Raw genomic sequence first — 144179 nt, 5'->3', positions numbered from 1 at the left:
TAAACTGTTTTCAATAACTTGCAGATATCATGGCACTGAACCAAATAACTTCAGCATGTGTCTCCCAAGAATAAAGACATTCTCAAACATAATTACAACATTATTATCACACTTAAGAAAAAATTAGCAACACATTTCATAATTATTATCCAATATACTTTTCCCACTAAAAATTTCCCAATTATTCTCTAAATGTCATTTAAAACATTTTTTAAAAAAGGAAGAATGCAATGAAGTTTGCATATTGCATATGGTGTTTTCTTTGGTTTAGTTTAATCTAGAATGGTTCCCTGAATTCTCTTTCAGTTGTAGTTTTTTTTATGACATCTATTTTTACAAAGAATCCAGGCCAGTTGTCTATATAGAATGTGTTGCATTCTGGATTTATATGGTTGTTTCTCATGGTTAAATTCAAATTAAGAATTTTTTGGGCAAAAATAATCTAAAAGTGTACTTCATATCAGGCGGGCCTCATATCAAAAGGCTTAAATAATGTCAGATGCTGCACTACTGGTGATGCTAACACTCAGTTAAAGCAGTGGCCACCAAATCTCTCTATTTGTAAAAAAGTGTGCCTTCCCCCCTTTGTTATTAATAAATGATTTGTGAGGAGATATACTGATGCTGTGTGAACGTCCTGGGTCCTCAGGAGTCTTGTGCTCAGTGCTTAGCATCTGTGTTGATCCGTGCCTGAATCAGTTATTACATTAGGGGCTCAAATGCAGTGATTTTCTAATTCTATCTCTCCTTCTACATTTATTAGATGGAATTCTTTTCTTTAAAAGTCTCTTTTTTGAGTATAATTATGGACTCATGGATTTTTTTCCTCCCAAAAAACTTCAATGGATTATAATCCATTACTGTCATTCTCTTTTTGATGTTCAAATTATCCCAAACTTGGCAAGTGGGAACCCCTTCAAGCAGGATCCTGTGTCCTTTTGACATGACCTCATTAATCTTTAAGTATTTCCTTTCTTTCTGGCACACCAAGATTCTCCAGGCTCACTTGTGCTGGCCCTGCACCAGACCCAGAGCAGTCGTTTATTCAAAGAGCCCTGATTTCTTTAGTGGGAAATGATATTTAGAAATCAAGACCTGGGTGCTGGGTGTGCTCATTGCTGCAGTGATGTTACTACTCCTAGGTCCTGTCAGTTGACATGGTTTGAGGGAAATGTATAAATAAAATATAACATAAAGTATGTGCATGTGTATATGTGTGTACGTATGTATGTAGTAATTCCTTAAACCCTGAATGTTATCTTATTTGGAGGTGAGGTCTTTTCAGAGGTATTCAAGTAAACTTGAAATCATTAAGGTGATCTCTAATCCAATATGACAGATCTTGATGGTAGTCAGCTCCTTGTGACTGCAGGACTAAGGCTGCCATTTCTCTACTGACTATCAACTGAGCGATAATCCCAGGTTCCGAAGGTTACCTGCATGCTTTGGCTCATGGCCCCTTACTCTATCTTCAAAACCAGCAGTGGCGGCTCCACGTCATGATTTGACTCTCTCCTACCTCTCCTTCCCTTGTTGCCTCCTCTCTCTTACTTACTCTTCTGCCTTTTTCTTTCACTTTTAAGGGCCCGTGTGATTTCCTTGGGCCCACTCAGATAATCTGGAATAATCCCCCTAAATTCAGGTAACCTTAGTTCTATCTGTACAGTTCCCTTTGCCAGTAATATAACATATCACAGGTTCCAGATATGGATGCTTGGAGAAGAGGGGCATTATTCTGCCTACCACATGATGACATAAATATATTTAGTTTGTTTGCTTTGTCCAACAATAGACACAGAATAGTTTCAGAATTTTGTCAGGAGTGGGGCCCGAGAATTTGCATTTTTAACAAGTTCTCAGGTGATGCTGATGCTTTTGGTCTAGATCAAACGTTAGGACCATCTTTCTATATGATAGATTCCTAAAATTAGTAAGTTGGGTTAAAGTTTATGCAAATTTTTCACTGAATGAAAAATGAATCCTGTATAATTTCTATTTTTTAAAAATATATTTTTATTGATTTCAGAGAGGAATGGAGAGGGAGAGAGAGAAAGAAACATCAATGATGAGAGAGAATCATTGATTCTGCTGCCTCCTGCATGCCCCTCACTGGTGCCCTGACCGGGCATTGAACCACGGCCCCGTGGTTCATAGGTCGGTCCTCAACCACTGAGCCAAACCAGCTAGGACTACTTTTTTTAAAAACTGTGTTACAAGAATAATGTTTATTGCAAGAAATTAAGAATTCTAGATAAACAAAAAGAAGTTAAAGTCACCCATACACACAGATCACCACATTAACAATTGGTGTATTTTGTAACCTCCCCTCGTCCCCCCAATAACATACTGTGAACATTTTTTTCCCATATCATGTCATTCATTAACTATTCTTTTCCAACATTAGCCTAAATGGCTGCATCATATCTACGGAATGTTTCTGAATGAGAATTGACATTTACAAGAGGTTTGGGGAAGGCTGATCTAGCGGCAGGATTTAGAATGGGGAAGCCTGGAGCAAGAAGTTAGGAAACGATTGAAATAATACAGGAGAGTGGTGACAATGGGATTAGATGGCAAGGAGTGAATTTGGGAAACACTGGGAAGAAAGATCTTGCCAGCATACGTAATAGAGGGTGAGAAATGGTTCAAAGCTAAACGGTGTATGATCCTGGGTTTCAGGATCATACACTTGGGTGATGTCTAGGAAGAGACAGATCATCTTTCTTATCTTTGATCCATAAATCTATCTGGGTGTAAAGGTTTAGGGATGGACATTAACTTTCTAGAGGAAGAGCTTCTTTCAGGAGAGCAGCAGACTTTAAATCTCAGAGCCCAGGCTTGACACCCATTTCAATGCAGAGATTATTTGAGAGACTCAATGGTGAGATAGAAAGGCCACATGCTTGAGGATTAAAAAGATGGCATTGCACATCACTGATTTGCCAATTATTGTGAACTTCAAGCCTCATAACCTCCTTGAGCCTTCTGGTCCATAAAATGAGTGATAATATATACTTCATAGAGTTGTTTGTGAGAATTAAATGAAACGATGTACATAAGATGCTAGTCTATAGGCAGCAGGTATTTAAGAAGTGGTGATTTCTTTTATCATTGTAAGAATCTATCTATCTATCTATACTAATAAAAGGGTAATATGCTAATTAGACCGGGAGACCTTCCAGGAGACCTTCTGGACGTCCTTTTGGACAAAGCCATGGTGGCGGGGCCGAGGCAGAGGCAGTTAGGGGCAATCAGGCCAGCAGGGGTGGCAGTTGGAGGCAAGCAGGCTGGTGGGGGGGCAATTGGGGGCGGAAATTGGGGGCGAGCATGTCGGCAGGCAGAGTGGTTAGGGCCGATCAGGCAGGCAGGCAGGCAGGCAAGCGGTTAGGAGCCAGTGGTCCCAGATTGGAGAGGGTGCAGGCCGGGTTGATGCTCCCCCCACCATGTATGATTTTTGTGCACCGGGCCACTAGTACTATATAAAAGGCTAAGTGTCTGTCCGCCCGACTGGTAGCTATGATGTGCACTGACCACCAGGGGGATGACACTCAATGCAGTAGCTGCCATGATGCACACTGGCCATTTAAAAATAAATGGCACCATGGACCTGGTGCCAACAAATCAACACTTGGCTTCCTCCAAGTGGGACACAGGCCCTGCCATCACCCCAGAGCGACACCCCACCAAATCGCAGCCAATGCTGCCAAGACCCCATGGCACAAAATGTGACCCACAGCCCAGCCCAGCCCAGCCCAAAAATGGTGGCTGTTGGCGCTGGGTAATGACGTTATATAGCAAGGCCCGGCTTCTTCTCCCTAACGACTAGCATCCATGGAGTTTCTTCAGCCCAGGAACCCAACTTGCTTTATAGCCAGGTGCAAACATTTTACAGTTCAACCAAGTGTTTGTGAAGTGTTTTCCCATGCCTTATCTCATTTGATCTGCACAGAAGTCCTGGAGGAGGTAGATAGGAGACTCAGTAGAATCCTATTTTCTTTTCACTAGCAAGATGCGAATAGCGATATTAAAATATTTCTTCTAATTAATTTTCTTTCAATGTGCACAAATCCGTGCACTGGGACACCAGTAGCAATATAGAGTAACAGCATACCTATAAATCATCCCACAACATGGCCCCTCCCTGGAGAAGCACGTATGGCTAACCTAGGCATGTCTGTTTGGCAATGAAATGAAACTCATCAGTGAAAAGTTAATTTCTGAAACAGCCCCTTTTGTGAGTAGCTGTCTGCACAGGGGCTTATCTCCTGAGCAGAAACTCCGGGGGTGGCTGTGGGGTGGCTGGAGAGACTCCATGTGTGCTGGATACCTCCAGAGGTTGTCCAAGCACACTGCAGAGAAGTACACAGCAGAAGCAATGAGGACCTTAAATCAATACCAACAGACTTGGTTCTTTTTCTTCTTTCCTTCCCCTTCCACTGGCCCAATATTTCTCTATAGTCTCGGAACACAGGCACTGAGTATAATAAGTCTACAGGCAAATTAGCCTCTCTCAGTTGTCGTCTTTCCTTCCTTCCCTAGAGTGGAGATTACTGCACAGGGTAGATCTGAGGAGCAAATGGGGTACTGCATTGGAAAGTGCCTACCATGATATCCAAGAGGAGTGGACACCACCTACTGCTGAGTTCCTTTTGGGAACCTCTCCAAGGCTGTCTCAGACTAGGCCAGCAGTAAGTAAACCATGCCAGAAAATGGAGTTGTTTCAGCTGCCTGGACACAACCTAGTGTATGATTACCAGAGACATCTAAAGAGCCATCCCTCCCGGCCCCCAACTTTCCACAGCCAACAACTCTCTGACACAGCAAGCAGCACAAAATATCCATCCTCCTAACTTAACTACCGTCTCTTGAGGTTGGAGGAAGAGGCAACTTTGACCCAATGACCCACTCCCCATTTGCCTTAGGCGACATGAAGTGCATTCCTGCATGGCAGTCAACAAATGCTTCTCCAGAGACATGGTGGGACCTGAGGGTCTGTCAGAGAAAGTGGGCCAACATTTATTTGCTCGGTATCTAGTACCGTAAGGCAAGCCCTGTTATATGCACTCGTTTAATCTGATTTCACAACAAGCCCATGAGATGGGTATTATCCTCATTTATCAGACGAGGAAACAAAGACTCAGAAAGATTAAGGCGATGCATAGCACGGTTGGTAGTAGTTACCTCTCCCCTATCCACCTTTCTTTTAATTTAGCTTCCCAACATATGTTCCTGTTATCTTGGTTGCTTTACAGACCAACAAATCTCCAGCCCACACAAAAGGAAGAGCAATACATATACCATATTTCCACTTTTGGATCAGTGTGCTCAGTTTCATTGGATCCTACCAGTAGACACATTAAATTCTGTGATAATAATATTAAACTTTACTGTCAATCTACTATGTACTGCCAAGCCCACATGGATGAGACAGTAAACAGTAAAGGTGGATTATATTTTTTAAATGAAAGCCGGACTGTTTACTCATTTGTTAAAAACAAATTTTCATACAGTGTGAACCCATTCCTGATTTCTTTTAAACAAGACTACTACGTTTTCAAAGTAAAATGAATGGAAATGTGCTGTTTTCTGCTGCCCGTCTCCCGGCTCCTTCTCTTCCACCCAGTGTGGGTTTCTTCCGTCCAGAGATGCTCACAGCTGTTTCCCTTCCTCACTCTGGAGCTCTCTAGGGCAGCCTTCATTCTTCCACCCCACACACCTCCAGCCCCATGGAAACTCCCCCACGGTATGATTGCTTCCACACTTTTATGCGCTTTAAACAGAATACAGCTGAGAACTGCTTATTGATCCCGAGTGGGGAATCCTCCCTTACAAAGCAACTTGCAGTCGACGGAGGAATGTGGAGGCATCCTCTACTCCCTGCTCCCCACCTCCATGCTCACCCACATGTTGACACCCTCCAAACCAGGCCCACCCGCCCCAGTGCCTCCTCTCCTACGTATTTCTGATGAAGCTGACTTTTCTGTTTCTCAGACACTGATTACTTGAAATGCCGAATCACTCCACTTTAATCTTTATCTAGTTTAGAGATTTTATTTTGAAACCCAAATACGGAAAAGAGTCAGTTGCTCCCCAAGTGAAGTCCCAAGAAATATGGATTCCACCTGTTCATCAAAGGCTCATACCTTCTTCTACCCACAAAACCACTAGGGGTTACTATTCCATTATAATCATTTCCCACCATGAGTGAATAATAATAGAGATAATAATAAGGCCTATCTATGGGGTTATTGTGAGGAATAAATGAAATAAACACCTAAAGGACCTGATAAACATTAGGCATTATAGCAGCAAACTTTCTGCTTGGCCTGAACGCTTCAAAACGACATTTCCACTAGATCAGTATTGTCCCACTCACTGATTTAATATGAGATTATGGTGTTTCATTTTTAAAATTGTCCTTTCAAAATGGGCTGACACATCGGTTGGCTTTAAATCAGCGGTTCTCAACCTGTGGGTCGTGACCCCTTTGGGGGTCGAACGACCCTTTCACAGGGGTCGCCTAAGACCATCAGAAAACACATATATAATTACATATTGTCTTTGTGATTAATCACTATGCTTTAATTATGTTCAATTTGTAACAATGAAAATGCATCCTGCATAGCAGATATTTACATGATGATTCATAACAGTAGCAAAATTAGTTATGAAGTAGCAACGAACATCATTTTATGGTTGGGGTCACCACAACATGAGGAACTGTATTAAAGGGTTGCGGCATTAGGAAGGTTGAGAACCACTGCTTTAAATAGTCCCAAATGGTACAAAGCCTGCAAGACCATTCACCATTCACAGATAGGCAGGTTTCTGTTTGAGCAGGCTTACTTGTAACCAGTTCACCTGCGTCTGCCATTTCCTCTGAGGAGGCTTTCTCTCCTTGTCCCCAGGCGGTGTTGGGCAGTTTTATAAAGCGAGGCTCCAGAGCCCCCTTGCTTTCCCTTTGGAAGCACCTAACATAACACATCATTTTGAAATTTGCCATTTGCGTCTTCCATGAGACTACAATGCTGTAAGGTCCGGGACTGTGCCTTATCCATGTCTGAAGCCCCAGGGCCCAGTACAGTGTCTGGCATATAGCAAATTCTCAATGAATATGTATTGAATGAAAAAAAGAATGAATAAATATTTAGTAGATCTATAGGTGGGTTGATGTCTGAGCCTATATTTTGGAAGATCAGACATGATTAAAGGAAGGGAATAATTAGGAATAATCCTTGGGGCTCATTTTTCTCACCCAAGAGCAGGTATACTTTCATGCTTTGCTTTATTTAGGACGTTTCCAGATTAATACCTGGATTGTGGTATTTTTGTGATTGGAAATAACTCTGCCAATCATTCACAAATAACTACTTTCCGTTCTCTTCACCCCAGCTCCTGCCTTTCCTTCCCAGGGTTTCCCATTAGTTCTCTACAGGGGATTTTCAGCCATGGAAGCTCTATATTCCAAAAGGGAAAGGGAAAGGTGACTGGAACAGGACTAAACAGGAAGAGTGAATTATCTACAGCCAGAGTTAATAGCTACTCCCACTAGTTTCCATTCACCTTCCTTAACTCATAACATTTCTATTAGAGCATTGATTATAGCTGAAATATAGTAATTAATATTTGCATAGCACTTCTCAGCATTTCTATAATGCATTTATCAAAATATTTAATTTAATCATCAGGACAATTCTATTGGATAAGTTCTTATTCTTTATATTGTACAAATTAGCAAATTGGGCTCAGTGCAGTTAAGTGACTTGCCTAAAATCACACAGCCTGTAAGTCCTGGGTTAGGGAAGAACAGAACCAAGCCCCGCTCGGACACTCCACTGTTTCACTTGGCTTCGCGTTAAAATGCAATGCCTACCCCGTGCTACCTGCTATGCCTAACCCAGAGCCTTATAAATGAGGTCAGAGTCCTTTTCTTATTCATCATTGTATTCTTGACAGCACTTACCATGCTTTGCTCCTCATCAACACACAATGAAATTCAAGAAACTAAAAGTCTTTAAAGATCTGATATAATTACATGAAGCTAAAGTGCGAGGCCTTACCTTGTAGGGTGTGCCCAGGTAAACAGCACCCAGTGGAGCCAATTCCAAGTGTGGAATGCAAAGTCCCGTGCAGAAAGGCGGGCAGCTTGCAGCTCACCACCCCAAATCCGCAACCACGCCGGGAAGGAAGCGCTGCTTGACCAGGCACCAGTTTCAAATATTTACTCCCAGATGACTGAGGGTACCTAAGAACAGGTGATAATAATAATTAAAAGCAAAACCAAACAAAGCACCTGAGAGCCCTGGGCCCTGCCATTATCGTGCACCGGAATCACCCTACTGGAACTTATGAGAGGCTGCGATGGTAGAGTCTGTGCAAAGCAGGAACTGTCTGTGCCCTGGTTTCCTTGTCTGTAAAGGGAATGCTACTTGCACCTACTTCATCAGGTTGACATGAGGATTAAATGAATCAATACACTGAATGAGCTTAAAACAGGGCCCGGCACATGGAGTAGGAGTGTACTATCATCGGTATTATTGCGGCTGCTACTGCTGTTAAAGAGAGAGCAACACGGATATTTCAGGAGATAAAAGCAAAAAGTTGGCCAACCTCAACCAAATTCCAGGCCAAGCCACTTCGTTTTACTAACCTAGACTTAATGGCCACACCTGAACTCTCAGTGAAATAATTTGGTTAACTTTGCCCTTGAGTGGAACTGAAGCCTCAGAAGTCGTTTGATTTGGTTCTAAATCTCCAGTGGGTCTTCGGGATAAAGTGAAAGATTAAAAATGAAAACACCCCCTTTTCTTTTCCCTCTCCCCCTACTCTGTCTTCCGTCTGCTGGAGACCACTTCTCCAGGCCCATGAGCACTCTGCCTCTCCGATCTGTCACTCTCCTCCTTCCCCTGCCAGTGTCTCCTATTTGTCCTTGGGTCTTTTATGCCTTTCCCTGTGACCATGAACCTCATTTATCACTCATTTCTCTGAATCCCTATGGCGCTCACCATCTGGCTTATATGGGTCCTTGCAATTTCCTGTATGTTAATCTTATTTCTCAGAGAGCAATGAACTCTGCAAAAGCAGGCCAGACACCTGGCCCGCCAGGTTAAACTGTGCTCTGAACTCCTGCTGCCCGCTACATACAAAGGTACACAATTTCTCTGTCCTCCCAGGAAAAATTTTCAGTGTGTGTGATGGGTTGAGAAAATCTAGTCAAGTATTACAAAAGACCTTCAAAAATGTAGACTAACATATGCCAGAATAATACAAACCAGACATTTATTTTTAAAAATATTTTCCTGGGTGCTAATTTTTATATTTTAAAAATTGATTTGAAAGAGAGAGAAAGAGAGGGAGAGAGATTTGTTCCACTTATTTATGCACTTATTGGTTGCTTCTTGTATGTGCCCTGACTGGGGATCAAACCTGAAACCTTTGTGTATCGGGATGATGCTCTAATCAACTGAGCTACCCAGTCAGGGCCTTGGTGCTAATTTTAAACTCTCTTCTGTTTTCATAGAAGGTGCTGCTCTTTTGACATACAGGTTGGGGCAAAAGTAGGTTTACAGTTGTGAGTATGTGAAACAGTTTATCTTGTATTAATATTTATTAGTTGTATTATTTTCCATACGATTAACTGTAAACCTACTTTTGCACCACCCTGTATATCTTGAAAAGGAAGTTTTTCCTTCCCAGGTACTTGCAGGGTGCAGCCCCACCCAATTTTGATGCTAGTCTGATAAAAAACAATGTTTTTTTTCCCCAGGGATTCACACCATTATTTGCTGCTGCCTTTATTCCCTATTGAATACTGCCCTCCCTCATGGGCTGGCAGGCACTCTGCCTGAGCCTCAGCCCACTGTGCCATCCAGCCCGGCTGTCCATTCCAGACTCCCATGGCAGGGGAGCAGGGGACTGCCAGCCAAAAGGCTTCAACTTTCAGTGCTCTCAAGAGACAAGCTTAAGTTTGTTGAAGATTAAGGCCGAAATCAGGATTAACTCGTGGTGGGAAATGCTTATAATGGAATAGTAACCCAAAACCATAAAGGCGCGCCAGGCCTGACTATATGTTACTATCCTCTATTGATTGCTGCCATATTGATTCATTACGTTGGACCTTCTTGGGTAGAAATGGCTTCAAGCAAGTCCGAAGTCACTGGCCCTCTTGAGCCCTAGACATTGGTCATCTTTCTAGAAATGAGCTCCTGAGTCAGAGCTCACTCCAGCTTCCTGCCCTGTGCCGCCAGCCCCTGTAACCGAATCCCTGCCCAGCCTGGTGCCATCTCCTCTGAGACTGCACTTTCTAGAGTTTTCCTTCATGGGAATCAGAGTTCAAAAATAAATCTAAGGATGAAAAACCACACCAGTCCTTGCCATGTTACCTAGGGGCTCCCGCCTTAACATGACGCCAAGTTTACAGTCCTCTCACCAAGGTCCGGGAGCTGCCACTGGCTCATCAGAACAGGGCAACCTGGTACGATTCTCCCGCCCTCATTCCCCTGATGCTGTCATTTCCAACTAAGAGGGTTTTTAGTCGGTGTGCCTGTTTGCCAAAACCTATATAAATCAGAATGTGCACTTTGCAAGACTTAGGTTTGATTAATCTTAAAAAATTTAGAAGCTGCATGAGTTGGGTTTGAGATTAAGTGTGCAAAGATGTTAGGATCAGCCTCCCCACCAGCCTTCAGATTGAGATGGATGAGGAGCAATACCAGGTTTGAGCTGCCCATAATTGAAAAAGTGTGTGCCCAAAATATCATATTTATCCCGCATTTCTCCGAGAGCCATAACTCTAAGGCCTTTCATTAGAACCTCGATAAAGTAAAAATGTCTTCAACTGTAAGAGTCCCAGACCCCCTGGGCATTCATGAATTGCTGAGAGAACAGGGTTAGGAATGCTGAGAATAAAAGGTATTGGGGAAGAAGAGGAGGGTGAATTCCCTAAAGGCAAATGGGCCCTAGGTTTCCCTGAGAAAGCAGCACAAACTGAAGAGTAGCATTTGTGAGCGAGTGACCAGTGGGAGTGTCAGTATAAACCACCAGAATCCCATTGGCTAAGCTGTAGCAGCCACATGGTCCGCCCAGGGGCATCATGGATGCAGAGCTGTCAGGTGCCCAGCTCTGGGTCGGCACTCACACTCTGTGCTATGTAAGTGGACATGGCTCCTGAGGTTGTGCATCTTGGTGGCTGTGAGCAGTGGAAGCCACTGGAGACCTAAATGTGGGCCCCAGGGGCAGGATCACAGGTCTTCTGGCCCTTTCTCAGCCCCAAATCTGTGCTAGTGGTGTCGAAGCTGAGGGATGGCACTCTCGTGAGAATTCAGCAAACACTGAGCATGTGTCCTGTGCAGTTGTGTGCATGGCATTGTGGGGGATGCAAATATGCCTGAGAAACACTTAGCGATCTGAAGAAGCATGTGGGGATGGGCTGCAATCTCTTACCTGGCCACGGCTCATGCCTGACCATGACTTTAATGTGCTGACACCTGGGCTGCTGTTCGCTCCCTGACCACCCAGCCCCATTCTTGTCCATTTCACCCACCGCTGTTTGCTTAAGTCTGCTTGTTTTAAATGACACAATGCAGACCCCAAAATATAAACAACTATAGATTAGACGCTGGACTTCGAATCTCTCCAGAAAATTCACTTTGTTCTCTGCTCCCTTTGGAATACTCAGATGTTGACCCTGAAAAGTTCTACTAGTGTTTCGTGTGAGTGTGTGCATGCATTCACACCCATCACCCGCACACAAAGGATTCACAGAGGTCATTTCTAGTGAAGCGCAGGCCCAGGACTACAAAATAAACGTTCAATGTGAAACATAAATTAAACTTAAATATTAAAAAGTTGGCAAGCAGCTTAGCATGAGATTTTATTTTCATTGCAGGTCTGTGAATAAGGGTCATGCATAATAACTAAATGGGCTGATTCTCCTTGTTTACGTCTTGAAGGTATAACGCTGGGGCTAAAGAAACAGTATCCACTGGCACAGTATTTTGACCACTCGTCGGAGCTGGTGGATTTGGTAACACAAAGAACTAAGGGGCAAATTCATAGACACGTGACCTGGCGTGAGGCTCACTGGAGGGCAGTTCCGAGCTATCAGCACATCAGCACTGCTGGGCCTGTGCAGAGAGAGGCGGCACCCCAGGCTGTCCCAAGGTCCTGGGTGAAGAGGTTTGGGGTGATTTATCTGAGGATGTGTTTTTATTGATTTTAGAGAGAGAGAAAGGGAGAGAGTTAAAAACATAGATGTGAGAAACATTGGTCAGTTGCCTGCCATATGCCCAAATAGGGACTGAACCCACAACCTCGGTATACACCCTGACCGGAAATCGAACTCGTAACCCTTTGATGCATGGAAGGACACTCCAAGCAACTGAGCCAGGGCTCTGGGGGTGATTCTGATAGAGGTGGCCAGGGGACCGTATGGAGGAACTGATATGCTCAGTGAAAACTGCTGACCAATTGTGCATCTACATGAAGGGCACACAGGAGAGTTCACTGGACTATTCTTGCAAGTTATTCAGAGGTTAAATTTGTATAAGATACAAAGTTAAATAAAACAAAAGACCCATCCTCTCACAGTATGCCGAATTCCCTCAAACACAAAAGCAACAGGACAAAGGGAGGGGTGTGGAATTCTCCCTCAGCCCTCACTTCTTGGCTCAGGCTGGGTCTATGTGTGCCTTGAAATTCTTCGACACTTGTTGAAAAGCCACATAGGGGATGCTTAGTCAGAAGTCTGGCCACTTCAGATCAGGCCGGATGACAGACTGACAGCACAGACGAAGGGGTCCTTTTGTCCAGGACCCTCTGGAGGACAGAAGAAGGGCCTGCCAGACCCACAGGTGTGGACGCGTCTCCCCCAGTGGGTGAGGAGCCGCACTCAGAAATTCTTCTCCTAGGGCTAAGCACCCAACATATGCGACTGATTAGAGCTAATATCTCATTTCTAATTCCATTGATTCCTCGGAAAGAGCAAGTCCCAGAGACCACGGCTATTCTTAGCAATTGCAGCTCCTCCCCCACCGCTAACTGACTCGGAGAGGAGAGGGAGGAGGTGGCCAGCAGGGACTGTCAGAGGTTGGCAGCGAGGACCCGGCCCCCACTGACTGTCGGTGGGGCACGGTGTCCAAAGCACACGCCTGCGGTCAGCGCAATACAAACCCACACATGGGTCTCTCCCGCCTCACGTCTTCCCCATTTCCAAGCCACAGCTGTGGCAGAGCCACCATTAATAATGAGAAGGCTCCTCTCTGGGCCCAAGAGCTCTGTGACTTCCAAAACGCGTTCCTTCTCCTTAGCCCTTTAATCTTCCTGTGGTTTGGTAGGAAAGCTGCTCCATGGCCTCCTTTCTGTTACCACAGGAAATAAAGAAAAGGCCTGGGTCTCATCCATCCAAAGAAAGGATTCCAGTCCTCAGAGGGGATTTTTCAATGCAGACACAGTGCTATCCCAGGAGGCCCCTCAGCACAGCACTGAGAAAGGAGGGCCTTGCTCGGCCAGCCTGCGGAGCCCGTGGGGTTCCACCTGATGCCACGCTGGCTTTCCCTGTGGTGGCCTCAGGGAGTGTTTGTTAAGCTGAGCTGAATTAATCACAGGGAATCTCCCCGAGCACTCTCCAGGTGTAGCCTGTTCTTGCCTGTGAGAGGCTCTGGTTTCACAGACCCCGCCTCAGACCCAGAACAAATGGCTGATGTCTGTTTCCAGCACTGCCATTAAGGGGCTGTGTGACTCAGGTAGGTCTGCTGGCTTCTCTGAGTCTCATTTTCTGCATGGGTGAGAACAAGAGCCTTGATCCCGAATTACACAATGTTTTCTATGGTCTAAGGAGGTACGAATAAAGATCTGGGTCAATGCTGGTTTTCCCTTAAGTGAAATTTCCACCAACTTGCCAACGGCCCCTGTTCTTCTGGCTTTGAAAACAGACCAAGTTGAGTGTGACCTCATGGCTCATATTTTTTAGAAAAATGTTTTTATTGATTTTAGAGGAAAGGAAGGGAGAAGGAGAGAGAGAAAGACATCGATGAGAGAGAAAATCGACCAGGTGCCTCCTGCACGCCCTCCCTCCCCACCCCCCACACCTCAACTGGGAATGGAGCCTGCAACCCGGGCATGTGCCCTGATTGGGAATCGAACCAGTGACCTCTTTGTTCATGGGTCAATGCTCAACCACTGAGCTACACCGGCCAGGCAGTCATGGCTCATATTTATACAGCAAAAATCAGAGCCCCTCAAAGCTAGTGCTGGGGATAAAATAATGATAAATGGAAACTAACTTTATCATCCAAAAATACCCCCTCAAACTCTGAAGAAATATTGATAATAACTCTCCATCTGCTGAATAAATCAGAACAAGACTGGAGAGCCTACCCAACATTGTTTGAGTATGGAGGACAGCCAGTAAAGTACTAGAGTTTCATGAAAACTGATCTCAGGGGAACTGACATAAATAAAATATGTCAAAATTTTAAAGAGGAAAATGAAAATAAAAGCAATAGCAGAAGTATTTTCTGTTTATTATCATCCTCATTGTAAAGAACCTTTTCAGAAAGGTCTAGGAATTCAGATGCTTGACTTTGAATCTAGTCTTTACCACTATTCCCACCTAAACTTAGTGAAATCATGTCACCTCTCTACACAGAGAACCTTGCTTGGTGACTGCGAGGCATAAATAACAAATTAAATAAAACATTTATAAATTCTTTTGGGGGGGGGAGGGGAGAGACAAGTGCCTAAAACTAAGGTGTTATGTGAATAAACCACATGGATAATTATAAATAATAGTGAAATAATGTCTCCAAACACTTCAGGAAAAGAGCTGTAACAGGCAGCAGCTGCTTTAGTGCGCCCCCTGCAGGTTGGCCCAGATGTTGGCACCAGGCTAGAGCCCAACATGAGGGAATCTGAGCTGAGCCTGGGCTAAGCAGTGAGACCTGTGGTGGGGATGAGTAAGGGGTGGGGTGGAGGGGTTGAGTGAGAAAGCTCAGTTTAGTCTTTACTGCCAAGATTCCTACAATGCTATTATTAAGGCCCGGTGTCCCCTCCCCACTGACAAGCCCCAGATCTGCTGGACAGAGCCCAGGTTTTAGAAAGTGAGGCTGTTAGCTTTCCTGGCCTCTTGCTCTCTTCAATTTAAATACCCTGGAGGAGGACTCAGGTTCTCCCAAAGTCATCTCAAAGTGTGGGGTGGCCCTGGGTGACTGATAGTCCGTTGCTATTTGGGGTTGTTGTTCAGGTTAGGGGGCCTCCACCAGTTTGAAAAACTGTTGGCTTATATTTGGATTCTTGGTGCCTCCAGTGAATATCTATTATGTTCCCCACCCCCAAACAATGTAATAAATGTAGTCCACGGTCTAAATGACTAATCAACCGTATACATGGACCAAAATATCTTCTGGGGCTAAAGTAAGAACAGCTGTAATCACTGCAGTACATAGTTGGAAACTCAAACTGGGATAAGTCCAATAATTTATAGGTATCTCTGCATGTTTATATGAAAATGATCAAATGCCAGGATTGCTAGCATGTACCGTATGAAAAATAAAAATCATTCTTTTGCAGCAAGGGGGCTCTCTTAGATATCCTATCTGGGAAATAACTTAAAAATAAATGGCATAGAAAGTAGGGCACCCAATCTGAACTACATATAATAATCTTTGGGAATTCAGCACCACAAAAAAATTCTCATTTTTAAAAACTGTGTTTTCCAAATTTTTCATCTTCTTTATCCTTCTTTTTTCCTGAGCTTCTGATGCTGATGAAATGCCCAAGGCTGCCGCTGCAGAGGCACACCACCATTGCTCTCAGGCCTCTGGGATGATGTGCGGGAGCATGGGAGTGTCAGAGATGGTGTCTGACTTTTTAATATTGATGCAGGGGTAAGGGGTTCCCAAAGAGAAAGAAAAGGATATTGAGTTATCGCTTGGCTTTTCAGCCATGATATAGTCAATTTCCACAGATTTTAGGGGGTTGAGAAGAAAGCTGGGCTCTTGGAACAAAATTTTATTTCAAAAAAATCATAGAATTTTAGTATTTGAGGACAATTTAAAGATCATTCTATTTTAGAGATGAAGAACTTTTCCCTATATGAGGTAAAGTGGCTGATTTAAAATGTATTAGTATCAGAACCATGACTTCCATTTCAAAAGATATGTAAAGAGGCAAAATAATTGGAAGAGGAAGAGGCAAAGGAGGGAAATTATTGGTGAGAGGGAGAGGGAGAGGGAGAGGGAGGGGGAGAGGGAGAGGGAGAGGGAGAGGGAGAGGGAGAGAGGAAGAATAAAGAGAACCACAAGAGACTCGAGAAAAAGAAAAGGCAGTCTTGAAAGAGGGCAGAAAGACAAAGTGGTTGTTGCACAATTATGAGAAAACACCATAATGTATGTTTAACAATATCCCATGCTTCCCTTTTTTGACTTGCTCTGTATTGAACCAACCCTTCAATTTACCAAATGGGACATCTTGGAAGAATCCTGGTTTCTGGGCAATCTGGAGTGTTGGAAAGCCGGCCACCAAATAGCTTTAACAAATAATCCTAATTTGGAAAATCAGTGCTTGGAAGAGATCTGAGAAATCATTTTTTCATTTTCTGTTTCGTGTGTTTTCCCCTTCAGCCACACCTAACCCATTCCAGAGGGACGGAACTCCAGTGATTCTATTCACAGAAGGAGCTGACTGCCTTGAAGCATCTGGCCTGGTGCCCTCGTGTTGTCACAGCTCATAGCTCATCTTTCTCTATGCCCTGGGCAGCTGATCTGAATATAGAGTTTACATGAACTTCAAAGGAAGCTGGCAGGATGGAGTTGGGGCCTCGCTGCTTTAATCAAGATGGATTCAAAACCTTTGCTTATCAAGTAGAAAACTAAAACCAGCGATGGAGAACTAATTGACACTGACTAAAAAGGAAATGGCAATGGAAAGGTGCAGGGAGCTCAATAAGATTATATTTAAAGTGGTAATACTCTCCTAGCAGTTGATGATGGATTAAGTTTACCTCTTGCTTCCATAAATATTAGCCCATGGAATAAGATAGCCTCCTATAAGGTATCAGATGAGAAGTTCAGGAAAATGTGCAAAAGCTCAAAAACATTGTTTCCACATGCATGTCATGGTAATGATATTCCTCCCTCCTAGGGCCTGGGGCTGCCTGTTTAAGCTTCTTTAGCAAATTGTGGGAGCTGCACCCCTGGCCACGGCCCACAACTCTGTACCTCAAGGGGACATCATTCAGCACTCCACCTGCCTTTTCTCTTCTCAGGCTCTAGCTCATATGGGGACCGTTCACATGAAATGCATCAAATGTTGACTTGGGTTCTGATTTATGGTCCCCCAAGTTAGTCCCCTTGCAGGGAAACACAGAGTCTGGCGCATAGTAGGTGCTCAAAGATGCTTGTTGGATACATGCGGGAAAATAAGCTATTATATCATTCCTGTAACCTGGCCCAGCCACCCAGCACCATGCTAAGCACAGAAATATATCTGAGCTTTGTTCATAACATAGACTGCCCTGGGAACATGATGGAGTCCCTCTGGCTCAAGACTAAGGAATTCATTGCGTCCTTTGCTGAGAGGACACTTGAGAGCCACTAGTAAGTCTTTCAATGCCAGAGCAGGAGGAAGAGTTGGGGAGAAGGAAGGAGGACAGGGGAAGAGGTGCCTGGAGCCAGTCCTGGCCATGAATTTCTCATTAACTTTTTATGGATTTATTCTTTTTAAAACCCTCACCCGAGGATGTTTTCCCATTGATTTTTAGAGATATTGGAAGAGAGAGGGAAGGACAGAGAGAAATACTGATGTGAGAGAAACACATTGATTGGTTGCCTCCTACATGCACCCTGACCAGCGTCTGTGTCAGGGAGGTACATGCCCTTGACCGAAATCGAACCTGTGACCCTTCAGTCCGCAGGCCAACACTCTACCCACTAAGCCAAACCAGCTAGGGCTGTTTTTTCTTTTAAGGTCTCTCCTTCTCAGACAAAGAAACATGACCTCTATTTCCCACACTCTCTTATAGATATCAAAGGAGAAATTGGGTCAAAAAATGGGACCCAAAGAGAAATATAGGCACTAGCAGATTGGGAGTTTTTACTTTCCCTTAGGGAATTTTTTCAAATTTCACACACAAGAACATTGCCCCTTCCCCTGATCTGCTTCTGCTGTACAGTTCTCTCCAAGCCAAAGTGCGGCCCAGGGGCAGGTAGAGGAATACACTGGGACTGCCCCTGATATTTTCAAGAGGAAAAGGAGAGGGAAAAGAAGAAAACTAGAGAGAACTAATAAAAGCCAAATCTCTCGTGAAGCATGTATAGTATTTTTAAAAATAGTTTTCAAAGAAGATCTATAAGTGGTCACTAAGCACATGAAAAGATGCTCAACATCTTAGTCATTAGGGAAACACAAATCAGAACACCACCTCACACTCATTAGGAAGGCTAAAAAAACAAACAGATAGTAACAAGTGTTGATGGGGAGGAGCTGAAGAAACTGGAACCCTTGTATTTTGCTAGCTGAAGTATAAAATGGTGTAGCTTCTTTGGAAAACAGTTTGGCAGTTTCTTTAAAAATTAAACATAGCCTTACATGATCCAGAAATTCTACTAAGTATATACCCAAGAGAAATGAAAACATATGTACACCTAAAAAGTCATACACAAATGTTCATAGATGTATTATTCATAATAATCAAAAGGTAGATACAATCCAAATGTTCTTTAACTGACAAAATGCTCTATATCCATACAATGGAATGTTATTCAGCCATCAATGGAATGAAGTACTAATACATGCTATAACATGGATGAACCTTAAAACCATGTTAAGTGAAAGAAGTCAGATATGAAAGTTCACATATTGTATGATTCACTTATATGAAATGTCCAGACTAGAAAAACACAGAGGCACAGAAAGTTGTGGTTGCCAGGGGTTGGGTGGAGGGGATAATGTGGAGTGACTGCTAATAGGTCAGGGCTTCTTTCAGGAGTAAAGAAAATGTTCTAGAATCAGATAGTGGTAATAGATGCACAACCTTTTGAACATATTAAAAACCACTGAATTGAACATTTTAAAAGGGTAAACTGTATGTAAGCTTTATATCAATAAAAACATTTAAAGGAAGAAGAATTTGATATTGCTCAAAAACCCTAATTCTAGGGCCTTGCCAGAAACTCTAATCCCTACTTGAAAAGTTTTTCTAGTTTACAAAGAGTGTCAGCCTCCTCCCCCTTACCCACAACTCCCACTGCCCCACAGCCCAGATCCACAATCCCTAAAGAAATAACTAGGAGGAGAGACGTCCATCAGCAGCTGGAGGTGAACTGGGATACACTCGACACTTGCAGACATTCTCTGCAAGAGGGTGGGAGGAGGGTGGACAGAGGAATGAGAATAAAGAGAGATGAGCTGCCAGATCCCGAGAAGAGATCGCGTGCTGAACATGAAAGGAAGGCATGATGTCTTCAGAGAGGCCTCTTGAAACCCTTCCCAACTGTTGACTATCTGCTAGTGTGGCCAACATAATCTGCTTTAGACAAAATCATGACTTGACCGGAAGATGGGAGGTCAACTCTGAGCAAATGCCAGGCTTGTCTGCCTGCTGGGCTCCTCCCTGGGTTCCCACTCTGCTGGCCTAATCTCTCCCCCGGCTCAGGACTTCCAGTTCGCCGCCCTCAATCCCCTTCTCCCTCTTGGATGTGTGACATCCTCTGAAGGGATGTCAGTGTACTGCACGATTAGTTGCTTATTTAACCACGTACAAAGTCAATTCTAAAAAACCAAATTCGTATCTTCAGAAGATGCTGGGGAACCAACTATTTTTTTAAAAAAATAACGTTTATCCTGCCTTTCTTAAGCAAACTGTACTACTGAAAAAACAAACAACACCCAAAAACAATATGGGTACTGAATTAGAATATTTCTTTAAATTCATGAAGAAAGAATAATAGAATTGAATTTTAATGAATTAAGAAAGAGTATTGGACATCAATAGCTACTAATATCACAAAAAAGAGAGACATTGAGACCTGCATGGCCTCCTGATAAAGAACACATCACTCACAAGGTTGTCATGCCAAAAAACAAAACACCAAAAACAAAAAGCCTTGAATTAGGGTAAGTGGAAACATAGAGACTAGAGGAACAGACTAAACTTTGTTCTGGGGAAGCAACCAGCAACATCCAGGCTGTAGGAAACTGCAGATAAGTGATCCCACGTCTTCAATAAATGAATTGTAAGAAAAATAAGGAGATGGAGGGAAAAAACCTATGGATCAAAAGATACTTAAGAGATTTTTTTTTTAAATGCAGACAAAACCTATGTACACTTAGGTGATGAGACTGTAAAGAAAAGTGGGAAGTGGTTGCAGTTAAACTTAAGATAGTGGTTACTCTAGCAGGGAGGGAGGGGCAGTGGTTGAGAAGGGGGCCCATAGGGAGCTTCCAGGGTGACTGGAAGAATTCTCTTCTCATGGGTTGTGTTTATAAGAGAGCTAGCCTTAAACAATTATTTAAACCTGCACATTTGCTTTTCATGGTTCTCTGTTACTTACATTATAACAATAAAAAGTTATAACTATAGCCTGGTCGGTGTGGCTCAGTGGTTGAGCATCAACCTGTGAACCCATGAGGTCACAGTTCGATTCCCAGTCAGGGCATATACTGGGGTTGTGGGTTCAATGGCTTGTGTGGGGCGTGCAGGAGGCAGCTGATCAATGATTCTCTCATCATTGATGTTTCTAACTCTCTCTTCCTCTCCCTTCCTCTCTGAAATCAATAAAAATACATATTAAAAAGTTATAACTATAAAAACGTTTCTAAAGTAAAAATTAAATTATTTAAATAATCAGCTACGATGGAAAGGAAACCCAAGAAATGGAGAGGAAAATATTAAGAACAAGAGAGAAAAAGGATCACATTTATGACCACAAAGAACTTTTTATAGCAAAAACAGACCCATTTCTTTACCACAAGGATGATTCTTGGTGTCACCCAGGGCTTTTCCCTCTTTAAAATGCACAATGAATTTAGCCACCTGTGTCTCTGGCAATGGAATTAAGGCCGCAGGGGGACAGTACATGTGTGTTGGGGGAATGGGAACATCTTGAGACCGCGGCTTGGCAAAGGCCTGGGTGGCAGCACGGGAAGCATGGGGCACAGTGTCTGCATTGACCCTCGTCAGGGAGACACCAGCATCCCTGGGAGCAGCTGGAGGTCAGGACCCATGCAGGGAGATGTCAGCCGTGTCACAGCCTTGGGGGCAGAAGAGTGAGGCCTCTGTGTCTGCCTGTCCACATGTCTGTCAGCGTAACATTTTGGGTCAATAAATACTCATCAGGATGCACCATTTCAGCTGACCTACACCAGCCCCTCTCCCGGAGGAGAAAATAAACAGGGCTTGTGGACGCAGAGGACTTCTGCCCCCTCGGAGCTGCCATTGTGCTCTGTGTGCGAGCCAGGAGCTCAGATACACTTTTGTCTCCTTGCGCCCCTTGGATCTTGCGCATGTATTATCCGGCATGGACCCAACGCCTTCCCTGTGTGTTAAACGGTCATAGAGTGCCATCAACATGTCAACTCTGACAGAATAATGCTCAAGGAGAGGTTAGTTAGTTCATCCATGCGCAGCTCTCTCTGTAACCTGCCAGTGGGAGGGTCCCCCAGCACAGTTTCTCTCTTCCTCCTCTGTGCCCCTGACATTTATTTCCATGCATCTGTTTTGGCGTTTGCGCTCATTGCTCTCTCATTGCTATTGTCTATGTATCTGTCTCCACTGCTAGACTGGGAGCCATTTATTGTGCAATTCTTAGGTGCAAAGCATTATGCTAGATGAAGTGGCAAACAAAATAGTGCCTACCTCCTAGAGCTAAGGAACAGATAAGTAACAAACATACAAATAAATGCATAATTTGTGAGTGCTAAGAAAGAAGAGAAAAAGGTAGGATGAGTGATTACATAGGGGCATCAGTTTGATATTGCCAAATCAGGCAAGGCTTTAGTGTGAAAGAATAAGTAGAGATTGGCCAGGAAAGAGTGTTGCTGGGCAGGGAGTGTGTCCAGAGCACAAGAGTGAGAGAAACACTGGTACAAGGCAGTGATGGAGAGGTAGGCGGGGCCATAACATGTAGGGCCTGGTAGAGCTTGATAAGGATCCTAGATTTTTAACCTAAGTGCAAAAGGAAGGAGCACGTGTGTAGAAATGGGTAGACCCACCCAGCCGGCATGGCTCAGTGGTTAAGCATCAACCTATGAACCAGGAAGTCATGGTTCAATTCCTGGTCAGAGCACATGCCTGGGTTGCAGGTTCAATCCCAGTGTGAGGCATGCAGGAAGCAGCCAATCAATGATTCTCTCTCATCAATGATGTTTCTATCTCTTTCTCCCTCTCCCTTCCTCTTTGAGTGTGCATACATATGGCTTAAAAAAAGAGAAATGGGTAGACCCATAAGATGACTGTTTCAGTGATGATGGAGGGGTGGATGAGAGTAAAGAAGGTATTGATGAAGAAAAGTCAGCAGATCTGAGGTGTGTCTGGAAGGGAAATTTGGTAGGAATCTTGGGTGGAATAAGGGTTAATTCCACAACTTCTGGAAGGAATACCCAGGTAGATGAAGGTACCATTCACTAGCATAACCCAATAGACAAACAAGACTAGCTCATGTATATGCACAAATGCTAAGTCATGACTAAACTCATTAGCAAACCTATTCTGAGTGTAGAGTTTCCCATATTGTAACCCCTAAAGTAGAGCCAGAAGTCGTTGTCCCAGACTCCCTTGCAGCTGCCATCAGATGTGTGAACTAGGTTTTGCCAATCAGATACACCCATGTGAATCCTCAGCTTGGAAGCTAATGCTACAAGGAAGTAGGTATGAATGGCATCCATCCCACGTGAACATGACCACACGGGCTCAATGGCTCAACTTCTGGCATCCAGGACCAAGCATTATAATGCAAGCTACAGTGTCTCTCCAAGAAGCAGAGTTGTTGCCAAGTGTTGGCAGCGATGGTGTTTTCACTGGAGCAAATGCCACAGTCTCATTTGGTGTTGTTTCTGGCCTCATCGCTTCTAAGTCTGGTTCCCTTGCCTCCAGAGAATTCTGAGTTGCTTAATATTTATAACAAATTATTTTTTCTGTCTAAACTAGCCAGAGTGGATTACATTTTTTGCAACAAAGAACTGTGCCTGATAGTATTACCTTTATCCCCATTTTATTATTTTTTTAAATATATATTTTATTGATTTCTTACAGAGAGGAAGGGAGAGAGATAGAGAGTTAGAAATATCGATGAGAGAGAAACATCGATCAGCTGCCTCCTGCACACCCCCTGGGGATGTGCCGCAACCCAGGTACATGCCCTTGACAGGAATCGAACCTGGGACCTTTCAGTCCGCAGGCCGACGCTCTATCCACTGAGCCAAACCGGTTTCGGCCTTTATCCCCATTTTAAAGATGAAGACATTGGGTTTTCCAAAAATGGAGAAAATTTCCCAAGATTACACAGCTAGTAAATAGTGAGAGGCAAGACACAAGTCCCAGACTTTTGAATCAATCTCTAGGCTCTTTAGGAATCAAAAATGAAGATATTCCAATATTCACCATGAAGAAAGCTTGTAATAAAAATAAAGTTACCATTTAATGAATAATTACTATGTGCCAAAATTGCACATCAGCTGTGAGAAGAATCCTGGAGCTCATGTAACCACTCTAACTAAGGAGAACAGACCATGATGGAACTTGGCCACTGTCACTCAGGGAAGTAATGGCAGTGTGGGAGAGAAACCCAGGTTGGTTGATGTCCATTTCCTTTACATCGGGGAGGGTGAAGCCCTTTCTTAATCCACATAGAAATGCTTATATCACACAAGTCCAATGCCTAAATGTAAGTCTTGTTTAAATGTAAGAAAAAATAAATATGAAATGTATGAGGAATAACCACACTTAAAATATTGCCAACCAGACATATGGACACTCTGGACTATACCACCATCACCCCTTTGGGGAGTGTAACTGCGAAGCCTAAAATAGCTTTTGAGAGAAATTTCATGAAAACATTGCCTGGGGAACTGAGATCACATTTCCACCTGGCTCTGAAATACAGAATTTAATTGACCAGGTTTGATGCAGGAAAACTGTCATTTCTGCAGAAATTAGAAAAGTTGTTAGAACCCTTGTTAATCTGTAGAAAAAAGTAAGATTGAGTGTCTAAATATTTTTAAAGCGAAATATTTTAAAATAGACATTACCATCTGCACATACATAGATAATAATTTTTGTTTCAATAAAATCCAAGATTTATTTTACCCTAAGGGCTATTTCTATTGACTCTGGGGGGAAAAAATCTTGTGTCATACAAGGAAAACTGAACCCTTAAATTTCTGATTCATTTCCCTTTAAATCATCCAAATATTGCTTTTTATGGGCTATGTAATAGCCAAACAGTCTCTAAGGGGGTATTAAAGCATTTCAAGCCTTGCTTCCCTTAAAATAAAATAAAATAAATGTTTAAAAGGAGGAAGTAGGCTCCCAGTGAATCCACTTGGACTAAAAAACTTCTCATCAGCCCAAGATCTAAAATGTCTAAGGGGGCTTTGGAGTTGCTAAAATCTCCTTTTCTTGTTAAGACTTGACCCCTGCACGGAGGCTGCTTTGAATGCTGAAACCTATTTTCCTATCAGAAGAAGAAGAAATTTTGTCCCTGAAACAAGAGCACCCTGTTTTTCTCCATCAGAAATTATCTCAAGATGTTTCAGGGTGAAGCTATTATACCAATCTAAACCATTTTCTTGTTTACATCTAATCCAAGAAATAGTCATTAGAAATCTATACTTAATGAAGAGAGTCTACTTTTGCAAAACCATCAAGTGTCTCAAGTAGTTCAGTATGCAGTTCATTAAGGGTCAAATTAAGTAGAGTCACACATTAATATAATGGGGACTCCTTCCCTTCTTTATCACTATTTTTGAGACGAATGCCTCTGAGTTGCTGAAAGAAATCAACTACTAAGGTCATTTTTGCCTTAAATTCTCCTTTATTTCATTCTCCCATGAGCCTACTTACATGAATAACTTGGGTAATTTGGAAGAAGGTTTAAGAAGTCTAACATTAAAGAAGCCTTTTCTCAAACAACAGTTTAAGACACTATGCCAATTTTTATGAAGAAATCTACCATAAATTCCCTATTTCCAGACAATTGGAGAACTGGCCATTTGGATTTTGGGGTAAAGACTGTGCTTTGAATCTGAAGGCATGCTAGCACAGATAACAATATAGCATCTTAAGCAGAAGTCAGAGGAAGCCATTCAGAAAGTAACTAATTCATTCTGTTAGTATTTATTCATTGCCAACTATGCACAGGCAATATGTGTGGCACTGATGATATGACAGTGAACTAAGAGAGACATGCATTTTTAATGCAACTGTATTACTAGAGATCTGTTTGGGAGGGCCGTGATTTGTTAGTAACATGTGCAAAAGCCTAGCAGTGTGAAAGCAAAGGAATAGAATAAAGAATTCAGAGACTGAAATATCTATGAACATTTGGCTTATAATAATGGTGACATTGCAAACTGGGTAAAGAGGAGAGAATTCAAAATGTGATATTAAACAACTGGCTAACCACTGAGGAAAAATATTAAAACTATATTTCTCTCATCAAAAATAAATTCCAGATGGTTTAAAGATATCTATAATAATAAAAGCATAATATGCAAATCTACAGAATGGTCGAACAGCAGAACGGCTGTCTGGATGACCTTCTGGAGGAAGCCTGGGCTGCAAAGGCCTACTCTTGCACGAATTTTGTGCATCGGGCCTCTAGTAAATATATAAAACAAAGATTTAGAAGAAAACATAAGTGATGACAGAGACTTTTCCTTACCATTTAAAAGGGCTGCAAGCATGTCAAACTCAAAGGCTAACATGGGCCAAATAAATGAGGCATGCGGCCCGCGGGCCTTGAGTTTAACATGCTTGGTCTAGAGAAAAGGATGCCTCACAAAGGAATGGAAACAGTTTCTGTTGCCACCAACCACAGTGAAAAACCTCCAAACACATGGTGCATCAGGTAAAGCGCTCAGAAGAGTTCTGCCTCGTTAATGGGTAAATATTCACCAAGCATCCAATGAAGCAGGAAAATATGGCCCATAATGAGAAGAAAAACCAATCCATAAAAACAGACCCCGAAGTGACTAAAATAATAGTAGTAATATACAAGGACATTAAGTCAGTTATTATAATTCACACATCCAAGAGCCTAAAGAAAAGATTAAAGCATGTCAGGTCTTATCCTTGAATATATTATCTAGTAGGTCACTCAAATAGAAACCAAAAGAGTCATTTTTTTTTTAATTAAATCTTTATTGTTCAGATTATTACATTTGTTCCTCTTTTTTTCCCCCCCATAACTCCCCTCCTCCCAGTTCCCGCCCCACCCTCCGCCCTCACTCCCCACCCACTGTCCTCATCCATAGGTGCACGATTTTTGTCCAGTCTCTTCCCACATCTCCCACACCCCTTTCCCCCCCAAGAATAGTCAGTCCATTCCCTTTCTATGTCCCTGATTCTATTATAATCAACAGTTCATTCTGTTCATCAGATTATTTATTCACTTGATTCTTAGATTCACTTGTTGATAGATGCATATTTGTTGTTCATAATTTGTATCTTTACCTTTTTCTTCCTCTTCCTCTTCTTAAAGGATACCTTTCAGCATTTCATATAATCCTGGTTTGGTGGTGATGAACTCCTTTAGCTTTTCCTTATCTGTGAAGCTCTTTATCTGACCTTCAATTCTGAATGATAGCTTTGCTGGATAAAGTAATCTTGGTTGTAGGTTCTTGGTATTCATCACTTCGAATATTTCTTGCCACTCCCTTCTGGCCTGCAAAGTTTCTGTTGAGAAATCAGCTGACAGTCGTATGGGTATTCCCTTGTAGGTAACTGAGTTTCTTTCTCTTGCTGTTTTTAAGATTCTCTCTTTATCTTTTGCTCTTGGCATTTTAATTATGATGTGTCTTGGTGTGGTTCTCTTTGGATTCCTTTTGTTTGGGGTTCTCCGCGCTTCTTGGACCTGTAAGTCCATTTCTTTCACCAGGTGGGGGAAGTTTTCTGTCATTATTTCTTCAAATAGGTTTTCAATATCTTGCTCTCTCTCATCTTCTGGCACCCCTATAATTCTGATGTTGGTACGCTTGAAGCTGTCCCAGAGGCTCCTTACACTATCCTCGCATTTTCGGATTCTTTTTTCATTTTGCTTTTCCGGTTGGATGTTTTTTGCTTCCTCGCATTTCAAATCATTGACTTGATTCTTGCGCTCCTCTGGTCTGCTGTCGGGCGTCTGTATAATATTCGTTATTTCAGTCCGTGTATCCTTAATTTCTAGTTGGTTCCCCAATATAAGATCGAGGGTCTTATTAGTTTTCGTGTAGATCTCATTAAGTTTATCGGCAGCTTCTAAACAGTTCTTGAGAGACCTTAAAAGTGTGGTTCTGAACTCTATATCTTCCTTTGACAATTTTGTCCTGTTTCTTTGTCTCCGCATTTTGTTATGCTTCCTTGGTGCACCCCCTAGTGGTCTTTGTTCGCAGTCTTATAGTTAAATCTTGATTGTTGTAGCTAATTCCAGGGAGGGTTTGACCTCCAGGCCAAGTGGCTATGAGAATCAGCTGTGTCAGCAGTGAGAGAACTTCTGTCCTCTAGGGAGGTGCTAATCTAGCCTTTGCCTGAGGCTATCCGGCAAATGCCTCTGTGCAGGGCTTGGGCGGGGCGGGTCGCACAGGATCAACAGGGTGGGCCAGAGAGAGCAGTTATGGCGGCTCTCAGTCCTGTCCCCAGGGGCTCTGCCTCTCTGAGTCCCAGCACCCGCTGCAAAGCTGGGAGAGAAAGCTGCACTCGCTCTGACCGAAGCCAGACAGTCCCGCTTCTCCCGTTTGAGTCTGGGTCCCTAAAGACTCGCCCGGATCTGGTGCTCAGAGTCTGCCACTCCCTCCGGGTTGAAAACAACAACCGCGCCCTCCGCCGCCAGCCCGCTCCGCGCACTCCGCACCTCAGAATTTGACTTCAGCACTGCGCCTCCTCTGAGTGTCCGTGTGCGTTTCTCTTTCCTCCTAGTTGTAGGACTTCCACTCAGCCAGCGTTCCTGTGGTTCTGGGTGATGTCCCTTCCGTTTTTTGGTTTCACTTTTGAAGTAGTTGTTCAAAGCAGCAAACTCCGGCGTTAACCTATGCCGCCATCTTGGTTCCCCTCAAAAGAGTCATTTTTAATATCATCTTCCTCTTTCTTATTCCTCACCCAAGGATTTTTCCATTGCTTTTAGATAGCGTGGAAGACAGGGAAGGAAGGGGTGGGGGGGGGGGAGAGAGAGAGAAACATCAATGTCATAGAAACACATAGATTGATTGCAAGCCAGGTACATGCCCTTGACCAGGAATCAAACCCGTGATCCTTAGGTACACAGGCCAATGCTCTAACCCGGTGATGGCGAACCTATGAAACGCTTGTCAGAGGTGACACGCGAACTCATTTTTTTGGTTGATTTTTCTTTGTTAAATGGCATTTAAATATATAAAATAAATATAAAAAATATAAGTCTTTGTTTTACTTTGGTTGCAAATATAAAAAAATTTCTATATGTGACACGGCACCAGAGTTAAGTTAGGGTTTTTCAAAATGCTGACACGCCGAGCTCAAAAGGTTCGCCATCACTGCTCTAACCACTTAGCAAACACCAGCCAGGGTAGTACATTTAAGTTTTGTATATGTTTCTATATATGAGTGACATAGAAGCAATAGATTCTGCTTCCCTCTTTCTAGTACATTTAACTTTTAAATTCACGAGATTTGTGCCTGTGACCTATTTCTACATGTGGCTTGGCCATAAACTAGGCACAACCATCACTTCCATGGCTACTTCCAGGCACAGTTTGTTCTCATAACAGAAAATTGGGCCTTAGCTATTTCCCCTTTCATGATTAGAGCCAGTTTTGTCTAACAGAGCAGTGGGTTGGGAGTGGGTGGAAATAATGAAGACCTTCCCTGGATTATGGACTAGAACAATGGTTCTTAGTCAGAGACAACCACACAGCCACCCAGGAGAGGTGAGGAATGCTGCTAAACGTCCTACAACACACAGGACAGCACCTCCCTCCCTGCCCACCCCCAACAACAAAGATTATTTGGCTCAAAATGCTAAACATGCAGGGTTGAGAAACCCTGGCCTAGAATAACCTTAAAGAGAAACTCAGAGAGGAGAGGAGAGAGTTTGGGTATATGCCCAGTGATTACAAAAGTAATCAGCACAAAACAAAAGCACACACACACAAATGGTTGGAAGAGATGATGTGAGATCTCAATTTATAATAGCAACCAAAAAGAAATAAAAATGACCAAGAAATTGGCACAATTCACAAGAATAAAACTTCAACATGCTACTGAGAAATACATACACACAAACACATATAGACAAATGGAAGAGCGTATCATGTTGTTGGGGAGGAGCAAGCAATATCATAAAGATGCCTACTTTCCCTAATCTATAAACTTAACATGCCCCTGATTTTTAAAAATTCCAAAATATTTTTTGAACTAGACAACCTGATTTTAAAATTCATATAAAAAAAGGGAAACAGAAAAATTCTGAAAAAGGAGTAAAAAAGGTGAATTATTTCTATTAGATAATAAAAATTTCTGAAGCTACAGTTAAAACAATGTGATATTGGCACAACAGATAAATGGAACAGACTAAGAATCTCAAAAAGAAGCACAAATGCAATGGGAATTTTATATATTATAAAAGTAACATTTCAAATCTATAGATAAAGAATCTATTATTCAATAACTGACATTGGGACAACTAGGTAGCCATCTGGAAAAACATAAAACTTGACTTATCTGTCATTTATATGAGTACTAGAAGAAACCATGGGATTTTTAAGAAATAATCTCAAAGTGGGAAAAACTTGTCAAAGTATGTCACAAAACCAAAACCCAGGAATCATTTTCATAATGTCTGGCCAGCATGACTCAGTGGTTAAGTGTCAACCTATGAAGCAGGAGGACATGGTTTGAATCCTGGTCAGGGTACATGCCTGGGTTGCAGCTCGATCCCCAATGTGGGGCATGCATGAGGCAGCTGATCAATGATTCTCTCTCATCATTGATGTTTCTATCTTTCTCTCTCTCCCTTCCTCTCTGAAAGGAATAAAAAAAAATTTTTAAAGTGAATATATCAATCTATGTAAATAGAAAAGAATGACAAACAGGAAAAACATATTTGCAATTTATGTCACAAGGAGCTAATCTCCCTAATATATAAATAGCCCTGCTAAATCAATAGAAATCCAGCAACTCAATAGAAATGTAAAGAAAGGAAATGGACTGTCCACTGAAAAGGGAATTCAAATGGCTGTTAAATTTGTGAAAAGAAACCAACCTCACTCACAATAAGAGCAACACAAAAAAATGACCTACTTTTCCCCTATTAGATTGTCAAAGTTCAAAAAATTTTGTATTTGTGTAAGTATGGGGAAACAGGTATTCTTAGACATTAGTGGTAGATATATTTTGACAAATCAGACTTGAACTAGACACCCTGTTGTACATAACTTTTAATCCAGGAACTTTATCCTCCATATATACTCACACATGTGCAAAATGTGTAAGTTATTCAGTGAGACACTGTCAGTAATAAAAAATTTGGTAAGATCCCTAAATGTTCATTGATAGTGACTATAGAAAATCAGAAAGAATATAAATGCTCATTAATTGTGGACTACAAAATTATAGTACATTTATAGTATCAATCCTATGTAGCCATAAAAATACTAAAGGAGATATTTATGTGTGAATTTGGATTAACCAATCTCCAAATCTCCAAGATATATAGCTAAGAAGAAAAGCAGAGAGGAGAGCAATGCATATAGTATCTCACCATTCGTAAAAACATGGGGGTGAGGAGATACACAGGCACACATAGATATAATACATACTTGATTGTATATGCATGAAATATCTCTGGAGAGGTATCACTCCACAGAAGCATGCTACTTGGATTGCTGCTTCAGAGTTGGGTGTGTAGGTATCAGGAGTAGAAGCAATACTTTCTGTTCACTATATTAATACTTCGGTATCTTAGATGAACCAAATACAACTATCACCTATACCAATCACAAATCAATCAATAAGAACATGTGAAAACAAACCCTGGCATAATCACCATGGCCTCCAGCTCTGGCCAGCCAAGTTTCTTGCCCCTTCCCTATCTCTCCTGCCTTGCACAGGTTGTCACTGCTGAGGAAAACTGGGAATAGAGAGTTTAAAAACATGGGGTTATCTTTCCTCCACATGCATCCAACCAAGGCTAGAGCTCTGCATGGGTTCCCAACAGCCTGCTTTTCAATCCACAGGGGTGGAGAACTTAGCTTATTTTTAAATTGGGTGGAATTCAGAAAAGAACTGCCAAAATGATTAAATAGACTAGAGAGACTGGTTCATAAAGAAAGATGAAAAGACCTAAATGTGTGTAATTTGGCTAAATGACAGCAGGGCCAGGTCGTGGTCAGCACCTACAAGTATTCAACAAGTTCAAACACCAGGACAGGAGAGGAACAGTCGAGGAGGTGAAGAGGAGAAAGATGAAAGTACGAAAAGAAAACAGTATCTCGGTCTTTTTTTCTGTATCTCCAGAGCAGCCTCCCCAGGAAAGCGAGGGATATCTTGTTCCTTGGATCACATCCTAGAAAACCTTTACCACTGCCGAGTTATGAGCCCACACCAGCTCCCGGCCAGGGGTGAGATGTCACCACCCAGGCCTTTTCATCTCTATTAAGCTCCCCTTTCCCACTACCCGTCTCCTTGAACTGGTTCTCTCCTGGATCCAAGTGGCCACTTTGCTTGCTTTTCCTCCCTTCCCCATGCGTACCCAATGAGGGTCAGTGTGTGGACGCTGTCTGTGCACAGTATATTCATCATCTGCACATCTCAAAACCTTGCTGGGTGCCTATGATCAGACTGGAAACAGAACTGCAGTTCCCTGCTAATATCATGAAGTTCACGATAGCTCATGATCGTTCTGCCATCAAGAAGTGACCAGTGAGGTGGCCAGGTTGCCACAGAGCAGGTTAGCAGCAGCACTGTGGGCTGGGCCGTAGGTCCATCTCCCTAATCAGCCCCTCATTAAGCCTATCCCTGGAGCATATAGAAAATGTACTTTATTGCACTGCCATTAAAAAATGAGTACCATGGGGATGCTTTGTTCTTTTGTAATCTACCTGCCTCATCTTTTTAACTGCATTTCTTATATTTTCTTTTAGCTGAACCTCAATCCACATTCCTTTGAGCTTGTGTATCAGTGTATCAGAGTATATGTATCGATGTGGGAGTATATATCAAAGTCTATGTGTGCATACATGTGTACATGTCCCAGTCTGCGTGCATTTCTGGGTTTATAATTCGTGTTGCTGTGCATCTAAGAAGATGCATATCTGGGTAAGATGAGCCAAAAATAAGATGAGTTACCTGCCCAGCATGGCTCAGTGGTTGAGTGTGAACCTGTGAACCAGGAGTTCAAGGTTTGATTCTGGTCAGGGCACATGCCTGGGTTGTGGGCTCAACCCCCAGTGTGGGGTGTGCAGGAGGCAGCTGATCAATCATTCTCTCTCATCGATATTTCTATCTTTTTCTCCCTCTTCCTTACTCTCTGAAATCAATAAAAATATATTTTTTAAAAATAAGATGAACCAAAACTAAAAGTTAAAAATATAAAAATAAATGTTAAGAACCACTTTTGTAGGGATTCCAAAACTATGCCTAAGAGTATATTTTAAAACTATTTGTGGTTTATGTTTATTTAAAACTAGAGGCCCAATGCACAAAATTCATGCAAGGGGCTTGGCCCTTGCAACCCCAGCTTCATCTGGAAGGTCATCTGGTCTAATTAGCATATTATGCTTTTATTAGTATAGATTTTCACCATTTATCAGATGAAGGAACTGAGCTGTGGCTAAAACTTGAGCCCGATGTACCTTCTATTTGGTAGCATCAGGTGAGAACACACCCCTATGGGCAGAGAGTAGGATCTGAGGGAATAATCGTTATAATTCTCAATTATCCTGGAAAAGAGACAGCTTCTGGGTCAGGAGATGAAATATTGGCAGCTGGGTCTTATACTGTGGTAAGGAGAGAATCACTTCTCTCTGAGCAATGGTTCTCTTGGGAAAACGTTCTGAGGAGTCTAGACACACTAAAGGGCTTTCCCATGTGATGGAGAGAAGCTGGGCTCTGCCATATGCAACCAGGTCAGGAGCTAAGCAGCCCCCGAGCAAGGGAGGGGGGCCGGCTCACTGCTGCTGTGCTGTGGTTGGGTTTGCCTACAGATGACAGAAAACGCAAACACACACAAAGGAGTCCCACAGTAACTGTTCCAAGGACACTGCGCTGACTTCACCATGTAATCAGGGGTTCTATGACTTTCTCTCTGCTCTACCATTCTCAGCGCCTGAATTCCAGCCTCAAAACCACCTCCTGCTCTAAGACGGCTGCTGGACCCCCATCATCACATACTCACTTTGGGCAACAGAAAAGACAAGTGAAACATGGCCCAGTTGTATCAGCTCCTGCAAGGAGCCTTCCCAGAAGTCCATTGTGTTAGCCAGAACTTAGTCTTGTGACCATACCTAACTGCAAGACAGGCTGGGAAAAGTATCGTTTAGCCTGCTTCATCCCCCAGCTAAAGCTGTTTTTCTGTATCAAAAGGAGAGAATGGATTAGGGGGGTGGAAAGTTTTTCTGCCATAGGTGAGCAAACAGACTGCATAAGGATATACAGCTGCCAGCTGGAGAATGACTTTGGTATATACTTCCATTTGGTTATACCTAAGGCTGCACACACACACACACACACACACACAAAAAAAAAAAACAACAACAACACACACACACACAAAACACACACACACAAAGTGATATTAAATGTTGCAACCACTTGGTGGATGTACTAAGACGTATTAAAGGAAGGATCTGTGTCCACTCTTGGGCACAGGGGAGAGCAGCACCCAGAGGCAGTGTGGTGGTGGCGGTTGTGGCCTCAGAGAGCACTGGTCTGCACCAAACCACAGAGAACTTTCTGTAGCAGCAAATCCACTTCACACTCAGAGACAATATGTCTAAGTTTTTACTGCTGAGGGGGCGGTGGCAACATTACAAGACACTTCCTAGAGACCCCCTGAGAAACACTGCAGGGTAAGAGCACCTCCGAAGTTGGCCCGGGTCCTGCCATTCCACAGGTGAAGGTGACCAGGTCAGTAAGCTTTGTGCTGAACCATGTATACCTGCTCATGTATTCATGAACCATGAAGCCTGGGGAATATCTGAGTGATCATAAGTAAAGGGTGCATATAAAAGTATTTGTCTTGTAAAGAAAGAATTGGTTAAGAAAACGTGGATACATGAATTCTAGACTAAGTCCCAGCTTTTTTTAAGTGAACTTTTAAAAGAGGGTTGGTGCTCACTTTGGTGGCTGGTAAGCTTGGTGATTTTCAAGGCATATTTCATGGAACTCTCCAGTTTCATGGAGTACCTCAGTGACTAGAGGGAGGCCAAGTGGTCCACCAACTCCCGTTGTTTATACCATATTCATATTTTTGTATTCCATATAAATTTTCACTTGAAAAATTAAAAATTACTGGCTTAGGTATTAAACTTATTAATGATGATTATTTAATTAAATTAGTCTCATTATCTTAAACAGAGAAATACTGCAGAACAGCTGAATAAAAGAACATGAATATATACCAACTCTTCTAAAAAATAATCCCAGCCTACACCGACATGAACTAAAGTATGCAATACTAGGCACTATGATTTAGGTACTAAAGAAGGTTCTGAACATCATCATTTAGGAGGAAAGGAAGGGATTCTACATGAAGACAAACTTCAAAAATTCTCATTTACCCATCTGGAGGGAATGGACAGATGGGTAGAGTAAGTAATAAAAATCTGATTGAAGTTTTCCAAATCATGGAGGATTTAGAAGTGAACCATATTCTCTTTAAGCAAATCATGGAGTTCTCAAACCTGAGACAACCAGAGTTTAAAAGAAGCAGATACAGCATATAAGAGGAAGTACTATTCACAAAGCAGAGAGTGAATTTATAAAACCTATTATCTCAAGTGGGCATACAGGTGGAATATAAGTTAGGCACAGAAAAGATTTCAGTACATTGTAGATCACATGAGTTCTTTAGGTCCTGACTTCTATGAATGGATCTTAGAAACCGGCAACAGGAAAACTGGGATAAGCTAGAAATGGCTTGAAGCCCATGCTAACCTTTGTGACCAGTATTTTTTTAGGGACTCATTACTTTCCACACACAGTCCTGGAATTCTTTCAGACTCCGATACTGGTCTGGGTGAACCCTGGACTGACATGTATTCTTATGGGTGTTTATATACTGGCAAGTACTAAAACTTCCTCTACAGCCAAGTTTTCCCAAAGCAATGGGCTAAAACATCAATTTATAAGACATACACTGCTGTTACTGGCCATATGAGAACATATGCCCGTTTGGCATGGTTAGCTTTATGCTTTGTTTACCATAACATGGATGGTAATTACAACAAGCAAGTATTTATGACACACTATGTTAATAAAGATGCTTTTAGCAATGGCTACAGACAGGCCATTACTCCTGATTAAAAATGAAAAGCCACTGAAAGCTGGCTTTGTGCCACAAATTAAGGTACTGTAGCTATATACTTACAGCTTTTTATTCAAACTACCTTTATTACTGAAATCCCAGCAGGAAAAAAACACACATCAATTCTGTTACTGAAAATTTAAGCCTTAATCTTCTAGCACTTCGCTTTGTTCTGAAACAATGGGACTGGGGGCGCAGGAGGTGACTTGAGATATAATTCTTGCATGACGACAGAGCCGCCTTCAATGGGGAGCTTTGACTAGACACACATTATTATCAGCAGGAGATGTGAGTCATTAAAGAGAAATAGCTGGGCTGTGGTTCAGGCCACTCTGGAGAGTCTGTTCCAACACTATGAGAAGTGTGGCCCTTCACAGAGAAGAAGGGGATCACTGCTGAATTAAAAAGCTGCAAGTGACCTTCCAAGGTCACCTAGTTCATCCCCTTCAGGCAGAAACCCTTTGAACCCACAGTGATTCGTTGCTATGGCGGCCTGAGCCTGTGCATGCATTCCAGACTCACTCCAACATTGAGAACTTCATTGCCAAGAAATTCTTCCCGATGGAAATTTAATTTCTCATGCTATGGCTAATTTGCTTTTGTTTTTGTTTTCTGTTTTCTTTTCTTGAAAGACAAATAAGCTGGTCAGGTAAGACTACAGAACCCAAAGAATACAACCTGGCCAGAGATGGTGAATTCAAATCTAGAGAACTCGTTATATATCCATTCCTTCTCCCAGGTCTAAAGAACAGCAAATGCTATTCTTGGCAGGCAGAGGACACTGGTAGGAGGCAGCTGGTCTACCTGTTAGTGGATAACTAAAATTCTTTACAGCTCAGGGTACAATGCACCAGGGAATCATTTCTAGTGCCAACCAAAAAAAAAAAAGTATGAAAAAGGAAGGAGAGCAGCAATTTAAAAATCTATAAAAATATAAAACACGAAGCTATGTGGGTCTGAGCCTGGTGACTGAGCATGAGGGTGAGTAGGGGGTCTCTTTTTCACCCAGGTAATGATCGTATGAGCCCCATAAGGAGATGGTTAAATCAAACACTGAGATGACTGCTCTTAAGAGGGGAAAAATATGTCAATCACACTTTGCCTTTGACACAAGGAAATTCCTTGAAACTGAGAATGGAGAGTGGAAGGGAGGAGAATGTCTCCTGATGTGGGTGGCCAGGAAACCAGGGGCCAGAAAAGTATGAGAGGAGAGAGGGAGAAAGAGACAGAGAGGGAAAAAAAACACAAGATTGAATTCTAATCAAAATGCTATGAGGCGTTCACACCAGGCCTTGAGAGAATATTAACAAGGTTACCCAAGGGGGGGCCTTTAGCCCCAGGAATTATTAGTGAATATGGAATTATATTTGCACAAACATTACCAGATGCAAGGAGCTAAATGTCCTGCAGATGTGGAAGGAGCCAGCGTATGTTCCAAATAGGCGGCAGCTTTATTTTTTTTAACCTTCTTACAAGAGCCTGGGCAGCACGCTTCTGAGGGGATACATTCTGGAATGGCCACCCCAGCACTTGGCCCCTGTTTCAAACACCAACTGCTGCTCGCACAGGCCTCTAAAGAATCTCTAGCCAGGGCGAGGTGGACTGGCCCCTGGGCAGATTTGACAAACTTACCAGCTCACCTCCACCCCGTCCAGGTGCCATAACACTCCAAGGGATCAAGGTGCTCCAAGAGGGATTTTCTAAAAAAAAAAAAAAAAAAAAAAAAAAAGAGTTCAGAGTCAGGTAAATCACAACAATTTAAGAGAGGAGTTTTGAACTAAAATATAACCAGCTGATTCTGAGGGAAGAAGACAGCAAAATACAAGAAAAACAAAAAGTTTCTTTCTGATATGCCACTATCAGGTCCTCAAAATTTGATTTCATTTAGATTCACCACTGCTGAAGGAGACCTATAACATCTCTGTGGTTAGAAAGTCGTTGCCTTCGGGGAGTCTCCTGATTTTGTAACCATAAATCCCCACCGCCATCTTGCTCACTTCCAGCAAGACTAGCCAGAGTGAAGGACAGAATTCTTCAGCATGTGGATATGACACAGAGGCAGGTGACTCTGAAGCGAATGGCACGAGTCCCTTCCAAGTCTCTGGTGGGGGCTCTATCCTTGTGTGGGTCTAGTTATAAGTTTTTGTAAAGTTTATAAAACTAAGGTATTTAACACCAATTAGTTAATACTGCCCTGCCTGTCCCTCTGTCCCATTTCACTTTGATTGATTTTGGAGTTGAGTTGAAGATACATTTAGCTTGAGTGGAGTGGGATATATTATGTGGTTCGTATCACTTCTGTGTATCGTTGATTGCTAGCTACCTGGTTGTGGGAATGAATTATAGAAACACTCCTATCACTGTTATTGCTTCTTAATCCAGGGAGCTGGGAGACCAAGATATGTCATGGTGGGATGTGAATGTGTCCTACAATGCCCAACCCCGAAATTAGGAGGATAGCGGAAGAGAAACAGGATTGGAAATGTACAGAATCAGAAGCTAGTCCATGGAAGACTTATCTAAATCTTACCACTCTTTCATTAAAACTGTGATAGGGCCTGACCGGAGTGGCTCAGTGGTTGAGTATCGACCTATGAATCAGGAGGTCACAGTTCGATTTGTGGGGTTGCAGGCTTGATTCCCATTATGGGTCATGCAGGAGGCCACCAATCAATGATTCTCTCTCATCATTGATGTTTCTATCTCTCTCTCCCTCTCTGTTCCTCTCTGAAATCAGTAAACACACACACACACACACATATTTATATATACAAACAAACAAACAAAAAAACCTTGATAGAAGTTTTTCCAAATTTAACAATTATGAAATTTTGCATGTGTTACAGGGAACAAGTTGTGGTGCTGAAAAAATTTCCCAAACTTTCAATAATAAAAAATAAAGTTTGGTGAATCATACTGGAGGAAAGTTGAAATATGTTTTTGTTCTCTTCATACATATTTACATAATTTTTTGTCATGTGAAGAAGCCATCAAAATATGTAGCATATGTATATCTGTATATGTGTATTTATAAACATACTTGTGCATACTCACACACACATAACATAGAGGTATTTCAGGTAGTGAATAAATTAAAACTTCATGTTGTTTTATTGGAATTTGTTATATTTGTTTGTTGGGAACCTTTTTAGTGATTTATTGTGATATCTTTTCTCATTCTAAGTAAATACTACCTAATTTTATAAACAAACTGTGTATTCTTTTTTAAAAAATCATCTCCAATGATGTATAAGTCTCAGACCCAATATTACCCAAATTTGTCTCTGGTGTAATTTTCATTTTATGTTACTTCACTCACCAACTTATAAGGTTAGTCTTATTCAAACCATTTTCCCCTTTGAAAACCTTTTTAATTTTTAATCATTTTTTATTTTTCAATTACCAATGACATACCATATTAGATTAGTTTCAGGTGTACACACCTGACATTCCATAACTTACTAAATAATCATCCCATTAACTCTCGTACTCCTCTGACACCACTCATAGTTATTAGAATATTGTTGACCATGTTCCCTATGTGTACTTTACATCCCCATGACTATTTTGTAACCACCAATTTGTACTTCTTAATCCCTTCACCTTTTTCACCATCCCACCACCCCCCTCCCATTTGGCAACAGTCAAAATGTCCTCTGCATCTATGAGTCTGTTTCTGCTCTGCTTCTTTGTTTATTTTGTTTTTTAGATTTAATTGTTGGTAGATCATACCATTTTTAAAAAGAGGCACCTGAGACTTTAATCACATAACTTCTAAGTGGATTTGAATACAAGGTCTGTCTTATTCCAAAGGAAGTCAATTAGTCCTGGGCCTCCCTGTATTCCCCAGCCCCACCAGAGGGCATGCTGATCCTCCTGTGCTTTATCTAGTCTGGTTTAATGGCTTCCACTGACACCCTTCCCCCTGCCACTCGAACCCATCTGCCCTTTGAACTACCTCATTGTTAAGAGATCTGAAAGATCTCACTGTCAGAAAACTTCTTCATTTCCTCCCCATTACTCTGACATGTGCCCTTGTGGACCCCTCAGTCAATTCCTTCTTCTTGTGATACCTGACAATTTTCTTTGTGTGGTATTTACACTGCATAGAAACAGGAAAGACATTTCAAAGCATCTGGGCTGAAGAACACACCATCTTTGAAATAGTTTTTTTAATTGAAATTCAAAGCACACCCTCTCCAGGAAGCCCACCAGATTAATTCCAGGCAGCAAAATCCCCATGCCATCCCCTTAAAAGTCCCTTTATAACTTGCTATTGGCTATTCATAACCACATTGGATGTGTTTGCTTATATTCTCTTAGAAAGATCGAGATTAGCAATGCCTAACAATCTTTACTACTTAAACCTAATTGCATATTTGGATTCCAAAATTTTTGTGGGAACTCAGTACAATTTTCAGACGATATAAGTGAAGTCTGTTGTATTTTTTCCTTCACTACACCTCAGCATCAATCATGTTGCTATTAAAATGAAAAATATGCAAGTCCATTTTGTATAAAAAACAAAAAACCTCACTTCTGTGGAAGAACAAAAGCTCATCAAACTCCTGGCCTGGGTCTCCCAAGCTCTAATGCATGGCTTCAGCTCTTTCAGTGTGTAATAGCGGTAGACAAAAATGCTTCAGTTTCTCTATCTGTAAAATAAGAATCGAGTTGTTTCTTTCCCATTCACTTCACAGAAGTCTCCCGGGGAACAAGAGTTAAATGATTAATGACTGCAAGTCCCTGGATAAACATGAAATGCTTAATAAAAATAATCCCTTCTGACCACAGTGATAGGCACCAATGACCTGATGCTAAACCTTGACTGCAATTCAGATAAACTGTGGGCCCTGTCCATGGATGCAGGCCTCTTTTCCCCTGGCGAGGGCATTCTGGACTCCTGTTCCTTGACTCCGTCCACTGACAGGCTCCTGTTCACAACCCTCCCGCCCCCAGTGGCTCATACCCAGCCCCCAAGTAATATGAAAAGCGGTTTCCTGGTTGTGGAGGAGCAACATGTGGGAAAATGAAATGCCCCATTGTGAGGTCACTATAACTTTATCCTCCTTTTTCCAGGGAACATGCTTGCTCAGCCCATACCACAACATTATTAAAAAAACTATATGAGCCTGGCCGGCATGGCTCAGTGGTTGAATGTCGGCCTATGAACCAGGAGGTCATGGGTTTGATTCCTGGTCAGGGCACATGCCCAGGTTGTTCCATCCCCAACAGGGAGCGTGCAGGAGGCAGCCGATCAATGATTCTCTCTCATCATTGATGTTTCTATTTCTCTCTTCCTCTCCTGTCCTCACTGAAATTAATAAAAAAATATATTTTTAAAAAAAGGGCCAAGGAAGAAAACTATATGAGAGCAAAACTCAGTTTTTCATCTAGTTTAGGTCCTTCCTAAGAGAAGTTCTTGCATAGCTCAGGAAAGGGACTCCAGGTGAAATACACTTCTTGTTGAGACTAAAGGGTGTGCTTAAAAAGTATATACCTGTCTCTTGGTACGAACTGCAAAGGTTATTTTAAAAGGAAACAGGGGATTCTGGCATATTTTCAGTTTACTGTGTTTATGGGGCATAATGTATTCCTGGTGTTCAGGTGTAAGACAGCCTCGTGAAATCACCCTGAACACAATCTGTGTGTAAATTCAGAAAACTCAAGATGCGTACTTACTTGACCTACTCTGCTGCATGTTAAACTGTCTTGTCCTAATTTACTTTCCTTTTATTCTCTTCTTTAAGAGAAGGAAAGAAAAATAAGGGCGTTCCTGATAGAGAAAAGAACCACCACGCTCCGTTACGGTTCAGGAAGCAGAGGACAAAGCGGCATGAGGAGCTGGGCTTTGGGGTCAGACAGACCTGGGTCTGGAATCTTAGTAATACCAGTTACTAGCCCTGGGGTCTTGAGCAAGTTATTTGACTTCCCTGGATCCATTTCCCTGTCTATAAAGATGGATTTTAAAAAAAAAGTATATATATCCTAATGAAGAGTGAATTCGATATTGTATCAAGTGCCTGGCAGAGTACCTAACTTACAATAGACAACCAATACATAATAGCTAGTAATAATCATTACAATGAAAATAACAATATATTTCTGAATTGTCAATAAATCTATTATAGAAAATCAGCAAAAGTTTTGGAGAAACTATGGGAACTACAGGAAAGGAAATACAATGACTTATACAAAATAAAAATGGCCCTAGAAGATCAGACCATATAGTTTCATTTTTGAAAATGTTCGTAAAAATATCTCTTTATGCAGTCTTTGCTTTTGCTTAAAGTATATGCCAACCATAGCATAGGTTCTTAAGTTGGACAGGTTATGATACTATACCACAATACGCTCATTCCTCAGAAACACTGCATACCATAAAAATTGCATGTTAAAATAAGAGGGAAAAGAAGAAATGTATTCATCTTTGTAACCAGAGCACTAACAAAAACAGTAATTATTGCGTGGGACATAACTTGAACGCCCGGGAAGGCAGGTCAGCTAGAGGTTGCCTCAGGGGTAATTTTAGAATGAATAAAAGCAATAGTGTGGGACTTCTGCTTCTGACCAACATGGAGTATAAAGAATTATATTTACCCAGTTGTGTAAAATAACTTAAAAAAGAAAGAAAGAAAGTAACTGGACAAATATATGAAAAAATAGCTCTCAAGATATTGGAAATAAGCAGCGACGGTCATTGATTTCTGAGTGATGAAAAGCAAATGAGGTGACCCCCAGGATTGCCTAGCTTCCTGAAGAGTTTCCAGGTCATCACACAGAGAGAACTTGAGTAGAGCCCAGTGATCTCCTTGAGTTGAGGAGACGGGACTGGAAGTACAGGTATGCCAATGTGGAGCGAGTTCTCAGAGCAGAGAACTACGGAGGAGACAACTGCACAGAGAACTGAGATGTTTAAAGGGTTCCCTTCAAGGTTTTGGTTGGTAACTGATCAAGAATGTGACTGAGGAAACTATCTGAGACTAAGGGATGAACTTACAGGATAGGAGCAAAAAACTAGAAGAAAGATAGAACATATTAATTAAAGTCATGAAAGATATTTTTAATTGACCTTTTACAGATAAAAACTAAAATATCTGAAATGAAAAAAATACACTGAATGGGATTGACAGCAGATTAGACATCACAGAAAGAAAGTTAAGTGAACTTGGAGATATAGCAATAGAAAATATCCAAAATTAAACATTGAGATTTTAAAAAGAACAAGGAAAACAAACAAACAAATAAAGCATCATTGAACCATGGGACAACTTCAAGCAGTCCCATATGTGTGGAATTGGAGTCACTAAGGAAAAAAAGGCAAGGGGAGGCATACAAAATATTTGAAAACTAATTCCAAAATATTTTCAAATTTGATGAAAACTATAAACTCATAGACCCAAGAAACTGAATGGACTTTGAGCACAAGAAACGTAGAAAATTACATGACGGCACATCATAATCCATCTGCTTAAAACTAGTGATAAAGAAAAAATCTTAAAAGAAGTCTAAGAAAAATGAGACTCTACATACAGAGGAACAGCAGTAAAGATGACAGACTTCCTGTCAGACACCACGCAAGAGAGAAGATAGTGGAGAACATCTTTGAGGTACTCGAAGAAAAAACACTACTCAACTAGAATTCTGCAGTCCACAAAAATATCTTTCAAAATTAAAATGAAATATTTTTTCAGACATATTAAGAACAAAAAAGAGCCCTGACCAGTTTGGCTCAGTGGATAGAGCGTCGGCCTGCGGACTGAAGGGTCCCAGGTTCGATTCCAGTCAAGGGCATGTACCTTGGTTGCGGCACATCCCTGGTGGGGGGCGTGCAGGAGGCAGCTGATCTATGTTTCTCTCTCATCGATGTTTCTAACTCTCTATCCCTCTCCCTTCCTCTCTGTAAAAAATCAATAAAATATATTTTTTAAAAAAAGAACAAAAAAGAAAAACTAAAAGATAATCTATCTATGATCATCTTAATAGATAGAGGAAAAAAAGCATTCGGCAAAATCCAATATCTATTGGTGATTTTAAAAACGTTTCTACAAACTAAGAATAGAAAAAAAATTTTCAACTTAAATACAATCTAAAGAAAAAACCCTACAGCTAACAATCATACTTACTTGTGAAAGACTTCTAACATCAGAAATAAGTAAAAGATGCCTGCCCCATTACTTCTATTCAATTTATAATGGAAGTTCTAGCCAAATAAATAAATGGTATCCAGTTGGGAAGAAGGAAGTAAAACTGCCGTCCACCACAGGTGACATGATAACCTATGCAGAAAATCCCGGGGAAGCAACAAAAAAGCTATCAGAACTAATTAGTGAGTTCAGTAAAGTTGCAGGATACAAGATCAATATACAATAACCAATTGTATTTCTATACACTAGCAACAATGAGAAATTTAGAAATATCATTTACAATACAACATAAAAATATAAAGTAGTTAGGGATAGACCTGATAAAAGATGTTTAATATCTGTATACTGCAAACTACAAAATATTGCTAAGGGAAATTTTAAAAGACCTAAAATATAGAGTGATACATTGCATTTATGGATCAGAAGATTCAATATTGTCAAGATGTCAGTTCTTTCCAAGTTGACCTGTAAATTCAATGCTTTCCCAATCAAACAAAATACCCACAGGCATTTTTCTATAGAATTTGACAAGCTGATTTGAAAAGTTATATGAAAATGACAAAGCCCTAGAATACTTAAAACACTTTGGAAAGGCAGAACAAAGTTAGAGAACTTATACTATTTAACTTCAAGACATATGATAAAACTACTGTAATCAAGACAATATGTACTGGTGTCAAAGAAGATAAATAGATCTATGAAACGGAATAGAGAGGCTGATGTACTGATTCTTAACAAAGGTACAAAGGCAATTAAGAAGAGCAAAGATAGTCTTTTAATAAATGGTGCTGACACAATTTTTTTATTTATATGCAACAAGGGGAACTTCGATCTATAACTCACATCATATACCAAAAATTAACTCAATATGGATTATGCATCTATATGTAAATCCTAAAATTATAAAACTTCAAGCAGTTATTTGATGAACCATTTGTTGTAAGTTACAGGTACCACAATATTTCAAAGTTGAAATATTGAAAAAATTGCATCTGAAAAAATTGATTGTTCTGTTTCCATGTTGCTGGTATCACACCAATAAAGTTAACACTGATACAATAATATTTCCTGATATGCAGCCTATATTCAAATCTCCTTGATTGACTCAATACTGTCCTATTCTTGCTATTTTTCGATCCAGGATCAAATCAAGTGTTATGCATTGCATTTAGCTTTCAAGTCTCGTTATCTCTATAATCTAAAATAGTCCTCCCCCTAGTCTTTAAGCATTTTTATGACATTGATATTTTTTAAAGGCCTATGCCAGTAGTCTTGAAAGATGTCCAACAATCTGGATTTGTCTGGTTGGTGCCTCAAGTTTGGGTACAGGTTAAATATCTTGGGCGCATATACTACATGGGTGATGCACACTTCCCGTTGCATCACAGCAGATACACCTAGTGGCATTTGTCCCTTTGGTGATGCTAAGTTAACCACTTGAGTAAGTGGCATCTGTGGAATGTCTCCACTGTAAAGATATCTTTCGTTTGTAACTAATAAGCATCTGTGAGGTAATATTTTGAGATTTATGAATATTATGCACTCCACTTATAGCTCAACATTGATTTTTTTTAGTCTTCATTTGTTATCGAGATACAGTTGACATACCATATCCATTTCAGATGTACAATGTATTGATTTAATATATGTACATATTGTGAAATGATCCTCACAGTAACTCGTTGACATCCACCACTGATGATCTTTATTTGACTCAATCATTGCATGGATGGCTGCAAAATGGTAAATTTATAATTTTATCATTCCTTCTACATAAATGAGGTGACATTCTTCTGTACAAAAGAGCTTTCCTCCCTTCCCCGGCTTTGCTTTCTTGCCTCTAACTGCTCTCTTCTGGTCTTCTTTTGATGAATGGTCTCATATTTTGGCCTTTACTTTCCAAGTAAAATTGTATTGCCAAAACAGTTACAAACAAACGTTCCCATTTTCTTTTTTAAAAAATATACTTTTATTGATCTGAGAGAGAAAGGGTGAGAGAGAGAGAGAGAAACATTAATTATGAGAATCACAGTTCAGCTGCCTCCCACATATCCCAGGCATGTGCCCTGACTGGGAATCAAACCGCGACCTCCTGGTTCATAGGTTGACACTCAACTACTGAGCCATGCAGGCTGGGCCAAACAAGAGTTCCATATTTCTTTAATCTTTGTTAAGTACAAAAGAAAACTCTGCCACTGTATCAAGTGTACATAGTACAGATGTCTATGAAAGCAAAACTTTTTTCCCTGAACCCCAGAGGTAACTTATGACAGTGTTTATACGTTATTTATAAGAACAAATTCCCAATGATGGGTGCCAATGGAAAACACTCCTGTGCACTATTGTTGGGTGTATACATTTGTTAACGTTTTTGGTGATAGATTATGAGGTAATTATCAAGATGCAAATATATATAATCTCAAAATTTGTCATTCCACTTAAAAAAATTTCCCTGCAGATATTAAGATTTATTTTCTTATACGTACAAATATATATTTACAAAGATGTTCATGGAAGCTTTGTTTGCAACAGGCGTGATTTAAAAATAATCCAAATGTTGACAGAAAAGGGATTGTATAAACAGATAATGCTATTCTCACTCAACAGAATACTATGAAGCTTGTAATTTTCTTTTAAATTGAGATATTGATGTTTACTGATATGTACAGATGCTTAATGCATTAAGAGAAAAAATGAAGTTGTAGAGCTTGTAGGTAAAGAAAGCAAGTGGGTAGTTGTGGCATCTTTGTAGTATGCACAGGATGCTTCTGGAAGGATGCGCAGCGGCTAATAGTGATTCTTTGGCGGTGGGATTCCGGAGTTGGGGTAGGATATTGGAGATCAGAGCTTTGACCCTTTGATTTGTACTTTTCTTTACAATTTGATTTTTTTTCTTCCCTGTACATGTATTCTTTTTAAAATAGAAAACAAAAGGTATTTTAAATAATCAATTTCCATGTCCTTGTCCTTGGCTTCTATTTCCAGTTCCCTGTTAAGCAGATCATGTCTTCATTTCCCACTTGTCCCAAGAGCTTTCTTTTTTCTACATCTTTCCTTTTCAGCAGCCGTTACACACAATAGAGGAAACACGGTTGAGTTTTGTCTAAGTTATAGCAGGCCCGGAAGGGACACGGTGAGCAAGCTGGGCTTTGTCTTACATAATTCTTTGTTGTGCTACCATAACACATTTAAACTCCAGGCAACACACCAAGATACGCTTAAGCAAAAAGGACGAGATCAGGAGGTTTGAAGTGGATTGCCTGGGGTGGAGATGTGCCCAACATCTGCCTCCCTGACCATGATCCGACCATTACTAATTGTTTGTTCTGTTTGTTTACTTTTTCAGCCCTGGAGACCAGAAAATAGTTTTCTCATACCAAAATTACAGTTGTGAGATATGCACGCTTATTTACTTTCTTATCAGGAAATATTTGACCAGTCTTTACTAGAGAAAGATGAAGAATTACTAGAACTTGTAATGTACAGCATAAGGAATATAGTCAATAATATCGTGATAACTATTTGTATGGTGCCTGGTGGGTACTGGAAACATCGGGGGAACATTTTGTTTTTTGCTTTTAATTTCAGAGAGGAAAGGAGAGGTAGAAAGAGACAGAAACATCAATGATGAGAGAGAATCATTGATAGGCTGCCTCCTGCACACCCCCAACTGGGGATTGAGCCTGAAACCTGGACATGTGCCCTGACTGAGAATCGAACCGTGATCTCCTGGTTCATAGGTCAATGCTCAACCGCTGAGCCACACTGGCTGGGCTCAGGGGAAGATTGTGTAAAATATAGCCACTATGCTGTACACCTGAAACTAATACAAAATTATATTGAAGCAAAACGGGGACCCTATGAAATATGGGAGCGTGGGGTGCTTCACTGTAATTGAAAAATAAAAATTACGAATACTAAAAATAAAAATAAATAAAACAACAAAAAAAGAATTAACTAGATCTTACGAAACTAAGGCTTTATGAAATAATATCTGACCACCTTGAACCTATACAATATTTACAGCCACACAGAGAGGCAAGTACCGGCTAGCCCTCAGAACTGGCCAAGGTGAACATCAGGCAGCACTGGACTGCAGGACCATCGGCATCTCATTCTGAGGAGTCCCAGCTGCATCTCGGAGTTGCAGCAGAGGATGGCTGGCCATGCCATTCCACAGCACTAACATCTGCTACAAGCACTGGATGGCATATTTAAATGAAAATAAAATGAGTATTTAATTTCATGTTTAGAAGTATTTTGTAACCCCCCTGGAAAAGTTCAGGCTCCTTGGACCGTTGCAAAGCCAGGGCCAGCAGTCCCTGCCAGAGGAGAAACCAGCGTCAACTGCTTCTGAGAAGTCAGGAATGGTATGAAATGGCACCAGGGTGTGTTGCTGTCACTTTTGTGATTTGACTTTTAGAAATGAATCAAGAGTTGACCTCCTTCACTAGGTCCTGAACGGTGTTTTAGTTCTAAGATTTCTTGAAATCCTGCCCTGCTGATTAAGTGAAGGCAAAGCCTAAGTACTTCCTCCATCATCTCTGAGCCACTCCAGCGACGGAAAGCCATCTGCCTGAGCCCAGAACAAGTCGCTGCTCTGTGCAACGAACAGCCACTCCTCCCACCGTTCCTGCGTTCCATCCAAACACTGATGTCGGCCACCGTCTGCAAGCGACTGAGGGAATGGGCAGTTTCTGTTGCAGCTGTGGGAAACCCTAAACATCTGCAACCCACTTTAGAGTTTTCAAAGCATTTTCCTTCCTATATCGTGCTCCTTCTCATACACAACCACAAGTTAGAGGGCAATTAAATGTACTGTGTTTTTATGTATTCAATCTGTACCACCACCCCTCAGCCTGTTAAATAAAGCTGAAATGTCATTGGTGAATATTTATTGGAGAATTGTGGGAACATTTTTATGTCTTCTTAGAAACAATCAATTCAAATTAAAAACCATTTCCAGCCTTCTGAGAGTTTGACTTCAGATTTTTTCAAAATTTGCCCAAACCAGTACCTACATTGTTTTGTACTATTCAATCCAATGAAACAGTGATTTATTGAGCACTTCTTGGCTGTTCTAGGAGGATCTTATGGGATCTGTGGAGAACAAAGACAGGCAGGAGACGGGATAGGGGGTGAGGGACCCTATGAAATATGGGAGCGTGGGGTGCCGATAGAGCACCGGGAGGGGTGCTAACCCCATCTGGGAAAAGAAAGTGTCTCCTTTGGCTTTACAATCAATAGCCATCACATCTTCACAGTATGTTAAGGGAAACATGCTGTTTGGATTATGGAAAGTGGTGTGAAAGCATCCTGTTCGAGGAAAGCAAATGAAAACATGCATATTTCCCTCTTGGCTTTGCCCTTGTTCATCATATTTTCTTCCAAGTCCCTCCCTTATCTCCTCATGGGCTCTGACTCCTCATGAGCTGCACAGGATGCTGGCTCTAAATAGATGGCTGGGAAAGGGCCTGAAAATGCCTGTGTCATGCCAGGTCGTGGGAGGCAGTGGTGAAGGAAGAGGCACCCATAAAACCGCCAAGGCCAGGGATAGGCAAGGCCAAAGGGCCCAAACCTTGATATTGCTCAGACCACTCAGCTGAGATGTTGCTTTGGGGATCCTCTACTTGCCACCTCTCCACCCCAAGGCCAAAGTGACGCTCGTGTTCGATGATAATTTCTGTTCAGTTGTCACCTCTATTAAACTGCATGTGTAGTTCAAGAATTTTCTTTATCTCCAGTGTCTTCCATCATGCTTGGCTAGAGTATCTCTCAAAAAACCTTTGTTTCTATTTTTTAAATTAAAAAAATGCTGGAAATTCTCAAATTAAAGTAAAAGATACTGTTAATCCCACTGCTTTTTAAAAATATTATATAGACATGTAAAAATTCCCCTTTCATATCCTTCCTTTTTCTTTTGTTAAAACACATAGATCAATACATATAGTAAATGCTGGTTGAATGAATTAATAAATGAGTGAATCAATAAATCTAAAGAGTTGAAGAGACTGAGAGAAAAAAAATGCCAGAAGTTAAGCCAACAATCAAAAGGATCATCCCCATCTCAAGATGCTTAACTTCATCACATCTGCAAAGTCCCATTGCCATGTTTCTGGGCATTAGGAGGTAGACTTCTCTGGAGCCCATTATTCTGTCTGCCACAGAGCGAGGCGGGCAGAGAGACAGAAGATCTAAGTGCTTAATGGTCCAGACTGTTCTTTTAAAGAGCACCTTGACCTCATACACTTTCCTTCTCTGGATCTTAGTTTCTTTATTGGTAAACTGGGGAAATTCATTCAACAAGTGTATTATTAGCCACACACATGCTAAACTTAAGAAATCGTATCTAATAAAATGGTAATATGCAAATTAACTGTAACACCATCACAAAAGATGGCAGCGCCCATAGCCATAAGATGGAGATGCCCAGTCCTCTCAGCCCTGCCAGAGTCCCCCAGTCCTGGGGGGGGGGGCAGCCGCTGAGAGTGGGCAGTGTGAGTGGCCTGGAGGAATGCTTGCTTCGTTGCTGCGGGTACAAGGCAAGCGTTCCACCCCGGATGCAGAGGGCCTCTGTGCAGCGGGCGCAGAATGGTTTGGCGGGGGGGGGGGGGGGGGGGCGGCGGGGGGTACCTTTCTACGGCCGGGCATGGAACGCTTGCATTGCGGAGACTCTTACAGCAGGGAAGAGGAAGTCCCACCCCCACAGAATCAGCCAGAATCAGCCGTTGGTCCAACAGCTCTCAGTGGCCTGACAGCCAGGACTCTTATTCACCTGCATCTCTGACTGTGACAGCAGGGAGGTGGAACTATGTCTAAAGAGCAACGGAAAGAAGCCAGTGTTATTGACAGAAAATGTCTGAAGACCAATGTGAGTCTGATCTTTCAAGATCAGGCAGGCAGGCAGAGGCAGTTAGGGGTGATCTGGCAGGCAGGCAGAGAGGTTAGGGGCAATCAGACAGGCAGGCAGGTGAATGGTTAGGAGCCAGCGGTCCCAGATTGTGAGAGGGGTGTTCAACCGGGGATATAAGTAATATAAGTAAAATATATTACTAAATGTTGAGTGGTGTGTGAGGAGACCAATGTGTCCTGAGCAGAGCAATGCTGGGGGAAGAGAGGCTGGGATGAAGAATGCAGATCATTTGGGTCCTATAGGTTTGGGGAAGGACTTGTTTTTTCTCCCAGTGACATGGAAAGCCAGAGGAATGACTATGATTTGACATGCCTTTTAATGAGTTTCTCTGGCTGCTGATTGAGAGAATAGACTGAAGGGGACAAGGATGGAAGGAGGGAGATGTGTTAATACCTTATTCTCTTGACCTTCATCTTTTTGTACATCTTGTTCAACTACAAATCCAGGCTTCCTTCATGCAGTTCCCCTTCTTATGAGCACCTTGCTCCTCTTTCCAATTCAAAATTCCAGCTCAGTACTCATCTCAGAGTTGTAAGGGCATCTGAGGAGCTCATTATCCTTTGCCCCCATTTTTGGATGTGGGAACTGGGGCTCAGACCCTGTCCAAAGTCATTCAAATAGTAAATAGTGGAGCCAGGACTGTCTCTAATGTGTGAATTGAAGGAAATTAAAAGATCTTCTTGATACAAAGATGTTTTCCCTGAAATTCTGTTTGCTAAATGCAGTCTCCCCCATTAAATTGTGATCTCAAAGAGCGTGGAGATCTTATTCAGCTTTGTGTACTTAGCTCTTAGCATGGTGTCCGGCACATGACAGGCACTCAGTATTTGCTAGATGAGTAGATAATAGAAAGGAAAGCCCTGGAGAGTCTGTGTTTATGTGTTGGTAACATCACATCTCCCTACTCCACCCCACCCCACCACTTCCTGGTGTTAAATGTCAGACAATGGAAAGGTCTAAGACTCTATGAGAGCAAAATTGAGTGTTCTAGGAAATGATACCTCACTTTTTTGTTGTTGTTAATCCTCACCCGAGGATATTTTCCCATTGATTTTAGGAGATAGTGGGAGGGAGGGGGAGAGACAGAAAGAGAGAAACACGGATGTGAGAGAGACATATCGAATGGTTGCCTCCTGCACATGCCCCAACCAGGGCCAGGGATTGAGCCTGTAACCAAGGTACATGTCCTTGACTGGAATCAAACCCGGTACCCTTCGGTCCACGGGCCGGCACTCTATCCACTGAGCCAAACCTGCTAGGGTGATACCTTATTTTTTAACAACAACAACAACAACAACAAAATGCGGCACCAGGATTGGAGTGGGATCTTCCTAACACAGTAGCCATCAGAGCGAGAGAGCCCCTTCTTTTCCTTCCCTCCTTGGTTGCCAAGATAAACCGAGATAAAATAAGTTCTAAATGGGTGTTATTATTTGAGAAGAAACCCCAGTCCCATTTCCTGTGACCTTCTGTGCCCTAGGCATGTGGGCCTAGTTCTTACTGAGGTGAAACCACAGTGACAATATAACTGACAAGTGTAGCCGGGGCTGGTGTGGGAGCTGTGCCTGTGCCTGGGAGAGAGACCCTGAAATGTACATGCTTGCTCTGTCTGTGAACTTGTGGGCTCATACTGTTATCTAACTGCCAATATTTTAAACTTGGGGGACTTCACAGTACCATGTCTGCGCTCTAGAATGACCGCTATCCTGTTATATTGTAACAACTTTACAAAAAATCTTCCTCGCTATACTCGGCTTCTCATGGTGAAATCCATGTCTTTATCCTCTGGATCCTCAGTACCTTAGCTGGCAGGTTAACAGTAGGTGTGGGAAGGGAGGAAGAAGGATGGTAGTGAGGAAGGAAGGAAGGAAGGGAAGGAGGAGGGAGGGAGGGAGGGATGGAGGGAGGGAGGGAGGGAGGGAGGGAGAGAAGAATGCTGGCTTTCCGCCAAGAGACATATGAAAACATGCTCAAAGTCACTAATCATCCGAGAGATGCAAATCAAAACAGCAATGAGGTACCATCTCACACCTGTCAGACTGGCTATCATCAACAAATCAACAAACGACAAGTGCTGGAGAGGATGTGGAGAAAAAGGAACACTTGTGCACTGCTGGTGGGAATGCAGACTGGTGCAGCCACTATGGAAGACAGTATGGAGTTTCCTTAAAAAACTGAAAATGGAACTCCCATTTGACCCTGTGATCCCACTTCTAGGAATATATCCCAAGAAACCAGAAACACCAATCAGAAAGGATATATGTACCCCTATGTTCATAGCAGCACAATTCACCATAGCTAAGATCTGGAAACAGCCTAAGTGCCCACCAGTAGATGAATGGATTAGAAAACTGTGGTACATCTACACGATGGAATACTATGCTGCTGTAAAAAGGAAGGAACTCTTACCATTTGCAACGTCATGGATGGAACTGGAGAGCATTATGCTAAGTGAAATAAGCCAGTCAATAAAGGAAAAATACCACATGATCTCACTCATTCATGGACAATAGAGACCATTATAAACTTTTGAACAATAATAGATACAGAGGCAGAGCTGCCTCAAACAGATTGTCAAACTGCAGCGGGAAGGCCGGGGAGGGTTGGGGGGCAGGAGGTAGGGGGGTAAGAGATCAACTAAAGGACTTGTATGCATGCATATAAGCATAACCAATGGACATAAGACACTGGGTGATAGGGGAGGCTAGGGGACTGTCTAGGGCGGGGGGATAAAATGGATACATATGTAATACCCTTTGTAATACTTTAAGCAATTAAAAAAAAAAAAAGAATGCTGGCTTTCCAATTCCATTTGTCTCTGAGATTTCAGAGTGGGAACTAGGCAATTAGAGCCAAGAAAAGAAGGTGAGACATATGGTGACATATAAAAAGAAGTATACGTGGTACCTGTAGTGACACACAAGATTACCTTCTAGTCTTTAGTTTTATGCAGTAAGCATGTATTAAATATTTTACATGAGTGAATTGTATGAATGAATAAAGTATTGGCACCTTTGCCTAACAACCTTCACACGGTTCTCCCATCTCCTCCTGTTCTTACTCTGCCTCCAGGCTCTCTCTTCTGGTACTAGCTCTCAAACACCCCCTATAAAGCATATGATAATACTAGAAAACTCATTAATCTACCTTTGTCTTATTATCCAATGACTTTCTCACTAACTGCTCTCTTCAAGTCAGTCACAGTTCAGGTTCAACTTCTCCAATACTCGGTTAGCGAGACACAGTCTGAGTCTTCCACAGACTGACAATGTTACAAGTAAAGCATCACTGAGGTCCCAGCAGGACCATCTGTCACAAGGGGAGGATGTTTCACCTGTCAGCCTTGTAGGTGTTACGTCCAAAGTACTGGAAGATCCTTGGGTTAAAAATGGGACACCTGCAGGAGCATACACTTACAGAATTCAGGGCGGGAACCTTGATAATCAGTTGGTCCAACCCCTCCCATTTTTTTAGATAAAAAGCAGGCTGAGAAGTTAAAAAGCTTCCCAGTGTCACCGGGCTAGTTATGGCAAAATTGGGATTGGGAATTGAGTTGTGTTCATTTCTGTAACCTGCTCCCTCCTGGAACGCAGTCTCTTCTCTTCTCTCTTGCTTCCCATTGTCTCAACCCTCCTAATGGAAGCTGATCCTCTTAGATGCAAAACTGGTACGGATGTTTTTATTTTTTAATGATTGAATCCTCACGTGAGGATATGTATTTATTGATTTTTGGAGAGTGGAAGGAAGAGAGAGAGAGAGAGAGAGAGAGAGAGAGGTGAGGAACATTGATCAGGTGCCTCCCATACGTGCCCCCACCTGGGATCAAACCCACAACCTAGGTATGTGCCCTGACTGGGAATAGAACCTGCAACCCTTTGGTGCGTGGGATGTTGCTCCAATCAACTGAACCATCCGGTCAGGGCTGGACAAATCCTTAAAGGGAGATGCTGGCAAACAGAAAACTTGATGATAAACAGGGAGATGATGCAAGAGAAAGGGCTGAATCCAGAAATAAATCATATCTTCACATAGTGTTTACAAAAATTGTGTTTTGAATAATTTCCATAGAAATTATTTTACCCACCACAGGAATGCTGCTCCCTCCCACAGGGATTTGACCAAACAGAAAGAGCAGCAGAATGAAGGAAAAGCAGTAATTTAGATTTATATATAAAACATTAGTTGGAACCTAAGTAATAACCCTCGACTAATCAGAATATTTTATGCATTCTGCTTTTTAGTGGAAAGAGCAAACCACAAGAAAGCAAGCATATATCAGAGATTTAGAAAATGTTTCCAGGGATTATTTTAGGCTTTAAATTTTTCCCCCAATTCCCTGCACTGTCTATCTTTAAAATATCTCACCGCACACCTCCCTCTTTCCCCTCACATGTGTTCATCTGTTCATTTAATCAACCTGCCAATATTTATCGAGCTTTCCTCTGATGTCAAGTACTCTTTTGGTCAGAGATGAAAATGTGGTCTTGCCTTCAAGTTTAATGCCTGGTTAGAAAGTTATCCTAAGACTACTCAGATTTTTGTCACTTTTTTCACAGTTATATTTCTAGTTCTGTACTAAATATTTCCATCTGGCCTTCCAGATCCACTGTCTACCATTTTTGCATCCTGTTTTCTGGGGAACAGTGGGGGAATGTGGGGGGTAAGGGGGAAGGACTGACCTTTATGGTTCAGATAAACAAGTTCCTTTGCCCTAAGGTTCAGTGAATGGAGAAATCAAAAGATCAGAAGATCAGAGGGTGGGAAGAGAGAAGCAGGGCTGCTGCCTCCCCCGCCCCCCAACACACACCTCATTCCCCACACCTGCCAAGTTGTGGGGGGGGGGCAGTGGCTATACTCCTCTCCTAAAGACCCCAGAACCTATTGGATAACCCTCTCCTGGAACTCTCATGGATTAGCAGCTGTCATACAAATCATTGTGATTGCCAATTACACAATAATGAGTACGTTTCTGAGTAACAACAGAAAGCAACACAGTTGGAACGAAGGAACTGCTACCTAAAGTAGCCAGAGAGAATGAAAATAGGTCAAAATGCTCTTCCTACTTACCCTCTGAAAGAGATCTGTGGAAAGCCACTTCATGTTCACAGTTGGGTGAGAGAAGTTTCATATTCTCTGTCTTTCATACACCTAACCCTGCCATGACAAGATGACACGGAGGGGCAATTTTACTTGGTTGAGAGCAGCTGCGTGGTGCACAGTCTTGAGAACATGTTGTGACCCATTCTCAGTATTTGTATCTCGGTATCTGCCATGGAAAAACTGAAGCTGTCTTACTTTGGGCACATCATGAGAAAGCAGGGTTCTCTGGGAAAGACAGTAATACTGGGGACAACAGAAAGCAGCAGGAAGAGGAAGACTAAATACGAGGTGGACTGACTCTATAAAAGAAGCCACAGGCATGAGTCTATAGGACATTGTGGACATCACTCATTCATAGGGTCACCAGGGGTCGGAACTGACTCAAATGCATGTAACACACACACACACACACACACACACACACACACACACACACACACACCTGACATGGACAAGAGTTCAGGTGACATGCTTTGCAATATGGATTCTGACTGTAATATCTATCTTTGCATCTCTAAATGAATCTAATTTGGAACCAAACGGAAAATAGTTCCTAGAACCACAAGAGTTACAATGTATGTCATCTAGCCCTCCTATTTTTCACTCTTTTCACAAAAAGTACATACAGTTTAAATGATTCACAGAGATCAGTAATGGGTCCAGCACAGTGATTTTTCAACCTTTTTCATCTCATGGCACACATAAACTTATTACTAAATTCTGCAGCACACCAAAAAACATATTATATTTTTTTGCCAGCTTGGAAAAAAAATAGGTACAATTTTGATTCATTCACAGCAGATGGATTTTTTATTTTATTTTATTTGACAATCTAAGGGAAGAGAGGTCAGTGCCCCTGACTCGTCAGGTATTGCATGTTTTAAAAATTCTTGTGGCACACCAGTGTGCCTCTAGCAGCACACCAGTTGAAAATTGCTGGTCCAGCAAACAAGTTGTCTCTGAGTTCCTGCTCAGTTCTACTTATTGAAGACAAAAAACGAAGAAAAACATAGCTGATTACAACAGCCAGTGGGTTTTAGAAAGTCCAAGGGAATCTAACTGGTGGAGATGGGATTTGACTGAGACAGTGAGCTTAACACCCTCCCTGTTTTCAGAGAGATCAAGATATCTTCTGAATTTTTATTTATTTATTTATTTATTTATTTATTTATTTATTTATTTATTTATTTATTTATTTATTTATTTATTTATAGCAAGATCAAGATCTAAGCAGTAGGTCATGGCTAGGCTCCCAGCATTACACCTGACAGACAGTGTGTGGGAAGGGACTAAACATAGCTTGATTACATAGACGAAACAGAAAAGAGCTGAGCTAAAAGACACTGCCGAAAGCTCTGGGGACACCTTGCTATATTGCTTTTTGTAAAAAACCTCCGAAGTGGGAAGCCTGTTCATCCCAGTTGGGAAGTGGCTGTGAACAAAGGGCGGCGATTTAAATATAGAGTGAGTGTAAAGATAACACACAGATCCTGTCTTTAGGGTCACACCATCTGGAAAGCTACGGCATGCAGAGACAACACAGTAAAATGCTCTTTCTAAACATTAATTTGCTAATTTCCAAGCTCCACTTCCTCCATGGAACACATGTCTTAACACTGAGGGTGAGCAGTGGGCCTAGGGGATATTGAAATTAGTCTCTTACCTTTCTCCAAAAGTATTCTTTCCATCCCAGGTCCACAAGTTATTAAGGGAGCAACTCTCCATCTTCTTGGAAGACTTGTACTCTGACAACCTGACAAAGTATCGAGAGAAAACATTCCATGTGAACAGGGATTCCAGGGCCTGGAACGTCCCATGTAATCCATCCCCATCATGGTTCTGCACCCTACGGACTCTAGAAGGAATGGAGTCAGTTCTCTGAAGATCAACATAGGCAAGTTATCCACCCAGGTCTGCTCTGACGCTCCTCACCCTCCCCACCATCTCCCAACCCCAGTCAAAATGACCATCATTGCAGAGTAAGACAGAGTCCCTAAGGTAAGAAGTTAAATCTGGAAAAAAACTATGGCCTTGGCCCTTGATTTTAAGGAAAAGGTATTCTGAGAAAATTTCTAGTTTGCTATCCATATCACCCAGTTTCTCCCTTAATTTTGCTAACTGACACCTTCCAGGAAAAAAAAAAAAGTCATAGTAATGTAATACCTCCCTTAAAACCCCTAAGTAGCTTTCCCAAAGACCAAATCAGTCTCTGATGATTATCCTCAGACAGAGAAAGGGCTATAATTTGCACTTCCTCCACAACAACCAGGGAAAGAGCGTCTTTCAATGTTGGGGGTGGAGAGATGCGAGCATCAGCCCTTTAGTAATTAGCCATTTCGTGGCTCTGGGGGTTAAGCCTTTCCCCTGGACCAGCTCTAGCTGTAACTACTCAGCTTCACAGAGCTGTCACTGAAAGTAGGGTGCTCATCTGGCATGGCTGGTGTGACTCAGTGGTTGAGTGCCGACCCATGAACCAGGAGGTCATGATTCAATTCCTGGTCAGGGCACATGCCCAGGTTGCGGCTTGATCCCCAGTGTGGGGAGTACAGAAGGCAGCCAATGATTCTCTCTCATCATTGATGTTTTTTATCTCTCTCTCTTCCTTCCTCTGTGAAATCAATAAAAATGTATTTAAAAAAAAAAAGCAGGACACTTGTCTGGAAATTAAAGTTCTTCCTATTCCTGCTCTAATTCCTTGTGTGATTTTTTGTCAAGATACTGATATCTTTGGGCCAGCCTTGTCAGCTATACAATGAGGGGTGGAATTAGAATTAAGACAAAGGTGAAAAAGAACAAATCTCCAAATCATGATCATGGTTTCTCGTACATCAGTAGTTTAATGACTCTTGGAAGTTATCTCACTCAAGGGCAGACTCTGCCTCACTTTCAGTCCTTATAATGAATCAAGTATAAGACAGTAAGACCAGGGAACGATAACTGTACCCAAAATTATGAAAAGAAGGGTTTGCTTTCATTGTGGAATCTATTCCACTATTTTAAAAACATATTCAATGTAAGTTAAAGGTCAGAGGGGAATGGACTGTGCCTTAAGTGAGTTTTGAACACAGATGCCATCTAGTCTCTGCATTCTGCAAAATTCTTCTTTAAGTGAATAAATGTGTAGGATAACTCTCCATTACCTTGATCAGCATCTAATACCAACCTGACACTTAGAATTAAATTAGAGAAACAAAATTGGATACTTTGAGTCTTGAGGGCTGATTATACTATTGGAGCTGGGAGTGGATTTAAATCTTTCCTTATCCCATTTAAATCTAACTAGATATAAACTCTCCATTACCGAGGAACAGAGGTGTGTCTGCAGAGGTGGAGGTTCCCCTTGATGTTCTTGGACAAGGAAACCTAATCCTTTCTTCTGACACACATGGTTGCAATAGAAAGTGTTCCCCAACTGCCAGTCTGGTTTTAATCTATTGTTTCAAGCAGGACAGGATTTGCAGGGAATGTGAAGAAAAGGGCAAAATTACCAGAACTTACTATAAAATAAAAGTGTTGATGAGAAATCAAATTTTAAACAAGTGCTCAAAATTGTAAGCATGAGCCTATTATATAGCCATACAGTGCATACGTGTATGACTATTAAGAGTTTTTAATTGTGAGTCTATCTAAAGTCTGCTTCCAGTACAACATTTGTATCGCATTTGACGAAAATTCTTTGGCTTACCAAATGATAGCAATGGTAAAATATTGCAATAAATACAATGGTGCTTCATTTAAACAATACTCTTGCACAATGAGATATTTCATAAGTGAATTTCCCATGTAACCGAACTAACTCTGCATTATATAAACTTTAAAAATGTTAACCGTTTTGTATGGAAACATTTCAAAAGTGTATTATATATTTTTTCTTTAAAAGATGCACCCAACAACTTATCTTTTCCTGAAGGTTCAGGATTAGCATTTAAAATCCTTATTAAAATATGCTGAATATACTGTACGGAGAACAAGATGGTGAGCTTATTTGATGGTGAGCTTTTTGGTGATACTTTCCCCAACAACAAAAGGTTTCAGAATGCTGCTGTAATAAACGACAAAAGCAGACAAAACTAGCTTGCTTTTAATGGATCTAGTGTCTTTTCTGCTGTCAGCTGTCCCTTCTGGCATGTTAAAAGCCTATCAACCTCTGAAAATTAATCATGTACTTGGTCAAAATAAAATTTAGATTTAAAAGATAAGCCTACTGTATGTAAGACACTCTACTACATGCTGGGGGAAATGTAAAAAAAATACAAATTATAGTCCTGTCCAAGGAGCAACCTTGCTGGCGGAGGGACACTCAAGTCATCAGGTCACCACTATGGTGGGAAACACAACTTATTACTTCTAAGTGTGAAAATAGTGTACCTAAAAAAATACAGGTATTGAAATGATTACACGTGTGTTCTGATATACCTTCTTCAATGGGAGTATGTCTCACATGGAAATACCAGTCATGTGAGTCTGAGCAGATAAAAGACGAAAATTGCTGCATGAGGAAATAGAGTAGGCAGGCCTTCGTCAGCTATCTGCTGTAACCCTCATCTTATTTTTAGGCTTTATTTTACAATCCAGATGGCGTAGGATGTCATAAATCTAATCTTACTAATTCCTAAGATCACTGAAACTAATTAATAACATCTGTTAAAAAAAAATACACAACACCCTGTATTTTAATTCTTTGCTGGGTATGTGAATACAAAACATTTAGACATTTTATAAAACTGCCTATATACAAGGGATACTGTATTGTATATTGTTTTAAAGATCATCACTTCCACTGGCCGTATCTCTTTCCTGGGTTTCAGTATTACTACATTTGGGGGGTTTTTAAGTATCGTTTGGTTACTCTGACTTTTATTCCACAAACGCTACCTGGTTTCTCAGACTTCTTTGGTTTCCGTGACCATCTGTCTCCTAGTTCAGACCTCTCTTCTGAGATCCAGACAGACCTATCTATCTAACGGGCCTCGCATTTGGGAGGACGATAGGCACCTCAAATTTGACAGAGACAAAGCCAGTTTTGTTGAAGAACGAGACTTAATTTTCCTCGATTCTCCCTCCTCCCCCTCGTCATCCCTACCATTCCTTCCCCGCTTATATTACACCAATTATGCTTGAACTTCACCAGTGCTTTGTACCACTCTTATGAGATTTTAATGGATGGCTTTAATTTATAAATGTTGGTTTAACCTGTTAGATTCCAGTTCCTTTAAGAGTATGGGCAGCCTTATTCCATTTATCTCCTACTTCTCCCTCTGGAAATGCGGTCATTTTTAGTATTTGTTCAATGGATACATACAACAAAAACAGAAAGGGATTCTGACGAAATCTCTGCGTTCCATTTTTACTGATGTCGGTCTTCTATGTCTGGGAGCGGTGGGGTGCATTAGCAGAAGCAGGAGCACTGCGCTAACTCTCCTCAGAATTGAACTCAAAACAGGAAAATGCTTCTACCAGGTCTCACCTTCTCCTTGGACGGGACTCGGTCCCGCCCTGACCACCCCTCCTCCCCGATCTTGGTGTGGGCTTCTGTGACAGCCCAAACACTGCATCGGGTATGGGTCTGCTCCCCATAGGCCGCACACTTCTCGAAAAGAAAGATGCGTGTCTTTCTTGGTCCCTTCAGTGCTGTGTCTGCAGCCCGGATGGAATGAGGCTACACAGGTCTTAACAGAGGACTCGCTGCTCACAGGACTGCGAGGCCCCATTCCCACAGAAACTTCTTTAAAGCTGCCTCTGGGGGGCTAGGGTCCCCAAAGCAACTTCCTAGCCTTCCTTCCGGAGCCTCTCCCTCCGGGAAGCCCGTGCAAAGATGAGGTCTCCAAGGGAAACACTGAAGCTCAGCCCCGCCCCGTCCCCGTCCCCACCTGCTCTGCAAAGACCGGTCTGTCCACCGCAGGGGCCCAGCGACCCGCCCCCGAAGGCAAGAGCGCAGGCGCAGCAAGCAGGAGAGCAGCGAACAGCCACTGGCTCTCCGAGCAGATGTCACTCAAAACAAGAAAGCTCCGCCCTCCTCAAGATGGCGCTGCGCTCAATGCGGAAGACGCGTGGGTGCTGGGGCTTCATCCGGGCACTTCATAAAGCACCCGAAGCTGCTCCTGCTCCCCAGGTAACCAAAGCTGGCCTTTCTCCCGCTCGTTTTCCATCCTCCTACGTTCTTCTCGCCTTCCCTTCCTTCTTCCCTCCTTTTGCTTCTCTCTCCCCCCGCCTCCACCCCCGTTTCCTCTGGAGAGTACCCGGCCGCTTCTCTTCTAAAGTCGTCTCTCTTAAGACTGCCCTTCTACCTGGAGCGTGGTGACGTTGCAGGGATGCGTGATGACGTCACGCGCCCCGGGTGGGAGGGGCGTACCGCCGCCGCACTGGGACGGCCCACCTTCCGGTATCTTGGCGGTCGTACGGTCCTTTACTAACCGCCAGCCTGGGGCCCAGGAGAAATTAGGGAAGTCTGGTTAGTGAAGGGGAGGTTTCCGTTGGCGCGGCGCTGCGCGGCGCTGGAGCGAATGTCGGTGCGTTTCCCGGTGTTTCCTCTCCTTCACCCCAAAGGAGATTTGCCCAAGTGCGTGGTCCTGTCCTGGGCCAGGCAGCACTGCTGTGGCCATTCATTACTCTGTCGTGGAGAGCAGGACGTGGCCTTCAGCCTGTCCGTCAGTATTGGGAAGTTTACCCTCATGGCAAAAGAAAAAATAATAATAATGTGTGTGTGTGTGTATATGTGTGTGTGTTTCATTCACTCAGACATTTACTGAACGTCTTCCCAGTCTCATCTCACTGGGAGGCTCATGCCATACATCTCTTGGGAGCTCTCGTGGGAACTCGGAAGAAACTTCGGGTTCTGGGGTGCCGGGGCGATTTCCTGGCGCATTGGCTGTGCTGCTGCGCAGGGGAGAGGCGGTGCGGGGTCGGCGGTGTTTGGAAAGAGCACTGCACGGGAAGCTAGGAAACCAGAGGTCAAGGGGGGTGTCAGCCACTTGCTAGTGGGGTGACATGACAAGTCACCAGGAATCTCGCAGGGTTTATTCTCTTTAGGAACATGGGTGGAGGGAGGCTTGGACCGATTGCCCCATTTATGTTCTTTCAAGCTTTGGGAAATCTATGGCTTCATGATTATGAATCCAAAGGACAGCAATGAGATTAATTACGAAAACCAAGATTTAAGTTCAACTTGTTTTTCTAATCACTCCATAAATCTGTTAATTTTAGGCCCTTAAGTTTTCTTCATGGATAGGAGCCTAATAAGATTCTTGTGAGGATGAAGGATATTATATCAGAAAGCTCATCATCAACCAAACAGCTATTTAAATGTTACTTTAAATCTCAGGCAGCAATGTTAGGGAAGGATTGATTAAAAATTAGATAAATCCAATACTCCCCTCTTGGAAACTCTAGGGCCTGATTCTGTAGAACCAGAATTGGTTGATTACTTATTTATAGCTAATCGTAGCCTGTTGAAAGCTATGGCGTCAAAGTAACTAAGCCTTAGACCCCTACTTCCTCTCATTCCAAACAAGAGCTAAGGATGTCACGAGAGATAGAGACTCAAAGAGAAAAAGAAAAAAAAAACTACAGCCCACTAACAATTGCCCAGGGAAATTAAGGGGACTAAATCATTATAAATGCTAAAGAAAAAAATTCCTTAAGCATCTATTGTTTCAGTGGCGTTTACCAAATCGATTATCTTGAAGTTAATCAACTGTTAATCTAGATTTTTTTTTTAAAATATATTTTTATTGATTTTTTACAGAGAGGAAGGGAGAGAGATAGAGAGTTAGAAACATCGATGAGAGAGAAACATCGATCAGCTGCCTCCTGCACATCTCCTACTGGGGATGTGCCCGCAACCCTGGTACATGCCCTTGACCAGAATTGAACCTGGGACCTTTCAGTCCACAGGCCGATGCTCTATCCACTGAGCCAAACTGGTTTCGGCTAGATTGTTTCAAGATGTAGAATTCCCAGAACAGAATAGTGTTTCCAAACCTTTGATTTAGCTTTGATTAGAATAAGAATTAAATGTGAGAGCATCTTTTAAAATTCATAAATCTACATATAATTTTCAGTCATTAAGAATGATGGTTTGAAGGACTTTGAAAAAGACCAATTGAAAAAAGATACAAAATTGCATTAACAGTGTAATTATAATATCATGTTTGTAAATAAATATTTATATAAATATATGCACAGAAGAAAAAGAAAGACTGGAAGGAAACAACCATTCTTGTTTTTGTTTTGCTAGGTTTTCCTAAGTAGTGGATTAAAAATGATTTAAGCTCTGGCTGGTGTTGCTCAATGGTTAGAATGTTGGCCCGTATACTGAAGTTTCTTCAGTTCAATTCCCGGTCAAGGGCACATACCTGGGTTGCAGGTTCGATCTCTGGCCCAGGTCAAGGCGAGAGTAGGAGGCAACCAGTGGATGTGTCCCTCCTTCCTTCCTATTCTCCCTCACTCCAACTCTAAAAATCAGTGGAAAAAATATCCTCGGATGAGGATGAACAAAACAAAAAAAAGTGATTTAAGTTTTCTTCTTTAAGCTTTTCATATTTTTCATATGTTCTAAATTGAAGATATATCACTTTTAGACCCAGAATAAGATTTTAAAGTGTAAATCTCCGTATAAATGCATAGTCATTAATATCATCTGTGATATTTTAGGTCTCAGAGAGATACTTGTCCCACAGTGCTGTTATTAAAATGGCCTTAGAAAAGGACTACTAAAAATTTATGGCCACTTTTCCTGTGTGTATCTTCTTTTTCTCTTGAAAAGCTTCCTTTGAAGTCAAAGAGATTTTGTGAACAGATGCAGAAATATGTGAAGGAAGAATTGGATTCTTAAACCAGATGCATTAGACATTTTTATGATATCTCATAACCTTTGTAGAAAACAAAAATTATTTTGCAAGAGAGAGTAGTATAATAGAAAGAAATGTATATTTATCATATGGATGATCCTATCTAAAACGAAGAAACAGCTAAATTGCTTATTAATAGTTTTGGCTGCACAGTTACTCCCTGAGGTGAGAAGCAAAAGTGGTGGAGCTATAGCTCCTTTGTTAGAAACCATGACTGATAAAGTATTGTGATTCCTCGGTAGTTTTGTTTTCTTAAAAAAGCAAAACCTTGGGTAATAAACTTGCCATTGGGGACCTTTAATTATCTCAGAGGCAGGCTTTTGCGCCTCAAGGCTAGATGTAGAGTCAAGTTTAAAATAAAAAGGAGGGGGGAAACAGAAATAACAGAGTATCAAGCAATAGTCATTTTGCGATGCCTACAACTTATATGAAAGCAGTTTATTTTGCCAGGTGTTGCCTGACAGAAAACTGTTGAAGTCTGACAGGATGGGAGTAGTCCCAGAGTCAGAATGGAGGTCTGACATGTTATGTTTAAATGCTGCTGGCATTAGGTAAATAAAAGCCTGTCATCGTTAGTCAAACACTGACTTAGATTTTATTGCGCAAAGAATGCAATATTGATAGTTACTGGAGTTTTGCGTGAATATTTATAATTACTCAGTTGAAATATAGAATGGCCTCATTTTATCACACTTGAACAACACACTTTGCTATTAACTGTCCCAACCTGGGTTTGGCCCATACTGTATTAATATACTGTGCCTACAGCTAATGGCCACCAAGTGTAGCCATTAGGTGAAGGAATTATGCCTGCAAAAACAATAGGCAATGTATTAGGTTTTTTGATCTTATGTTTCTTTCTTACAATAAGGCTTTTTAAAAATTGCTGTTTAAGTAAAAGTATTTTAAAATAATTTTAGATTTACAAAGTTGCAAAATTTGTACAGAGTATTCCTATATACCCCTCACCAAAGTTCCTCTTACATAATCACAATCCAGTGATCAAAGCCAGGAAATTAACTTGGTGCAGTACTAGCAGTTTTTCCATTAGCCTCTTCTTGGTCCAGGATCAAATCCAGCATCCCGTACATGTTGCATTTAGTTGTCATGTCTCCTTCCATCTATGGCGCTTCTGAAGTCTTTCATGACCGTGGCACTTTTCAAGAGAATTGGTTGATTATTTTGTAAAGCGTCTCTCAGTTTGTTTGATATTAGACTGGGTTATGGATTTTGGCAAGAATACCACAGAATCCCTGGCCAGTGTGGCTCAGTTGGTTGAGCATTGTCCCATGCTCGGAGAGGTTGCTGGTTTGATTTCCGGTTGTGGGCTCAACTCCTGCTAACAGGCATGTGGGAGGCAACCAGTGGTTCTCTTTCTCATCGATGTTTCTGTCTTCCTCTCCCTTCCTCCCTCTCTCTCTCTCTCTCTCTCTCTCTCTCTCTCTCTCTCTCTCTCTCTCTAAAAACATTAATGAAAACATCGTTTTTAAAAAAAGAACACCACAGAAGAGATAGTGTTCAGAACAAGGCTTTAAGGCAGGTATTAGCACCTTCTTTTAAATCATGAGGAAGTAGACTTTAGTTAAGTAACTTGCCTAATGTCACAAAGCGAATTAATTGGGGAGTTAGGATGGTAAAATTTACTAAATGGGGTTCCGTTCCATATTTTGCAATTAGTATTTGTTATTGTAGGTCTGTGATCTAATGACATTAAACATTCGTGTTTCCAGTGACTTTATCCTTAGCTCTTCTCTGCCTTGTATTGTCTGTCCAACTTGCAACATGAGCTCATCAGCATGGAGCGCTATGAGGAGCTGCTGTAGCCATCTGGGAATTTTGCTGGATGATAACTGTGCCCGTTTGATCAGTCTCTCCATCTCTCTGTGGTTTTCTTAAATGGTAAATAAAGGTATTGCATGCATCTACTCTGAAACTTCTTTTAAGCTCAGTCAGTCTTGGAGTCCGTTTGTTTAAAATGCTCTACCAGTATAGGTTGGTTTTCCTTGTGCACTGACTTAGCTTCTTAGAAATAATATTTCACTTTAGAAAATATGTTTGAGTTAATAAAACTCTTGGTATCTGCTAAAAATATCGAGGAGGAATAGTAGATCAATGCTGAGGATTTATGCCAGCAACTATTATGGCAGCTACAGCCAGGAAATGCTGAAGAAATTGAGGCCACTGACCCCAGATCCTTTCTCAGCATATCTGTTGCATGACTGCAGGTTACAGAAGAACTGACTGCAGAGGCTTGCACAATTATATATTTATACATTACTTAAGCCTATATATATATATATACACACACACATACATCCCTATGTCTTTCAGAAAAGGAACTAACAGCTAGTGCCTGCTGTATGCTAAAGCCTTATACTATGTGCTATACATACTTTATATTATTTACTTCTCACAACAATCCTGTATATATTATTTTTTATACATTTTTATTGATTTCAGAGAGGAAGGGAGAGGGAGAGAGAGATAGAAACATCAATGATGAGAGAGAATCACTGCCTTCTGCATGCCCCACACTGGGGATCAAGCCTGAAACCTGGGCATGTGCCCTGACTGGGAACCGAACTGTGACCTCCTGGTTCATAGGTTGACACTCAACCACTGAGCCAAGCTGGCCGGGCTTACCCATTTTATAAAAAAGGAAACTGAGGCACTAAGAGATTAGGTCACTTTCTCAAGTCACAGAGCTAGTAAGTGGTGGGACCAGGATTCAAACTCACCCTTGCCTATGCTTTTCCCATTTGCCCAGTAGTGGTGTGTTATCTTATATGAACCCGGATTAGATAAATCAGATAAAAGCAGAGCTTTTCCGGTTGAAGGAGTAGCAGCAACCCTGCTTGTTGACCTCTGCACCCCACCAGGCCCCTCCCACCAGGGGCCTCTGAGGTGGTGCCACACAATCTTGGACTTTTTATGATGCATTCGAAAACTCCTTCAGCTTCTTTAAATATCCAAGTGAGTTTGTTGGCTCAGGACCACGTGTGATGGATGGCTTCGTTTTAAGGAGCTGCCCTGTAAATGAGTAGTTGGGGAATATTTACTTTGATATATATGTACTTTATCAGTGAAATACAACATATATTCTATTTATCTAAAGCTACACAAGTGCTTCAGATAATAGCGGTCAATTTTCCTTCCTTCCTTCTTTCTCTCCAGACACAGCTTCCTTCTGCATAATGTGCTGGTCTTTGTGCACAAGATGCTTTTATGGGTTCATTTAGTCACTGCTGTGATGAACCTGGCCTCTTGCCTCCTCATAAAGAACACTTACTCCAGGTCTGCTCTTGATTCCGTTCTACCGCCACTACTTGGGGCCCAGGAATTTCTCTTCTGGAGACTGCAACCTGAGGCCCGAGGCTTCTTTCTGAATTTTCCCAAGAAGAATTTACTCTTTTTGGGTAGAAGCTGCTCTGCCAGTGTGAGACACTAGATGCAGAGAGATAATTTATAGGCACAGGGATGATCCATTGGCTCCAGCTTGACTTAATTTAACTCGGCTCAGGCATTTGCAGTTTGCTCTATATATCATTTCTGAGCAATACTCTATCTTTTATTCCCAGTTGGAGGCTTAACACTTTTTCTTAACTTCCCTGTGTACTGAGCGAAGCAAGGTCATATCTAGGTCTTCTCACTGCCCCTTCATCTGAGGTCTATTGGTCCTCCAGTCATTTGTCAAAATTCACCTGGAGCTCTTTTTCTTGGCACAGTCTTCCTTGCATCTCTCGAACCTACTCAGGTGGCTAAAGGACTGACTTTTTGATTGCCTCTCTGTCTCCTAAAAGCAGAGTCAAGCCACCTGATTCTCACAACTTTTGCTTCACCATCCATTGCCCTCGTGGCCAGGACACCAAGCAGTGTGCAGGGATGTCAGTCTCCTTTTCATTCCTGTTCTGCTGTTCTGGCTGGGACTTACTACAGTGCCAGGCAACTCCACATGGATGGAGCCCTGAATCAATGACCTTGGTTATGTTTTGTTTTTTTAAATATGGTTTTTAATTGTTTTTTTTAGAGAGAGAAAGGGAGAGGGATAGAGAAATAGAAACGTCAATGAGAGAGAAACATCATCAATTGGCTGCCTCCTGCATGCCCCATGCTGGGGATACAACTTGCAACCTGGGCTGGGAATCGAACCAGTGACTTCTGGTTCATGGGTCGATGCTCAACCACTGAGCCACACCAGCCAGGCTGTTGCTTCTTTGCCCAGGTCCTTGAGGTGATAGTTGATTTTTCATGAAGGTATTTGAAAACATAAAATAAAAGTGCAAATCTGGCCTTGTAAAACATTTTCAAGTGGAATATCTTATTGTAATATTTAAATGCTTCATGTTTGCTAATTAATCTTCATTACAAATACAACATTTCACTATTTAGTCATCTAAAATTTTTACTCACTGATTAAATTTTCATTGTCTTCCTATTTTTAAAACCAATTTTGTAAGATGGTGAATCTAAATAAGGAAATGACAGTATTCCTTCAAGTTTTAGTTCAGGGGGTATTATTTTCTTATTTGTACTAAAATTAGTTGATGTGTGATTTATTTGGGGACCCTATTGCAATTTTAATTATTACTAAACATGATGATGGGAGAGGTGATACTAGCACACATCTATTGGGTACTTACTATGTACCAAGCATGGTTTAAAGCACTTGACGTACATTCACTCTTTTAATCCTCAAAACCCAATGAGATAGGAGCTAATATGAGTCCTGTTCTATAGGTGAGGATACTGAGAGGTTAAATAACTCACCCAAGGTCATATAGTTAGCAAGTGTTAGAACCTCAATATAAACCCAGATAGCCTGACTCCAAACTGTACACTAAAAAATAATAAATAATATTAAATTCTGAAACAAATTATCTGTGATAATACGCTGATGACTACTTTGCACCTTTTAAATCTCTTCCATGAAAGCCACTTGTGTATCTTGCCATGGTGACACACAGAACAGAAATTATAAATCATCCTTTGTTGTTGCTGTTCCTACAGTCTTGTTTGGCTCAATGAATTATGAGAAAGGAGCAAAGCTGTCTTGTAAATTTATCTCCATGTCTCTATTTGGCTACTGCCACTAGGATTACCCTGTGTAAAATAAGGGCTTTTAACACATGAGTCCCAAGGTGCATGTAGGAAGTTCTGTTTATACACATTCTATAGCGAAAAGGTCAACCTGTGCACAGCCCTGCAGGCAGAGGGGAGGTGGTGAGTGTTGAAGCTGATGGATGACCAGGGGACCACTATCTAGGGTCTAATTGGGATTTATGGCTAGAGTACTTTCTTCAAGAGTAGCAGAGGTGCAAAGTGGGAAGAGGAGAGAGATGAAAGTAATTAGTGTTGTGGGCCATTTTAGCAAGGGCTAAGTAAGAATTTTATTCAAAAGGATTCTCATTCCAAAGAGTTCTTAAAGGGACATTATACTTGTCATTATAATTCACTGATTGAATTAAAGTGAATTATTACCAATTAGTACATTAATTAGGAAGCTATTGAGGCTTTAAATTTAGCAGTGTTGAACAGAGTTTATTTTATACACCCATCAAAGGGCTCCTCATGAACTATTCCTTATCCTCCCCATGAACAGAGACTTTGCATGGGCCCTTCTACTTTATATTCATTCAGCCCCATGCTTTACTCGCTGTGTTACTTTAGGCCCTTTTGGGAAGCAGGAGAATGTAATGGTGAAGGGAAATGGAGCTGTTTACTCAAATCCCCGAGTTGGATTCCTGTCCTCTCATGGGGAGAATGGTCTGAGCAGCCAGTTCATAAATTTGCTGGAAGAGAGGAGATCTCTTGGGCTGGGGGTAAGTGTGCAGGATCAAGGTGGAGTCTCAAGGGAGATATTAAGAACCAGACGATGTGGAGCCCTTGCCAGTTCTGGGGAGAGAGCCAGGTTGGCCCTCTGTGGATACTAGTTACCTGGCCATCATGGTTGTGAAGGAAAATCCTTCTCTGCAGGCAACTTTGGCTTCTCCACTGGCTGGCACCTTCCCAGCCTCCCCCATGCCACCAAGCTGTGAAACCCAGTAACCTAGAGAAGCAAGTGTAGAGGATAAGTGGTCATATGAACATTATACTTGTCATTTTAAGTTGACCGGCTCTTCACCATGAGGAAGTGGATAAAAAAGAAGGTGTGTGACTTTGGGGATCAGTTGGACGTGGCTCCACCACATACGAACTGTGTGTTGCCAGGCAAGTTATTTGACCTCACCAAACCCCAGTGTTCTCCTCTAGAAGGTATTAATAATAATACATTGTAGGAATTTTATGTGGATTTGAGATCCTGCCATGTATATAAAGTCCCTTGGCCAGTGCTCAGTACCTACTGGGTCCTCCATGCCTGACAATGATTATTTCTCCAATTATATGTAATTCTATTCAACAACCTTTCTCTCCTCCACCCTTATCAATCTTAATAATCCTTTGATCCCCCCATATCCACATTCTCCTGTACCTTCCACCCCCCAAAAAATCAATCTGCCCAGATTAATCTCCCAAAAGCAGCGCTGTCGTTCTTAAAGCCCCTTTGGGGGCTTATCATAAAGTTTAGACTCCTTGTAGCCCCACATTCAAGACCTGTCACTGTCCGGACCCAAAACACTTTCTAGGCCATGGCTGTCGTCCATGGATCCTTTGCCCTGGAGTTCATAGAGTTGCCACATTTGCTCAGAGCTGTTCCCTTTCACTTCTTTGTTAAAACCGCTCTCTCTTCTTGGAAAGGCCTTTCATCTCATCCTTGTCGGTATCCCACCATTCTTTAAAAATGAGGCAAAAAACAAAAATCACTCATATGTAGGTTCCAGAAAACTTCTTTCTGAAGCTGTAAATGATTGCTCCCATTTTGAAATTTTATAGGACTTTGTACTTTTCTTATAGAAATTAACACATCCTTCTTTATATTGTCTCTGTTTATAGGTATTTGCTTAGGACAGATGGAGACCACGCTCTTTTTAAAATTTAGGTCTTTCTGAACTCTTCAGCAGGAAACAGTTTGTAATAAATACCTTGTTCTGTAGGTACAGCCTTGGGCTGCCATTCAGCAGGCAAACCTCACCAGGAGTATGCACCTGCCCACCTCCAGTAGTGAAGGGTGGGCAGGAAGAACTCTTTTTTTAAAAAAAAATTTCTATTTGTTTTTTGTTTCTTAAATTTTTTAAAATTTATTTCAGAGTGGAAGGGAGAAGGAGAGAGAGAGAGAGAGAAACGTCAATGATGAGAGAGAATCATTGATCAGCGGCCTTTTACACTCCCCACATTGGGGATCGAACTCACAACCCGGGCATGTATTCTGACCGGGAATTAAACCATGACCTCCTGGTTCATAGGTTAATGTTCAACCACTGAGCCACGCTGGCAGGGCAGGAAGAATTATTTCTGTTGCACCTTAGCTATGATAACTATTCATGTGAGAAAGTGAGGTATTACTTAAATCTTTGGCCTACGAATTCCTGTAAAGAGTTCAGTAAATACTTATTGAGTTAATGAATTCAGTGAAAAAAAAAACTGAGATAAGGGAAAGTACATACCATTGGCATTTGGCATATTGTTGAATTTAAACCATACAATTTTAAGTATTTAATTATAGAAGATGCTCAATATTTGCTAGAGTTAAGTGATCTCATTGATGTCCCAAATATCTGGATGATTGGGAGATAATATCAATTTTATTTTAATGATTTTCCAAGTAGGCTGTGAATTTCCAACTTGTTGCTAAAACTGACATTTTTCATTACTCTAGCCCCAATTTTATTTTTCACAGGTGTAGCTAATTATACTGGAGTTCCCTACCTCTGTATATTACACTAAAGCTTGTTGCCTCTGTATATAGAAAAGTATAGGGTTAAAGATTAAGATGAGATGATTTTATTTTGAGGACAGTTTTGCCTCAAGAGACTGGTTCAATAAATGTGCTGTATTATCTATACAACAACTGGCATTGTATTATAATCAATGCTTTCTTCAACTCATTAAGGAAATAAGTGCACTTATTGCATTAACTTTGCCATTTTTCTGAATTGTTTATTTTGGGTGCCTTTAAAGCAACCTTTCAAACCATGCCTAGGACCTTTGCTTTATAGACCTTGGTATGTCCTCATAGACATAGAAAAAGCCCTATGTCTCACTGCACTGTCACACTATATAGACAGACAGGCCATTTGCAAGCCTCCAACCTAATGCTATTGCATTTTTCTTTGCACCATGATAAGAGTGGAGTTGTGTGACTTAAGCACAATTTATATCGACATTACAAAGAACTTACATTTTCTTCTTTTAAAGTGGCTGGTAGTTGGTAAGGAAATTTAAGTAGTTGGTAAGGAAAGTTTCATTATTATACTTGCTTACCAGTTTATCATTTACATGTTTAATAAAACCTGATGTAAACCAAGCATAATCATAGAACTGTCACAGAATGTCATCTCTGTAGGAAGAGGTTTGATTATAGCATCTTCCTGATAAGTCTGTGACTACAGTGGCCAGACATCTTGTTAAATCAAGGACGAATTGTACTTATAAATCTTTTAAATGTCTTGGAAATTCCAACATTTCAGCATCCACATGACATTTCCCACATTGTTTTTCACATTCTAAAATGGACCAGAAATTCTTCAGCAGACCATGTGTCCTTAATTTTGATTGGGAATATATTAACATATCTATGACTCAAATAGAGGCACAGCTATCCTCTCATCTTATTTTTCTGTCTAAATAGCAGACTTTTTAGTCAGGCTTGCATGTCACCTGTCTTCTTGAAAGTCAAATGCCCATCTTTAGACTAACCATGTGAAGATAGGGCCATCCAGCTTCCATTTGGACCACATGTGAAAAAGGGATGGGGAGGGAGAGGAATGTCTCTTCAAAAAGGAGTAACAAAGCCATGGCCACTGATGGGAGTACTATCAGCTGAATAACACTTAAATTTGTTTTTAATACAGAAAGATCATCAAGAAAAGCATGTAAAGTGGGAAAAATATTTTTTTAAAAATCAGGGTTTTTTAACCCACTGTAGGCTCAAACTGGGAGAGAGACCAGAGTTGAAGAATCCAAAAAAGAAACAGAGGTGAGAGAAGTCCCATTAGAGTATGGATATAAGAGTTCTGAGGCCGGAGAGAATTTCAAAGAAAAAGAAGTAAGAGCAAGATAGTGGGTATACAGACTAAAGTTTATCCATTATAGTTTATAATTGGTATATCACGAATGATATTAACAACAACAACTTAGAAAAGTTATGAGTGCAGGAGATTAATTATGGGGAGATGAAAGGTGAGGAAGTGAAGATTGCTCTTTCCAGAAGTCTGAATGAGAAGAAAGTGCAAGAGAGGGTGAAGGGAACTATAAAGAATGGCCTGACCAAGTGAATTTTTTGGAGGTAGAATCTTTTAGGATAGAAGAGACTTGAGCATGAGCACGGTTATAGGAGCAAGTAAAGATGGATAGGCTAGAAAAGAGAACCAAGATGGCGGCATAGGTTAACGCCGGAGTTTGCTGCTTTGAACAACTACTTCAAAAGTGAAACCAAAAAACGGAAGGGACATCACCCAGAACCACAGGGGCGCTGGCTGAGTGGAAGTCCTACAACTAGGAGGAAAGAGAAACGCATACGGACACTCAGAGGAGGCGCAGTGCTGAAGTCAAATTCTGAGGTGCGGAGTGCGCGGAGCGGGCTGGCGGCGGAGGGCACGGTTGTTGTTTTCAATCGGGAGGGAGTCGCAGACTCTGAGCACCAGATCCGGGCGAGTCTTTAGGGACCCAGACTGAAACGGGAGAAGCGGGACTGTCTGGCTTCGGTCAGAGCGAGTGCAGCTTTCTCTCCGAGCTTTGCATCGGGTGCTGGGACTCAGAGAGGCAGAGCCCCTTGGGACAGGACTGAGAGCCGCCATAACTGCTCTCTCTGGCCCACGCTGTTGATCCTGTTCGACCCGCCCTGCCCAAGCCCTGCACAGAGGCATTTGCCGGATAGCCTCAGGCAAAGGCTAGATTAGCAAGATGGATAGGCTAAAGATACAGGAAAGAGATGGAAAGCAATGGAAGAAATGCAACCCAGAGCAAATGATTGAACACTAGGAGAGATAGATCAACTCTGAGACTGGGAAAGAGAGGTGGAGGTGGCTGTGGGTCTAGATCAGTTTGCTGGGAATGGGCTGGGAAATCTAGGGACTCTAAAACCTGATGGGTGTAATTGTCTCAGGGGGCTTAAGTCCCAAGGAGATGGAATAGGTTAGTGGTGTAGTGTATGGGCTCTAAGTCAGACTCTCTGGGCTCAAATTCAAGTTCTTCCACTTGATAACTAGATGTCCTTGGGCAAGTTACTGAACCTCTCTGTACCTAATTTTCTTCATCTGTAAGATGAATTAAAAGTTAAAAGCTTAAAAAAAAAAGTTAAAAGCTTGAGGCCCTGGCTGGTGTGGCTTAGTTGGTTGAGCGCTGTCCCATACACCAAAAGGTCAGAGTGCAGGAAACAGCTGACCACATCGATGTTTCTCTCTTTCTTTCCCTCTCCCTTCCTTTCTCTCTAGAATCCATAAAAAAATTTTTTTAAAAAGTTGAAAGCCAAACTGCCAGGGTTTAGAGCTATAAACTCTACCACTTCAACCCCTGATTAGCAGTATGTCCTGGGCAATTCACTTAACCTTTCTGTGTTTTAATTTCTTTATCTGTGAAACACATAAAGAGAGGCATATTCTTTCCTTAGATATATTAATGTCTCTATCTTATTTCTATTAAGTATTATCCCAATAACAGCATCTATCTCAGAGGATTATTGTGAGGATTAAATGAGTTAATATTTATAAGTGTCTAGAACGGTACAAGGCACATTGTGAGCAATATGTAAGTTTTTTAAAAGGGTTCAATAAGCAGTATTGAGATTTGAGAGTCTAATTGAAACTAGAGACTGTAAATTACATTAATAGGTAAATTCTGCATTGGTTGAGATTTTTTAAGCTATCAAGCTGTATATGTGAAGAAGGAGTTGTTTAAACCTACCTAGCTAGAAGGGGAGGGAACTAGGGCCCTAAACTTTGGTTGGTTTTGCATTATGCTTGCCATTTAGTAGTAGGATATAAAATCAGATGGCTAATAGGAAAGTAGAAGTGAGGAAGTCAATTGTATAGAACTTTAGAAACAATTGTAAGAGTTGAAGAGTCACTGGAAGGCTTTGTTTGGAAGAATGACATCATCTGTTGTAGGTTTTAAAGCCTCACTCTGGCTGTTACGTGAAAAAATAGAATAGCGGAGCAAGGAGACCAGTTAGGACCTAATACAAGATTCGAGTGAGAGATGACGGTTGCTTGGATTTGGATGAGCAGTGAAGATGATTTCATGAGAAGTGGTCAGATTCTGGATATTTATTTTTTTAAAGAATGTAGAACCAACAAGATTTTAAAAAAATTGATTAGATGTAGGATGAAAGATAGGAAAGAGTTAAGAATAATTCCCAGGTTTTTGGCCAGACCAACAGAAAGAATGAATTTGACAATGAGATGGTAAAGAGTGAAAAGGGAATAAATAAGACTTTGAGGGGTGGAGATCAGGAGTTGAGTTTTAGATATGTGGAGTTTAGATGCCTCATGAACATCTACATGGAGATGTCAGGTAGGCAGTTAGATACAGACCAAGCTCAAGAGAGGTCTACATAGAGATACAAATTTGTGAGTCCTTGGTGTAGACTGTCCCTAAAGCTAAGTGATTAGGTGTGATCATCTAGGCAGTATTTGTAGAAAGAGAAGAGAAGCGGTCCAAGTACTGAGTCTGTGAGAATTCCAACATTAAGAGATCGGGATGATGAGAAGAACCAGCTAAGATAGTAGTAGCCAGAGAGATGGAAGAAAAAGTAGAAGGTGACATCCTTGGAACCAAGTGAGGAAGATGTTTTTTGGATAAATTCACATGTATCTGTGCACACACACGTACACACACATACACACGTGCACATGACATATCATATATGAATAAAGAATGATCTTGAGTACCAGCTACTTTTACTCATTGATTGTCATAGTCTCTATTTGCAGGCAAATTTATTTAGGAAGCCCAATTATTAAATAAGATAGCTTGATAGGGATGTTCATGGGATCTCCTCATTGGCCAGTGTAATCAAGTTATGATAACCCAAAGCTCCATCTCCACTATGGGATATACTCCTTGGGCTACATATTGCTGGCCACTGTTATAACACCATTTCCCTTGGTCAGCTCTTTAAACACATGGCCAAGGTTTTTCCAATAGAGCTTCTTTTTCTATGCTTCCACCCATCCAGGGGGCATATTCTTTCTTTAGATATGTTAATGTCCTTCATCTTGTTTCTATTAAGTCTTATCCTAAGAGTTCTTATACTTTGAGGGGCGGTGTCACTATTTCCTTTGATTAAAATGTGGACCTTCTACCTAGAAAAATATGTACATAAACTCTCAAAACTTTGTGTACAATTTCATCATCCTAGGTCAGTGATGGCGAACCTTTTGAGCTCGGTGTGTCAGCATTTTGAAAAACCCTAACTTAACTCTGGTGCTGTGTCACATATAGAAATTTTTTGATATTTGCAACCATAGTAAAACAAAGACTTATATTTTTGATGTTTATTTTATATATTTAAATGCCATTTAACAAAGAAAAATCAACCAAAAAAATAAGTTCACCTGTCACCTCTGACACGCGTGTCATAGGTTCGCCATCACTGTCCAAGGTTAAGAACTCCTACTTTAAATCACCTTATTTCTGTTTTGCTGACTCACAGAGGTTAAACTTGTACCCTTCTTTCAAATACTGAGCCCTCCTCCTCATGGTTGCCTCCTCTACCACTTACTCATTACATAGCCCATCTTATGATCTACACAATAGACTTTCATGTGACATTGCTTTATAATGAGGTATTTCTGGAACTTCAATAAGCCTGAAGAGTGAGGTAGACCTTCCTACCTTATTCCTTCCTGCACAAATGGCTTTATAGTGAAGTCCTAGTCTGTGCTTATACAATAATACAAATGTGTAAGACTCATGCTAGCCCATTCTGAAATTCAGCTCTTAGTGGGGGTGTGAGAATCTTACTATAAGATGCTGCTGCTAAAACATTTAGGAACATGTATATATTGGTGTGTGTATATATATGTGTGTGTTTGTGTGTGTGTGTGTGTGTGTGTGTGTATATAATTATTATTAAAGTTTTGGAGGAAATAGAGGAAGATTGAAAATATTTGCCTGAAGGGAGGAAAATGCTGTCCAGAATATTAAGAATAACATCCATCTGAACTTCACAGAAAGTATCACGAGAGCCTTTCGTTCCCTTCCTAATTTAAAATGCATTAAAAACTGTAAAACTGTTTTTTAAAAAAGAAAAGAAAAGAAAGTGTCACGAGAGTGTCCGTGATTAGAACTGATCAGATATTTGGCTGTCCTTTTCAACCAGAAGATGGATTTGAACCAGATTACCACATCCATGGTTTAGTTTTGAAGAGAGGGGGGTGGAGGGAAGCCAATTATTTGTCTCTTTGTTCAAAGGCCTTTTTTGTATTGTAGATCCCTGAAAAGCTGGTAGAGAAGCCAGCCTTTCACATCCATTAAGGTTAGCCCTGAAACTGTTGAATTTGATCTCTTCCATTTGCCATCTGGATACAGTAGAGAAAAAGCTATTCTGCATTGGGTTGCTGGACACCATCCAGAAAATAATATGTCAGGGGCATCAAAGGCTTGAGGCACTTGGTCCAGTCTGTCTAATGATCACAGGCAGAGTCTGCTCTCCAGTTTTGCAGTATATATGTATATATATCCCAGTAAAATAGATCACAAGGATTACTGCCAACTTGTCAAAGCTAGGATTCTTCCATCATAGACTTCAAAAAAAGACCAGGTTTTAATTGGGCAAGGCTTGCTGTCCAAAGCTGAGGAAGCTCCATCTCATTCCAGTCTACCTCTTTCTTATGGGGAGAACTTAATGTACGGAGGATTTTAATTCCTAGATGGTTTCATCCCACACCCAAATGCCAAATTTAAAGTCTCCTTAAAATTGACCTCATTTAAAACTGTATTCCTTATCCTCTGGATAAGTGGGCCCAGTATCTGGCCAGCTAATGACCAGGCTGGCAGCTTTCCAGGAATCTGACAACCACGTCTCATTATTCACACCAACTGGAGCCAATTGTGGCTGATTTTTTTCTTCTTTTTCTTCTGTTATTTTAAAATGTGGATAGGAAGCAAAAGCAAGCAATGGCATGTCGTTTGGTCTCCTCTGGGATGGGGAGGAGCCTTGCATAATGAGACCTGTAATACCGGGGAGCATCTGGCTGTGTTTTAAGGTAGCTGGAGGCCATCTAACTCTAAGCCCTGATAAAGCAGGCTTTGGCTAGGGTGTTTGCAGGATGTACTGAGGGATGAATTTATAGCTTCTACAGTAGGTAAAATTGTAGGATCGTTGCCATTTTATCTCTTGCACAGAGATGGGATGGCAGGAAGAGTTGCCAAGCCCTACCCATGAGCACAACTTTTCCCGGTGGACAGGAATGGGCCCCAAGCTGCACCCTAAATACTAAGGAAACTCCCAGATCTCTCCTGCTGACCTAGGAAGCTGGAAAAGCCCCTGCTGGCTGCTGGCCAGCTCACTGAAGGGAGTGTTGTGGACACCAGCACTCTGATTTTGCACTTTTTTCAGTGTATCCAGTAGAGCCAAAGTCATTTCTCACTCTGCTCCAAACTGGTGTCATTCAGAGACTTTACTCTCAAAATCTCCCTGTCCTTCTCTTCTCTCTTCAGATATCTTGGTATTGGGGAAAAACAAGTAGTTCTCCTAGATTAAGAAAACCAACCAAGCCCTGGTTGGTGTGACTTGGTGGTTGGAGCATCGGCCTGTGCCCTGAAGGGTTGCAGGTCCAATCCCCGGCCCCTGGTCAGGGCGTGTGCAGGAGGCAACCAATCGATGTGTCTTTTTCACATCGATGTTTCTCTCTCTCTCTCACACCCTCCCTCCCTTCCACTCTCTCTAAAAATTAATGAAAACAATATCCTTGGGTGAGAATTAACAAAACAAACAAACAAACAAAACAAAATCTCCAAACATAAATTAAGCAAAGCAATGTTGATGATTCTTAGCAGCATTATCCCTGCTAAGCTTTGTGCACATACAACAGGTCCTTGAATAATGTCATTTTGCTCCACATCATTCCATTATAACATTGATGAGATACCCTAGGAACTTAACTCTTGCTTATGTCAGTTAGCCTATGGTAAAATTAGGTTTGTTTTATGTCATTTCACTTCAAGTCCCAGAACCTATTGACAACTTCAAGTGAGGACTTACGGTACATGTAACCTTCTTTAAAAAGATTTTTAAAATTGATTTTCAGAGAGAAAGGAGGGGAGAAGGAGAGAAACATCAGTGTGAGAGCAAAACATTGATGGGCTGCCTCCTGTATGCCCCTTCATCTGAATGTTCCGGTAACTTTGACATAATTCAGATCTTTCTATTTAAAACGGAATGGCTAGCATGGTGTGTTCAAGAGGCTTGGGAACCTGTATCAGATATGAAAACTGAACATCAAGATCCCAGATTTAATAGCATGTGCCTTTAGTTCAGTAGAAGCCTTAGAAGGGAAAGAAGGACAGGGATAGACATGTTTGAAAAGCAAAGGAAAAAGACTTATTTTTCTATGATAATAAAAAGGAACCTGGTGATGAAACTCTCATTCATTTAGTAATTATATACGGAGCAACCGTGGCCTGCAGAGGACATTCTGCAGTCAAATGTGGCTAGTCAAATGTGACTTGTTCACTGGGAAAATGTATGCATTATCCTTCATAAAATACAGCATGGTCTTGTTCTGATTTTAAATCAGTGAACTAATGTTCCAAATGGATTATTTCCTAACAAAGGGAAGTTAAAATGATCCAGATACTGAAACGTACGTTTCTCCTCAACTTACCAGTCAACATTAGGAGTTTGCCGTCGCTTCATTACCGGAGACACCAGTAGGACCAAACAAAGCCTTTTCTCCACGTTGCTTTTGGTTTTAGGAACCGTCACAGTGGAAGCCTTGGCCCCGTGAACCGTAGCAGCAGCAGGTAAGTGAAGGAGGAACTAGATTTCAAAATATTTTGTTTTAAGAGGTTATTTGTCGTGTTGAAGTCATCACCCAACATCTGATGTTGATTGTGAGATTCTTATTTTACCCTTCTTAAAGATTCAGATTAAAAAAACGTTAACCCATTTCCGCTAGGTTTTCCCATAAACCCCGTTTCTTAACTCAGAACATCCTGGTCCTGCAGCGAGCACTCTGCTGTGTTTCTGCCCCTGCTGGACTAGGGTTGCGCCTGGTCCCCAGTGGGGTGCATGCGATGCTTGTCCTCCCGAAAAGAGGAAATGACCCTGTATTGTAGGTTAGACACACTCACCCCAAGGGCAGAGCTGAATTGATACTATGAGCTCCTCTGTACTTGTGAATGCCTCTTTAACAGCATATTATTAAAATAGAATGTCAGGAAATCATCACATAAAATTCACTCTGAACCTTAAGGTAAGATTGCTTGCATTCTACAGAGAGTTGAGCCACTTTTTAAAGGGTTCGTAAAATATTTTTCAGGACATTTTATTCCAAGAGCATAGTATAGATTCAACTAAAGTTACAATACATTAAGAATTGGGAAAAGTGTTCTGAGTGTTGTAGATATTGATGGCTAAAAAATAAGTAGCATTTGCACGGGTAACCTGAGAAGGGATCATTTGAAAATGCCCTGCTAGTCTCGATAAATGTCCTTTCTTACTCTCTCCTGGGGCTGCTGGGTGTCAAGGAACTGAAGCCTGACTCCCAGTTCCTGCATTCTCTAAGCCACATACAGTTAGTATTCATTTCTACTTCCTTCATCTATGTATATTGAACCTTCACCTTGTTGATATTAGGAATAAAAACATGGTTCTTACCCGTGAAGATTTCACTGGCTGCTGATGGTGGTAGTCTTGTAGGGAAAGTGAATTACAGAACAGCCCCGTGCTATAAAGGAGGGAGAACAAAGCATTGTAGGTCTTGTGGGAGGAAGACCTCACAAACATGGTAACATCTGAACTGGTTCGTAAGGGATAATTGACATTTGTCAAGTGGAGAAAGGCAAGTAGGCAGAGAGAATTGAATGTACAAAGGGCTGGAGCTGAAAAAGAGTACAGTTCTTCAGGGGACTAAGATGGGTATATAGCTAATTCATGGAGTGGGGTGGTGGAAGAAAAAGGCTGAAAAGGTAGACTTGGGCCTTATTAACTCAGCAGTGCTGGTGGGGTGGGAACCAGCAAAAAAGGTAAGATTGTCAGGAACATGGGAGAACTTGTAAAATACTTGTTACATAAATCTGAAAGGGCATTGGGCTATTTTCTTCTGCAACAATGCTTTAAAAAAATTCTCATCAAGATGGAAAATAAAGAAAGTCACTCACTCTTTTTGTTATTTGGTGGCTCAGATTCGAGCATTTGCTATCACTTTCTCAATAACGATGATTATTTGATAGTAATATCAAAATAAAAATCAATGTTATTTTTTACAAAAATGTCAAAGAGTTACTGCTTTTGACAACCAGTGGTGTCACTTGTGGTACCAAGTATTTTATGATTAATAATTGTTCAATAATAAGTAGATGAAAAATAATGTACTTTCAACCATCAGATTGAAATTGTTGAAAATGAGAGCAGTGTTCTATTATTTTAATTCTTTTCTAAATTACTTTACCTACTTAATTATTTTACTAATTATTTTACCTATTAGAACACTAATTATTTTACCTACTGAAATATATTCATAGAAGAAAATTATGTACAACGTAAACATTTCCAATTAGAGAGGGAGTGGTCTGAAAAACTTGGAAGTAAATTGCATTTAAATCATTATAGTTTGAGTGTGAATGCTGATTTCATGGTGAAGCTGTTGAAAAATTATCATTTTTCACTCCAAGCATATTTATAAAAATAGAATATACCCATATAAAACATATAATATATAAAAACAAAATCAGAGTTGAAAGCTAATTGGAAAACAGCATTAACCTCAAAGGGGACATGATAAATACTGATTGGCGAATAAAGGCAATCTTTTGGAGTTATTGAGAATCAAACTAAAATATACAAGAAAATCATTATTTTTGGTTTATACATTCACAACTTTATTAGTACAGGAATGCACAAATTCCAAATGAAATAATTGGGATTAGAGGAATGAAACTATAATGCTACATTACCTTCCTGGTAAAGTAATTATTTCTTCAGCTTGAACAATACATGATGAGGCAACTTAATACCAGAATGAGAAGAGAGTCACCAATTTGTGTAAATAATCAGGAAAGGGAAGGCTCTTATAAATAAATATTGAATTTTAGTAGGTACAATGAGACAACTGATGGAAGACTGTCAAGTTATTTTATATACTCAAACATACACATACATGTACACACAGAGTGAGTACAAATCAGAATTGTGATGTCACCACTAAATAGGAGTAGAAAATTGAAAGTGATGGTGAAGTTTTACAGTAAGAGCTAAGCACTCGATTGTGGGAAATTCTAAGGTTTATTGGTAAGTGTGAGGAATTGAAAATTCTGAAATGCCTCCAATACTGATACTTCTTTGACAACACAGTCTCTGCATCTACATACGTACACTTTCCAAACTTGTGTACGAGCCCAGAGGTGCGACACGCAGGAAGCTACGTGGCGTGTCAAAATGTGTTGGACTCTTTGTTCCTGACATTGTGGCCTATCATCGAGAGCTCCCAGAGATTATTCAGATGATCTTTCCAATTTAAAAAGGGACATGAATTCATGATCAGCTGATGCTGCTTTCCAAATGTGAATTTTTCTCGTTTTCTCCTTAAGTTTATTTCATACAAAGCATCATAAGAATCCTTCCTAAGGAGCTTTAAAAAAATCATAGACATGATTAGACTTATTTTTGATATGGTATTAAGTTTGAAGAGCTGCTGGTGGGACCTCCAAATGGGTATACCCAATAGATACTTGATAGTAAGTACCAGAAATAATATTTGGTGTTAAAATTCATCTTTTCTCAAAGAGAAATTACTGTTTTAATGTAGATGTAGCTACGGTAGAGCATGAAAAATTGATGATATTATCTCCCAGCTCAAAACACCAAGTGTGTTGTTAGCAAGGAAATCTTCGTGCAAGTGTCCTCTCTGGCCCTCTTTACAGTAAGTTGAGTAGGTGAATAACTACCTTACCTGGAAGCAGATAGAGGAGATGAATTTGTTCATTATGATTTGTACCCACCCGATCGTAAGTGAATTTACTTCCTTACAAGCTCCCCTCCCACCCTCACCCTTAGCTCGGCGCATTCCTCCAAATATACCCCTGCCTCGCTCAAGCCACGGGGCACTCCAGTTCGAGCCCGGCTGTTTATGGGAACTGCTTTTGTGGAAATCATTAAAGAAAGAAAGGCCTGTGAATTCCCTGGCCGGAGCGCCGCCTGCTTTCTGTGTCATTTCAGTCTCATTAATCAGCGCGGCAGCAAGGTAGACACTGCGCTGTGTGTTTCACTGTCCCCAGCACAGCAGCGCCCGCGACTCTGCCCCCAGGCCGGCGCGTTGGGGAGAAGGAGAGAGGGAAACCATCAATCTTCCCGGTTGCACATGTCAGCGGTGAGTCCTTCCCCCTTCCGCTGGCTGTCTCTCTCACCACCTGTGTTTAGAATTAGCACGGAAGCTGCTGCCCAGATGAATAAGAACCACTGTCCCTGTCACCTGCGCTGGTGCCGACCACCACTTCTAAGTGAAAACAAGACCTGTACAGGGCAGTTGTCTTTGTTGTGAGGAGGGAGGGAGAAAGAGAGAGAGAGAGAGAACCACACGTCTCCTTAGAAGTTCATTATAATGTAAAATTAAAGCAGATTTGAGGTCATACTTTCTAGAAGGGTAGCATCATTTATTGGACGGGGGGGGGGGGGGGGTGAAAGCAAACAATTTCTTGAATGCTTTGCTTATATCCTCGTAGTCTCTGCAGTATAGACAGCTGAAGCTGATCTATGTAGGTCAAGCCCTAACTCCACTATTTCCTTTGCTGTGCAAAAACTTTTTAGTTTGATGTAGTCCCAATTGTTTATTTTTTTCTTTTGTTTCTAACGAAGTGGAGACAGACTCATGGATACAGAGAACAGACTCACAGCTGTCAGAGGGCAGGTGGGGGTGGGGGGTGGGGGGCCCTAGGTGAGAAGGATGAAGGGATTAAGTGAAGAAAAAAGAGAAAGACGCATGGACACAGACAGACAACAGTATGGTGATTGCTAGAGAGAAAGGGTGTGGGGGGGAGGAGGTAGAAGAAGGTAAGGAGGGATAAATGGTGATGGAAGGAGACTTGTCTTGTGGTGATAAACCACAATACAATATACGGATGATGTGTGGTAGAATTGTATACCTGAAACCTATATAATTTTATTAACCAATGCCACCCCAATAAATTCAATTTATACATATATACATTTTTTTTATATATATGAGACACTTAAGTTTTTTACCTTCATAAATGATCAGCTAACTATGGATTGTTCACTGCATGCCAGGCACCAAGCACTTCACACTGATAATCTCATTCTAGTCCCCCAGCCACTCTGTGAGGTGGGTATAACTATTATCTCCGTGTTATGGATGCTCACGGCCATATAAGTAAAGAGACAGAACTTCAACGCAGGCAACCTGGAGCTAGAGCTTGCTTCTTAACCAATGGTTAATAACCACACAAATTATCCTTATCATATTTTACTGCTTGCCTTTGCCATTTTTGTAACTTAGTCTAAAGTTGAGTTAATCTGAGCTGACAGAGGGTCTGAACTGATGTGAATGTTGAAAACAACCCTGGGGATTGTATCCGGCTACAGGTTGGATGATGAGAAAGGAGCCATGGGTTGCTGGAAAATGAAACTTCTTTCTCCTAGTAGTGGTCAAGACAGCCAAGAGAGTCATTCTCTCTCTCTCTCTCTCTCTCTCTCTCTCTCTCTCTCTCTCTCTCTCTCTCTCTCTTTATGCCATGAAAATAACTTTAGAAATTTTTCCTCCTCTGGACTGTGAGTACCTTGTAAGAAATTCTCCTCGGAGGTTCAGAACACTGGCGATAGTCATGGCGTTATTTCACATGTTGTGTATAAGACTTTTTGGCATCTCAGCTTCACTTAGCCAAGACCTCCTGTTGTTAGTCCAAGTTTTGGTCATGTGATTGAGTTAACGTGAGACTCACAGCTGCTGGAGTGTTGAATTCAGACTCTCTGATAGGGATCAGAGGGTTTTAGAGAGTTTGCCAGGCAGGGAAATGGGTACAAAAGAGAATTATTTTGCAGAGATAAGTTTGTTTTCTATCCATTACAATTCTGATGTTGAAACTTTCTTAGTGGGATTATTTTCTTGGTGAAGTTCGGGCTATATAGGCTCCCTGAATCTCTGAGCCATAAGTTATGGAACCGGGTATTGCCAAGTAAGTTTACCTAACAGTGGAAGGTGGTGTGTTTACCTGTAACAGGTGCCTTTTCTCCCCAGCCGTGGGCAAACTATGGCCCACTGCCGGATCCGCCCGTTTGAAATGAATAAAACTATTGAAAAAAAAAGACCGTACCCTTTTATGTAATGATGTTTACTTTGAATTTATATTAGTTCACACAAACACTCCATCCATGCTTTTGTTCCGGCCCTCCGGTCCAGTTTAAGAACCCATTGTGGCCCTCGAGTCAAAAAGTTTGCCCACCCCTGTAAGCACACCTTCAAACCTGCTGACGGGCTTGGCTGCTGAATGGGACAGCAGAACTGCCTGAAGCCAAGCAGGCCTCTGACCACGTGTTAATACGTAACTGTCTCAGGGATTGTGTTGCCTTGAAATGTAAATTATAAGTGGATTTACTTTTCACATTTTTACAGTCTTTTTATTTTATTTGTGTGTGTTTCTTAGCAGATTGGCAGCTGCGGAGAATAATTGTGTAGTAGTTGGCTTAGAGCAGTGTTTTTTCCATCTTGGCTGCACATTAGAATCACCTGGGGAGCTTTTAAAAATCCCGGTGCTCACGCCAAATCCCAGACTGATTGAATCAGAATCTCTGAGGAAGGGGCCCAGGCATCGGTATTTTTTAAAGCTCCCAGCTGATCACTGTGCAGCCAAGACAGAACTGTTGGCTAAGAAGATGTCCCCCCTTGTTCATTTCTAGAGCTTTCATCTGGACCTCATTTTACGTAGTTGAAGGGAATTTGAAGCATTGACATTGGTGCCCTAAATCCCTCTCTAACGGGAGCTTATATCAGAATGACCCGAGGGCTTGTTCAAGCCCAGGTTGCCTAACGCTTCTCATTTCTTCTTCTGGATTAAGCTCACACTTAGAATTTCTGCTTTGGTAGGTCTGGGTGAGGACAAAGAAATTGGTATTTTTTTTTTTTTAATGTTTCATTGATTTCATAGAGGAAGGGAGAGGAAGAGAGAAATAGAGACATCCATGATGAGAGAGAATCATTGATCAGCTGCCTCCTGCACACCCCACACTGGGGTTTAAGCCCACAACCCGGGCATGTGCCCTGACCAGGAATCGAATGGTGAGCTCCTGGTTCATAGGTCGACACTCAACCACTGAGTGACACTGGCCGGGCCTCATTTCTAGCAAGTTCCCTGATCTGGCGCTGCTGCTGGTACAGGCTACCTACTGAAGCGTCCAGTGCCTGCCTTCCGCCTTCCTTCTGCTCTTGCATGCGGCCAGGGCAGCTGCCCCCAGGGCCATCCTCACAGTACCAGTGTTAGGAAAGCTAATGGATGCTTGGGAAGCTTTGGCATGTTGTCCCACTTGCAGTGATCATACAGTCTAATTTTTGAAGTCTATTCCCTAGGAAAATGCAACCTTGTCTTCACATCAGATTGCTCCTCTTAAGCCCTTTCGACTTCACAGTCAGAGCCACCACGGGGTGGGTTTCTGGTGTCCCAAATCGAACTTGGAGTTCATCTTCCCACAGAAACAATTTTATGAATGGTGTTTAGGTAGAGCTGAAATGGGATATTAAAACCATTCTCCAGGAATACTGTGGGCTCAACGAGGCTTCCATGGGCTGCCTTCCAGGAGCTTAACCACCATTTAAAGAGTTGAGTCTGTGAGTTTCAGAAAACCAATTTTCAAACAAGCTCTTAGAACATAGCTTGTTAAGAACTGCCTATAACTGGAACATTTGGTCCATTTTGTTTACCGTTATTTTGCCCTTTACATTTGGAGCCAAAGTGGGGGGAAAAGATTTGTCATTCATTCTGCTAACATTTATTAGGTGCTCACAATGTACCTGGCACTGCTATGTTCTGGGGATGTAAAGATGAGAGAGACAGCCCTGGCCTAGAGGAGCTCGTATTCTAGGTGGGAAAATATTTACTAAGCAAATAAGACAGTATTTACCAAGTTACCAGTGCGATATGTGCAGTAATGAGGAGCTGGTGAAGAAGGGGTCTGTTCTGCTTGGGGAAAGAGAGGGAGGGAGGCCAGGGATCCCTGGGAGAGGGAGAGGGAGGGAGGAGGGAGGGAGGGAGCGAAGGGTCCTTGGAAAAGGGGGGGAATCTCTGGGAGAGGGAGAGGGAGGGGAAGGAGGGAGGGGAGGAGAGAGAGAGCTCTGGAGATCAGGATTCTGGTCCCAGCTGCTGTGTGCCCTTGGCCTTTTGGTAAACCTCTCTGTGGCACACTTTCCCCTTCTGAGAAGTGTGTGGGTGGAGGGGAGGTGTTGGTGGGAGTGAGGGTTCCTCAAGGCCAGGCCAAGCCAACCTTGAAGTCAGGAAATTCTATCTGGGTGCAGCCCCGCATGAAGGAAGGAGACAGACTGGATGGGAGCTCGGGTCCAGACCTTGCCTGTCCTTCCCTGGGAAGTGGGGCCAGTGATTCCGATTCATCGCCTGAGATGAGGTCTGAGCAAGTGCCAGGGAAGTTCTGATAGTGGACGCGCCCCCAAGAAGGGAAAGACTTGTGTGAAAGCATTTCATCAGCTGATGGAAGGACAGCACAGGCACCCAGGAAAAAGGTGCCCAGCTCTTAATATTTGGAAGTGGCTTAAAAAGTCTCTAGGAAACTTTTAAAACTCAAGTTTATTCCTTTTAAATTCTTTCACTCGCCTAACAATTGGTACCAAGTGCTTATCACCTAGGCCCATGGTTGGCAAACTGCAGCTCACGAGCCACATGCGGCTCTTTGGCCCCTTGAGTGTGGCTCTTCCATAAAATACCACGTGCAGGCACGCACGTACAGTGTGATGGAAACTTCGTGGCCCATGTGCAGAAGTCAGTATTTTGTGGAAGAGCCACACTCAAGGGGCCAAAGAGCTGCATGTGGCTCGCGAGCCGCAGTTTGCCGAGCTGCAGTTTGCTGACCACTGACCTAGGCCCTTAAGAAAATCACAGTCTAGCCCTGACCGGTTTGGCTCAGTGGCTAGAGCGTCGGCCTGCAGACTGAAGGGGAGGTGTTGGTTTGATTCCGGTCAAGGGCTGTACCTTGGTTGCAGGCACAGCCTCAGTAGGGAGTGTGCAGGAGCAGCTGATCAATGTTTCTAACTCTCTTTCCCTCTCCCTCTCCCTTCCTTTCTGTAAAAAGTCAATAAAATATATTTTTTTAAAAAGAAAATCACAGTCTTTAAAAAAAAAGATAAGTTCCCCCCTTTTAAAAAACAATCTTTCCTTCCGTTTTAATTGTTGACCTATAAATTATTTCTTCTTTGGGGGCCATATATGACCTGCTTTCTCTTATACCGAATTAATATTTACTATATTGATTCCCAGATCTGAGCATCTGGTTTCATTTCTAAGCAGAAACAAACCCATTTTTCTCGGTGCTGAGTCAGCACTTTCTCTCCAGACCCTGGGCTCCTGTACTTTCTGGAAGAAAGAGCTGACTGCGGCAGAACAACGCTAAGCCACAGCCAAAACAAGCTTCAAAGACACAGCACCTGGGTCCTCCCGGCTGAAGTGCTGTTTTGCTATACAGGGTCGCCTCTATTTCAGCTCTTAAATCACTAATTGGTAGTGCACACATTTTAAAGAGTTTTGAGGAGATATTCGGGGAGCCTAGGATTGAAATAGTTGGGTGACATAAAGGATAGAATTGAGAATGCTAACAGAGAGCTATGGAATGAGAGTGTTAAGCTGTATACTTTATTTACACACAGAATAACTAGACTTACAGAAAGACTTTCATCCCAACTCGTTGATACTATTATTGTTGATTACTTAAAAAATATTTTTTGATTGATTTCAGAGAGAGGAAGAAGAGGGAGAGAGAGAAACATCAATGATGAGAGAGAATCACCTATTGGCTGCCTCCTGCATGCCCTCTTACTGGGGATCAAGCTGGCAACCCAGGCCTGTGCCCTGACCAGGAATTGAACCGTGACCTCCTGGTTCATAGGCTGACACTCAACCACTAAGCCACACTGGCCAGGCTGATTACTCCTTTATCACAATCTGTGATAATATGCCATTCATAGGACCAGTTGGACATAGTAATTGTTCAGCCAAGTTTTTGGTTTACCTTTGACTGGGGTTGAGACAGGTGTGATGAACAACTGGCGTTGCAGCTGGATGGAAGCAGGATTCTGTAATGAGTCTTGAAATCTCTTGTTGATGTCTGGTTCCCACCGTCACTGAGTTTCAAAGCTAGTAGGCAGCCTCCTTTTAATGTATTTTATTCACTAGCGATTAAAGACAGAAGCTCTATTTAGTTAATCACAAAAACTATTTTTTTCCATAATTAGCAACTTGGGATTTTTCAATTGTAGTTAGGTGCAGTAGTTAAAATTAAGATAATTTTGATTTTTACATATGCACTGTCCCTTCAGACAGGAGGAGTTTTAGCTACATCTGCCGGATTGATCAGTATGCTCTCCCTTTGATTCGCACACCCACCCTCTCTTCTGGAACAGTTCAAATCCCAGGGCTGCAGCTGCCCATTGGGAGTGCTAGTCCTGTCACAAAATGAGCCAATCACTGTACTGGTTGGAAGTGGCATTTGTTAAGGAAATACACCTGAAATAAAAATGAAGCCCTGTTTTGTGAAAATGCCCCTTTTTTACCCTGTGATGGGGTTGTAGGTTGATGCTCCAGGCTTCCCATGAGTGAATGAATGCCTGTGGCTAGTCCTAAAGCTGTTTTCTTTGTGGTTTGCCTCCTGTCCACTAGGAAGCCCAGGCTCCCCCCCCCTCCCCCAACTCCAGTGCTTTTGAACACAGAACCCCCATCCTCCCCACATCCGAACTCCACATTCCAGCCCTGTGATTTCATGGTACCAGGCGTATCTCCCCCACCATGCCGCGGGGCCGCCTGCTGACTCTTCCCCGGGAACAGACGCGAACATAAACTCACCGCAGAAGAGCAGGATGCTCTCTGTATATTTTTAAGACCAAAAATCCAGTTCTCATTTCCAGGCTGTATTTGCTTAATGGCTGCTTGAACATTGAACGAAACATTTCTTGATAACATCATTCCCTTTGCGTGGACACAGAAAATCACAGAAACTAGAGAGTGAAAAAGATGTATTAGATCCTCTTCGGGCCGTTCCCACTGGTCACAATTCCTTTTCCCCTCTGTCTGTCCTCTGGTGCTTTCTCTTCTAGTTCCCTCAAGAATTAGTTTCTCCATTTCTCCTAGGGAGTAATTCCTTAGTTTGACCATGGAGGCATTGATGTGGAAATATTCCTACTCTTTTTTTTTTCCAGATTGATATTCCTAGTCGTCATAACTCTTTACATTAACATAAAGAGTCTCTCTTCATCCTAGGTCAAGTATTTCTGGATGGTATTTTTTCTCTCTCTCCTATTTATTAAATTCAGAGCTTGTTTTTCTGCTTTGCTTTCTCCCTTCATCAATCAGTCCCTAACGCCCATTAATCATTTTTACCTCACTGAAAGCTCCCTTTGCTTATTCCCATATCAGGAACCCAGGGCTGGTTAAGGTCTCAAGGTATTGGAGGAAGCCTCAGTGATAGGTGCTTATTCTATGCTAACTCCTCTCTCTTTCTCTCTCCATCTCTTCCTCCCTCTCTCTAGGACCCCTCCCCTCCTTTCTTTCTCTCTCCCTCCCTCTTTCTCTGCTCCCTGAGCCTCAGTTCTCAACTACAAATTATTTCTAAATTATGATTTGGGGAGTTAGTCATTTGCAGGCCTGTTGTGTGTGTGTGTGTGTGTGTGTGTGTGTGTGTGTGTGTGTGTTTCATTGGTAAGGTATATTTGTTTGCAGTTACTTCAAGATATATTTCATATCCTCAGAGTCAAAAATCTTTGAGGTCTCCTGAGTGCTTAGATCAAGTGCAACTCTGGACCTATAACATGGCATTCTACTTTAGGGCTGTCATCTCAGGAGCAGAGAGAAAAGTGAGCAGCTATGGGGAAAACAGACCATATTTGTCGTGTTTGGAATTCCTGGGGATGGGAAAGGCAAATGTAAGTAGCCTTGGCTCTCACGTCTATGGCAGGTATAAAGATAAGGACTTTTTTGATGTTACTTTTTTAAAAGTTCAGCTCTGTTGAGGTATAGTTGATAAATGGAGTTGTAAGATATTTAAAGTGAGCATGGAGATAATACGATATAATTGTGAAAGGATTCCCCCCCATACAGTTGAGTAACATATCCATCATCTCACATATTTATGTTATTTGTCTGTTTTTTGTGGGTTTGCTTTTGTTGTTGTTTTGGTAAGAACATTTAACTTCTGGTCTCTTAGCAAATTGCAATTACACAACACAAGGTTATCAACTACAGCCCCAGGGTTTTACCTTAAACACTCATATGCTAAGTGTTTCCTGTATTGGAGGACCCACCGTATATAGATGTTGGTTCTCCTCAAAGCAATCTGTAGACTCAACGTAATTTGATCAAAAACCCCAACAATTTTTCTTTTCTCTTGGAATTTGACAAAATGATTCTAAAATCATCTTGAGTCATAAGTGTAAAAGGGCCCTAGCCGGCTTGGCTCAGTGGATAGAGCGTCGGCCTGCAGACTGAAGGGTCCCAGGTTCGATTCTGGCCAAGGGCACGTGCCTGGGTTGCGGGCTCAATCCCCAGTGGGGGTGTGCAGGAGGCAGCCGATCAATGATTCTCTCTCATCATTGATGTTTCTATCTCTCTCTCCTTCTCCCTTCCTCTCTGAAACCAATAAAGAAATATATTTTTTAAAAAAATAAGTGTAAAAGGGCCAACAATGGGTAACTTCTTTTGAAGAAATAAAAAACCAAGTGTGATTTACCAAAGTAAAAAGAAGCTGAAGCACAAAAAAGTTAAGTAACTTTATCAAGAGGTAATATTAGAAATAGAGTGTAGGTTTCCAAATTTCTAGCCCAAGATCCTGCACACTTAATTATATTAATTATATAATTAACTACACTTAATATATATTTAATTATATAATATTGCTGATATTACATCAGCAATTATTGTTGGAGAAAACTGAATTAAGTAAGTAGTAGCCTTTACCCCTAATCTATGGCCTTCATTGCCTTTACTTCAAAAATGAATGAAATCACATGAAAAACCCATGAAGTCCCTTTACTTTCCAATGAAATTTGATTCTACGTCTGAAGTCTTTCTCACTGGATCCACAGTCATCTTTGCTTTCTGTGAACTCCCGCCTGTACCCCACTATTTATCTTTCCAAACTGATCAAGGTCATGTGGCCACATTGTACTCTTAGTAGTATCTTTTCATAAACATATCCTCTCTCTCCAATTAGATTGCATTCTCTTGGGGAATGCAACCCTTTTCGCATGCATCTTTGTAAGTTTTTGAGTCCAAAAAACCCCATGTTTTATTTATTTTTCAAAATATATTTTTATTGATTTCAGAGAGCAAGGGAGAGGGAGAAAGAAATGGAAACATCAGTGATGACAGAGAATCATTGATCAGCTGCCTCTGGCACGCCCCACACTGGGGATCAAGGCTGAAACCCAGACATGTGCCCTGACCGGGAATCGAACCATGACCTCCTGATTCATAGTTCGATGCTCCACCACTGAGATACGCCTGCTGGGCAAACCCCACATTTCAAATATAATTTTCTGTCCCTAATAGCACCTAACGCTGTGCTTTGCACAGAGTAGGCACAAAGCAAACGCATAAGAATGATGACTCTCAGATTGCAGTTTAAAAAAATAAGCCTAGCCATTGTAGCTGTGGTAACCTGGATATAGGATTCGTGGACTCTACCCCAGAAGCAAATATGTCTGTTTTCCTCTGTTCCAGAAAGATGCTGTGAGGCGAGTATTCTCTGGCATTCAGCCCACAGGAACCCCCCACCTGGGCAATTACCTGGGGGCCATTGAGAGCTGGGTGAGCTTGCAGAACGAGCCCGGCTCCGTGCTGTACAGCATCGTTGACCTGCACTCCATCACTGCCCCCCAAGACCCAGCGGTCCTGCGCCAGAGCACCTTGGACATGACTGCGGCTCTCCTGGCCTGTGGCCTAAACCCAGAGAAGAGCATCCTTTTCCAGCAGTCCCAGGTCAGCTTCTCAGATGGGAACCCAGAACACTTCCATTTTCAGATTCTTTGAGGAAATTTTTGAATGGGTTTACCTAGCTCCAGTTTTTAGAAAATTGGTCAGGGGTGATTTCATGCAATGTGATTATTTCATTTAAATGTTTTTCTTGTGTTCATATCATTAAGTAGCACTATAATGCAGTAGTATTTTTTCAACTTTCCCCTACTACACATGGTAAGTGTAAAGTGCTTCATAAACCAAAAGTTGCATCTTATTAGTACTTCTGACCCTGGAATTGTTTTCTGTACTGGGTTGCATTCAAACTGATGACTTCATACTGTTGCCTAATCTCCTGGGGATGAAGGATAGAATTTAGCGACCAGTGGCTTACGTAACTCCAATGTTGCTTTATTGGGCATTGCATTTAGAAGGCCTATTGGATAAGTCCCATTGTTCATTCTTTGTATAATAGCTTTTGAAAAGATTTGAGAGAAGTAGCTGGGAAATTGAAAGGCAGTGTCCAATGACTTGAGTCCAAGCCAAGAAAGGCTTCAGAACGGAGCCAAAATATTGACTCATATCTTCATTGCGGACGAATCCGTTTACTCTTGGACAGGCAGATAGCCTGGCCTAGAGCTGGGTCCTTAAGTGATTCCCTAGCGAAAAAATATGAAGATGTTAAATAGATCATGGCCTCATTACACATCTGCTTTAACCTTATGGCAAAGCCCCAGCCAAGGAATGATATGTTTGGTGGCTATAAACCACCATCCCACATAGTAGCTCATCACCATTTTAATAGTATGACTAGAAACTGTGCTTGCCTCGTGCCCATGGCGTATTAAGTTTCATTTATTCGTGGGGGAGGGTGATAAGTTACTCCTCATGGTTTATCCTGAAACTGAAGGCTTTTGCTTCTTAGAGCCATTCTCATGCAGAAGTTTAATAAAATAAGTTAGTCTCCCTTTAGCAGCTATTATTTTAAACACCTGACCTCATGTTGGCAGTGTTCTGGAAGGTGAAAACATCATCATCGTTGTTCATATTTTATGCCTTGCAATATACAAATCAACAATTAACAGCTGTTTCCATCAACCTGTGGAGTGTCCAATAGTTGGGGATTGGAAAGAAAATACTCATAGCATTTTTAGATCTAGGAGAAAATATTGAAATTAATCTTTATTAGACAGCTAACCTTTTTAAGATTTATGAAGCCTTTTCATGAATATGCTCTCCCTTTTCATCCTCAAAATAGCATATAAGTCAGACATTACTGTTCTTTCACAGATGAATACATTAAGGTATTAAAAGAGTAAATAAATTAGAAAATACATTTAAATCCATCTCTGAGGGGTTCCTCATACTTAGTAAAATGCTTAACAAATGTATCTTCTTAAATTAGCTACCTGAGGCCATACAGCTAGTAGGTGGCAAATCTAGGACTTTTGTTCTCTCCAAGGTACCACTTCTGGAAAATACACTCATGGGAGAGAACCTTTTTCTGCCTCCACCAGCCCTTTGCCTCAGGAGCTGATGGCACACGGGCAGTGGAGAGCTAGACTGACCTCAAGGCTGTCATTATTTCTTGCCTGGACAGTTAAATTACCCTTTTACTCCTGTGTCAGTCTCAGAAATGGATAGTCCATTTCCCAAACTGTCACATGGTCATCTTTCTATTTAAAATGCATCGGCACCTCCCTTCCACCCTCGGGGTGAAACTCTAAACTCAGTTTAAGGAGAGCCCTTAGAATGAGGTCCCAAGAACACCAGGCCAGTGTTTCTTCCACTCCACCACTTTCAATTATCAGATTTTTTGTGTTCCTTCAGGCGATCTGATTAACTTTCACCAATAACTCTGTAAAGCAGAAACTGGAGTCTTTTCTCTGGTTTTATTTTTAGAAAATTTGATAAATCAATTCTTATAAAACACAACTTAGAGATCAGTTGTTTACATTCTAACAAGGATTTTGTTAGTTCCTTTATGTTGGTAATTTCACAGTGCATTTAATTGATCATTAAATATGTCACAGAGAAAATGGAATTTAGAAAACAATTGTACTTAAAGTGTTGGGATCTACTGCCAGTTAAAATTAGTTATACCTGATGAACAAAAATAGAACCAGAGACATAGAAGCATCGAACAGACTGTCCAACCTATGAGGGAAGGCAGGGAGTAAGGGGGTAAGAGATCACCAAAGGACTTGTATGCATGCAAATGAGCAAAACCAATGGACACAGACAGTAGGGGGTGAGGGCATGTGCTGGGGCGTGGGAGCTGCTGGGGAGAGGTCAATGGGGGAAAATGGAGACTCATGTAATACTTCAAACAATAAAGAATTTAAATTTAAAAAAAATTAGTAATAAACGAAAAAAAAAAAAGAAAAAGAAAAAGAAAAAAAAATTAGTTATACCTGTATTCTTTACCTACCCCCCCCCCCCGCACACACAATTATTTACAAGTAAAATTAAGAATTTGAAATTGTGAATTAGAGGAAAACATTTTTGTTTTATATAATGTACTCTTTTCACGTATGTCTGTTGTGTTAGGCAAAGTACATCCGGCTAAACAGAAAGGCTAGTTTCCCAGGTGCTACTGTTGTCTTCAGAGTACGTTCTAGTAACATTTGGAGTAGGAAAGAATTTAGCTAGGTTATAATGCTGATTTTACCAATAATTTTCATCTCCAATCCTTTGCATTCTTTCTCAGCGGTCTGACTGGAACAATTTAGGCTTATTGAAGGTTTTTCTCATTATTTTCCTTTTCTTTCTCTCCCACTGGCCTCTAGTCATGGTGCTTCCCCTAAAATATGTTTGCCATATGTGGGGAACTGTACAGTCTCTCTGAAAGGTGTGTGTGTGTGTGTGTGTGTGTGTGTGTGTGTGTGTGTGTGTAGGTGAGAGAGAGAGAGAGAGAGAGAGAGAGAGAGAGAGAGAGAGAGAGAGAGAGAGATTATCTATGTGTGTTTGGCAGAGGTTTTCATCTCAATGCCAAAGTCAATGGTCTTTTATTTCCAGCATGCTTGAGTGCAGATCCAATCTGATTCCCACAGCCGTCTGTGAGGTGTGCGTCTCCACAGCTTCAGCTGTTACTCTCCTTGCAGTGAATCACCCTGCAGATGGAAAATAAAAGCTGGAGACTGTAGCTTGGGGCATGCCTTCCTGCCAAGGCCAGGAGCAAAGGACAGTTTCAACTGTGAGACATCATGTTACAGAGGGTCCAAACAGTCCAGGGAAGAGTCGAGGGAGAATGGAATCTGTGGCTTTGGAATGTGGCCTCATTCGCTAATTAGAGTCATGTTGTGTTTCCCAGGAAATGAAAATCAATAATAAAGGAAAGGGAGCTATGGGGGAATCAGTTCCTGAATGAAGGCCCGTGGACCTGACTACATGAACCTTGGCTCACTGAATACAGACAGAAGTTATGCCTGACCCCTGGCCTCTTATCTGAGAGGTGTAACACTGTGGCCTAACCTTGGACAGAGAATCTCTTGTTTTCGCTGCTCCTAGTAAGAGCGGAAGCATATTTGAGTCCAGATTTTTATTTGTTGACCTCTCAAAGTGGTTAGACCATGTTCAACTCAGAACTGAAAAGAAGCAACCAAACATCTGACCGATGGATGGACTTGAGAGATCTATTTGTAAAACGGGCATCATCTTCCAAGTTTCCAGGGAGCGGCAAGGGCTCTAAGTGGCCCATGGCATAAATAAGAAAAAGTTGGACAGGGGGGTGAGGGCATGAGTTGGGGAGGTTGGGGGCGGGGGGGGGTTATGGTGGGATAAGGACACATATGTAATACCTTAATAAAAAAAAAAAGAAAAGAAAAAGTTGGGACGATTACCATATAACCAAACTCCTCATGTTATTTCCTTCTCTAGGAAGTTTGCAGGCAGTACCACTTTCCCCCCCAGATCTATGCTCCAGTGTGATTTGATGAGCAAGTTGTAGTGTTTGCACCTCCTCCATTCTGGGCCACAAGCCTGAACCTTACTGTGACACACTAGGCAAATTACTCAAGCTCTCTGAACCCCCTTTTTATGTCTGTAATGGGGTATTTAAATAATATGATGTATAATACCTAGCAGATGATAACTTCCTCTCATCCTACCCTACTACACACATACTGCCCACAACCCAGGCTCCTTGATTTATTTATAGGTGGAGTGGAATTGGAAGACGGAGTGGGGAGCGTGTGTCAAATTAATAACAGTGCCTCTCTGTCTACTCAATGATAAAAATATTTTTAAAAGGGTGTGATGTTTGTTTTGAATATTCAGAAAAATATAGTTTTTATTTGCATTTTCCTGATGATTACTGATGTTGAGCATCTTTTTGTATGCTTGTTGGCCATTTCTAGTGCTTCATTGGAGTAATGTCTGTTCAAGTCCTTTGCCCATTTTTTAATCAGGTTGTTTGTTTTTTTGTTTTAAGTCATAGGAGTTCTTTGTTTATTCTAACTCTCTTGCTCTTTTTCCTTCTAATTTGAAAATAGCATGTTCTAGATGGGGGTACTTCTTCAGTCTGGGTCCTGGAATGAGAAGGTATATAAAGCAGAGTTATAGCCCTGACTGGTTTGGCTCAGTGGATAGAGCATTGACCTGCAGACTGAAAGGTTCCAGGTTCGATTCCAGTCAAGGGCATGTACCTTGGTTGCGGGCACATCCCCAGTAGGAGGGTGTGCAGGAGGCAGCTGATTGATGTTTCTCTCTCATCGATGTTTCTAACTCTCTATTCCTCTCCCTTCCTCTCTGTAAAAAAACAATAAAATATATATTTTTTAAAAAAGGCAGAGTTATAGCCAGCTGGCAACTACCAGTATGTAATGTGAATGAGAAAGAAACCATTGTGGTAAGCCACTTATATTTGGGGTTGTTACCCAGCATAGTTTAATGCTATAGATAAAAAATATACAAATACACACATATACACAACAAGCAATAGAATTTAGAAGGAGGTAACTTTCAAGTCAGGAGCAGACTGGTAGAAGTTGTTTAGTCAGCTTTGGAAGTACAGGACTAAGAAAAAATATAGAAAGATCCAAATGTGTACTGAGGGATGTTCATTGGTGAACTAAGTACTGATGGAAGGCAGACTGGTTGAAGGGAGTGAATGAGAGTTTATCATTGATAACAGAGCTCTTTTAATTAAAATCAGATCCCCAAACAAGGTTCCTGTTAAGGGGATTTGTCATGGGCATGATAAGAGTCTAATAAAAATAACTTAGCATGAAATTACTAGTTTCCGAGAGGAAATGATAATTGAGAATTTGTGAGTCCGAACGGTTTTCCAGGTGTCCTAACCAAAACTTACAGGACCTGATTCCTGGGAAGATAACATTTATGGGAAATAGTAAAATTCCAAGGGACACTGAGGTTATCTTAGACATTTGATCCAGTATTAACTGAACCAATTAATTGCTTAAGTGGGTTTGATACCTAGCAACTATATCTTTTTGGAATCATGTTATTCTGTATGCTTTTTATTAATTGAATATTTTGGAAAAATTTTAAAAATGCATAAAATTGTATAACAAACATTCATGTTCCCAATACCAAGGATGAATATTGTTAACATTTTGTTATATTTGCTTGACTTCTTTATATTAAAATACTAGAGGCCCGATGCATGAAATTCGTGCAAGGGGCTCGGCCCTTGCAGCCCCGGCTTCCTTCAAAGGTTGTCTAGAAGGACGTGTGGCTATCTGGTCTAATTAGCATATTATGCTTTTATTATTATAGATAATTACAAGGTTGAGAGCCCCTTTAATTCTTTTCCTTGCTTATTCCCTTTGCCCCTCTTCCCTGCATTCCTTTTCTCTATCCCAAGGCAACCAAAATCTTGGATTTGATGTGTATCAATCTAGCCAGTTTTTCATACCTGTTTGTGTGTACAGTTCTATAAATAATATATAATATGTTGATTTGTGTGTGTGTGGTTTTTTTGTTTGTTTGTTTTTAAATATATTTTATTGATTTTTTACAGAGAGGAAGGGAGAGAGATAGAGTTAGAAACATCGATGAGAGAGAAACATCGATCAGCTGCCTCCTGCACATCTCCTATTGGGGATGTGCCCGCAACCCAGGTACATGCCCTTGACCAGAATCGAACCTGGGACCTTTCAGTCCGCAGGCCGACGCTCTATCCACTGAGCCAAACTGGTTTCGGCATGTGTGTGTGTTTTTAAGTACATAAGTGGTGTCACATTGTAGTGCCTTTTTGGAATTTTCTTTTTTCACACAGCACTATGTTTTTGTGATATATGTTTATACACACAAATCTAGCTCATTTCCTCTATTTGTTGTATAATATGCCATTATATAAATATGCTATATTTTATTTGGACATTACCGTGCAGGATTTTGAGCAGAGAAGTGACATGATGTATGTTTTAAGGGGTCAATTTGGCTGCTATGTTAAGAACAGACAGTTCGGGAGCTAGTGTGGAAGCAGGGAGACCAGTTAGGAAGGAATCTAGCTGAGACTTGATAGTACCTTAGACCAGAGGGGTAGCAGCAGCAGTGGTGAAAACTTGTAAGATTCTGAAGATATTTTGAAGGTAGATGCAACAAGATTGGCAGGTTGGTTAGATACAGAGTATGAGAGGAAAAGAGGAGTTTTTACCTAAGTAACTGCAAATATGAAGTTGCCACCAACAAAGGTGACAGCTGTGGATAGAGCAGGTCTGGGATGGACAATCAGGAGTTTGGTTTTGGAAGTGTTGAGTTGGAGATGCCATTAGATAGCCACAGAAAGATGCTGAATAGATAGCTGGATATATGAGTCTGGAGTTCAGTGAGAGGTCTGGCTGGAGTTATGAATTTCGAAGTCATCAGTCATACAGATTGCATTTACAGCCATGAGAGGAGATTAAATTGCAGAGTGAATGCCAAAAAGAATAGGAGTAAAGAAACAAGGACTAAAACCTGGGTGCCTGCAATTATAAGAGGTCAGGGAGATGAGTGGGAACCACACAAAGAGACTGAGGAGAGAAACTATTGAGATAATGAGAAGAACCAGAATGTAGTGTCTGAGAGCCAAGTCAAGAAAATGAATCATGGTGGAAGAAGTCATCAGTTGTGTCAAATGCTGCTAACTACGTCAAGTTGATGACAACTTGATACCATCTCCATTGCCGACAGTGATGAGTGGTCACAGAGTGGTAGAGGTGAAGACCTGGTTGGAATGGGTTTAAGGAGAAGGGGAGTCTCATCAAACACACTGGCAGCTCTGGCATCTTTCCGCCTGTGAATTGTCTTGGCACCCTTGTTGAAAATCAGTTGGCCATAGATGTATAGATTTATTTCTGGATTTTAAATTATATTCCATTGATCTATGTAGTCTAGCCTTATACCAGTACTACTTTGTCTAGATTATTGTGGTATTATTGATTGATTTTTGGATATTAAACCAAGCATGCATTTGTGGAATAAATTCTACTTGCTCAGATTGTATAATTTTTTATATATGTTGCTGGATTCATCTTAGTATTTTGGTGAGGATTTTTGCATCTATACTCACAAGGGGCATTGATCTATAGTTTTCTTTTGTTGTGATGTCCTTGCCTGCTTTGGTATCAAGGTAATACTGGCCACTTAGAATGGGTAGGAAGTGTGCCCTCCTTTTTCATTTTCTGGAAGAGATTAGTGAAGAATTGGTATTAATTTTTTTAACTGTTAGAATTCACTAATGAAATCCCCCACACCTGTGGTTCATTATTATGGTTTGTTTAGTGATTTTTTTGCAGTCGTTCTATAGTCTGTTTTCATTGGCATGTTTGGCCACCACAGTCTCCGCTGGGTTAGCTTGTGCTCAAGTACTGATTGAACAGAAATTTCCAAATGCCTTGATCCTATACTTTCAATCCTTGGCTGAGGGGCTTACACAGGACCTTAAAGTGAGACAGAGTTGAGCGAGTAGGGGTTTCTCAGGTCTTTGCTGGATATGTGCATAGCCCTGCACATGCATGTGGCTTTCTAGATGTCCGGGAGTATGTTAGGTCTTTTCAAAGCACTCAGTGGGCATATCATTTTGCAGCTTTTCTCTTTAAGTTGCTTGACCAGCCTCTTGTTTTCCCCGGCTGGTATTAGCACCTCGGCAGCTGCAATATTAAGTCTTTGCTGCTGATTATTTCTGAAAAACGTCCTAGGGATAGGGTTTTTCCAACAGAGTGAGCTCTAAGTCAGGTGAAATATCAGCAAACCCTGCACATGGGGCTTTTCCAGGGAGCTGTCAGGTCCAGTAGGACAGTTCTCTGGAGATGGGCCTCTATGAGGCACTCCAAACCCAGTCATCCCTTCCCGTGACAGGTAGGCTGCTGGTTTCCATGGCTACCACTGACCTGGAGAGAGGTGGATGGGAATAGAGCAGCGATTCTCAACCTGTGGGTCGCGACCCCTTTTGGGGTCAAACGACCCTATCATAGGGGTCGCCTAAGACCATCGGAAAACACATATATAATTACATATTGTTTTTGTGATTAATCACTATGCTTTAATTATGTTCAATTTGTAACAATGAAATTGGGGTTCACCACAACATGAGGAACTGTATTAAAGGGTCGCGGCATTAGGAAGGTTGAACCACTGGAATAGAGTGAGTTAAAATGCCACATAGCTCTCTGATTTTACTGAGATGCGGGTGTTTTTGTTAAAGAAATACTCTTCAGATTATTGCCACTGTGGGTTAATTTCCAGAGTTCAGAAAAAGTTGACTTTGACAATTTTTGCTAGTGTTCTCATTGCTTTTGTGAAGGAGCAGATTTTCAGGGGTTACTCAGCTATTCCAGAAGTCACTCCACCTTGTTTTAAGCAACAACAAGGTTTTCATTTGTTTTATTCAAGGTCCAATGTAGTTGGATTTACTAGCTACTTACCTATTGTCACAGACTGAACACACCCATGCGACTCATACCCAGAATGCTCTTCTTGTTCCTTTCTAGGCACTAACTATCCCTCTCCCAAGATAACATATTTTTTTAAATTAACATCATTTAAATTATTTAGCACATACTGTCTGGTGTATGGCTTCTTTCACTCAACATTGTGTTTCTGAGATTGACTTGTGTTGTTGAATGCAATTGTTCATTCTCATTGCGGTAACATTCCATTGTATGAATATACCACAAGTTATCCATTCTACATAGGTGGACATTTAGATAGCTTACAGTTGGGGCTGTCACATTTTATTCTTGTACATATATTTTTGAGAACATTCCTGTTAGATATATACCTAGAAATGGACTGCCTTGCTCATATGTTATATAAATGTTGAGTGTTAGTGGATACAGCTTTTAAAGGTGACGTGCTACCAGTTCACATCCCACAGCAGTGTATAAGAGTTCTACTTACTTAATATCCTTGCCATAGTAGGTATTATTCAGCCTTTTCACTTTAATCATTCTGATGTGTGTGTAGTGCTATCACAGTGATACCACTTTAATTTACAAGTAATGCATTTGGCCAGTTTTCATAGGGTTGTCTGCTTTTCTCTTATGAATTTGTAGGAGTTTTTTTACATATTCTGTACACCAATATATATAGGCTTGCAAATATCACCTCCTACTCTGTAACTTGCCTTTTTCCCCATTTAAATGGTGGTGTTGGATAAAGAAAAGTTGTCAATTTTAATGTGCTTTAATTTATCCAGATTTTTGCTTTGTGCTTAGTACTTTTTGGATCCTGTTAAAAAAATCTTTATTGGCCAAAGAAAATTAAAGATGCAACTGATTTAATTTTTCTGCAAAAAAATTTAAAGACCTGTTATTTAGGCAGAACACTTTAGTCTATCTTGAAGAATACCAATGTTTCCCAAAGAGTGTATTTTACAAATGATTGCCCTTTTTAATTCACAAAAACATCCCCAAAACATCAAGCCTTATATAACTCTATCCCAGAAGATCTTTTGTTCTTTCCTATCAAACCCAGCAATTCCGTTGAGTATATTTCTTATCCCATTTGTTTCTAATCACCCTGTCTTCTATTTTCAGAGATAATAGAGCCCATTAGATGTGAAGTCCTCTAACTTTCTGCTCTCTGATTCTATCCCACAAGATATAACCTCATCTTATATTATTTCCCCTCCTGTTTCTGTGGAAGATGTTCTGAAAAGTAGGTCTGTCCTTAGTTAAAAAACAAAAGAAAATTTTATTCTCTAAACCAGTGGTTCTCAACCTTGGCTGCACATTAGAATCACCTGAGAATCTTTTTAAAATCCTGATTTCTGGGCCTCATCCTCCAGAAATTCTGTTTCTTTGTTACTAATGTTGTGGCCCCACCCCATAACAAAGAAACAGAATTTCCGGAGGATGAGGCCCAGAAATCAGGATTTTAAAAAGATTCTCAGGTGATTCTAATGTGCAGCCAAGGTTGAGAACCACTGCTAACCCCTATTGGTTATTGCCATCTCTATCTACCCTTCCTTTAAAAAATGTTTCAGCCTGACCAGTGTGGCTGGGTTGGTTGAGCGTTGTCCTATGCACCGAGAAGTCGCCAGTTCGATTCCCAGTCAGGGCACATGCCTGGGTTGAGGGCTCGATCCCCAGTGGGGTGGGGGTGGGGGGGTGTGCAGGAGGCAGCCGGCCAATGATTCTGTCTCATCAGTGTTTCTCTCTTTTCCTCTCCTTTCCTCTCTCTATAAAATCAATAAAAACATTTTTTTAAAGAAAACATATCTTAGACATGTGGTAAAATTGCATAGAACTAAATATACCCACACAATGAGTGCATGTAAAATTGGTGTAATCTAAATAGGATGGATGGATGGTGTCAAATTCATTTTCCTGGCTGTGATAGTGAACTATAGTTACACAAGATGTTGCCATTGGGGAAACTGGGTGAAGGGTATACTGGATCTCTCTATGTTACTTCTTACAACTTGTGAATCATCTCAAAATAAAAAGTTAAAACAAAAGTCTTCCTATAAAGTATCCATAATAAGAACTACCATTTATTGAATGATTACTGTGTGCTAGATACACAGTTCTAAACCCTGGCAGGTGGATATTATCATTAACCTCCGTTTCTAAATGACGAAACTGAGGCACAGAGAGGTTAAGTCACTTACACAGGGTCCCCCAGCTAATTAGTGGCAGAACTTGCATTATGATCCTGGAGGCCTCACTCCCAAGAGAGAGCTCTTAACCACTCTGCCATACTCCTCCTACATCTGTCTTCAGATCCTGCCACCTCCTCACACTTCAACCCACCTCTCTGTACTTTAGCTTCCGTCCAGTCACTCCCTTGCAACTGCTTTTGCCCGGATTACCAAGTCTGTTGTTAACTAATGGATTCTCTTTGGTCCTCACCATTCTTTCTGCAGCCTTTTATGTTGCCCATACATTTCAGTATTTACTGAGCACCTGCAGTGTGTCAGACTCTTGTTTTACAGCAGCAAACAAAGCAGGCAGAACTGCTGTAACTGACGAATGCATGTGTGTTTACTGTTACGATTAGGGATCAGAACTTCAGTCAGTGCTGGCCACCTTACTGGTCCATGCTTTTGTTTTTCTGTGGCTAAAACAGATCATATTATTATTTTGTGGTTTCACAACATAACTCAAAACAGACTATATTTAAATACCATTTTCACTTTTCTCCAGATACAAATCTAAACTTTTCCAAGCAGTTGTCTTGAATATAAGTAAATGAAGAGGACCAAATCCTGAAGAGTACTACCCTTCTTATATAATTAGCAATAATAAATTGGGAAAATTAATTCTTTGACTTTTTTACCTACATTTTTATGTCTAAGAATAATTTGGATTACTTTTCTGCCCCCTTAGTTGGAAACGCCAGGAAGATCTCTGCAGAATATGAACGTCTCGTTCCATATGTCCAAATAAAAAGCTACTCCACGGGAAATACTTGACTTCATGGAGACCTGATGCTAGCTTTTTGCGTATCGCCAAAGCTGAGCACATGAGCCCGGATTGAAGGAGAGGGGTCATCTTGTCTCTTTCCACACGCCCATTGTTATTTTCTGTGTTGTCATTTCTTCCCCCAGTTCAGTAAAGAAACAGAAACCCTCTCCAACTTCTTCATGCCAAAAACCAGCTCTTATTGTATTACTTCTAATGGGAATGTGTTTTTGCTTGATGATTAAAAGCAACCAGAATCCTCTTGCTTCCTCCAGCGTCACTATTTCTGCCTGCTCGCTGTTTGTTTACGGCAGCAGTTAGCAATTTGCAGGGACAGTGCTGTCAAAGTCGCTGCCTCCGTGAAGCCTGAATGGCTCTTGGAAGAAAGATGACAGATTCGGCCCAGCAACTTGCAAAACTTGAAAAGCGATTCCTTGTCAAATACGTGAAAAACAACTCTCCCCTCTCCATGACTTGAGGGGAAAAATGAGAGACTAGCTTACGCCAGATGGTGATTCCTTGCTAGTTAAATAGGCCTGGGCTGATTCAGCCCCATTCCTTCATGTTCCTTTTGCAAAACCCACAAAGAACACATTTGGGGCCACTTTTCAGAGTTGGCAACAGTCTCTGCTTTTGAAGGAGATCATATGGACACAAATAAAGCCACAGTGGATGAAGGGCTCGGAATCCCCGGGGTCCAGAAACAAGATGCATGGGCCTGAGATTCCAGGTCATCAGTTAGAACCTGGCCTGGGCCCAAGAATCATCCCAATTGTAACCAGGTTTGGTTACTTGATTAAATTTGGTTGCAACAACAAAAAAATTGGGAAAATGTTATATTTTCTTATTGACTAGATCGCTTTTTTTTTTAATCCTCACCTAAGGACATGCTTTCATTGATTTTTATATAGAGAGGGAGAGAGAAAACCATTGATGTGAGAAACGTTGATTGGTTGCCCCCTGTACACACCCCAACCAGAGATCAAACCTGCAGCCTTAATGTGCATGGAAGGACACTCCTACCAACTGAGCCACCTGACCAGGGCTAGACCTCTTCTTTTACAAAAAGGAAAAAAAAAGAGGAAGAGGAGGAACACATAAAAACTATAGTTTGGAATGATAAAGTGATTACGAAATTTCAAATTGTTCTAGGTCTAAAGGATCAATCTTTTAAGTCCAGTACCTTTCTCTACCATTTACATGTAAGGTATCATAGCTGCTTTCATATATTTATTTTATTTTTAAAAAATATGTTTTTATTAATTTTAGAGATAGGGAGAGGGAAAGAGAGACAGAGAAACATTGATCAGCTGCCTCCTGCATGCCCCCTACTGGGGATCGAGCCCACAACCTGTGCATGTGCCCTGATAGGGAATGGAACTGGTGACCTTTTGGTGCATGGGATGATGCTCAACCCACTGAGCAACACCAGCCAGGATGCTTTCATATATTTAGACTTTATTTCTACTGGACTTGAACCTGTGTGTGTGTGTGTGTGTGTGTGTGTGTCTTAATAACATTGGCTTTTTAAAGATGGAACAGATGTCTCAAGACTTAATGAAATGCCCTCAAAACAGTCTTTCTAGGGATGTTGTAAAGAGGATTTAAACACTATACTAGCAATCATATTGTTTGGTTTTGAAGATTCTCCTTCACCTAAAATTCTGTGCAAGTCCCCTTCACCCGTCCTTTTTTAAAATTACCTTGATTTGGGGTATTTTCAGCCATTTAAGGTGACACCCGCCGTTTGTTTAGTTTTGTCATGTATGTAAGAAAGTACTGACCACCTTTGTTAATGTTCTATTTTATCTCTTTAGGTGGCTGAACACACACAATTAAGTTGGATCCTTACCTGCATGGTCAGACTACCCCGATTACAACATTTACACCAGTGGAAGGTAAATGCCAGTAATCTGATTAACAAACAGAAAGGAGTTCAGGGTCCGAATTAAAACTATCCCCCACCCTGCCCCACCCCACCTCCCGCCCCCCGCTTATTTCTGTGGTTGGCTCTGGGAATCCCAAGTTGACTGCCTTCCTGGTCTGCTACTCACTAGTGACTAGAAAAGCTATGTTTAAACTCTGTGCCTCAGGGTATTAAATGGAAATGAAAAGGGTTCCCTAAGATTCCTTCCAACTTAAAAACTGGATCAAAATATCCAATATACTTGATTTTATCTGTGTATGGCTGAATCAAGGGCCCTTTGGATAGACTTGGTAATGACCTTGAAGCTACCACATTGTACTCAACAATCAAAATTTCTGGATTATGAGATTCTGAAGTTATCCCGTTGGCACTGGAATTACCTGGCAGTGAGGCAAGAATGTTTCTATTGTGGGGGGAAGAGACAGCCTATTTTATTTAATATTTAAACAAGTTGAGTCCAGGCAGCAGTTCAAACCCACAGATAAACTAAGGCTGTACTTTTTCTTAGAAGTTCAACTAAGAAAGGTAAATTGGATAATTCATAGTACTTTACTTCCATTTATTTTTGCAATTGGATAACCCAAGGGCAGATAGCCACTGACTCTGTCAAGGCTAATTCCAGTTTCAAGCTGCTCTCCAGCAAGATGGTTCAGCAGCCTCTGCATCCGCTGCAGAGATAAGCAGACAGAGCTTAAAAGTGACGGAGCTTAGGGAAGATGTTGATAATGCTGCAGCATCATTACCTGACAAGAGTTACCAACAAGATTGTGTAATGCTTTGGTTTTAGGCCAGGCTTTTCCCAGTTGATATAAGTCGTCTAGCACTCAATGGAATGCTGAAATCCTCTTTATAAGAACTGAATACTAATTTCATGGGAAATGTCCCTACTTTACAATAGTGTCTAAGGGCCTCCTGGTAACACATCACAAGTGAATGCTCTGTTGATATCCTGGAGAAGCTTTCCCACAAGCCTGCAATTCCTGGTTTGTGGGGAAAACATGGATTTCAAGTGCCAGCCTTCACCTAGAGCATATTACTGCCTTCGGTGGTCATCTCTTCGTGAACAAATATTTGTGATGCTCCTGCAAGTCTCCTGCCACGCTAGGTGCTAGAGCCACAGCAGTCAATAAGGCAGGTGGAAACAGCCCCTTTCATGAGGCTTGTAGTTTGTTCGAGAAAAGGCAATTAAACAAGTAATCAGAAAGTGTGAAAGAGCCCACCAGCGTGGCTCAGTGGTTGAGCGCCAACCTATGAACCAGGAGGTCACGGTTCAATTCCTGGTTCAGGGCACATGCCCTGGTTGCAGACTCAGTCTCCAGTAGGGGGCATGCAGGAAGCAGCTGATCAATGATTCTCATCATTGCTGCTTCTATCTCTCACTCCCTCTCCCTTCCTCTCTAAAATCAATAATAGATAGATAGGTAAGTAGGTAGGTAGATAGATAGATAGATAGATAGGCAGTGTGAAAGACAAAGAGGAAAGGTTCCAGTGCTGTGGCCGGATCTAAGAGCTCCTACCTTGGTTTTGATTGGCGCAGTGAGGGGTGGGACCATAGGGTAAAAAGGTGGGCTCAGGGCTGCTGAGGTCAGGGTTACTTGGAGGATTAATGAGATAATACAGATGTAAGGCATCTGGGGTTGATAATAGACACGCAATAAAATGTTAGTGCTCTCCACATCTTTCCCTTTTCTTTGTAATTTCAAGGTTCAGTATTCAAATATTAAAAGACTATAAATCTAATGCAGTGGCAATTTTAAACAACTGAGTTCTTTTCCCATTTGCTCATTTCCAAATTAAACTTTCATTATCTTTACCCAGTGATCATTGCCAACTGGCATTTATCATGGACTTTGTAAGAAGGAGATGCACTGAAGTTCAAACTTTCACATTTCCTTTGAGTGGCCTATATAACATTAGTTGCTATAAACAAGAAACTCCTGGTAATAACCAGAACAGTTAAGTTGGTAACTGAATTATGAGTGAGAAGCTTTTGCCTTTCAGACCCTGACTCAAGGAGTGTGTCCGCACGTTGGTGGGGGAAGCCCGAGTTGTGGGCCTTGTCGAGCTTGGTCCTTGGGATCATGCTAGTCCATGCATTTAAGTTGTTCAATTTATTCAGAAATAATAGGACCTCTGAGAAGTGGTTATTATTAACTAATCAAATGAGATTTATCTACACACCAAAATACCTAATTATCATTTTACATGTAATGATATGCAATTGCCAGTGAACTACACCACAGTATTCCCTGCTAATAAGTAGCCTTACTCAGAGAACCAAGTTACCCATCAGCACTATTTAGCCGCAGGAGGGAGCTGGTATCACTAGGGCTCATATTCAGTGGGTACACACTAGTAATTTATAGCTGGCACCCATTGCTCACCAGTTATTAAATATTTCTGATGTCACCTCTGGTGTTTCCATCAGCTTCCCCATTAAGGAAATAGTCTGGTCTATGCAATTTGTCCTGTTCATTGGAATCACTTTACTCTCACTGCTGTAGCACCTAAAGATCAATACAGGTAATTAGGACTGGGAGATTAAAATTTCTCTTCATTTCCTTTTTTAAATGCCATGATTTCCTTTGTAGTTGTTTCCTTAAATGCGATATTTTAAAATTGATTTTAGAGAGAAAGGGAGAAGGAGATAGAAACATCAATTATGAGAGAGAATCACTGATTGGCTGCCTCCTGCATGCCCCCCCTACTGGGGATTGAGCCTGCAACCCAGGCATGTGACCTGACTAGGAATCTAACTGTGACCTCCTGGTTCATAGGTTGACACTCAACCACTGGGCAATACCAGCCAGACTTAAATGTAATTTTAAGGAAACAGTCCAGTTTTGTTAACAGCACAGTGTGAGACTTTTGGGGAGGTTTCCCCAGATAAATAATAGACATTTGATGTTAACTCATGTTAGTTTATAGGCATTTAATTTCATGACATTTTCTGCCCTTGCCTGTGAAATCAGGAATTATCTGATTTGGAACCTTGAAAACTCTTATGCCCTTACTTTAATAAAATGGATGGGAAATAGTGGCAGTGGTGGAGAGGACTCACCTCGTTCCTGCCTAAGCCTGGGGCATGAAGACAAGCCACCAGAAGATGGCTAGAGTTGCTAGAAGGAACTGAGATGTAATGTCATTGCAGGCACCTTTAGATTGCTCTTTGCTTGCTTTAAAGATTTCTTAGTTTACAGTATAATTAGGTTCATGTCAGATTTCTTTCCCTCCTCTTTTCACCACCACAGGCAAAGAGTGCCAAGCAGAAGCACGATGGAACCGTGGGCCTGCTCACGTACCCGGTGCTCCAGGCAGCCGACGTCCTGCTGTACAAGTAAGGAGCGGAGTTCACCCCGTCTTACACATACGCATGCGTAAGAGGGTGTTTTATCCTGTCCCAGATATATTTGGTTCACAGGGAAAGGGGACATAGAAAGGATCAGACATGTGAATTAGTTCATCTATTCTCTAGTAACAGATACTAAATTATGGATGGATGTTCCATAATTTAGTATCTTCCCTAGGAGAACTAGACTCCTTTGCCTGTAAGTGTGGTAATAGCATGGAGATGACAGTATGTGTGCCTTGCGCAGTTATGATGGAAACAGCCAGAGAGCAGCTGCTTAGCTTTATAGATAAGGAATGTCCAGTATTACATGCAGGCTATTTAATTCTGATTTACATACATACATATATATGTGTGTGTGTGTGTGTGTGTATGTATATATGTGTGTGTGTGTATGTATATATATAGATAGACAGATATGTGTGTAATATATATATATATATGTATATATATTACACACATATCTATATATATAAAAGGCTAATATGCAAAGTGTCCCCTTGGGAGTTTGACCAGGAGTTCAGTCACTCGCTATGACATGTGCTGACCACCAGAGGGTGGCGCAGAACAAAGGAAGGGCCTTGCCAGCAGCCAGAAGACCCTGATCGGCCCTGATTGCCGGCCAGGCCTAGGGACCCTACCCGTGCACGAATTTCATGCACTGGGCCTCTAGAGTGTGTGTGTGTGTGTGTGTGTGTGTGTATGTGTGTGTGTGTGTGTGTATTGTGTGCCTTTGTTGTATTGACTTGAGTGCTGGGCTTCTGGTAGCATTTATTATTTATTATAAGTGACTTTTGGAAGTCTAGGATACTTTTCCCCAGGAATAGCAAGTGAGAGACTAATAAAGATCTGATAATTTCATTTGTAAGGGCTACTTGTTTCTACTTGTAAAAGACCTTCATTTCTTATCTGTAAAATAGGAATAATGATCACCCTGCACAGGATTATTAAAAGATTAACATGAACGATGGGCCAGGCAGTGCAGTGACTGGGAGCTCAATTATGATCAATGATGGGTATGTTTTTGATGATGACAGTCTTATATCTAATTTAATTTTCAAGGGCTACTTGTTTCTAGAGCAATGGGCTGAGATTTCTTGGCACCAGGATATGGGAGCACATGAGCATGGTGGGTTTCCTTAATCGTCCAAGAGCTGTAATGGGACAGTCCTCTGAGTTCAAAGCTGTGAAAAGGAGTAAAGTTTACCAGGAAGGATTGCCCTCCTTGCGATACCATGGCCCACAGCGTGGGAAAGAACTTTAGACAACCCCTTCTTCAATTCCCTTGCTTTACATGTGGCCCAATGAGGTTCAACAATTTTCCCAAAGCCATGCAGCCAGTCAGAGGACAGTGGAAGCTCAGCGCATGATTCTGGCTTCCCGAGGCCAGTGCTGACCGTCCTTCTAGCAATCATGTCAGGAGACAGGATCACCAGTGAGCAACCAGAACAATCCAAGAGCATGTATGCTGAAGTGATGATGGATCTATTTTTATCAATTGCCCAAAATGCAAAGGGCAGAATGAGAAAACACTACAGTTTTTATCATCTACAAAGTGGGTTAATGGGACATAGTTCAGAGGTTATTAAACAAATTCTGTATGAATTGAATCCTGTAGTACATAGTCAATGCAAACAGTTTAGGAGTACAAGAGCAACATTTGGAACGGCTGAAATTGGCAAAAATAGCTCCTTAAGATCCTCAAATCTGTATATGTTTATACATATAAATATATAAAAAATATCTATATATATTAAAGGCTAATGTGCAAAGTGTCCCCTCTGGAGTTCAACTGGGAGACCAGGAGTTCAATCGCTTGCTATGACATGCACTGACTACCAGGGGGGTGGCGCAAAACAAAGGAAGGCCCCAGCTGGCAGCTGGCAACCGGGGAAAGAAGGCCCCAGCTGGCAGCCGGAAGGCCCCGATAGGTCCTGATTGTTGGCCAGGTCTAGGGAACCTACCTGTGCATGAATTTCATGCACCCGGCCTCTAGTTTTTATATATTATAAATACAGATGTCATATATATTTCTATTTACATATTTCATTTTATATATTACTAGTGCCCCAGTGCACCGATTCGTGCACATTGAAAGGAAATTAATTAGAAGGTGGCCAGCAGGGTGGGACTGGGTGAGACAGGCCAACTTCCCACGGTCCCTCCCTCACCGGCCACACCTGGGATGGCGCAGTGGCTTGAAGGTCATCTGCAGAGTGAGCGGGGTCCCTCTGGCAGGTGGGGTCCCTTGGCCTGGGCTGCAGGGATCAGGCCGAAACCGGCTCTCCAACATCCCCTGAGGGGTCCTGGATTGCGAGAGGGTGGTTCTCAGGTGACGCGCCCCAGAATCGGGCTCCCTCCTCTCTGGTTCTGGGTGCATCACCTAAGAACCGCTGCTGCCAAGTCACCGCAGCTTAGCAGCTCCTGCATTGAGCATCTGCCCCCTGGTGGTCAGTGTGCATCAGACCTACTGGCCGGTCAGACGGTCACTTAGCCTTTTATATATATATAGATATTTACATGTCAATAAATATATAATATATAATTTCTTCCCAATTGCTTGGTAATGAATAGCAGAGGCAGGACTCAAACCTAAGTCTGATTTTTAGCCTGTACCATTGTTTTCTCTGTAACAGAGCTCAAGCACTTGGACTATTTTTGGTTGGATTTTGTTTAGTTTTGGTTCAGATATTGCTGCATTTTGAAAAAGAAAGTCATAGCCAGAATGTGTGTGAATATTTAAATTATAAATGTAGACAGATACCAAAAACAAAGGTAGATAGGTAGATAGATAGATGAAACATTTGTATTGTCTCCTACCAGCAAATCTTCCATATGTGCCCTCTTCCTAAAATTCTCATGCAGGGCAAGCAAAGAGTTAGTGTTTGCTTTTGTCAAAATCAGCATCAGAATGTGTGGTGTCTGGTCCCTGGTCTGCATAGGGAATGGAAGAGGAGCCTTTCGGATGAATGTATGGCAGGTTGATATAATTGTGTTGGCAGAAAGGAATCTATTGATGGACAGCTGAGACCATCTTAAGTGTGACCATCCTATCTAATAAAGAGGGAATATGCTAATTGCCCCTCATGCTGTTGCAAAGATGGTGGCACCCACAGCCAACAAGGAGGAAATATGCAAATTGACTGCCCCATCCTCAAAGATGGCGGTGCCCACAGCCAATAAGGAGAGAATATGCTAATTGACTGCCCCGCCCTCAAAGATGGTGGTGCCCACAGCCAATAAGGAGGGAATATGCTAATTGACTGCCCCACCTCCAAGATGGCAGTGCCCACAGCCAATAAGGAGGGAATATGCTAATTGACTGCCACACCCTCAAAGATGGCGGCACCCAGTCCCCTCAGCCCTGCTGGGGTGGCAGGTGCGTCCAAGGCCGGGCCTGCCCTCAGGCGGGTCCAGCTGCTCTGCCCGCCTGCCTCTGGAGTCCCCCAGTACCCCTCGGGCCAGCCCGAGGCGCAGGCAAGCCTCAGATGGTGGCTGCCCAGCTGCCTAGGGCCACCTGAGGCTCAAGTAACCAGGGCCAGCTGAGGCTTGTGCTGCCGGCAGTGGCAGCAGCAGAGGTGTGATGGGGCATCACCTTCCCCTGATCGCCAGGTCACCTCCCACCTCTGAGGGCTCCTGGACTGTGAGAGGGAGCAGGCCCGGCTGAGGGACCCCCCTCAAGTGCATGAATTTTCATGCACCGGGCCTCTGGTCTTAAGTATAATAAAGTAGCAGATATTTGAAGAGAGGCAAAATACTCAAAAGTAGCAAGTGTTCATAATTTTTAGTTTGCATCTGCATTATATTTCTGATTAATTTCAAATAGCTGGCTATATGTTAAGTGAATATTTCTCTCTTTCTCTCCCTCTCTACATATACACACATAATTTTTATTAATATACAGCAAATATTTGTTAGTACCTGTAATGCCATGAATTCAGAAAAAGGCACTGCGCTTGGGCATGAGAGAAAGGGGAGGAAGGAATTAACGTGTGGTGAGCACTATTTGCCTGGCACCATACTAGCTGCTGCACACACATGGCCTATTCAGATTCTCTCCACAACAACAGCTCTGTCACGCAGCACAGCGGGATTCTCCCCATTTCACAGATAAAGAAGTGAAATTTGAGAGAGGTACCACTAACCTACTCAAATAGAGACAAGAGTGATCACCTGGTTAATGACTTGCTCTTCCTCCAGAATTTGAACAGGGCAATATGGGATTAGGGTAAGGAGATAGTGAAAGCAAAAGCTGAGGTGATGGGACGATGAGGAAACAGAGGCCTCCTGGAACTGTGAGTAAGCAGAACCCAAAACAGAGTGCAGAGAGTAAGACGATTGGTTGGAAATGTCCTGCTTGGTAATTCCAGGGAAGAGCTGAGTCACTGTAACTCTGAGGGTCTGACTACTGCCATTGAGGACAACTGAGATGGTCAGTTCCTCAAACTGCATTGGAGACGTCTAGTTCTTGAATTATGTCCTTTGTCTGTGAGGCCAGTCTGTCCCACATTTTTTTGAGATCCTGGAGAACGCTGGCCAAACCTCATGTCAGCTGTCTGCTGATGTCTGCATACCCACCCACAGCTGCCAAAGCAAGCATTTCTCCTCTTCCTCTTTCACCTTCCCGCTCTCAACACTGACCCAGAGTCCCCTGGAAGGTACCCTGAGAAATGTAGCTTTCAGGCTGCTGGCCCCTGAAAATCGAGAAATAGAAGGGAGAGAAGGGCCCTGAGATGTCAACAGACAATCCAGTCACCCTCCTGAAAGCAATGGGAGGCTACTGGTGCATTTTAAGGACAGAATGAAGTAACTCTATGTGTACTTTTAAAAGAGGAGTGATTAAAATGCAGAGAATGAATTGGGGGACAAAAGCAGCTTGGGGGGGTCTGTTAAGAGGTTCTTTTACTAGCCTGTTTGGACCCTGATGGCAACAGTGAAGACAGAGAGAGTAGACAAACTTTCACGGTGTTCGGGGGTACAGTGGATAAGACCTCATAAAGATTGGATGTGAATGAGAAGGAGTATCAGGGCTGACCCCAGGTTTCGGACTGTGCTCCCAGACTGATGGTGTTGCCCTTCACTGAGGTAGGAAAACTGCAGGGGGCCCAGCCAGAAGGAGGTACAGCTTCATTCCGTGTTCTCTTGCTTCCTGGAAGCCTTAACTCCCTGGACGGTAAAACCTTGTCTATCTGCCAGTACCTAGCACCAGGCCCTGCACATCGTAGGTCTTCCATGAGGAATTGCTACATTAGAGAGTCATCACCGCATATCTAACACTACCAGTGATGGCGAATTAATCTTCTATGAAAGAAAAAACAGCACCGAACTCCTGTCCCAGCTGGGCTGGTTAAAGGCAACAGCACGGAAAACTCACAAACAGCCAAAGAAGTAGGGAAAAAACCACACCAAGAGAACAAATCTCTGCGAGCAGATATATGTAGGCCACGATTATTCATCTAGACACTAATTCTGCCAAAGGGTTGGGGTGGATCCCAAGTACACGTAAACGCAACGAGGAACTCAGCAGAAGAAAAATGGTTTAGTCACCAGAGAAGATCAGACGCATTATTATGTGACAGAAGTTATAACAATCAAAATTATGAAAGACTTTTGTTTTATGTTGTGTCTAAGAAAGCACACTCGGGGTAAGAAAAAAAAAAAAGGACGTGGAGAAAAAGAGAAGGCATTAATATGGATATCGTTAAGGAGGGTATAAATTTTAAAAGAGCAGCACTAAATTATTTGAAGTGAAAGGAAGACTATGAGGAGAGAAGCTGCAAATGTGAAGAGAATAAGCCCCGTAAGTGTGCAGAATCAAAGACAGGCTGAATTAATGTGAAGTGTAAACTCAATGGAGGAGAAGGAAGGGCCAAGATAAATTACAGGAGGTGAAAGCAGCAGCAGGAGCAGGGGAGGAAAGACTAGAAACAAACAAACCGAAATCAGATGAAGAAGCCAAGTGCGGCCATAGGACCAGGTGAAAAAAATTAAAATTTTTAAAATCTCTTTCTTTTTTTTTTTTTTTTTTTTTTTTCAAAGCAAAATCTCACAGAATGGCAAGAAAAGAGGCGAGGGTCCGGCATGAGGCAAAGACGCATGCAGAGTCATTATGAAAACTAAATGTGTTTTCTGTTTAGTTTGGTTGCTTTGTGAATCTGGAACCATTTTGACATGTGGAAATATTCATTTCGATGTGCTTAAAGTGTATTGATTATGGTAATTGTTTTTTCTGTGTTAGTTGCAGTCCATTGTGATTTCCTATGGGCTACCGTAATTGCTTCTTAACCTGCCCTGTTGGCTAATTTGGTTTGGGAGAGGCGAGGTGACCTCTGCATGTCAGCCTCACCGTAATTACAAGACAGGAGTAGCGACGTCCAGTCAGAGAAGAGAAATGTGGAAAGAGGGAGGGTGCACTCCTCCGAGAGGAGCATGTGCAGGGTCGTGGGCACTGAGAGGCTCATAAGAAGGAGCATTTTGGTTTTTACCACTCCCTGGGCCAGTGGCTTTTTGCTCCAGGCTGTGTGGACAAGAGCAAGGGACAAAGAATGAACCATCATTTTGTAAAATTTCCTGAATTCATCGACGGACCTTAGTAGAAGAGAAACTACTTCCACATCCATTGTCATCATCCCTGCATTTTGCCTTTCCCATTCATTGTTCTGTCCCTGTTTTCCTGGAATTAAAGGAATTCTCAGAATCCCTATAGCATGCCATTTATACTTTGGAATTACCTAATCAGATATATAAACGGTCCATTTCAAATATGTTTTGCACCCATACCTGTCAGGATGGCTGCCCTGGTTTGTGCCTGTCTCTGGGATTACATGTTGATATTTACGTTTATGGGGTGAGGCAGTTATGAATAAGGAAAGTGGTCATGGTTTGCAAAAAGTCACCATGTACCTCATATCAAGGTGTCTAATAGTATCGGGATTTCTTTCACTATTTTTTCCTGCGTCGTGTCAGGTATTAATGAATATATGTTTTATCAATAGCTAGTGTTTATTGAGCTCTTACTATCAAGCACTATGCTTGGTTATCGCATTTAATGAAACAACTGTATAAGGCAGGCACTATTATGATCACTATTTTACAAAGGGAACAGGTTTTAAAAAGCTAAGAAGGTTGGCTATGATGCGCCTTGTAGCTGGTGGAGCTGTGATTTAAATTCAGAAAGTCTGACTTCTGAGTTCCTGCTTTTATCCTCTCTAGTGATCACGAACTGACTGCATTATACGTTTTATCTTGGTAGAGACTATCGTGACTTTGTATAGATTATAGTGGCCTCCTCTTTAGATGATTCATTTTTTGAATGAGTATTTATTAAGCTCCTCATACATACCAAGCAACTCTATTGGAAATATACTAAAAAGCAAGACAGACAGACTCTCAAAAAGCTTACTTTATAGCTTATTTTTAAAAGCTTATTTTATTTTTAGGGTCTCGTAGTGGGAGAGTCAAACCTCTCACAGGTTAATTTAATATTCTAATATCGTTAAAACATTCTTTCTATATTCATTAGGAAAAATTTAAAAAATCACTGCTGCTATTTGTTTTTATTACCATATTGGTGCATTTCCTTCAAATCAGTTTCTTAAGCTAACATTTCTTGTTTGCATACTATGTGCCAGGCACCAGACTGCGAGCTTTGCGCACATTATTTTACTCCTCAAAGCACTCCTTGTGCAGGAACTATTACTAGTCAGTTTTAAAAATGAAAAAAACAGGCTGAAGGAGGTTAAATAAGTTGCCCAGGAACACCCGACTGGAGCGCAGGAATCTGACCGCAGGCTGCCTGACACCAGAGTCCCCACTCCAACCACTGTGGCTCCTTCTTCACACGGATACGTGTTACATGTATTTTCCAAAAAAAAAAAAAAAAAAAAAAAAAATTTGGCATCCTGGCTTTTTTGTCTTATATTTTCCCACATCACTGAAATGTTTTCTGGTGTTTGTTTTAATTTTTTTTCCTGTGTGTGGTTCTTGTTTTCTATCTTTTGTTACCTGGATTGTGTTTGCTTTGCTTTTATCTACGCCAGTGGTTGGAAGGTGTGCTTTCTGTTTCCCGTTCTCGTAGCGGTTGTCTTTGAACTAAACAAAGACCGCCCAAATGAGGGCACACAGACACTGTTCACGCAGAGCTGGCCGCGGGAGTCCTCAGCCCCCTCCCTTGTGTTTCTCAGAGGCTCCAAGCAGGAGGGCAGTGGGAAGCTTTATAGGAAAGGGAGGCTTCAAGTATGTTTTCTGTTTTGAGGCTGTTGCCACCGGGAAGCGGGAGGCTGGCTAAGGAGAAGCGGGGCATAGGATGGGATCCGTTCGGGGAGCATTTGGACTTTCTCTGGTTGGTCCTGAGTTGGACAAAGCAAAGACAAAGAATTGGGAAGTTGGCAGTCATTGCCCAAGTCTCAGCCGTTCCAGGCCAGTGGCTGCAGAGCTGGTGATTTGGCTCCTGGTCTGGTTGCTCCCAAGGTTTTGGGTCATGGTTTTTTCGTCATGTATTGTCTGGCCATTGTCCATTTGTATATTGGTTTCTCTCTTTCCAGGAATTACATTTGGGGTCTTGTTTTAATCGTTCCAAGTACAAAATGACATCATGTGGTCAGATGGGTTATTCATCACACTGAGATCTTCAGTCTACACTCACACTTCCTTTTGATTCTGTTAACTAACCTGGGATTTTCAACAAAGGTTGTTATAAATGTATTGATTTTAGATTGCATTTTCTGCCTCAAATTGTGACCAAAATTTAGATTCTATGTTTTAATGTTTACAGCCTGTCTTTACACCCCAGCATCTCCATTTCTGAGTTCTGGATCCTTAGGTTTGACTCAGAATTGTTTCCAGTCCTCTACATGCCTGAGAATTTCCCTCTGGTTAGCTTGCTCCCTTTGTAAAATGGGATTGGGGACAATAATAATACATTAAGAGTGCTCAGCAAAGTGTACAGCATCTGGGGGGTGTTTCCTAGCCACTAGCTACTTTATTATCATCATAATTATTATTATTATAGTTCACAATAAAAGGCAGCTTGGCTAGGTTTTTAATACCTTCTACTCTCAACCCTATAAACATTGTTTCATTGTTGAATTATTAACCTGATTTTTCTCATTTTTCTTTTTATTTTTCTGGCAGTGGAATAGAGGGGTTTTTTTCTTTAACTTTATAATTCAGTTTTTTTCTTTAACTTTATAATTCAGTTGGGTTTTTTTGGTTTTATGTTTGGGTTTTTTTTCTGGGTTGTGTTGCAGTGTGAGTCTCTGGTGTTTTTCCTGAAACTTGTTGAGCCCATTCAGTATGCATACTAGTACTCAGTTTTGCTTGCTTCCTTGTTTCTAATCTAGTAGAGTTCCCTCCAGTTTTAAGGTTATGGCTTCCGTTCAGACGGTCCTGGTGCCTCCCTCTGGAGGACCCTAATCTTAGACCAGAGGCTGGTCCTCCAACCCGTCACGTGTGGGTCCCGTCACGTGTGGGTCCGTTGCTCCTTTTCCCCCGGCGGAGTTCTCGAGAGGCTTCGCGTTCCTCACCCAGGCCACCGATAATGACCTGTCCTTAGATTCTGATCCTTCCTGCTCCTGGTTCTGTGATTACGTGTTGGCTTTCCTTTATTCCATCATTTCACCTTCTCTCCATTTTGTTGTTTTCTCTCACTGATGTTATCCTCCTTTTATGGCTTCTTGCTCTTGTCCTAAAACAACCATGTCTTTTTGAATCCTATTGAAGTTACCAAGCAGTTTTCTTTAAAAAAAAAACAACACAAAAAACAACTACCTGTTTCTAGTAAAAGTCCATTTTCAAATGTCTGGTCTTCCTCAGAGTCTCCAGGGTAGCGTTGCCTTTCCCTTGTTCCACATTATTTTTCATAGGTTCTGGATCGGGGTCTTCTACTGGCTTATTTGTTTCATTTTTATGTGCTGGGTTTTTACACTTGATCTTAGCCAAAAGGCTGAGAACAGATGTGTGCTGGGTTTTTTTAATCCATATTGGAACAAGGAAACTGTATCCAAATAGTGTCAGCCAATAGACAAAATCTGCAAAAGGCCCGTGTGTCCTCCTGCTACTTGGACGCTATTTGAACTCTGTGCTCAGAATTCAACAGGAAGGCAGAGCAGTGTGCTGCACTTTGGTCCAATGGCTTATGTTGCTCAACTAGGTTAGCACTGCTGGTCTGAGATAGAGTTCTCTCCTGCTGCCTGCCTTCAGCACTTAACTTTTTATTTTATTCATTTAGCAAATGTTCCCTGAGTGCTGCCCACCCCTAGCCGGGAAACGCTCTGTGTCCTGGGGTACAGGAGTGGGTAAGACCAGCACGTACCAGTGCCTGCTGCCTCCACTGCCTGTACAGTTGTTTTCTGAGAGCTGTCTTCACGGCTGAATGTAGAAAGAAAGAGTCAGGCCAATGACAAACAAAAGGCCAGTAGCAATCTAGCTGCCGTGGAGGGATGTCTGTCCTCATCTCCGGCTGGGGTAGGTTTCCAGCAAGGAGGGCATTTGCCCCAACTACATATGACAAGAAGCTCAACCAATGGCTCTTTCTAGTTCAGTTCTGTTGATCTTCACCATTAATGAAAAGTCTTCTCAAAGTCTGTCCTTAGTTTTAACACTTAATGCTAGTTTTTAGTTATTTAGAGTTCCTCTGTCTTCATGGGTGTTCTCGGTAAAACACTCAGACAGGTATTTTCTACCACAGTGTTGGTATCATTTCAAACCTGGAGCGTTGATTTTTCACTGTTGAGTTTTGGAGTGAATGTGAGCTATTTAATGCCAGTATCTCGTAGGAAGGCAGGGATGCAGCCCTGAGCCTTCAGAGAGCTGTCAGAGCTAGCAGCAGAGCCCTAGAGATCAGCAGAGAAGGGGCATGCGGATCCTCGCATGAAAGTTGATATGCTCTCCAATGATGAGAGGAAACCAGAGGGCCAAGACTGTGTTTTTAGAATTGTCAATATTTAGGGGACAAAAGGAGAAAAATAAGCAAATTCATTGATCTGGGTTGATTCTATTTTATTTTTGCTCTCCTGTGAAAATTTATATATAAATAAATATCCCATCAGATCTTGATTATCTACTTTGCTAAAAATGCATGATGACCTGGGATTTTTTTCCCTTCACAAACTGTCCCTATGTCTGGAGAGAAGTTGGAATCAGTCAGGTAAGGATTGAACCTCTAGTTCATTAGGAAGTGTGTCCTGAGCACCTTTCTGAAATAGAACACATATCCACCATGTGAGAATCCTGTTCTCTACCTACTACCATTATTTGAAAGCTTGCCAAGTTGCAGGCACTGTGCTAAGCACTTTACATGCATTGTTTCATTTAATCTCCATGACAATAGTGTGGGGTAAGTAACTGTTATTACACCCAATTTACAGTCAGAAAGTTGCCTATGACAGAAATTCTGCGACTTACCCAGTCACATAAGACAAGAGTGGCAGAGTCAGGATTTGGTGCTAGTCTAGTCACTAAGCCTGTTATCCTACATGAGTGCTCTACTGCATCTCAAATGTCCTCACACATGCATGTGGGTGCGTGTGCACACACCCACACACACACGGCAACTGCACAAGTATATGAGGAACTACATGTGTTAATGTTCAGGGATTTTTTAAAAATACATAGAATGAATTTTATTTGATTTCCATGCAAAAGAAGTGTCAGAGAGTTGCTTTGAAACCTATTGCTTATTCTAATACTCAAAACATATATCAGCTCTTTTCTTTTGGAAATATATTCAGAATTATTTTATCAAACAAATATTAGTTTCAGGAATTGACAGCCATACCTTGTCTCTGACCAGAAAGTATGGAACATTCATTCACCAGATTTGTCTCCAGGTGACTTTCAGTTATTATAAAAGATAATTTTTTCCCACTCCAATAAAAATTTCCCCCTATATGAATCTTAAAACAAAATAATGTAAGTTCCTTATGGTTCTATAACTATAGTACAGGAACAATCTATGCATCTATTAAAATTCAAATGAATGAACACCGTATAGAAACGTGGGAAATGCCATTATGTTAACTTGAAAGGTGGAATGCATACTATGCCTGCTTTATGTAAAAATACATATAGACGACTACAGGGACTGGAAGGTAATTTGCAAATATAAAAACAATTAGAATTATGAGGGATATTTCAAACTTTTTCAAAATGTTCTCAAATAGTTTACTATCTTAAAGCTCGTCTTTATGCTAGTCAAAACCTCCCTCACTTTCTCATGCTCTAGACAGCTCCGTTAAATGGACCAGTAGCCTGTGGACAGTAACTCGCAAGGAAAATCAAAGGCCTCTGCCGGTTCTTTGAGAATCACTAACTAACCCTGGGCTAGGAGGTTCTCCTCTCTATAACAAAGCACCATAGCTTTCTAGCAGATTTTCTTTGCTGTGGCTCTTTTGAAAGCTGTTATTTTCCTCTCAAATGTATAATTATTTAAATATTCAAGTTCACTTAAAGCTGCTGCTTTCACAGGGGGCGTATTAAACTTCCTTGATTAAGAAACTACAGCACTTTATTCACTGTATTATCAAATGTAAACTCCCCAGCCAGCATTAAAGTCTTCAAATCACCCATCTTCTCCCCTGGCAATACTTCAGTAAAGCTTTCCCCATCAAGACTTCTCTCTACTGGTTCCTTTTTCCCTTGTTTGACATATTCACCATGATCTAACACTTTACATATGGGATTAAAATAATTACAAATACAGTCCCTGTATTCTGATAATTTGTGTTTCATCTCTTTATTTTTTAATAAAATAAAGTATTACAGATAAGATCCAGGTCTTTGTTCCTTTCCTCAGGCCCCTTCTTCCCCTCCTTCTCTGGAGGCAGCTACGATCATGGATTTGTGGAGGGGCTTCCAATGTTTTCTTTTAAACATTTGCATTGATTTCACAGAGGAAGAGAGAGGGAGAGAGAGGTAGAAACATCAATGATGAGAGAGAATCATTGATCAGCTGCCTCCTGCATGCCCCACACTGGGGATCAAGCCCGCAACTGGGGCATGTGCCCTGACCAGGAATCGAATCCTTAACCTCCTGGTTCCTAGGTCGACGCTCAACCACTGAGCCACGCCAGCTGGGCCGAATATATGTTTTAACTTATATATGTATTGGTGCATAGAATTTTCATACGTTCTTTTAAGATTTACATAAATGTCATTGTTCTCTACCTCTTCTGCAACTTGCTTTTTCCATTCAACATTGTTTTTGAGATCCATCTACATTGTACTGATAGACTTTGATTTTATTCATTTATTTTAAGTTCCCTGCAGCATATTAATTGTCCTGTGATTGTTGCAATGTACTGGAAAACAAAAGATATATTTCTAAAAGATCTTGAGTCACTCCCTGTGTGGCAGGAGAAAAACTCTCGCCTGCAGAGCCGTCTGCCATGTTTGATTTGAGGCGTGGTGTGGAGTGTCTTTCAAGTGTGAGCACAAGCTCTGAAGTAAGCAGCATCTGGTCCAGGCCAGGATAATGTGTGCTGACTGGGTGAGGGACCAGAGGGGATTTAAAATATAATTATGCTTAGAGCCTGTGTTATTTAAGATCCCATACCTCCCTCCCAGTGAGATCCTGTCCCACTGGTGTGGTTGACGGCTGTGTTCTTCTGCTGCGGAAAAGAGAGAACTCGAGTAGCCTGACGTCTCTTTGGCGTTTGTCTGGTGCGCAGAGACAGACGCGGGTCCCAGCATCCCCTCTGTAGTGGGTGAGCGGTTGGTGACCACAGTGGAACAGGCACAGGAAATGCAGCTGCTTGCAGTATCGTTTCCGTGTAAGCAGGCGTCCTGCAGAGTTCTTCTGTCTGTCTTCCATTAAAGGTCTACACACGTTCCTGTCGGGGAGGATCAAGTCCAGCACATGGAGCTAGTTCAGGACCTAGCACGAGGATTTAACAAGAAGTATGGGGAGTTCTTCCCGGTGCCCAAGTCCATTCTAAGTAAGTAACAAACATGTGATTGATAAATTGGAGCTGTTTATAATCCTTTCATATTTTAAAAAAAATTTATTGTTGAATTACAATCGACATACAATATTACATTATATTCCAGGTTATACAACATAGTGATTAGATATTTATATAACTTACAAAGTGGCCACCCCGGTAAGTCTAGTAATCAGGGTATGTGTCAAAGAGAAGTCTGTATAATGGACCAAAGCTTAGAACTTTCTTGGCACTAAACTTTAACAACTAAAAATAATAATTTTTATGTATAAAGTATTATGCAATTTAACACACACACACACACACACACACACACACACACACACACACACCCTCATTTGGTAGATCAGGTAGCTTTCCCTATGTTATGGATGAGGAAACTAAGGCCTGGCAGGGCTAACTTTGTGTTCAAGTCCTGTGTCAAACGTGGGCCCTATATTGAGTTCTGCTTCCAAAACCAGTTTACCTTCACTTCCCTATTCACAATAAAACAAAAGGTATGAGATTGAGAACTGCTGGGTCATAATGTAGATAAAACAAGAGGGTGTTGATCATCCTCACACTCTGCCTTCTTAAATGCACAGCTGAGGTGGAATGGACAGTCCACCTACTGAATCCGAGACCTTGGCTGCAACGTGCTGGGCTGTGCTAGTCTGAAATCTTTTTTTTTTTTTTAAATAAATTTTATTGATTTTTTACAGAGAGGAAGGGAGAGGGATAAAAAGTTAGAAACATTGATGAGAGAGAAACATCGACCAGCTGCCTCCTGCACGCCCCCGACTGGGGATGTGCCCGCAACCAAGGTACATGCCCTTGACCGGACGCGAACCTGGGACCCTTCAGTCCGCAGGCCGACGCTCTATCCACTGAGCCAAACCGGTTAGGGCTGGAATCTTCTTGAGGAAAGAAGCTGTACACCTCTATCAACATACGTGTAGCTGTGTAAACCTGTGGCAGGGGCAGAAATCACAAAACCTAAGCTCTGTCCATCTTTATTAAACTGACAGCATTTTAAAGGCGTATACCATGCACCCAGTATCAATCTCGAAACCTAAGTTGGGTATAAATGTCTAAGTTATTCCCACAGATAAATTCAGGGCACCCCACGCACCCAAATCAACCTTCTTTGAGTAATAAATAACATTTTAATGTTTTGGCCTATTGTTATTTTACCGATTTCAACTTTATATGCTTCTGTAATAACCATAAAACAGGCACTTATTACTAACACTAGTCTATGAAGCACAGCTTAACATCTTGATTCTATCAGCATAATAAGCAAACTTCGTGTGTGTGTGTGTGTGTGTTCGTATGTACTTATATAATCATGGGTAAAGAATTGGAAGGAGTCACACAGATTGTTAAAACTGGTTTGGGGACAGGAAGGGCAGTGGTTATGGGTAGGGGGTGATTAGCCAGTAGAGAAACAGAGGGGAAGAGAGAGGGAGAGGAAAGAAATAGACAACACTTTTTTTTAATGGTGTGCACAGCAAAAACAGTGATTGATGCAATTTTATTTATATAATACTATTGTACTTTTTTTTAAAATATATATTTTATTGATTTTTTACAGAGAGGAAGGGAGAGAGATAGAGAGCTAGAAACATCAATGAGAGAGAATCATCGATCAGCTGCCTCCTGCACATCTCCCACTGGGGATATGCCCGCAACCCAGGTACATGCCCCTGACCGGAATCGATTTTTTTTAATGTTGTCATTGTTTTGTTCTTTGTTTTGTTTTGTTTGGGATGTGTGTGTTGTGTTTTTACCTAAGCATCGATGAAGAAAGTAAAATCTCTCCGTGATCCTTCTGCCAAAATGTCGAAATCAGACCCCGACAGACTAGCCACCGTCAGAATAACAGACAGCCCAGAGGAGATAGTGCAGAAGTTCCGCAAGGCGGTGACAGACTTCACCTCGGAGGTCACCTATGACCCGGCCCACCGCGAGGGTGTCTCCAACCTGGTGGCCATCCACTCCGCCGTGACAGGGCTCCCCGTGGAGGAAGTGGTCCGCCAGAGTGCCGGCCTCGACACTGCTCACTACAAGCTGCTGGTGGCAGATGCTGTGATTGAGAAATTCGCTCCAATTAAGAGTGAAATTGAAAAACTGAAGATGGACAAGGACCACTTAGAGAAGGTTTTACAAATGGGGTCAGCAAGAGCCAAGGAATTAGCATATCCTGTGTGCCAGGAGGTGAAGAAGCTGGTGGGGTTTCTATAGGAAGTTTCAACTGATCACAGAAAGGCTCTTCTGTTTTGTGGTCTGTGCACTCCGAGAAAGGCAGCTTTCCTCCTGGACAAGCAGAAAATTGTAGTTTGGGGGCTATTTAATTTGGTGTACTTGATATTGGCTTCATTTGATGAAGAATGTTTTGTGGCCTGCAAATAGAGCAGGATTCTAAATCCCATCAGCAAAATGCTGTGGCCAGGAAAGAAAAAAGCAAAGAAGGCATAGCTTTCTGAGTCCTCAATATTTGAGGCACACACTTCCCAGCCTGATTTACATACACAGATGTGACCGAGGTGACTGGTAATTTGGCAAAAGGGGGTATCATCTGTGTCTTTCTCAAGTGCAATCATAGGCGGTCAATTTATCCGTCCCAACCCTTTTACAGTAATAGGGAGAGGTCTCAGACTTACAATCCTTGGGATGCCATTGGGACCAACTTGTATTTGAATCTCATAAAAATAAGTTGATTAATATAGTTCATTTGTCACTGAGATGGTGCCTGATTTAAAGCATTTAAGCTGCTTAACTTGTTTCCCAAGAGATTATACTGATTGTTTTGGCAAGTATTTTTTTGTGTGTTTTTGTTTTAAATTCAGAGATTCATATAATCTTTTTAAAAGACTGTGTTATTTCAACTTGATATATTTATTGTTCAAGAACCCAGACCCTAGATGATGTTCCTAGTAGGTACTTCCAACCCCCTGTGAAATACATAGGAGAGGAATTGCCATTTTACATAGAGGGAAGGGAGACACAGAGGACACAGTTGGCTCAAACAGTATCTCTCAGGAAGTGAGAAGCAAATCCAAGATGGAAACCTTTGCTCCTTACATGAGCCTCCAACCTTTTGAAGGTGGGTCCTGGAAATATAAGACCTGTACTACGAGACTGTTTCTATCAGTAACTCAACCAATGCCGGCTTTCAATCTGGTTTCTACCAGCCTTGGTCACATTTGCTCCTCTAGTCCCCAGGCAGGTCCCCTGTACTTATTGCAGAGGCACTTCCAAGTAGACCCTGCCAGACAACAACAGCTGGGAGGCCGGAGAAGTGTGAGTAGAAACCTCCCATGTTCTTCTACCTCATCTCTCTAAGTAATAACAAGTCACTCTGAAACCTGCACTCCCATTTCCCACCCCTGAAAATGGGAAGGGTAATCCTGACTTGCCAGGGTCTGTTAGCAAGATTGATTTTGTAACAGAAATTGCTTATCATTTTTTGCCAATGAGTATAATGATTGTCATTTATACACAAAAGACTAGTATGTTGGGCAAAGACTTTTTACTCATGTTTCTTAAGAGAGGAATGTAAAAAGGTCCTTGTATTAACAGATATAAATCACAAAACACCGCATCCCAGAATCCAAAGTAAAAGACCCCTTTTTGGATCCTTTCTTGGAATGGGGTATCAATGATTCTAGAGGAGTCTCTTTGGGCATATTTCTTCCAAGGCTGTTTTATTTTTCCTTTCAGATGAGCCCTATTATGAATACTGGAAAAAGACATTAAAGTTGGATCTATCAAACCAATGGTCTATTTGCTTGTCTCTCTGTGTTTCTTTACCCCCTGCAACACCTTTTGTCCACAGAACTACAGGCACCATGGAAGGCATCTCAGAGGAGAGAAACCAGACGATTTGTGATGACTTCCGAGGAGCAAAACCCTGCACAGGTGAGGTCGGCTTGTGAGCATCCTGCTGTTACTCTTTGAAAGTGACCAAGGGCTCAAGTCCAAAGTCAGCCTGTAATGACTGAGACATGCCCAATAATGAAGTATGGGGTTTGTTGGTTGGTTTGATGCACACCATGCAGATGTTGATCATGAAACAGATACCACTGAGCTCTCACTACGTGTCAGCCATTACACTAAACATCTTATAATTTTTCCCGAGTTACAGAGTGAATATGATTAAAAAAAAAAGTGGGGGGGAGACAGACAGAAAACAGTAGAGAGTCAAAACAATAATTATGTTTTTATGACTGGTTATTGATTTTCTTCTCTCTATTCTAAACTCCCTTTTCCGAGGTCCCCAGAGCAGCAGCATGAGTCCCACCTGGGGACTCATTCAGAATGCACATTCTCTGGCCCTCACTTACTGAAATCAAAACTTTGGGGATACACATAGCAACCTCTGTTTTAGCAGCCTTCTGGACGATTCTGATGCATGCAAACCATGAAACTTTGCAGACCACTGTTTTCTCTTATTTATGTGTATTCTCTCGTTTCCTCCTAACCCAATAAAGCGATACTGATATATTACACATTGAAACTGAGGCACAGGCAGTTGAGTAGGTTGCCTAAGACAGTTCAGCCTCTGAGAGGTAGAATCAGGTCATCCAATCCAGAGCCCCCTGGGCCACAGCAGCTCCTGCACTGTGCCTTCTGGTGTGTTTGGTGTAGTGTGCTCTAAGGTGCCCTGTCCAATACAGCACGTGCCCATTTAAATTTAAATTGTGACTAAATAAGTAATTCACATCCGCAGCAACAACTTCAAGGGCCCAGTATCCTCTGTGGCTGATGGCTAGTGACTTGGGTAGTGCAGCTTCATCCTCACCTGGGCACTTACTAGATATGCAAACACACACACAGACACACACACACCCCGCCGGACTTATTTCATGGCAATTTCTGGGGGTGGCTCAGCAATTCGTTTGCCTTTCAGCTAATCAGATGCACATTAGTGTTTGAGAACCACTGTGCTGGGGGATAAAAAGAGAATAAAACCCAGCCTCTCTCAAGGGGTTTAGAATAAAGGGAGAGAAGAAAATCAATAACCAGTCATAAAAACATAATTAGTCTTGACTTTCTGCTATTTCCTGTCTGTCTCCTTCCCGCCCCCCATTTTTTTTTTTATCATAGTCACTCAATGTAGCTTTGACTTTTTATTTATATATGATTATTATTTATAGACAGTTTAAAATTTTAGGTCATTTGGGCCTATGAAAATCCTAAAAGGGGAAATGACTGAACTTACATTTGTAAATGGAGTAAACAGAGATTTGATCATCAATATCAGAGTTAACGAGGATCTCCTGAAGCCAAGAGGGATGAATAAGAAGAGGGAGTTCTTTTACACCGTGGGTAGTAAAATTATAGTACTTATTACCCTGTAAAGGGTTATATGACCTAGAAATAAAAACAGCTGAGCATGGGTTGATTAAATTTATGAGTGAGACAGTCATGAAACTGCAGTAAGCACAAGTTAGGAATGTTCAAATTATGTCTGAAAGTGTCTGATGTTGAAATCATAGGAACGTCCACCTTTTCTGTCACTGCCCTCATTCTCATAATCTTCCATGTTCAGAACTCTAGGCTAGACCAGAGGAGACCAGTGTGGCCCCCAACCGTTCCATCTTTCATAACTTTCTAACCTTTCCCTAATTTAACATATTAAGTGTTTGGTAAATTCTAACCATATTTCACCTTTGCAAACCTGTGTAAAGCATAAGAACTGTTATCCCCAATTTACTGTGGTGGGCTGGAAAGGAGCCTGCCTGAGAATAGAGACTCTTGTACTTTGTGTGTTTTGTTAAAAACCTGTACACTTTGGATTTAATGGGCAATAAAAGTAGGGAAAATAAGGGAGGCAATGGATGCCATTCTTTTTTAAAAAATATATATTTTATTGATTTTTTACAGAGAGGAAGGGAGAGGGATAGAGAGTTAGAAACATCGATGAGACAGAAACATCGATCAGCTGCCTCCTGCACACTTCCTACTGGAGATGTGTCTGTAACCAAGGTACATGCCATTGACCGGGATCGAACCTGGAACCTTTCAGTCTGCAGGCCGACGCTCTATCCACTGAGCCAAACCGGTTACGGCGGATGCCATTCTTTAAAGAATTTGTTGTGATTTCTGATTAAAGTCAGTGTGCCATTAATCTTATTAACAAGAGACAACTCAGATCATTGAAATAATCCAAAACTTAAATAAAATATTATTTTACTATGCACAGTGAACTGATCTTATGTCTTTGGCATAGGAGCTAAACACTTTGGATGGTGCTAACATATAAAAGCATTAGCACATCCCGTACTAGCCAGACTTGAGACTTAGGAACTCTAGACTGTGATATTGAAGAAGTAGCAGTTAGTATTGCCCATCTTCCCCAAAGCTGTGTGAATCTCTAGAAGAAAGGGTTTAATTTCCCCACCTACTGTTAGAAACACAAAGTCATTTTGTATGTCTGCTATTTGCTGCTAGATACGATTTTAGCTCTGGCTTATATGTTGTGTTGTTTTCTTAAATCTTGCAATATCTTTAGACTGCCTTCCAGTTTGGTAAAATACAACCACTTTATTTCCTTCCTGCCCTCCTTTATCCCTTTAAGGAGACTTCATCCATCTTCTATCCCAAAATACTGTCAGTCAGGATTTCTATTCCAAATAATTTGGAGTCAAAAGCATTCAACAGTCTGGAGGCAAGTGAGCTTTTTATTGCGTTTTTATTGAGAGTAAATTGAACTGTGTGGGCAGGCGAGAGAGGGGCTCCTCTGTGAGGCCCAGCATGCCCCACCGCTGCACCCCAGCAAGGACTCGTGTTACAAGAATTACATCACTGGGATCTGCTTATATTGGCTGACCAGGCCCAATAGACGCCTGGGCGCAGCCAGGCAGGTTAACTCCTTCTTGATCTTCATGAACCTTCCACAAGAGAGCTTACGTGGCGCCCAACTATTTTGTTTTTCATAACTTTCTAATCTTTTCCTAATTTAATATATAAAGTGCTTGGTAAATTCTAACCATATTTCTTCTTCACAGACGTGTATGAAGCATAAGAATTGTTATCCCCATTTCACAGATAAGTTTTCCCTGAGTACTTTGGCACCAGCTAATCTGTTTATTGCACTTGAAGTTTGCACCATATATGTATTTGTTGGGGATTTTATTATTGTTTTTGTTTTATAAATTACTCATTGTCTGGAGCAAAGACTGAGCACAGAGTAGATGCTAAGTACATGCTTATTGATTGAAAATCACCTGAGAAGAGAGAGAGTTGGGGGATTGCGAATTCATATGGCTTCATGAGACAGATAACTTTATAATTTAATGAAATAACTTAACAAATATGACTTCAGTGCTTTCTATGTGCTGAGTGCTGCTCTAGACACTGGGGATACAGCGGTGAAAAAATAGACAAAAATGCCTGCCCTCTTTGAATTAACATTGTAGTAGAGAGACAGACAATTAAAACAACACGGAAAGTAAATGGTTGGTCACCAGGTGATGAAAGCTACGTAGAAATTCAAAGAACATGGGGACAGAGTGTGTTAGGGACTGAATTGTGCTTCCACCCCCAAAATCATATGTTGAAGCCTCAACTCTCAATATCTGAGAATATAACTATATTGGTGACCTTGTTCAAAGCAGTTTGGGTAGATGATGGGGTCAAAAGTCTAACTGAATATATTTAAGAGTAAATGGAAGAAGAGAAATTAAAGACAGTGACCTTGACTAGTTTGGCAAGGAGTAATGCTCTAAAGAGAAGCAGAGAAATGGGACAGTATGGTAGTGACATAGAGTCACAAGAGGGTTCTGTTTCTTTTTAAGTTGGGAAAAATAATTGCATACTTCTGCGCTGATGGGAAAGATCCACTAGAGAGGGGAAGTTTAATGATACAGGAGTGAGAGAGAACAATCACTGATGCATGTCTTTGAGGAAGTAAGGGAGAATGGGACCCAGAGCACGGGAGAGGAGGTTGGAGTTAGATGGGGGACCAGAGAAGACGAAGAAGAAGATATGGACACGGGCATAGGTGGGCTTTAACACGTGGTAGAATAGCAAGCAAAAGGTCTCTGTTGCTTCTGTTTTCTTAGCGAAATAGGATGAGGGAAGATGTGTTGGAGGTTTGACGAGTGAGGAGGAGGAGGTGTGAAATAGTCACCTAGGGAAAAGGAGAGGGAACAACCAGGGACATGCAGTAGCACAGCCAGGCAGCATTTAAGGGCTCTCTTGAGGCTAGAAAACATGAATTTACGAGAGCAGCCAACCAGTTGATTGTTTTGCTCCAGCCACATTCCACTGTGTGGGTGTAGGCAGAGTGTAAGCAAAGTCGGATTAGCCTAGAGCTGGATTTTGCTAAGTGATTACAACAAAAGGGCAAAGGGGCAAAGGAACTAAGTGCGTATAACAGTGAGCCACCACCTCCCAATGGGGCAAGGGGGCATGAGGGTGTGAGGGGCATGGAGACAGGGAACTGATGGTAAAATCAACTGACGGAAGGTCCCAGTGGTGTCAAAAAAAAATGAGGGAGTGAGATGAAAACACAGATGTTGGTCTGAGTTTGTATTCAAGATACAGGCATGCAACTCTTGGTATTGACAAAATTGGAGGTATGGCTTGAGGAATGGTTGTTGAAATAGGTGGAATATATGATCTCTAGGAGAGAAGGTCAAAAAGACAAGGGTATTCTAAAGGCCACTGACTTCGATGTGCAACCACTTTGCCCAGAGTAGCAATGGAGACAGAGTAAACTAGGAAGAACATTTTCAAAAAATGAAGGGTGTGGGGGGGGGGGCGTCTTGCTGGTGTGGCTCAATTGATTGAGCTTCGTCCCATGTACCAGGAGGTCCTGGTTCAATTCCTGGCCAGGGCGCATGCCCAGGTTGCAGGATCAATCTCTGGTTGGGTGCGTGTGGGAGGCAACTAATCAATTTTTTTTATCTGACACCAATGTTTCTCTCCCTCTCTCTTCTTCTCTCTGAAATCAATTATATATTTTGATTGAGAGTCTGGCGGCTGATGATATGAGTCCAAAACCAGAGGTTTTTAGGGAGAGGGAGGGATAATGATCTGGAAGTAACAATGAGGAGCAAAGGCAACACTTCCTCCACCTCCAGCTGCCAGTATTGTGTATAGGCTGGAACATGAGATCCCCCGTATCTCCAGCACATCCTGGGTGGCAGGTCTGAGCTGGGTAGTGAGCATGGAGTCTCTTTGGAGGATTATGTTGGGGGCATTCAGAAATCTGTGATTGTCATTAGACTGTTATTTCTTAACCCATAAGATGCTCCATCATCATTTTTAAAAAATTAAAAATATGTTTTTATTATTGACTTTAGAGTGAGAGGAAGGGAGAGGGAGAGAGAAACATCGATGTGAGAGGGTAACATCAATGGGCTGCCTCCTGAATGGACCCTATGGGGGATAGAGCCTACAAACCGGGCATGTGCCCGGATCAGAATCAAACTGGCGACCTGTAGGTGCACGGGATGTCACTCAACCAACTGAGTCACATCAGCCAGGGTACGCCATCATCATTTATGCCTTCAGCACATTTTGAAAGTCCACTTGTTCCGCCTTACTAGTATTATTCCTTGTCTAAAGCATTTGTTTTTGTTTTGTTAGAGGGTTTGGAAATGTGAGGGGCCTGGCAGCTAATTTAGCCCAATTCCTCTGAGACCTTCATAGAACATCTTAAAACCTTGCAGTAGGGATGCTGTCCTCAAAACGTTCTCTCTCTCAAATAGGGACCAGAATATCTGGGGCTCCCAGGGGGGTGCACCTCCTGGAGGAATCTACCCTGACTTCCCGAGGTCTGGAGCCACTGGATGATGTTGGGACAGTTGCTTGGGGTCACCACTTTGCTTGCTGTCACAGGGAGACCACTGAAGTGACACACTTTCTCCAGGCAGAGCTGCTGCTCTGCACCTGACACGCCAGCTTACAATTAGCCCGTTAGCATGGGGCGCAGCTTTGGTTCCCTAGTAGTGGGTGAGGAAGAAAAGAGTATTGGAGTAAGTGAGGATGCGGTCTTTTATGTGGCTGCTAAACTATCCCTGAAGTCATTTCCAAACGCGGCATTCCAAAAATGTTTTCAGCAATCATTTGAATAAGATAGAGAACCCCAGGGTAACATCTTTGAAGGACAACTCAATTCAAATAAACTCTGGTATTTAAAAAATACATAGCAACCCCATTATTTTCTAGTCAGCTTCCAATCCCTGAATCCTTTAACAAAAATTTTAAAGACTGATCAAAGGAAAGAGCCTGCCTTGGTGACAGTTGCTACTCACCATCATGAGATAACATGCAGGATGTGCGGCTGAGATGGAAAGTACTTCTGATTTGGTGGATTTAGGATCAAAACCAACATAGCCTTCTAATTCAGCCAACATTTAATTCAAATATGTGAGGCTTTTGTACATGCTAATGCAGAAGCATAATGAAGGAATCAAAGGATGAACTAGTCACTGTTAGGGAGGCAAGCATTTTAAACGTTTGTGAACTGGGCTTTACATCTAAATAATGAGATGGCTCCAGAAAGCAGAAAGTCTATCTGGAAAGCACAAGGAAATGATGAGCAACTTGATCTTGAGTGCCTGTGTTTGCCTTGGGGAAATTTTAAACAAAAAGTACAAAAAGAGGTAGAAAGCTTCTTGAAAGTGGGTTTTATGTCTTTTGTATTACATAGTCTATCTAACACAGGCAAATAGACCTACGTGATGCCTTAGTTTGTATAGCGTTCCTTTTTTGAAAAACATTATCTCCTGTGAGGCAATTAAGAGTGGCGCTTTCTCAGTTCCCTTTGGCCAAATAGTAACATACATTTATAGGAAAGGCTATCATGGATGTGCTTGGAATGGGCCAAACTGACTAGCACCCAAGTGGGTGGAGATTCTGTAATGATCTCATTAGTACCCACACAAACCCACTGAGCTAACCAGTCATCATAGCTTACAGTGGAGCAGCTAAAAAAAGCTATGGGTGGGGGAGTGGGATGGGAGGTAACAAGAAAGTCATCCTCAGCTGAACACATCCTCCTCTCTATGCTTTCCTAGCCTGAAGTGGTGAGGCAGACAGACAAGGATGTTGGTTCTGGAAGGTGGGCAGGAGGAGATATGACCCAATGGAAGAAGGAATCTGAACAGAGATTTCCCTGCCCCTGGACCGCTACTGTCCTTTCACTGGGAGATCCAGCACTGCCCAAAGTGGTGCCTGCACATGAAATTTTTCTTCAGCTTCCAGGTCAAGTCTTCCCCTTCACCATACTCTAAGATGAGGGATCGGTGTACCCAGCAATATGCAAGACATTGTGTATAACGAAAATAATAACATTGAGTGTCTGATCCATATATATATATATATATATATATATATATATAATAGCCTAAGCGACCGGTGAACCGGTCGACCAGCTGACTGGCCGATAGCTATGATGTGCAATGACCACCAGGGACAGACACTCTGACCAGTAGCTATGACGTACACTGACCACCAGGGGGCAGATATTCAATACAGGAGCTGCTGAGCTGCGGTGACTTGGCAGCTGCGGTTCTCAGGTGAAGTACCCAGAACCAGAGAGGAGGGAGCCCGATTCCAGGTGCATCACTCCGAGAACCACCCTCTTACAATCCAGGACCCCTCAGAGGATGTCAGAGAGCTGGTTTCAGTCCAATCCTTGCAGGCCAGGCTGAGGCACCCCACCAATGTACGAATCTGTGCACTGGGCCTCTAGTCTCAGTATATTATAGTTTAGTCAGGGAGACAAAACTTAAGCCCTTTTTAATATATATAAAATTGATTTTTTTACAGAGAGGAAGGGAGAGGAATAGAGAGTTAGAAACATCAATGAGAGAGAAACATCACAAGGTACATGCCCTTGACTGGAATCAAACCTGGGACCCTTCAGTCCGCAGGCCAATGCTTTATCCACTGAGCCAAACCGGTTAGGGCAAAACTTAGGCCCTTTTAAAACATGGCCAGTCCCTCACAATCTAGCAAAAATAGTCTTGCTTTGGAGGACACATTCACTCAGAAATGGATCATGGAGGGGTTTTTTAACTAAATTAAGTTAAGTATCCAATCCTTTTCGTACTCCTTTGCTTTATCCTTCTCAATCTGTCCATTCATTCTACAAATATTGATCGAGGGCTGTCTGTTATGAGTAAGGCACTATGTTGGGCATGGGGGAAAACTTGGTAAACATAACACATCAAAAAGTATTAATACTACTGGAGAGCACTATGCTAAGTGAAATAAGCCAGTCAGAGAAGGATAAACACCACATGATCTCACTCATTTGTGGAATATAATGAACAACATAAACTGATGAACAAGGACTGATCCAGAGACGGAGAGGCATTGATTGGACTGTCAGGCCTTGGAGGGAAGGTAGGGGAGGGTGGGGGTAAGGGGGAAAGATCAACCAAAGGACTTATATGCAAGCATATAGGCCTAACCAATGGACATGGACACCAGGGGGGTGAGGGCATGAGCGGGGGGGGGGGGGGGAGCAGGGGCGGTAACGTGGGGATAAGGGCACATATGTAATATCTTAATCAATAAAAAATATATTTTAAAAAGTATTAATACTGATCAATAATACCCCATGCAAAAAACATGATTCATCTTGAAGCATTCTAAACAAATGATTTATTCCAGTTTGGTCATTATCTTCCCTTTTCCTTCCTGACGTGCCTTTTCCTTTTCCATCCTACTATAAAGTACTGAAAATATTTTGGTGGCGTGAGGCACGAAAAAAACAAGTGTGTGTTGTAAAATAAATGGCACCGGCACTCTCTTCTTCCCCTGGAAATACGAGGACTCTGCTTGCGCTGGGGGTTCCTGTTCCTTAGGAAGCCCTCAGCTGGTCTTTAGCAGCAATGATGACATAAAGGAAAATTACATTCTGATGCAGAATTCAGCCCCTTCATCTTTCTCCTGTCTCTACAGCATGAGCCAGGGGCCCATAGAGGATCTAATATCAAAAGGAAGAGGGTAATACCACTACATGAAGAAAAAAAATAATTACCAAATTTCCTGAATAGTAAACAGCTTAGAAAAAAAGAAGAAGCTGAACCCTTTGATAGCTTGGCCCTCGGTCTGCCCGTGAATGCCTTAAGGATGATATCACCAGACTGACTCCAGCAGCCCGTGCGCGCTATTGTTTCCGAGGAGGAAACACGAAGGGGGCTGGGGGCAGAGGAAGAACAGGGGATGGCTGGGAGCAGGTCCGCACCTTGGGGAGAGGAGAGCTTGATTTTGAAAGGGCAGTTATTACACGTCAATGGCAGTGCGGCTAGGAAGACAAATTGAACCATTTCTCAGCGTCTGTGGGAAGGAGGTTTCTCGGGGCCATTACTCCTTTTCTTGAGAGATTAATGTAAACGTTTGGATTCAATAACTTCTACCACAGATGACATTGGCTCAAAAGGGAGAGAGAGAAAGCGACGGGAAGTTGCCCGCAAATGTTATTGCCGAAAACCGTCACCTGGGGGCAGTCTTGTGACTGTTAAGTGTCCTATGCCTCATTCTGGTCCGGATTTTACTACTATTTCCCTCCCCCTGGACGTGCTCCGTTTCTTTATCCGAGGTTAAGGTGTGAGAAAAAGCGCAAAGGGGGAAGGCGGCTTAGGAACCGAGCCGCACACCTCCTGTCAGCCGGGAGGGAAGCCGCGAGGCCGTGCAGGATGGTGAAGTCACCGAAGTCCTTTGGGTCTGTGAAAGGGAAGCCTCGGAAGCTGAGAGGCGGCGGGTGGGGGCCGCAGACTCGGGTCCTGAGATACTGTCGACCTCCGCGTGGATGGCGAGGCCGGGATTCTCCGCATTCCGGGAATTTACGGAGCCCCCACCCCCTGCCCCCCCGCCCCCGCCTCCCTGAGCTGCGGCGCGCGGCCAGCCCCACGGTTTCTAGACGCCCTGCTCCCGCCTACGGCCGCGCGGGGAGGACCGGGACGTGGGCCCTGCAGGGCGCTCCCCGACTCCAGCCGGGGAGAGGCTGGCTCCGTCGGGCTCCCAGGCCTGGAAGGCGCTGCGGCCACAGTTCTGGGCTCTGGTTCCCAGGCGCGCGCTCCTTGGTTCGCTCTAGGCGGTGCGAGGGGGTGCGAGGTGGGGTCCAGGCTCACTGGCTGCACCCCTCGCAGCCAGCCCGCTAGACTGCCCGCACCTTCGTGCTCTTTCCCACCCAAAGGGTAATGTCTTAGCAACGGGGACCCCAAGACCTTCCTGTGCTGTCGGGTAAAACCCGGGAAATAGAAGGTCCCAGGCCTTCCCGGGTCCGTGGGCGGCAGCGCTGCGTCCGGAAGGGCTTGTTCCCGCGTGTGCACATGTCCTTAGTGTGCAGCGTGTCCCTTCATGCGCACGTGCGCCGCGCGGCCCGAGAGCAGGCGGAGCGCGCGTGCAGCCCGACGTGCCAGCTGGGGGGGGGGGGTGTTTAAGCAAACCCAGCGACACCGAGCGCGCCCCAAACAAAGCCAGACCCTGGCTCCGCGAAACAGCCTTGGGGCTTCTCTCAGAATGACTCCCCAAGGCTTCGCCTCCTTCCCCACGGGCCGCCAAGCAGCAGAAGGGGCGCCCTCACGAACGAGGAAGAGGCTGTTTCCCGCGGGGAACGTCGGGGGCGGGGGGTGGGGACGGACTTGGGGCAAATACGCGTTTGGAGGGCTCGGCCTCGGCTTTCACCACGAGCCCGTTCGGAGGCCTCGGGCCCAGGGCCCCGCGCCGGATGCCCGTGTGAACTGGCCGATTGGAGCGCAAGGCCAAGTTCCAGGGCATTCGGCGCGGGCCCATTTCTCCGGAAGTCGTTGTCCTTGGGGCAGGCCCTTGTTGAAAAAGAGGGAGAGGTCGCTCAAAACGGCATTTCTTTTCTCTCCAAGACGACGGAGAAGAGAACAATCCCCGGCTCAGGGTGGATGGCGAGCCCCTAGAAATAAAGGCGAGGGCCTTTGCCCGTCTCGGGCTGCGGCTCACCCCCTTGCTCACGTGGGAATTCGCGGGGGAGGGGGCGCTTGGGAGTGGACTTGCCGGTAAAGCTCGCGAAGGGTCACGGGCGCCGGGAAGCCACGAGGAGGCTCTCCCGTGGCCACGAACGTGTGAATCCGCGGGAAACGTCTCTTCCGAAGTCCGCGGGACCGGGAGGCGCATTTGGATGCAGAGCTGGCTTCCCACGGGGTCCTGGCCCGAGCTCAGGCGCGAGGCCCTTTTTTAAAAACCGCCCCCCCACTCCCCCTCCTCGCAGCCCCACGCGAGCTCCGCGCGGCGGTTCCCCGCCTGGGGCAAAGGCAGCCGCCGGTCTCGCCTCTGAATATCGCGGACACGCGGGTCGCGCACGGCGCTCCCGCGCTTCGCTGGTTAGGGACCGATCCTGACCAAGAGGCCACCCCTCTCCTGCGCGACGGGTGGCCAGCGCAGAGCCGCGATGGGCAGCGCCCGTTTCCTGCGCCAGAGCGGCGGGCGGCTGGGCTCCTTTCCCCTCCGGCTGCAGCGCGGTGGGCGGCTGGGTCCTCGGCCACCGCTCCCAGCACCTGGCCCCGCTGCCGACCCGGAGGGAGGGGAGCTGAGCGATCCGGCGCTGCGGGGCGTGAGCTGGTCTCCCCCGCACAGGTGCAGTGGCCATGACTGCACGCGTTCCAGTCCGAGGCTACGTTTCCCAAGTCTAGACGGGAAAATAAGAACGAAGTTCAGGAAAGGAAAAGCCGTTTGCTTCCCTGGTTCAAGGTGAAAGTGAAAATGTTTTGAGCTCGAGGGAGCGGGATGCTTTTCTCCGTTGTGCACGTCACTGGGCACAGCCCAGGTGAAGGGGCCTCGGGGAGGTCGTGTGCCGCTGCGCCGTCCTCTGAACGTAAAGGAAAAGCTCCGGGTTGCAGGGCCTCGGCCTTGGGAGAATTGTACCCGCCTTGGCCGTTGGCCTGGGTGTGCCGGAGCGCGGCCGCCGCAGCCACCAGCACCGCATCTGGCAGAGTCGGCTGGCGGCTGGCGTTCAATCCCCACCCCTGCTCTTGCCCCCATCCCGACAGCGGCATTATTTTCCACTGCAGCTCTTCTCTCTTTGGGGTCGTTTTACCTTCCTCTCCATCGCTTTGTCACCCCTCCTCCAATTATACCCCCCACCCCAAGGCACTTATCAGGCGGAATCCCTATATTGGTACCTCTCTGCTTGGCCTGGATCTTAGAATTCAAAGTCACTGCCCAGGAACATTCCTGTCCATGCAAATGCCTACACCAAGGCTGCTGAGCCCCAGTGGGTCTCAGAAGGTCTGAGCATTGATAGCAGGGAGTATAGATCTGATTTTAACCAACTGTGCCATGAAGCCACAGGCCACGGGATGCTACACATCCAGGCTAGTGTCTGCTGGGCTGGGTCCATACTGATACAGCAGATAAGTTGGTAAGAGCACATGAAAATTGCTCTTTAAAAAGCTGAGTGATGTTTTGAGTCTACTTATAGTGTCTTAATACAACCTCCTCCCATTCTACTTTTTTCTTGTAGGTATACTTACACTTGTAAATGAATTTGCATAGTAATGTGTGTAATCTGTGCATATGTGTCTGTGTGAGCATGATATTGAAGTGCACACCTGGGGAAATCCCCCTAAATCAATTTCTCTTCTCTGGCATATGCGTTGAAAAGAAATCCTTTGGTTGCAGGGTTTGTGATTCCCAAGCTTCTCAGAAAGCTCCTGGAAGGGGAACAGACTTTAGGAAGGGAAAGTATTATTTAAAAGGGCTTCAGCATACTCTGCTGCTCAGCAGTTCCCTTAAGGTAGCAGGACTGGACTTTGTGGCTCAAGGCTGTCCCTCCCCTACTTCCAAGGAAAAGTGTGAACTCCTGCATACTCGTTACCACCTCTGGCCATGACCCAAAATGTGTATGTATCCTGAAGTCTAAGCCCCATCGCTCTGATTGTTCTACGCTGAAAGTCCCACAAACCTGCTATGAAGCCAAATCAGAGTTTGCTGGATGAATCTGTACTCAGGCACGCACGTGTTTGTTTGTTTTCTTTTACAAAGGAGAGCTTGGTAAAATGCCCTACATGTGGTGGACATTCAATGATTATTTGTTGAGAGAATGAATGAACTCATGTGTATATTTATCCAGTCCAAGGCAAGTTTTTTTCTCACTAAATAAGCTGGCACATGCATATGTAATATATATGTGACAATAAAACTGTGTGCTCAGAGTGTAGGGGAACTTTTGTATCTGTATCTTTTTGACTTCAAGCTCTCCTGCGCAGCCTCCTCCCCCATGTCCCTGCCTGAGGCGCAGGTCTCTGCAAGTGGTTTGCAAACTTATCTAACCAATGCCCGTCAGTCAGCCAGTAAAAGCAAATGCTTCACTTTGGTCGTGTCCTTACTTCCCTCCCAGATCACACTCATGCTTCTATAAAGGTTCTTCAGCTGATTTCACCCTGCACACTCCCACTTTCCTTCATATTCTCTCTAGGTGGTACACTGCTTGGGTTCCATAGACCTCACAGACCTGCAAACAGGCAGGTCGCCCCTGTTAACTGACCCGCATTGGTCAGCATTTTCACTGAGTGGCCACAGTTCTCAGGAAAGCTTGGGGTCTTGGTTTTGGAGAGGACTGCCAGTTCCAGGAAGGCTAGAAGACACTGTTCCCAATCTAGCTGAAGTTTTCTTTTACAAAAACATATTTAATCACAATAGAGTCTGACTTCAGAAATGACAAACCTCCAAGAAGAGAGTCCAGTGCCAGGACCTTGGAGCTCAGTGGGTCTCACTCTTGCCATCCAGTGGGTCCCCAAGTCCTCACCCCTTTGAAGGACTTGGAGGATCCTCTTCTGTGCCCCAGCCAACCTGCAGCCACCTAGAGGATGCTGACACTCTGTTCCTCCCACCTCCCCAGACCCTTTCTGAGGGAAGGAGCAGCCCACCTGTCACTAATCCTGCCCCCTCTGAACAGTCTGCTCAGCAATAAAGCTCCAGGAAAATCAGAACAAGGACTTTTTCCTTCTCCCTTTCCCTCTGTTCATCTCCCATCTCTCCCCATCAAACTCCCCCTACCATTTGGGAGTCCGCAGGTCCATGAAGAGAGGTGTCTCTATGGCCTTCACGCCCAGGGCAGCTGCTTGCCTCATCAGGAAGGAGGGGCAGGGGCAGGAAAGGCACTTTAAAAGCTCCACTAAAGCCAAAGCTGCCAAAGACACTTTGGGGCAACCTGGAAAGTTTCAGACCCCACTCTCCAGACCCCCAACCCTGGAAGGGCCAATATCCCTTCTTTAAATGAGATGAATTGTGATCAGGACTCTGAGTCAAGTGTGGGGGGTGGGGAAGCAAACACCGCTGAGGTGGAGGGGAGCCTAACTTGTTTCTAACAACCTGAACAGCTAGTGTTAAACCGGTTTCCTCCGGGGCAGCTCCACGCTGGATAGGATCCAGGAACAGGCTTGACCCAGAGCACAGTTCTCCTCGTGAGGCCTTGGATTTGGGACAGGACACCCATCGGGGATCCTCTGTTTTCTCACCTGTCTGCCCCACCTACATCAGAGGCTAAGGCCCACAGGGGCTTTGTGATTTGTTAGCGCTTTACAGTTTATAAAGAATGATAGTGGTGACAAGCCAAAGGCTAGTCTAACGCAGGGACCTCCACAGCCTGCTGACTGACGCCTTCTTTAAGTTCTCCGGGGGCTGCTTTCTGAATCACCTTTAAAAAATGAAACCAAGCTTTAACTCAACAGTGTTGAATCAGCTGTTCACTCTACCTAACCGGCCCCCATGTGATCTACAGCCGTGATTGCTAACGATCACCTGGGGACAAATTAAGGAATCGAAATGCTGAGCTTGAGAAGCTGAGTTCCTTACACTATCTGGGGTCGTTAATCACCCAGCAGAAACAGTCCGGCAAGAAGGAGAAGTAGCTAAAGGGACAGAAAGCTGTGGGTCTGTGTGCGGGTGTTCAGGGGCTCAGGTGGCGGGACTCAAATGCAGATGCTCATATGTGTAGATGTGCTCAAATGGGCGCCGATGACGCGTCCCAGGAACCATAAAGCTCCTCTAGGCT

At 42.3% G+C, this 144179-nt stretch overlaps 1 protein-coding gene across 5 annotated transcripts; it reads left to right on the top strand.

The window, feature by feature from the left end:
- Positions 1–61837: 61837 nt before the first annotated feature.
- Positions 61838–128971, top strand: WARS2 (tryptophanyl tRNA synthetase 2, mitochondrial). 5 transcript variants are annotated; one of them, XM_059674070.1, is made up of 7 exons: positions 61909–61962; positions 80714–80761; positions 93902–94159; positions 107808–107888; positions 111169–111254; positions 125082–125200; positions 126981–128971. In XM_059674070.1, the coding sequence occupies exons 3-7, from the start codon at positions 94094–94096 to the stop codon at positions 127427–127429; spliced, it is 801 nt and encodes a 266-aa protein (XP_059530053.1). In that variant the 5' UTR covers positions 61909–61962; positions 80714–80761; positions 93902–94093; the 3' UTR covers positions 127430–128971. The 5 variants fall into 5 exon arrangements, with proteins under 5 accessions (XP_059530050.1, XP_059530052.1, XP_059530053.1 ...); XM_059674067.1 differs by lacking the exon at positions 80714–80761 and having other exon boundaries at positions 61838–61962; XM_059674068.1 differs by lacking the exons at positions 61909–61962; positions 80714–80761 and adding an exon at positions 62213–62359.
- Positions 128972–144179: the final 15208 nt, after the last annotated feature.

This window comes from Myotis daubentonii, chromosome 18 (assembly GCF_963259705.1).
Source record: "Myotis daubentonii chromosome 18, mMyoDau2.1, whole genome shotgun sequence".
NCBI lineage: Eukaryota > Metazoa > Chordata > Mammalia > Chiroptera > Vespertilionidae > Myotis > Myotis daubentonii.
Note: the sequence above shows the minus strand (reverse complement) of the source record. Positions and strands in the feature narration are given on the sequence as shown.

Coding starts and splice junctions, on each gene's coding strand:
- WARS2 (XM_059674067.1), top strand. CDS start 61,873: ATGGCGCTGCGCTCAATGCGGAAGACGCGTGGGTGCTGGGGCTTCATC. Junction 61,963..93,901: donor AAGCTGCTCCTGCTCCCCAG/GTAACCAAAGCT, acceptor CCTCTGTTCCAG/AAAGATGCTGTGAGGCGAGT. Junction 107,889..111,168: donor AACATTTACACCAGTGGAAG/GTAAATGCCAGT, acceptor TCACCACCACAG/GCAAAGAGTGCCAAGCAGAA.